At 39.5% G+C, this 128,115-nt stretch overlaps 2 protein-coding genes, 1 non-coding gene and 2 pseudogenes across 9 annotated transcripts in view; 1 reads left to right on the top strand and 4 right to left on the bottom strand.

Annotated features, from left to right (window-relative positions):
- Positions 1–11,837: 11,837 nt before the first annotated feature.
- On the bottom strand, positions 11,838–68,799 carry SLC26A4 (solute carrier family 26 member 4). Its single transcript, XM_032761379.2, has 21 exons — positions 68,745–68,799; positions 66,891–67,057; positions 65,266–65,405; positions 56,518–56,628; positions 54,404–54,588; positions 53,643–53,807; positions 44,483–44,635; positions 44,300–44,382; positions 38,563–38,710; positions 37,528–37,641; positions 33,296–33,373; positions 33,060–33,155; positions 31,738–31,844; positions 29,642–29,711; positions 27,593–27,685; positions 26,540–26,635; positions 25,688–25,918; positions 23,372–23,426; positions 17,574–17,719; positions 15,138–15,221; positions 11,838–12,027 (listed from the first exon to the last, which is right to left on the bottom strand). The coding sequence occupies exons 1-21, from the start codon at positions 68,760–68,762 to the stop codon at positions 12,004–12,006; spliced, it is 2,364 nt and encodes a 787-aa protein (XP_032617270.1). The 5' UTR covers positions 68,763–68,799; the 3' UTR covers positions 11,838–12,003.
- Positions 68,800–79,523: 10,724 nt separating this feature from the next.
- LOC116814232 (barrier-to-autointegration factor-like) lies at positions 79,524–79,785 on the top strand (annotated as a pseudogene).
- Positions 79,786–94,003: 14,218 nt separating this feature from the next.
- LOC116814231 (WW domain binding protein 1-like) lies at positions 94,004–95,088 on the bottom strand (annotated as a pseudogene).
- A 9,186-nt stretch (positions 95,089–104,274) lies between these two features.
- Positions 104,275–128,115, bottom strand: part of BCAP29 (B cell receptor associated protein 29) — a 41,359-nt gene continuing 17,518 nt past the window's right edge. For 3 of the 7 annotated variants that reach the window (XM_032761370.2, XM_058425848.1, XM_058425841.1), the window contains exons 6-8: positions 125,601–125,709; positions 112,794–112,894; positions 104,275–104,635 (exon numbers count right to left, since the gene is read on the bottom strand). In XM_032761370.2, coding sequence (XP_032617261.1) covers positions 104,312–104,635; positions 112,794–112,894; positions 125,601–125,709 — 534 coding nt within the window. In that variant the 3' untranslated portion in view covers positions 104,275–104,311. Of the gene's footprint in view, positions 104,656–107,777; positions 107,902–112,793; positions 112,895–125,576; positions 125,710–128,115 lie in introns of those variants that run through there. The other 4 variants (XM_058425846.1, XM_058425842.1, XM_032761372.2 and 1 more) reach the window with 4 other exon arrangements.
- On the bottom strand, positions 122,606–122,748 carry LOC116809991 (small nucleolar RNA U109). The gene has a single exon (XR_004370138.1). It is a non-coding gene; the product is annotated as a small nucleolar RNA U109 (small nucleolar RNA).

Below are 128,115 nucleotides of genomic sequence, written 5' to 3'. Positions count from 1 at the left end.
GGGGAGGGGAGTGGGAGGTATGACTGACTTCTTGGATTTTACAGGAGAGGTCCATAGAGCTATTCAGCTGTGCAAGTGAGCTACTCTTCAAGAAAAGGGAAAAAAGGACCCCAAAGGCAGTTGGGAGATCATCAGGACTGCCACTCCTACCACAGGCTAAGAGTGCATGGGCCCAGGGGGACCACGTAGGGCAAGATTGCCTCCACCTTGGTTTCAAAGGTCTCTGCCCGGCAAAGCTGAATGTTTGTGGCCGCACATTAGCAGTGGGGGGTGATGCTACTACCTCAGTGAGTCTGGAAGGCCAAGCATTGAGCCAAAGAGGAAGTTCCCTTGAGCCTTAAGATATAATGGAATTTGCCTTGCTAAGTTTTGGGCTTGCTTGGGACCCATCACTCTTCCTTCTTTCCTATTTCTTTATTTTTGAATGGGGATGTCTATTCTATGCCTGTCTCACCATTTTATTTTGGAAGCACGTAACTTGTCTGGTTTCACAGGTTCATAGCTGGAGAGGAATTTTGCCTCAGGACGAATCATACCTCGAATCTTATCTGTACCTGGTTTAGATATTTAAATGAGACTTTTGACTTTAGATTTCAGAATTGATCCTGGAATAAGAGTTTTGGTGATTGTTGGGATGAAATAAATGTATTTTGCGTGCAGTAAAGACATGAATTTGGGGGACCAGGGGGCAGAATATTATGGAGTGTATTCTCCCCCAAATTCATGTGGATACTGTAACCCTCAGTGATGATATTTGGGTATGGGGCCTTTGGGAGGTAATTAGCATTAGATGAGGTCATGAAGGTTGGGCCCTCATGACAGGATTAGCTTCCTTATAGGAAGAAACACCAGAGAGCTTGCATGTGCCTGCCCTGAGGAAAGGTCTTGTGAGCCACACTGCAAGAAGGCTGCTGTCTGCAAGCCAAGGAGGGAGCTCTCATCAAAACCCAGTCATGCCAGTACCCTGATCTGACTTCCAGCCTCCAGAACTATGAGAAAATAAATTTCTGTTGTTTACACCACCCAGTCTATGGCATTTTGTTATGGCAGCCCAAGCTGACTAATATACCTGGGAATGACCTAATTTCCCTGAGTTGCACAGAAAATCCTTTATAGTACCATGAAGATAAAATATACTAGAAAGAGAAAAGATTGGTACTTAATTGCAGTGAATCTCTCACTGAGAGGCTAGAGAATAATACACTCTTTCTTCGTTAGGAATAAACACTCCAGATTGTTGGAACAGAGTGTGAGCTCTCTATCTAAGTTGCTATAGGGGGAGGAGAGTGTCAGTCTTCACCTAACTTTAGCTATTCTATTTATTGTTACTGTTTGCTTATCTTCTGCAATAAGAGGCAATACAAATGACAGGCTAGTTCTCCTTAACCTTTACCTAGGGCACTAGAGGAATTCAGAATGAATCTTGTCTGCCCAGTGTCCAATTCAGGACATTTCTTTGGCCCTTTCTTAATGCCCCGGGGAACAATCTACCTGCTTCCTTGGACGCCATTAGCATTTAAATCTTTTTCAGCTGTCTCTGGGGTGTTAAACCACACCATCAACATTCACTTATCAAAAGAAATTGTACTGATTTCTTTAATTGTAGAATTGACTCAGTGTTTTAGAATAGTAGTTAAAGGATTTGGGCTCTGGAATTTTAGCTCAGCAGTTTACTTCCCGAGTGGCCTTCCTTAGGCAATTCACTTAACCTTTCTTTTTCTCAATTTCCTTTATCTTTAAAATGAGGATACTTGCTCCCACCTGTAGTGTTTTTGTGGCAATTACATTAGCCAGTGAGGCCAGGTGTGGTAGCTCACACCTGTAATCCAAATGCTTTGGGATGCTGTGGTGGGACAATTGCTGGAGCCCAGGAGTTTGAGGCTGCAGTGAACTGTGATTGTGCCACTGCACTCTTGCCTGGGAAACAGAGCAAGATCCTGACCCTAAAAATAATAATAAGTAAGTAAATAAAAAATAAATTAGCCAATGAATTTAAATAACTAGCATCACAACTTTCACAATGCCTAACAAATAATAAACACTTAATGACTGTGAGTCATCTTCATCTTTGTCTTCATCACTCTCAAATTTGACAGGTAGACAAAAATCCTAGACAGAAACCGTTTTAGGAGATGGTGTCCACTAGGTGGCACCAGCCACAGGTAAATAAAGTCTCCCACATACGTTTCACCAAAAGTTTGGAAGTCATGAAGAGATGTAAAATATATTGCATTACTGCAATGGCAATAATACTATATATAGAGAGATATATAAATATATTGTGGACCCAAAACTAGATATTTCCTCCAAAATAATTACCTAATGGATGTCTTACAAGCAAACATGTTCTGGTTTGTGATTCCCAGGCCCCAGGAGATTCTGATGCAGGGATCAGCAGACAAACTTTAAGAAACTCTCCTATTCTGTAGCTGGGTATGATGGTATGATACTAAACCTCACCATAGGGTCAGGTTTGGCTAACAACTGGAGCTTTTGTTTTGCAGAAATATGTTCCTCCTACTTATGTTGTAGCAGGTTGTGATTTGGAGAAGAACCCTGTTGAAGGTCAGAGATTTTGTACCTAACATTCCGTGGAAGGAAGCTCTTTGTGGGCAGTAGGGAGGGGAGTAGACAGCTGACACAGGGACAAGAACTTGGAAGAGCAAGAGTTCAAATAAGGTTTTTAGGAAGTTTTTCTACATGGCAAGTAAATATCCTCAATCCTTTTGTAATTGGATGTTTTTCTGATATCTGAGAAACTGTTAGTAAAGCAAGAACAAAATGGGCTGGACATTTGAGTTATAATACTTTTTAACTTTTCTGTCTTGACTCCTTTCTGTTATTCCTAAGCCTTCAAGCAAAATCTTATTAAACATATCCTAGTTATGTTTAAGGGAAGTAAGGCTGTGTCCATCTTGAGATGTATTATTATACCAGTTGAAACTGAGTTATAGAATTAAGGTGACAAACTTTTAAAAATGTGAATGCACTTATTAATAGAGAAATTGAGTAAAAGCCTGGAATTCCTACATAGGATGGACTGTTTTGTCATTTGGGTATCAGAGGGCAAGGTGATCCCAGAAGACTGACCATGGTAATACTCTAAATCAGCGGAAGACCTAGGGGCTGGAGATGGATCCCAGATGGGGAGAAGTTGACAGAAAAAAAACGTAAAAGGGTAAAAGTGAAGAGGAGATGTAAGCAAATTGGAACATAATTAAATTGGGTAGAAGAAGTTGAAAAGAGCATTTTGGGAAGTCGATCTGTCCTGGCCTTTCTGTCTTAGAAAGAAATAGAAGAGAGGCCTGTGGCAGAACCATTCCTTCACCTTCCTGACCCCCCACTCCCATCCCGTCCTAAATTCCTTTCATCCCAGAGAAAGGGGAGTATTCATCCTATACAAGTTAGATCCCCTCTTGTCTTTTGTCCACACACCATCAGTTATCTATTTCCTTTTGTACATTTTCAATTCTTCTTTCATTACTAGTTCTACTCTCTAAGTATGTATGTATGTGGGAGGATCCCTTGAGCACCAGGAGTTTGAGACCAGCCTGGGCAATATAGCAAGACCCTGTCTCTATAAAACAAAAAACACAAAAATTAGCCCGGCATAGTGTGGCAAGTCTGTGGTCCCAGCTACTCAGGAAACTGAGTGGTAGGTTCACTTGAGCCCAAGATGTCAAGGCTGCAGTGAGCTGTGATTGTGCTACTGCACTCCAGCCTGGGCAATAGAGGGAGATCCTTTCTCAAAAAAGAACATAGTATCAGTGGTCACCAATATTTTTAGCTTTCCTTCCCTTCTTAAACATTTGGAAGTATTATATTTGCCCACTTTTTTTACTTTGGCCACCGAAATGTGAGTGAAAGTTACATGTTGCTTCTGGGTGGAAATATTTGAAGCAGGTTCACAATTCTTGCTTTCTTTATTGTTTTGTTTTGTTCTTCCTTGCCTTCAAGAAAGGTGATCCTGTGTTGAGATAATAGATGTCTAAGATCAAAGCAGCCTAGAATGCTAAGTCATCACATGGAAAAAAAAATTGCCTTGACCCCCACAGCAAACATTCAGCAAGAAAAAACCACCCCAAACTTTTCTTGTATAAGTCACTAAAGTTTTTGCTCTTTTTAGTTCTGAGGTATGAATGTGTTAGGTTACTGTAGTATAATTAAACCTATCCTGACTAATATAAATGCTATGCGGACACATATTTTAAATACATCTATTTTAGCCCCCACTTCCAACTAGCTGGCCACCCATAAGCCTCCCTAAACAGAAATTATGGAGCTGCCAATGCTTGTGAACTGACCCTCTTCACGTCTCCCATATTTCAGTAATTATCATCACCATCCACTTAGTTACTCAATCCAGAATTCAAAAACAGGGATTATCTTAATTCTTCCCTCTTCCTCCCCTCACAGTCTGATCACTAAGTTTCCCTAAGTCTGTCTCAAATAGATCCTGAACATCTGCAATGGCCTTCTTCCTGTTCCTACTTCTGGTCTTGGAATATTTTATATATACATGTATTTTTTATATATATATATATATATATAAAATACAATGCCTTCTTGTGGTGCAAAATCAGAAGTTAATAAAGGGTCTACAGTAAAAATTCTGCCTCGAACCCCTGTCCCCAGGTACCCAGTTCCTTCCTGTAGGCAACCAAAATGACCAGTTCCTTTTGTATCCTTTGAGATATGCTCTGCACATAGAAACAAACAGTCTACACTTCTCTCAGAATAATCTTTTTTTTCTTTTTGAGATGGAGTCTCGCTCTGGAGTGCAGTGGCACAATCTTAGCTCACCACAACCTCCGCCTCCCAGGTTCAAGTGATTCTCCTGCCTCAGCCTCCCAAGTAGCTGGGTTTACAGGCGCGTGCCACCAGGCCCTGCTAATTTTTGCATTTTTAGTAGAAACAGGGGCTCACTATGTTGGCCAGGCTGGTCTCGAACTCCTGGCCCCAGGTGATCCGCCTGCCTCGGCCTTCCAAAGTGCTGGGATTACAGGTGTGAGCCACTGCGCCTGGCCAGAATAATCTTTTAAAAATACAAATCTGACCATATTTTCCCAGTCTGAAGCCTTTCGGTGCTTTCCCATTACAAACTTTTGATTGTTTAGCATCCTGCTTTGGTGACTTGCTTGCCTTTCCTCTCTCTTACCACCCTCCAGTCCTGCTGGTCTTTCGCTTCTGAGACAACCTCCCTCCCATTGAGTTCTGTCCTGACTTAGGGTGTTTACCTATACTGTTCCCTCTGCCTGAAAACTTTTTCCCCAGATCTGTACATGCCAATTCCTTCCTTCAATGTTACCTCTTTAGAGAGTGTGCTATTCTTGTCGTTCTCTATTATTGCCCTCCATTCGTCGCCTTCAGTCTCTACCTCCTTATAATGGCTATGGCTATGTAAGTAGTCATTATACATTTATTGGTATGTTTGCTTCTTCATTGACCATCTCCCATGTTAAACTATAAGTTCCATGAGAATAGAAACTGTTTTGTTTTAATCATTCCCTGGATAGCCAGCCCCTAGTTCTGTGTCTAATACAAAGTAGGTACACATTAAACATTTGATGAATGAATGAGTGAGGAACTAATGGAAAATCTAATACTTTGGGGTAGGAATGCAGATGGGCAGAGGAAGATGAAACTAAAAAGAGAACTAGCCTCAACTATTTAAGCAGGCAAATTTGGCCTCCATATTGTTTCTCCCCTGAGTGTAGGTTTTTATCCCATGTCTGCTTACACCATGTGGCTGGCTCTGCCTCTGGTTAGGCCAGCCACTTACTATGCAGAAGAAGGGCTGGGGAGAAAGAAGAGCAGAGTATCACTTCCACACTTTCAAGCCCTTTAATTCTTTGGGAGAAGGTGGCAGTAAGCACAGAATGCTCATTTGCCACAGCTTGTATTTTGTTGTAAACATTTAATAACTGGTTTAAACAGAAATATTGAGCAATCACTCCTTGCTTTGTTTAAGGGACCAAAAGTTTCTTTATTACAAGCAAGTAAAATCAGACGAAACAATGACTCCCACATAGAAACAGTAACATGTTTATAAGGAAATTTTAACTCCACAATCTCAAATCAATATCTACTTCTACCTATATGTTTTTAAATAGCACATATTTCTTTTTCTACTCATAAAAGTAGTGCTTCCTATAATTATAAATAATAGAATACTAAAATTATCTTTAAAGGACAGGCTATGAAAATAAAAATCACGTCCATGGAACAAGCCTTTTATTTCTAAATCACAAAAGCTAGTATGTCTGCTTTCATCTCTTACTCTCCTTGGAAACTAAAAAACAAAAGCCTCATTCATATCCACTTTAATTTCACCTTCTGAATTTATTTCTAGATACCTAGATCACCTGATTGGATTAGCAAGGTAATGTAACCCAGCCATTTGTCTTTATCTCTTACCACACTGGAGGATAAAACCCAGGCTCCTTTATGTAGTATATAAGGCTTCTCGTTAGCTGGCCCCAGGCCACCTTCCAGCCTCATTTCTTACCACCTTCTTCCCTTACCCACTTAACTGGGAACTTACTGGAGATAGGTCATGGGCTCATGTGTGTGTTCTAAAGGTCTAGCCCTCTCTTACTCAACCAAATACTTCTGGGTCAGGGAATAGAAAAATATCCAGACCTGCTTCTTTTGTATATGGCATAGGCTTGAAGGAATGGGTTAAATGATCCTGCTGTGCTGGTTTACTGCAAATCGATGAGCTAGGAAGTGAATGCAACTGGAGTGAGTAGGCTTGACTACTGTGGTCAACATGCGGAAATAAGAGCCATCCTCAAGTGTTGGGCAGTGCCACTAGTTTACAAATGCCTTGATGAGAGTCATACCTGGTCTTTCTTGTGAAGAGTCTCTCCCAACTTGCAGTACTGGCTGGCCAAGGACTTGTGAAATTCTTTAACATCTAAAAGGTGACCTTTACATGCTCCCCAGTATCACCTAGAGCTCCTCCATGGCTGAGGTGGCTGTGGGCAAAAGTGAAATTGCAAAGAAAGAGTATGTCCTCATTGGAGGCTCACCAGAAGTCATTGCAAATGAATTCTACAACAGAATATTCAGTGTTCAACTTACCCTGACTATAGAAAGTCTAATATCAGAGCTATTCCTCTAATTCAGAATGTCTTTGTTCAGCCATAAGTCTGGGAATGGTGTCAGAAGGAGAGGTACATCTGCACTTGGAGTGCATTTTTAAAAGGGTCCCCAGAAGGAGTCTTGTGCTGATGGCATAGTTAAGCTTCTTGATTGTGGTGGTGTTTACACAAAGCTATACATGGGATAAAACTGCATAGAGTGCCCCAACACACAAACACACACACACACACACACACACACACACACACACAGTCCATGTATAACTGGTGAAATGTGAATAAGGTCTATGGTTTATACCAATGCCAATTTCCTGTTGTTTTTTTAAATTGTACTGTAACTAGGCAAGATGTTAACATTGTGGGAGGCTGGGTGAGGGGTGCATGGGAATCTTGCCATATATTTCTTTGCAAATTCCTGTGAATCTATAATTATTTCAAAATAAAAAGTTTTAAAGGAGCTGGAAGGGGACTCAGAGTATTGGAGCACTTGATCTAAAACAATGCTTTGGGAATCACCTTGAAACTAGAAGACCTTATGCAAAAACAGTACCTCAATGTTCACGCCCAAAAATGTTCCTGAAGAAAAGGATGAAGTGGGCTGACTTGGTTGGCATATTCAAAATGGATATTGACATTAAAGGGCCTTTAATTCCCTGAAGCTCTGTTAACATACAAGTGAATTCCCAGCCCCTTTTCTGGAGACCAATAGGTAAGGCAGACAGACAAGCAGGTGAGCTGTCACAGTAAGTCTTTGGAATAGGCCTGCAAGCTCAGGAAACTCTGAATGTCTCATGTACTTAATGACTGCCATTCTCAAATTACGTTAACCTTACTCAGCATCATTGACTTTAGCTTAATGCATTCATCCGACAATATTTATTGCTCCTCTACTGTGTGTCTGACACTCTTTACTTTTCTGAATACTTGGGATATGTTGAGGAACAAAATAAAGAACCCTGCCTTGGTGGAGCTTATTTCTAGTATAAGCGAGGCGGCAGGAAGAGAAACAGTAATAAGTGAATTACAGAGCATACTAGAAGCTGATATTAATGAAAACAGCTGGGTAAGGGGGACCAAGAATTCAGGAGATGGTGTGGCATGTGGGGGAGGGAGTGTTGCTCACTTCTCTGAGTTCATGAAGGATATGATTATATTGAAATCAATCCTCTATTTGGATTTTATTTTCCCATTATGAAATTCTCTACCCCACCATTCCTTTCTTCTTCTTAGTCTTTCTCTTCCTTCATCTATTTTACCTTCCTCTTTATCTTTTTTCCATTAATTTTCTCTTTCTCATTTCTCTTCCTTCCCTAATTGTCATTCTTTTTCTCTGTGGTTCTCTTACCTTTTTCTCCCTTACTTTCCCCTCTGACCTTCCTTTCCTTCTCCCCTCATTGTTTCTATTTTTTCTCTCTTCCATTCTTTTTCTAGCTATTTGTCATTATGTGACTTTCCTACAGAACTGAACTTCATGTGATTTAAATAAGTTCGTGCGGCTTTTGTTACACTGTTAAATTGTTTGCATGATAAATGCTACTCTAACTGAAACCAAACTTTCTTCAGATACCTAACCTGATGCAAATGGAAAATAACCCTAATTTCATTGATTATCACCTCACAGATCTAAGCCACAGATAGAGGAACCCCACCCCGCCAAATATTTCTGGAATGTGCAAGGATGCCTCACAAGAATGTTCATAGTAGCACTATTCATGAGAGCCCAAAACTGGAAACCACACAAATATCCACAAACAGTAGGATGAATAGATAAGTGGTGATAAATTCTACAATGCAATGAATACTATACAGCAGGGAGAATGAATGAATAATTGCTATATTGAATAAGATGGATGAATCTCTTGATTATAATGTTGAGTGAAAGAGGACAGACACAAAAGAAAGAGGCAAAAAAGAAATAATCTTTGACTCTATTCCTATGCAATTCAAAAAAACAGATTTTAGAAGTCAGGACAGTAATTGCCCCCGGCAACCAACTAAGAGGGAGCATGAAAGAGTTTATGCGGTGCCGGTGGCATTCTGCTTGTTGATCTGGGCACAGGCCACCCTGGTGTGCTTGTTTTGTGAAAATTCTTCAAGCAGTACACTGTGATTTGTATCCTTTTTTACATATGTTGTGCCAGAATGAAAAGTTTGCTTAAAATAATAATAACCATTGCACAAAATAAACTGGAACTATTTGGATAAGAATCACAAGGTTTAACTGTGATATTTGTGAGTAATGTTTATTGCACTGATAAATCTACAAAAAGAAATTACAAACAGAAGTGGTGCTATAAAGAATGCCTCATAATGATGACTGATAAGAGCAATGACAAACTTAGAATGAAGTATTTTTATTATATTTTATTTATTTATTTATTTATTTATTTATTTATTTATTTATTTATTTTTAGAAACAGGGTCTTGCTGTGTTGCCCAGGCTGAGACTCTAACTCCTGGGCTCAAGGGATCCTTCCGCTCAGGCTTCCAAGTAGCTGAGACTACAAGGACATGCGCCACTGCTCCTGGCACATTCTTTATTATATTTAATAGTTTTGTTCAGAAAGGACACATCAGAGTAGTTTAAAAGACACTTTACATTTATTTTTAAATGTTGCAAATATTTTCAAATGTACATGATTTGATTTTTTAATTTATTAAAACTCATATGCAATACTGGAATCTTAATCTATAGGTTAAAAATATAACAAAAGGCAGCTTTAATTTCAAGTGAAATTTCCACTGATAATACAAAACTAAAATTATGCTTACTATTCATAAAATACGTAGAAGAGACAGTATTCCCACAGTTTACTGACTTATGTCATCACAAATGAACCCAGAATTTACAAACTCTAGCCTTGTTGTAAAATGTAACTTTGGCGTTTCCTTCAAAAAAGTGAGCAGTGCATATTTCCTTTATTGAACAAAGGTATTCATTCATTTTCTGCAAGACTATTACATTCACTTTTTTTTTTTTTTTTTGATGGAGTCTCGCTCTGTTGCCCAGGTTGGAGTGCAGTGGCATGACCTCGGCTCACTGCAAGCTCTGCCTCCCAGGTTCACGCCATTCTCATGCCTCAGCCTCCCAAGTAGCTGGGACTACAGGCACCCACCACCACGCCCGGCTAATTTCTTTTTTTGTATTTTTAGTAGAGATGGGGTTTTACCATGCTAGCCAGGATGGTCTCGATCTCCTGACCTTGTGATCCACCTGCCTCGGCCTCTCAAAGTGCTGGGATTACAGGCATGAGCCACCACGCCCAGCCTACATTCACTCTTTAGAGAGATGCTTTGTTGTCAATATAAGCAGGTAATGCTGTCAAAAGGAGACAGCATTATAATCCTAGTTATGCTGTAACCAGATTTACAACCAGAATTCAGGATTAACCAATTTGTATAATCATTAATCATATTCTTTCAGAAATAGACACATTGTTTCTGGTTGTATTTCAGAAGAAAAACAGAGAAGCCATTCTACCTTTGGGCAGGGGTGACTACAGGACTTGAGTGTGTACAAATTTTGGTAAATGCAGGGGTCCTGGAACCAGTCCCTGGAGTATACCAAGGGATGATGTAGTTTTCAATCAAGCAACACATTCTCAATTGGGGACCTGAGTATTACTTTTCTCTAGAAATGAGGTACAACTTCATTCACTCCAGTGTGAAACATATGGGAAAAGTCCCCAAGACCAAAGCCTGTGTTATACATAATACCTGGAAGACTGTTGGCACTTAGGGAAAAAATAAATAAAAAGAAAAGATATAAAAACTTTTGGTCAAAAAAACCTGTATTTTTCAGTATGTACATTCCAAATGAATGTTTTTATACTGAGTTCATTTAGAATGCTTTGTTTTTAAAAATTCACTTTAAACATAGACTACTATAGGCAGTTCAATTTTTAGATTTCTTTTTAAGTGGTCAGAGTTCAGATAAAGATTACTTACTTTATATACTGCTAAAACTTTTGAGAAAAAATATAAACTCATTTTAATCACCATGGTTACATAAGCACATCAAAAAAATTTTCACTCAAAATAGCACTGTTTTTATGTCAGATTTTACATAGATCATACCTATATATGCCTCCATGCAATGATCATTTCTATAGACTAAGATAATTAAAACTACATTTTTAAACAAAATAATCTGTCATATATTTTTCTTTGATCTCAGTTGTGATCATGATTATTATCATATCAAAAAAATGATTTTTATAAACCATGAAAATCTCCTTATTATTTCATTTGTCTGCGTCGATGTTTCAAAATATATTGGCCTGGTTCTTAGCTTTTAGGTAAACCATTTCCAAGATCAAAGAGATCCTCAATTCTGGCTATATGTAATAACACTTCATTATTAGATACTAAGCAAATTTGCATTTTTAAAACTCCAACTTATTATCCAAAGTTATTTTCAAAGGCTTTTATTGATAAACGCATTAATAATTTTATTTCAGCATTTACTAAATGTGACCTTACATGGTGATCAGTGCAGCTCATGGATATCCAGGTCAGTCAAAAACTGATTTTTCTTTATGATTAGTCATTCGTGACTCACCTGACCACAGAGGCTGTTGGGTCAGCACTCACTCTAACTGAACAGAGATATGCCAGTACCCACGTGAACATTATTAGCAAATCTGTGATGTGGATCAGCAGCGTATTATAACACCAGCTTATCCTGGACACTGCCAAATCGTCCGAATAATTCTTGCCATTTTGTACATGTTAGGGATAAGGTGTTTATAAATAAAGCCTAGAAACAGTCTTAGTACTTCTCTTTCAATGGCTTAATAGAAAAAATAATGAGTGTTTTGAGTATGAAGAAATAGTCAATGCAGTGAGGAAGTTTTGTCTTGTACTCCTTGCTCATAGAGACCTCCTGAGCCCACTTTCAGGATGCAAGTGTACGCATAGCCTGCGGAAGCAAGGAGAAAACAAAGTGTTGATACAACTGAATTTTCCTAAAGTCTGCATTATATTTTTTATAAATATGTTTTTATAGTATTGATTGCTTACTGCCACTCATCTTACGTGTATATCATCACAATAGAAATAGAGTAAAAACTTAATTTTGTATTCATTTTACTTTTTTTTTTTTTTTTTTTGGAGACTGAATCTCACTCACTGTTGCCCAGGCTGGAGTGCTGTGGTGTGATCTCAGCTCACTGCGACCTCTGCCTCCCAGGTTCAAGCAATTCTCCTGCCTCAGCCTCCTGAGTATCTGGGATCACAGGTGCCCGCCACCATGCCCAGCTAATTTTTTTTTTTTTTTTTTTCAGTAGAGATGGTCGGGGGGGTTACCATGTTGGTCAGGCTGGTCTCAAACTGCTGACCTCAAGTGATCCACCTGCCTCAGCCTCCCAAAGTGCTGGGATTACAGGCTTGAGTCACCGAGCCTGGCCTGTATTCATCATACTTTAATTAGATTTATTTAGGAGCAATGATTACTATTTATTGAGCACTTACTATGTACAAGGCACTGCTCTTGTTACTTTACATGTATCCTTTAATTTTCACAACTCTGTGGTATTATTACTACTTTACATGAAGATACTAATATGAAGACAGGATAAGTAATTTGTCCTGGGGTACACAGCCAGTAAGTAGCAGATTGAGGACTAGCACCCAGGTCTGTCTCGTTCTAAAGTCCATGCCCTTGAAACTATTGTGCTATATTGTTTTACCATCTATAGAAACCCTCCCTGAATTATTCTTTTACGTGGCAACCAGTAAATATCCTATAATATAGCAGTCTTAGGTTCTAATTTTGACATATGAGTTTTTACTCAAACTAAGGCACCCTATATCCATAGAGTCATAAACTACTAGAGCTAAAAGGACTTCTCAGGTCCATAATGACTTTCCTGGGCTCACTAAGCTGGTGGGCCAAGATGCAGGTACTGTGATTTTCACTCTAGCAATGTATTTCCTCCACAGAAATCTCTGCCTGTCATCCTTACTGCCTGATTTCACTATAGGGGGTTGAATGTTTTTCTTTGCAACATTTTTTCAAGACCTAGAAAAAGGCAGAGAAGGCAGGCTTATCAGATTTGATTATGACACCAGGTAACAGGTAGTGGGGTAGACAGTATCCTGGATGATACATTCAAAACACAAAACTGGCCAATGTGATGGCTCACGCCTGTAATCCCAGCAATCTGGGAGGGCAAGGCGGGTGGATTACTTGAGGTCAGGAGTTCAAGACCGGCCTGGACAACATGGCAAAACGCTGTCTCTACTAAGAATACAAAAAAAAAAAAAATTATCTGGGCGTGGTGGTGAGCGCCTGTAATCCCAGCTACTTGGGAAGCTGAGGCACATGTGAGAATCTCTTGAACCCGGGAGGGAGGGGTTGCAGTGAGCTGAGATTGTACCACTGCACTCCAGTCCAGGTGACAGAGTAAGACTCAGTCACAAATAATAAATAATAATAATAATAATAATAATACAAAACTATGTCAGTAAACAAGAACCAACAAGATGCAATCTAGCAGAAATAGGTGTAGTTCTGTATTAGGGTCAAAACTCAAATAAATATAAGTAGGGAACTCTACTAGACCATAGCTTCTATGAAAATGCCCCAGTCTTTAGTTGGCCCCTGCTCAATAGAAGCCAAAATTCTGATGTTGCTATTATGAAAGGAAACACATTTTTAAGCTGTAGTAATAGGAGTATCTTGATGAGATCAAGGTAGGTCATGGTTGAATAATCTCCATGCTGGCCTGGCCACATTTAGGGTTTTGTGTCCCCATCGTGACCAGAGAAGCACGGACTGCATGTTTGTAAGGAATAGAAGGAACTAGAAGAGTCTCAACTGGAAGAGAGTCTGCTGGAGACATGAGAACTATTCTCAAATATTTGAAGGGCTGTTCAGTTGGAAGGTTTGTGTTGCTAAGGAAGGCAGATCTCAGTTCACTAGGTGGTTACTACAGAAAGGCCAAATTCAGTTCTGTAAGCACAAGTAACATTTAGAGACTTCCAACCATGTAACAAACTCCCTTGAGAAGCCACTAGTGGCCAATGTCTGGAAATGTTCACATAAAAGCTGAATGAACATTCATCAGGGATGGTGTAGGAAGGATTTCTGCATGGGCTAGAATGTTAGACTACTTGATTCTAAGAAATCTTTCAACTTTTTACAATTCTGTGATCTTCCTTCAGTGTTCACCTCTTACCCAGTGGTGAAGCTGCAAAATTTACTCAGATGCTACAAGTTCAGGCAAGTTTCCTAGGAATAGTCTGATGTCACAAGAGCATCTGAAATACACAGAATCAGTCTAGGGTGGGGAGAGTGTGTTTTTAAAGACTTTATCAGTCATATGAAGGAAGGTCATAGGGTTTCTGTTCCTCACATACTATTCCTGAGGCTTATAAAGTTCCCGGCTTAGAAATTTCCTCTATTTGGCCAGGCACGGTGGCTCACGCTTGTAATCCCAGCACTTTGGGAGGCCGAGGCGGGCGGATCACGAGGTCAGGAGATCGAGACCACGGTGAAACCCCGTCTCTACTAAAAATACAAAAAAAATTAGCCGGGCGTGGTGGCGGGCGCCTGTAGTCCCAGCTACTCGGAGAGGCTGAGGCAGGAGAATGGCGTGAACCCGGGAGGCGGAGCTTGCAGTGAGCCAAGATTGCGCCACTGCACTCCAGCCTGGGCGACAGAGCGAGACTCCGTCTCAAAAAAAAAAAAAAGAAAGAAATTTCCTCTATTCATTTTTTTCCTATCCCACGGCCTTACATCTCTGGAAGAGCAATATGCAGAGGTGTAGGTATCAAATCAGGAGCAGTGTGTTGGCTCTTGCCAGTTGCTGATCATCCCCAAATGCCTGGGACAAAAGATCCCCAGGTACTTAACATCTTCAAGGGGGAATTTTTATTTTCTCTTTTTCCCTGCTATGAAGCCATCTTTTTTGCATTTGGGGGAATTATGTTCCCTGACAGTTCTTAATCACATATATTCACTATTTGTATTGCTCTAATTATTCAAAATGTAATCCAAATATTTTCTTCAGAAGAAAATGATCATACCTCATCCTGGACATCAAGTTCTTCTTCCGTCAGCCCTGTTTCTATTAATTCAAGGGTATCTTTACAGTCTTGAATGAGGGTGATCTTGAAAAAGAGAACACAGGGTAGACATAGAGTAGCATCAACCCACCTGATGCTCCACTGAAAATGATTTGAAGCTTTCCTGGTGCTTCTCATCTATCTTTATATACGTCAGAATCCTCTTCAGCTGTATTGTTCTTTTATATTTCCCAACTAAAATTTTTTGTATATCATTTTTTTTGCACATTCAAAGGGGAACTGGTATAGTTCTCCATTGTCTAAACTCCTTTTCAGCTCTCTTCCCCAATCTCTCGAGCGTATGCCTCTTAACAAGTCACCCCCTCTGCCTAAATGATTCAGCAGTCAATAGTGCATCTCTCAATGGCTAAGCTAAGAGCACTTAGCACAGCGTTGAGTGTGCAATGAATGCACAGTGAAGAGCTTGTGACTGATGACGAAAAACAGTCACAAATGGAATTGGATGGAAATTAATTCTATTGGAGATGGAAACCAATGTCTACGGACCAAGTTGGTTATTCAGAAAAGCTCTACTTTTTAGAGGTAGAATGTAATTTAATCTTCTACACAGAGGAAACCTACAACAATTTTGCTTTTGTGTTTTGCATGGAAAAGGACATTTTCAAAGCAACTCCAAATATATTTCCAGGCTAAAATGACATTTTGAAATGCTACTTAGCTACTTTTCAACTCACAAATAGCCCAATTCTCTTAGCTAGTATGAGAATGAATTAGAGGTTTAAGTCCCTTTGCAAATGGTATGACATAATAGGAAAGGTAGAGGATAAGTCTAACTACAAGTTGTGTCCTGAGATAGTCCTGTGATGGTAAAATAAAGGTATAGGAAGAGGGTTGTGTCATTGCAGTCACAGTATCTGTGATACAGAGGGACTCTTCTTGAAGGAAAGCACCACAGGTGAGGTTTATCATCATTCACCTACTTATCACATATAAAGCTTTGTGCTAGACTCTGAGAAGACACAGAAATATAAGCCTCTTGATTTCACAGGCCACCAGGAATGTCCAACCCACTTTTAGTGGACCAGTAAGTATATAATACAAGCATTCCGTTATGCTTAGTCTATTTGTTTAAGGTCCAAAAAAATCCATCCCAGCCACTCACAATGCCTCTCTGATTGCAAACAAAATTGAGTCTAACCTAGTAGATACACTCTTGGTTAGTGGTTTTTATGACATTCATAGCCTAAAATCTTAGTAAGAATGGGTATAAAGAAATAAAATAACTGTTTTCATGTTGAGAAAGAACTTGATACCTTGGGTCTGTTTTACTTTTAATGTGGGTCTCTTAAAGATACTTCATATGATCCTGCTTTCTTATCACCTATGGGTTAGAGAATTTTAAATTGGATAGAAAAAGGTTTATGAATTTTCAACAATAAGCAGTTTTTTTCTTTAGATTTGTAGCTTTACTCTTTTTTTTTTTCCTATTTTATATTTAAGATCCACAGCTTGGTAGTTAGGACTAGTATTTTACCAAGGAACATTAAATAGAACAATCTCTCCACTACTAGTGCCTAAAAAGAATAATATAATATCATTTCCTAAGTTAGTTTTCTTCAATCAACTGCCAATCTACAATTAAGATGTATTTATTCTATTTTTAGAAAAATGGGAAGCAATTTAAAATATCCACTATGTCACTGGAATCATTATTGTTATTACATCTTAATAGGTATTTGCTTTAGTTTCCTAAATTCACTATGAGAAATGAGATTCTTGTACCACTACCAGCACCATTAGGCCAAGCCCAATGAACCAGACCAGAATGCTCACTTTTTCTGGGTATTTGACAGAAGAATTAACAAAATAATCCCCATGGGAAATCAGGGCCTATTCTGGAGCCAGATGCGCTACTGTTGTGCCACGAAGCCTCCCATCAGGGCATATTCTATTTTGTAGGGAAAAATTAACCCTGGGCTTATTTGTGGCTTGATTTTTTAATTTCTTTTTCAAAGATCACTTATGGCCCGATGGATCCTGTTTAAAGACATTTATAATTCAAGGTTTTCCAGATTGCTGAGAATTTAAGTGGAATTTATGTACACAAATCACAGATCACAGAAGATCCAAGATTCGATATTCTAAAAAGGCATTATAGCTAATGCCCACTTTTATTAATAAACCTACACATTGTAGAACTATTCAGTACTGGGTACTACCAGGTAATTTCCTATAAACTATCTTATTTAGTCTTCATATCTACCTAGCAAGGTTAATGTTTTTACTTCCATTTCACTGATGAAAAAACTGAGGCTCCAAGAAGTTATATAGATAGCTTAAAATTCAACAGCTAGACTAGACTTGTGTAATGTTTGCCATTTATAGAAATCATGATAGTTTAGAAAAGATAGATCTGTAGAAAGGTTGAATATTTACCGTTTCTAAAATGGAATCTTGACTCTCTTGAGATTTCACCTGGTTCTGTAGATAGAGTATAGCATCATGGACCGTCAAAAAGAATGTGTCCTTTCTAATGTTGTCATCAAAGAACCCGCATTGCTCCAGCTTTTCTATCACATAATCTTCAAAAGAAAAACACAATGTTTTGTTAGTTCCTAGGAAAAGAAATTTTTGTTTGTTTGTTTTTGAGACAGAGTCTCATTCTATTGCCCAGGCTGGAGTGCAGTGGCATCATTGCTCACTGCAACCTCCACCTCCCAAACTCAAGTGATCCCCCCACCTCACCCTCCCAATTAGCTAGGACTACAGGCACACCCTACCATGCCCAGCTAAGAAAAGAAATTTTAAATCATCAACCTATACTAAGTTTTTGTAGCTCCTCCTTTTATTTATTTATTTTTCTCTTATCCAAAATGTGACCCAGATTTGAAATGACAGTTTCTTTTCCAGTAGCATATAGAATGGTTATCCCATAACTGGTTGTAGTCAACCTTGTGGACGATCACATCCCTTTGGCCAAGCCAGTGTATCCATCCTCCTGCTGCTGTGGGCTAGGCTGCTAATGTTTCACAGCTGTGCCCTTCTCTGGAGACTTTCCCTTGCCCGTTGGGAGCTGTGTCATCTAAAGAGGACTGGGCCTGTAATTCCAGCACTTTGAGAGGCCAAGGAGGGCGGATCACTTTGAACCCAGGAGTTCTGGGCAATATGGTGAAACCTCATCTCTACAAAAAAATACAAAAATTAGCCAGGTGTGATTGTGTGCACCTATAGTCTCAGCTACTCAGGAGGCTGAGATGGGAGGATCACCTGAGCCCAGGAGTTCGAGGCTGCAGTGAGCCACAATTGCACCACTGCACTCCAGCCTGGGTGACAGAGCAAGACCCTGTCTCAAATAAGTAAATAAAGAGAACTGGAAGGTTTCATCCCCACACATGGCTGGCCTGCGGCCACTGACTGACTGATATTGGGGGAGAAAGCAGGTCCCCTTGCCTCAAGGAGGCATAACCTTCTGGTACTCTTCCTGCGGTGGTGCTCCCTGTGAAATCAGGGATCTACGCTGGACTTCAGAAACCATGTCTTTGATCAGCTTCTTCCCCTTCCCTATCCTGCTCCCCTCACTGCTTCATAAATTTCCTCAGGTGTACTCTCAATAAATCACTTGTGCAAGAATACCCATCTTGGGCTCTGCTGCTAGAGAATTAAACCTAAGCGTTAGCACTTTCCTACACACATACATTCATAAAGAAACAGACACAGAGACTCACACCCTTGAGAGTCCTCGTGTTCTAAGGAATCTAAGTAATCTCCAGCTTTGCTCCCCTCCTAACAATATCCCCCCCATTGTCAATATCCACCCCACCCCCACCCACTGTCAAGACACACATTTCCATACATTACCAGCTCTGTGGCACAAATTGGAAGTAATATCTTTCTGGGTTCAAAAATGTTCTCAGAGTTTTTATGCTTTTTGTTCTTTTAAAAAATAATAATAATAGAGACGGGGTCTCACCATGTTGCTCAGGCTGGTCTCAAACTCCTGGCCGAAGTGATCCTCTGACCTTTGCCTCCCAAAGTGCTGGGATTACAGATGTGAGCCGCCATGACTGGCCTATTTATTTATTTAAATCTTAACGCTAGCTTGGCAGTCAGAGGTTATCTAAAGGTTGTTTCTAAATATGGACTTAGGAAGGAAATCAAAATAAGGCAGAAAGGAACCGGTAGGTAGGAAAGATGTGGGAAGAAATTTACAAGTATGAAGAGATAAAGAAAATTGAAAAGAGAGTAATTTTTTCTTTTGTATAGGAGAGAACCTCATATGGTCAAAACGATAAGGAGAAAAGTAAATCTTTGTCCTAAGGTACACTGCCAATTTTAAAAAAGGAAGTGTAGGACAAAATGAAGGTTTAAGCAAGTTGTAGAAGGTTTGTAGAAGATAAATATCGTGAAAAATTTTATGTGATTGAGTTGGCTAAAAGTAGAAGGGAATTATTTATAAGTTTTTCTAAAAATTGAGCATTAATATTAAAGTACACTGATGGAAGGCTAAAGTTTGGGCCTATGTGTTGGAACAATAGAGTTTTCTCAGAGGATTGGTTTGCTCTTAATGGAAAATTGTGAGAGGATTTTCTCTTCTAGGTAACTGGCCTAGAAAACAGGGATTTCATGTTTCATCAATATAACTCTTCTTGTGCTTTGTGCCTTTGAACTCTTTTTTCACTTTGGTTTTATTTCATAGTGACCTATGATCCTATTTTGATCAAATGTTTTAAGCCTTCGGTATTTGACAAACTTCTCAAAAATCAAAATTAATTCTTTTTGACCTTGAACTAACTTTGGGATGTTCCAGAGGACCCTAGAATTTCTTAAAGAATCTGTAAAAGAGAGATGTTGAACCAAATGGCCTTATCTGATAGGTTAAATTATGTGGGAAGCACTGTTAAAATAAGAAATGATGTTTAACCTTCTTTGTGCTATATTTTTATAGATATGTTATTAATATGTTCCAAAATTATATAACATTCCTAGAAATGTGATAGGTCTTGGTATAAATGCTACCAGTCATAATTTTGGTTATTTTAAATTGTCGTGTACCACAGAAATATCCAAATATCCTTGTCAATTGGGTAACTCACATCAGATCTTTAAATATAGCCACTTTAAGGCTTGTTGTCCGCAGTTAATTGTCTTGTTCTGATACTTTTTCTGAAAGTTCTTTGTAAGCCATTATAATTCTAAAGTGCTGTGACTTCAAAGAGTTATATGGGAAGAATGAAAAGAACTCTGACAAATACAGGTTTCTAATAACTTTGAATTCATACCATTCGATGGAATTAAACTGCCAGCCAAGATCAAACAGAGCAAGAATTAATTACATGAGACTGAATGAACTGATGGAGAAGAATTACGGGTTTTATGGCTTTTTTATTCGAAACATTGCTGGTTCTTTTAATATTTGTTTTCCAGATTTAAAGAAATTTTTTCTTTAAAGCTATCTGTAGTTTACAGCCACTTGGTTAAGCATACTTTTTTTTTTTGACACAGGGTCTCACTCTGGCACCCAAGTTGAAGTGCAGTGGCACCATCTGGGCTCACTGCTACCTCCACTTCCCCAGCTCAAGTGATTCTCAGCCTCAGCCTCCATGTCCAGCTAATTTCTTGTATTTTTTGTAGTAACGGCATTTTGCCATGTTGCCAGGCTGGTCTCGAACTCTGAGCTCAAAGAAGTTGTCCGCCTTGGCCTCCCAAAGTGCTGGGATTACAGATGTGAGCCACCGCACCCAGCCTGGTTAAGCATACTTTCATAAACAAAAATTGAAACATTTCCTTTTCCTCTCTACCTGATCCTTCCAGAATTTGGAAACTCTTCGTGAGTATTCTTATTTTTATGGCAATGTGATTATTTACATAAAGTTCAATAAGAATCTGTTCTTTTAAATAGAATTGGAAAACATTGGTTATATTATCAAGGCTTTGTCTAGAATATCATATTTGAAAATGTGCACAGAATTCCTGGCTTCAAGGGCTCCTAGCCTTACAGTGAGTGAACAAAAAGTTGTTCCTTCTTGGGAGGCCCAGTAACTTCAAGATATTAGATACATCAGGCAAAGTCTAATGTCTTGACTTCATAGCATCAAGACGTTTTAAAAAGTCCAATCTGAGATTCCTTGTCAAAATTTCTAGCAAAGCAATTATTTTTTGGAGACGTGGTCTCACTGTGTTGTCCGGGCTATAGCGCAGTGGCTATTCACAGGCACAGTCATAGTGCACTGCAGCCTTGAATTTCCGGGCTCAAGCAATCCTCTCACCTCAGACTCCCAAGTAGCTGGGATTACAGGCACGCAACACCTCGCCTGGCTTGGCAAAGCAAATTTAAAAGGAGTCACCTATGTAGTTATTCTTGCTGTACTGTGTAAATAATCAATCAGGCCAAGTTTGAGACTAAACTTATTTTGTAAACAAATTGGTCTACCATGATTGTCTTTGATAGAAAGGGAGGCGACTATAGAAAGAAAAACATATGGTTCAAAAGAAAAGCGTAGTAAAACTGTTCTCAGACTGTAGCCCTGTTCAATGTTTATGAGTTTTTATTATCTATCTGTAGACTGAACTGGATTCTTAATTCTTTTAGCTTTCACTAATATCTGGCTACAACACTCCAATGAAGACCAAGAACTACACAGTTCCTAAAGCTCTATAAGCTGAAGCTGAACAACTCAGTGTAAATTTCAAGAGATGAATCTCATGCTTAAACTGTGGGCCACATAGAGAGTTCACCAGAATGCTGGATGCCACAGCTAGAGACAACAAAACTACAAACCAAAACAAGAAGTTGCCAACTTCATGCTGTAGACAGCTCCAAGACTGTCAGGACAAGACGCCCTATCATAAGATTCTCATCCCTTTTAATTTTCCCTTACTTGTGCCTACCTCTTTCACTTGGCAGGATAGTGCTGTAGTTAAAATTTCACAATCAGTAGCTTCTTTGGGTAACTTACACTTTCTGCTTTAATTTAAACCAGTCATGGAATGCTAGATTACCTGCTAACTCAACAAGGAAGCATCTGTGCAGTGGAGTGACACTTCTTGTTGCACATATATAAATACATCAGGTACTACAGAGAAGACTTCTTGGTTAAAATAGGTAGTCTCCTTGTCAGGCTATTCAATTTTAGTTGGTTTGGTTCATGGGAATCCTGGCTGAGGAGCATACTATAAACTCTTGGTGTTATCTTCCTGATAGTCATAATAGCAGTCTTCCTGGTACATTATACCCTCTCAGAGTTTTAAACGTTTCCAAAAAGCCACCTGTCAGACATCAAATGGTCTGTCTCTGAAACAACAAAAACTCAGAGAAATACATGATAATGAGGAGGGCACCATAAGCTACACATGACCTCCTGAGACCAGAAACCCAAAATGATGGTAACAGAGTAGCGCTGATGTCCTACATTTTGTTCACTCTTACCTAGGTGAGAGCCTGATCAAAAGGGGGGAAATCATCAAATAAAAATGGTAAAGGCCATTGTTTTAGTCCTCTTGAGCTTTGCCCTCCCAAAGCTTTGCAGCTTCTAGTAGCCAGAACGAAGGAGTAGAGCAGCCTTCAGTGGCTCAAGGGCCAAGCAGCTGTGCTCATCCTGGGGTCATGCAAGGCACAGGCACATAGTAAAATAAAAAATAAAAATAAAAGGCCATTGTTTTAGACTAAGCTCCTGCACTAGACCCCAACAGACAAGACTAAAAATCAAAATGGAGTCACTCATGCTAAAGTTTCAAGTTATCAAACCTAAACTAAATTGTTATCTGATGCTTGAAGAAATCAGGAGAGAGAGGTAATAGCAAATTTCCCAAAACAGGCCAGTTTAAATTTCCAGTTGGCATAATAATAAAGCTTCCTCTGCAATAATCCTCATACAAAAAAGTATCCTGACATGACCTCATGTTAACTAATCCATTATTTTCTTATTGTTCTGTCTCACTGTCTCTGACTTACAAGAAAGTAACTTCGAATGGACTAATATACTCTTTGTTGTTTGGGTTTGCTGTCTTTGGCCTTTTCTGTCTATAATACCAACCTCCCGCTTAGTTCCTTGGAACACTTATTCTGTTTTATGGAATGAAGCAGTGCCAGATTCTAGAATTGCAAATAATGACAATTGAGGTCTTTAAAAGAAAAAAAAAAAAAGGCCTTCAGACATAATGTGCCCACAGTCCCAGGTAGGAGAAAGGGCTTATGGGAAAGTCTTACAGGTAGATATGTAGATATATGTATTTACCTTGAAGTGATGCAAAATACACATTCACATCAATTCTTTGGAATTCTTTGACAATCTAAAAATAAAAAAGGAGAGTTTGTAACAATTAATAACCTTATCTGCCCATAATTCAGTAGCATTCAGTTACTTGCTCAGGAGAAACATTATTACTTTCATGGTTAATCAGGACTTTAAGGAAAGGTTATTATTGCAAAACCATGGAGGTTTTCAACCTACAGTGATGGTATAATTAGGATTATATCTCAAGAGATGGCAACATCCAGCGCTCAATAGCACAGTACTTGATAGCGTGGAGGTGCTAAACAAACATTTGTGGAAAGAAGAGAGTACAGGAGGCTTCTTAACATAGGCCCTGCTGATTGGTGAAGAGATATGGGTGTGGCCATGCTCATCGGGTTCAAAATGTTACTATTGACCTAAAAGTCAAGGCCTCTATTTTGAATGTCAGTGTCCTGACTGTGATTTTATGCTACAGTTTTACAAGATGTTACTCACTGGGAGAAACTGGGTAACGGGTACATAGGATCTAAATATTATTCCTTACAACTACATGTGAATTTACAATTATGTCAAAATAAACATTTAATTTTAAAAAGTCAAGACACAAGACCCATGGTCAATAATAAAAGAGAATTTGAGAACTGTGGAGGAAAACAAATCAAGACTTCTGTTCAAGTATAAAGTTTGGAGTCTTCTTTAGCTATCATAATATTTGAAAGTAAGTATTTGTTGTGTGGGAAATATTCTGGCATTAAATATGTTAAGACTCTCCCCAAAAGTAATTCATTGAACTCTCTGGCCAATATAGTCTACAATGGATCTCAGCCAATGCTTAGAGTGAAATGTACAACAAAGAACAAGAGTGTTTTCAAATGAGCTAATAACAAAATCTGCTAAGAGAACTAGAACAGAACCTGTCAGCATATTCTCATACTCTTTTGCCAAGCACAACCACTTCTCTACCTTACCTACCTAGTACCCACATCCTGGAATCATTTCCTCCCCTTACAGAGGTAGCAAAGAAGACTTAGCTAAGCGGAACCTCAGTTAGGAGTCAGCTTTATATTATTACATCTGATTGTTGGTGTCTTGACCTGCTTGCTTTTATGCCTGACCCTCTTGATACCTACCTGAAGCTTCACTAAACTTGATGCTTCAGGTGATGTCCTATTCATCTTCTTTGGAGCACTTACTACAGTTGTTATTTATAAGATGACTTAATGTTTGCCTTCTCCTCCAGACTGCTAAGTCCCACATAGGTAAAAACTGTGTCTACTTCATCACTAGTCTCTTGTGCCTGGCAGAGTGCTTAGCACATATTAGGCATTTCATATCTATTTGTTTAAAGAGTTAATGAACTTCAGCTTGCATAACTGGTTTGTGATATCATTAATGTTTCTATCCTGCATACTCCTCAACTCTTGCTTTGACTTTCTAGATGCCTGACCTGCTTCCTACTCTAACCTCTTAATAATGCCTGGCTTTTCCAGTCCTACCATACAACTGGTATTCCTTATCCTGTTGCTGTTGACATAACAAATAGAAATGTAATACTTAATAAATTTTTGCCCATTTTTTCTTCTTTTCATATTCCATGTGCAATACATTCTCAGAAAGATAAAACGTAACAAATGTGAATTAATTTGCTGGGGAGTATCTTTGAACCAGATATTCTTTTTTTTTTTTTTTGAGATGAAGTCTCACTCTGTCACCCAGGCTGGATTACAGTGGCACAATCTCAACTGCAACCTCCACCTCCCGGGTTCAAGCGATTCTCCTGCCACAGCCTCCTAGGAGCTGGGACTACAGGTGTGCGCCACCATGCCCAGCTAATTTTTGTATTTTTGGTAGAGACGGGGTTTCACCATATTGGCCAGGCTGGTCTCGAACTCCTGACCTCATGATCCACCTGCCTCAGCCTCCCAAAGTGCTGGGATTACAGGTGTGAGCCACCACGCCCAGCCTGAACCAGATACTCTTCTAAACACCTTATATTTATTAGTTTATTCAATCCTTGTAACAACCTGTGAAGGTAGATACCATCATTACCTCCATATTACAGATGAAGAAACTGAGATATAGACAGATTAAGCAACTTGCCCAGGGTCGTACTGCTAGTAAGTGGTGAAGCCAGTATCTACCCCAGGTAGTCTGGCTCCAGAGCCTATGCTTTAAAATATTACACTTTTTTACAAAAGCATTCACCTAGAAAAACTACAAAGCCCATGCATTTGCCCTGTTGCAATACTGGACAACCCATATCATTTTACTATTGCCAAAGCTCCAAATGTATAATTCAGAAAACCAGAACCTTACCACCCGCAGTGACCTCACTCCAACAACGTCCAGGAAAGATATAGCTCCACAGTCAAGCACAAGGCTATGGATTGGCACTTTGGGAACGTTCACTTTGACTGGAAGCTCAGAGTTCCAATCCACTTGAATCTCTATTTCCTTAGTTGGGATATCAAGTTCCTCTGGATCTTCAATATCTTCATCAGGCTCAAAAGCATTATTTGTTGAACCAGCATCACTTATGATGCCATTCTAAACAAAGAAAACACTGTCAACTTAATTGTCAAAGATTTGAAATCTTTCAACCATTCATATCAAATTATCCAAAAGACCTACACACTGTTCCTTGGTAAGCAAGACATCAAGGAGATGAATTTTTAAGGATGGGTTACACCTCAGCCCAAACTTTGATGTTGTCTAGGAAGAAAACTGGGAGAACAGAGGAGTCAGGAAACTTTTGTTTCCTGGAAGATTGTGCAACTTTGCCAAGAAATACACTGGCCAAAGAGTCTGAGTAAAAGTTAATAGCTCCAAAAGTTTATGGACTTACTGCCTTCTATGGTGGGTAGTTTTCTGGCATTGAATTTGCACTTATTTTGTTCCTTTCAGTAAAAATAAAGTATAGAAAATAATGCAGACACTGTTCATGGTGGGGAAAAAATCACATCCTGTGTTTCCAGGCAGAGCTGCTGATTTTATTTCATTCCCTTCCACTCCCTCTTGCCTATAAGAATAGCTCAGTTGTTCTTTGATACGTACATGTCATTTGTTCATTCACATCTGGATACTAAAGGCAATAGATTTAATTTTAGACCATCTAACTGCTCTGGGAAAGGAAATAATTTAAGGGGGAAAAGAAAGATGTCTTCTCACCTTTGTTGCTCTTAATTGTCCATTTTTTATTAGTTTCTGTATTTTCCTCAGTGCTTTCAGCCTCTTATTATATACTCTAATGGCATCAAATCCAACCTTTGGAAATAAATGTCAAGTTACTTAAAATGCCTGGCACCTAAAGCTTATTAATGCCAACTGTTATCTGGAAAGACTATTTCTCAAAGGGTATAATTCCTTGAGCTATCCTGCCAAAAAAGAAATTGTAAGGTCTGATGGAGAAGATCTCTGTCTACTCCCAGGCTACCCTACTCCTACCCAGAAGCTCTGAGAAGACAGTAGCATATTAAAGGCTCCAAGACAGTAAAAGACAAAACAGCAAAAAAAAAAAACAAAAAAACAACAACAAAAAACTCACACACACACACACACCAAAATACCCTCTTCAGTTTAAGTCTGGGTTTTCCAAATTCCCTTGGTATCACAGAGCCCTTTTGTTATTATCTGTGAATATTCCTCTGAATCAGTTTGCCCTGGAACTCACTTAGAAAAACACTGGTTTAGAGGCAAACTCCAAGTTCAAAGCATAGCATGGCATTCAGTACCAGAATTTTCTACTTATTTATTCCACTAGTATATTTTACTTTTTGCTGCAACTGGGCAACCCTACCTCTAATACATGTTTCCACTGTCTCTCAGCTCACATAGCTCTCAAACACTTGATATGATTTCTTTCCTTCAGCCAACTGCCGCACAAAGCCTGTTAGTCCAACTAATCTGGATCTCTTCCTTCTATGAACTCTCAACTGTCTATACTACTTATTTGGAACTTACTCAAATTCCGCCTAGAAACATCTCTAATGTTTTTGTCTGGCATAGTTATTGCTACCTGGATTTTAACATATGTGTTTTTTTAATCCCCAAATAGACTATAAATGGTTTGAAGGCGAGGATGTTATATTTTAATTCTCATTGCCCTACACAAAGGGAAGAGGGTCTAGGGCCTATTCCTGGTTGGAGCCCAATAAATACTTGTAGAATGAATAAAGTCTCAAAAGAGGTTGGAAAACAAATTTCTAGGGATAAAATACTTACTGTGGACTTGATACATTTTTTAAAACCATCGACATTGCCATAGAAAATAGGACTGGAAAATCTAAGAATCTTCACTCCTTGAGGTTCTTCAATCTGGCATTAAAAGAAATTGTCTGGGGTTAAATAATTTCAAGCCTCAAGTATTTAATTACATTTCTGGCTACTTAGCAAGGAGCCAAGTCACAGTTGCTCGGAGGAGCTGGGTAGCAGCACTCAACTTTTCTTTCTTTTCTTTTCTTTTTTTTTTTTTGTGATGGAGTTTCACTCTGTTGCCCAGGCTGGAGTACCGTGGCACAATCTCAGCTCACTGCAACCTCCACCTCCTGGGTTCAAGTGATTCTCCTGCCTCAGCCTCCCGAGTAGTTGGGATTACATGTGCTGCCACCACACCCAGCTAATTTTTCCAATTTTAGTAGAGACAGAGTTTCGCCACATTGGCCAGGTTGGTCTCAAACTCCTGACCTCAAGTGATTCGCCCACCTGAGCCTCCCAAAGTGCTGGGATTACAGGCGTGAACCACTGTGCCCCGCCTCTTCAACTTTTCTTGAATAGGGAGGCAACGGGTTACAAAAACTCTTAGACCTCTACAGTCTCATAGAAGGTCAAAGTTAGAAAGGGCCTTAGAAAGCAATTTATTAAGCCCTCTGATTTCCAGATAAAGAAACTGAAGCTTAGAACAGCGCGATGATTTGCCTGAAGTTCATACCACTGACCCTCCTGATTTTGCTAACGTTCTTTAAAAGTAGCAAAGAAAAAAAGCAAAATCGAGGGGATTTGCAGAACTGAGGACTATAATATCATCTGCTGTTCTCACCCTGACATACAATGGCCACACCAAAAATAGAACCCAGGAATCATAGAATCATAGACTTTTCTAGTCTTCAGGAATCAGCAATTTTAGTCTAGCTGCTTCAGATGAGAAAACTGAGGTCCTGAGAGGCTGAATGGAGCCTCACCAAGATGGAGCCTAGAAGTCAGAATTCCCTAACTCAGCTTAGAGCTCCTGCCCCAAAGCCAAAAAAAATCTCTAAATCATTTTAGCTCTTAATGGCACTTGGCTCAACATAACAGAAAGATCACAGAAATAAATTAAATAGCAGCTACTGAAATCCCAGTTTCAATGTCCAACTTTTTTTTTAATGTTAAGGTAAAATTAGACTACAACTTCCTAGGGTTCACATTATTATTATTATTATTTGCTAAATTTGTATTTTCTTAATTTACTTTCTCTGCTTTTTTATCTTTGTTTCCCCTAGTCACCACTAAGCAATTTTATTTGCAGGTGACACAAGCCCATCAATGGGATGTTTAATTTCTTTGTTTTTCATTTCCTGTGTCATATTTTATTTCTTCTAATTCCAAGGATAAAGCAAAGTGTCAAATAATAAGGTCTTGGTCGTAGAGAACTTGATAATCTCTTGTTAGAACGGAATAAAAAAAATCTTACAGAAGATAAGAATTATATACCAGATAAATAAAATTTTGGATGAACATCTAGAAATTGCCTATTATTTTTAAATTCCTCTTACAACGGTTGTATATTAAAATGACATTCAGCTGGCCAGGTGCGGTGGCTCACGCCTGTAATCCCAACACTTTGGGAGGCCAAGATGGGCAAATCACTTGAGGTCAGGAGTTTGAGACCAGCCTGGGCAACATGGTGCAACCCCGTCTCTACTAAAAATACAAAAATTAGCCAGGCATGGTAGCACCTGCCTGTAGGGAGGCTGAGACAAGAGAATCACTTGAACCCAGGAGGCAGAGGTTGCAGTGAGCTAAGATCGTGCCACTGCACTCTAGCCTGGGTGAAGAGTGAGACTCCATCTAAAAAGAAAAAAAAAAAGACATTCAGCTAGCATGAACAAAATTCATATAAGCCATGGGTGTCAGAAGGTGCACTGGATCAAAAGTTTTTGTGACACTCCCTGTGGACTAACAGACTTTCCCAATAGGCATTTCTCCCTTTGGCTACCTTGTACGTAAAACGGAGCTGCTGAAATTTCAGGCTAGTAAACCCAAGTCTAGCAAATGTCTCACAAAGGCACTTACGTTTTTGTAATTCTTGGTACTTCTGTAGATATCTGTGCTAGGGATGCTTCCAAGGCCATTCCAAGAAGGACTAGAAGAAAAAATATCAAGGTCAAGATTTTTTGGAACAGCCATATTTTGGAATAAAAAGTTAAAAACAACAGCTACTAAAAAGCCCATCATTCTGGTGTTTTGGACTCTGTCTTTATTGCAGATGACATTTTCCTGTAGCTAACTCTGAAATGAACAGCTGGTGTTTGTGTGGAATCGGCAGGGGAGGGGAGAACTGTGCCTCTCTTCTGATGGCTGAGAGAAATAATGAGCATCATACTTGCACGTGCACAACACGTTATAGGATTAGCAAAGAGCTTTCACGCATGTGACATCTTATTTAAGCCCTGCCATAACCCTGAAAGGTCATCAGTATTATCCTGATTTTTATTGTTAAGTAAACTTCTTAAGAGAAGTGAGAAAAGGCCTGGAGGTAAAGGGCAGCAGAGCCTCTGTCTTTAACCCCTGGGTCTTCCAGTGCCTGGCACTTCTTTGTGGCTTAGTCATTTTTTATAGAAATAGGAGACCGGGAGGACCAGAAATAAGTCCTTCCTGTCAACCAGACTATTGATTTCCTGTTCCTGATGCAATCAGATAAATTCCGTGATTCTTCTTGTGTGACTAGAGACATGCTAAATACAATTCCTGAAGAAAGAGTATCTGTTTAGTGTACTTTCAGCATTGTACTCTCTGGATCAGCATGATAATTACTGGAAATTAAATACTGTGGAGGATACTGCTTTTTGTTGGCTAAAAGCCTAGATACCAAACTAGCAGCTAAAATGTGCCACCAGTTGTTCCTTGGCTTGCAGGGTTGTGCTGATTTTTAACTTAAAAGTTCATAAGCTAATCCCGCTCTGTAAAACCCTTCTTTTCCAACCACATCCAAGCAAGAAAAAATAGACACTGAGGCATATACAGCATGAGAGACAGCATCTTCTAAGGAGGGTTTCTGAGATGTGTCCTAGCAGCAAATTGAGCACTTTGGGAGCCTGCAAACCTTCTCAGGCCCTTGGGCAATCATTTAGGCTGCTGAGGTAGGCACCAATATGCCAAGATAGGGAAGGAGGGTAGCCTTTTGGGTAGGCACCAATATGCCAAGGTAGGGAAGGAGGGCAGGAAGGAGAACTGGCTGGTGGAACAGGAGAGGTGAGCTGATGCTAAGCTGAAGACATCTATCTTGATGTTTTTCCAGGTGTCTTCTTCTTTCATGGCCCAAGCACAGGCAGAGCAAGGGCCAGAAGTCTGGAAAGACGATGGACACATTGAGGAGGGAGAGAAAGACTCTGTTCCCCTCTAGGCCCAGGAGGGCACTTAACTAAGGCCTCTCTAGAATCAAAACAAAACCAACCAAAAAACCACCTTCAGTCTCCTCACCTTCCCTCACAGGCTGTTTTCCATTATTTAAATCATGTCTTTGCTGCCTTCACTCTGCGTATGAGCTAACTGTTTCCTTCACATAATTGTGTGGTTTATTGGTTATATGCCTTATTGGTTATATGACAGATTTGAATGAATTTTGGCTGTCATCAGCTATTTTAAAGTCCTCTTGTTCTGGGTTATGTAACTTTTGGTTACTAGCTTTAAAAAATAAAATTAACTATAATATATAACAGCTGTCTTTTCCTAAGCCTGGGGCCCAGAGCCTTGCATTCCTCATCTCATTTAAAGAAGAAACTACAAAGCAACTTCAGCCTTTGGCTAAACTATGTACCTTTTAGTCTTACCACAACTAAAAGGAGAGCACAGCAGTGGAGGACATGAGTAGGTACACAGGTTCAAATCTTAGCTCTGCCACATACTAGCTGTGTGATCTTAGGGATGCTTCTTAGCCTTTCTGAATTTCTCTTTTCTCACCTGTAGAATGAGACTAATCAAACCTATTCATTGGCTATTTTTGAAGATTAAGTATGTCTGTAAAACACTGTGTGCTTAATGCATAGAAGCACTCAATATACAGTAACTATAACAAAAGAAAGTGGCTTCACTATATTTATCAAAATGGTATAAGAAAGCTCAGAGTGTGTTGTTCTGTTTATAGGAAATCTGGGTTGTACGTTACTCACAACTGAACTCTCAGGACCACAGTCAATAGTCCAAATATAAGGCCAGCTAGTAAACCGAGATCCAGCCCCAGAATGATGGACACTATACACGTAAACACCCAGATAACCTAGGGAAAAAATAGAAATGAAAAGAATTATATTAATGTTTCAGGTACCATCATGTGATAACTACCTATAAAAATAAGATCAATTATCCACAAACAAATTACAGTTTTTTTTTTCTTTTGAGACAGGGTCACACTCTGTTGCCCAGGCTGGAGTGCAGTGCCACCATGATAGCTCACTGCAGCCTCCATCTTCTGGACTCAAGTGATCCTCCCGCCTCAGCCTCCCAAGTAGCTGGGACTACCCCCAGGTACATACCACCACACCCGGCTAATTTTTAATTTTTTATTTGTAGTAGAGACAAGGTCTCACTCTGTTACGCAGGCTGGTCTCAAATTCCTGAGCTCAAGTGATCCTCCTGCCTCCCAAAGTGCTGGGATTACAGGCCTGAGCCACTGTGCCTGGCCAAATCACAGCTTTTTAAAAATATTGTGACTTCATTCATTTTATATTTAAGTAGCTGTAGAAACTGGGCTTCTCAATTAAGACCAACTGTCCCATTTTATTTATTTCTAAATTTTTGAATAGCTAATATATTTGCATGGTTCATAAGGGAATTATCATTAAAAAGGAGAAAACTCTTGCTCACAACCCTCCCCCTTCTCCACCCATTCCCAACTTCCCTCCCTCTTTGTATCCACTTTTATTTCTGCCTGTGTCTGTGCTTTTCCCCAGCATTTCTATTCTGGTCTCTTTTTCACTTAACGATTTGTCTTGGAAAATTTTCCATATCAATATGTAGGAAGTCTTCTCAATCTTTTTATGGTTTAAATTAGAGAGGAACTCTGAAGGATTTAGCTTCTGATTTTTAGTTTCTCAGAATAGTTGTGAAGGTTATGTTAGTCAGAGTTAAAGTCAGCATGGGTTTTTACATTTTGTATTTTGTTTTTGCATTGTTTTGTATGTTATTTGTCCTTCTAAACAAGGGTGCTTAAACATTTTTTTGCTTTTTGCGTTTAGAAGGCCAAAGGTGTATGAATGAGCCTCATAGGGGATTCTTGCTGGAAATTGACCCTCCCAGAGATTCATAATCTTCACAAAATGCAGCTCACATGGAAGACTTCATGGCTTTGATTTATCCCCACAATTCTAATTTCTCCTCTGGAGTTCCCAAAGCGCAAGTGAGACTTAGGGGATGGGGGGAATATAGTGATATGGCAGGAAGCATATAAGAACCAAATATTATTTCAGATAAAAATGGGTGGTAGGTGACTTACAGCATCAATCTTATTCTGCCTCCACAGACGAGGAATGTCACACACCTGCATAAACATCCCTTTCAGGTTGGCAATTACGACAGCTGCCAAGACCGACTGCCAAGAGAGACAGAGAAGGCTGTGTTATTCAGGGAATGGTTTTCCATGTGACGATTGTTAAATCTCCAGGTATTTATCTGGTAGCAGAGTAGTGAAGGGAAATTACGCAATCAGTATGCAGAGAAGCAGGGTTATACCTTCTGCAAGGGTTCCAGAAGCTTCCCCAGGGCAAGAATGGCGATCATCACAATCGCAGCAGAGATGATGCCAGCAACCTGAAAGACACACACCTCCCATGAAAAGGATTCTTCCTTCTCCCTTGTGTCTTCCAGCTCACTGGATGTGTATATGAGACAGCTGTTCACAGACACACTTCATACTTCCCTGCCTCCCCCTTCTGCTCCATACTGTCGAGAAAAGTGAGAGTTATTTGCTCAAGCTACAAAACTGAACAAAAATGGCATCTGTATATGCTATGGCAGAGAAGTTAAAGAAAATACGGAAACTGATCCTATGAAATTAAAGCCAGTTTGACAGGGATTTTATTTGGAGATAGTACATACCTGCGGTTTCGGCGTCCATTCAGGCCAACCTTCTAGTTATTTGCCATGGCAGGAAACATGGACCAACCCCCCCCCCAACAACAGAGATCATTGTCATATTCTTGGGAAATAAATTCTCATGGCACATAGCTGATTCTTCTGCATTATTGAAGGTGCAGCTATAATAGCAACTCTGATAACACTTCGTACTTGTAGCACATGGTCTCATTAAAGTCTCAGAGAAAATAAATTTACTCATCCTACTGCAAATTCAAAATGCCACATTTGCACATTGAGAGGTGGGATTGTGTCTGCTGCTTCCTCTGACAGTTCCAAGGAGGCAGGCTCAGAGCTTTGCCCCAAGGCAGCCTGAAACAGTGGCTATGGAGTGATGGGGCAATAGCAGGGGTAAAAGGAAGCTTCAGAAACTTTACCTTTGCTGGCAAAAATAGCTCTCCTAAGATCCATAATAGTTATGAGAAAGGCTGAGGGGGTGGGGACTACTCTCTTGTTTGATTAGATGACCAGTGAATTCTCTGCTGAGACAGCTGGGGCAGAGCCAAGATGAAGATTAGAAGCTCTGAAACAAAGAAGAAAAGGAGACAGGGAGCTACAAGCAAAGCAATCAGAGAGGAAGCAACTGGGAAGATTGCATTGAGCACAAGTACTGCCTAGTGCCAGAGGTCTGAGTTAGGGGAGACAGACACAGCAAATATAAACAGAAAATTAGAAAGCACTCGCTCTACCTGGCAGATTGATCATTTATATTTAGATTATAGTTGGGTCAGCCTGAGGCGATATGATGTGTACGAGGTACTAAAAAGCGTGCTTTGTATGTCTGGCTGCCTTTTCTGTGCTCTTCCTATCCCCACCCTAGATTCCCAGTACCCTGGTGCTCTTTCCCTTCTCCTGACTAAGCAGAGAAGCTGATATCCTCCTTCCCTCCCTTCTCTTCGCTTTCCTTCATATTCCTTCCCTTCCTCTCCCTTGTCCTTCCTTCCATTTTCTTCTTTCCTTCCTTCCCTTGTCCCTCCCTTCCTTCCTTGGATGCAATTACTCAACCAGTATTTACCGAGCCACTTGCATCTCACTGTGAATGGGGAGCTCTGTGAACTGGAGAAAGATACGGAGATTCGGGGACAAGGACCACAGACAGCTGCCAAACTCATGCCAGGAGAGTGGCCACCTACTTGCCAAGTATATGTCATAATGAGTTTCCAATTATAGGTGGCCAAGGCTCATTTTGGCCACTATATTAAAATCGGTGAGTGATCAATTATTTGTACTTACTTGATAAGGCTTGTTTGTGAGAAACTCTGTAGCCTTTAAATCTACAAGCAGATTCAGTTACTAAAAAATTATTCTGTTAAGGGAGGGGGTAATCAGAGCTAAAGAGTTGTTTGTAATCAGAATTACTTTTCCGTGAGTCAGTGGAAGTCAAATGGGGGTGAGGGAAAGAAAAAGTTCCAATGTTTAATTCTTCTACAATCTGTAGATGTGCTAAAAACAGTTCGTGTCCACCAATACTCATTCTTCCATTCATTCATACAGCAAATATATGCCAGGTGCTTCTTATGTGCCAGGCACAATATATGTATCATAGATGCTAAGATGCTATTCTTGCCTAAAGGAGTGAAACAATGAGCATTTACAAGTATGTGCTAAGACTTTACATTTTCTTGTTTAATTCCCACAATATCCCTATTAGATGGATGCAACTATCATTTCCACTTTGTAGATGCTGAAATCGAAGTTCCAACATAAGAGAAAACACGAGAAGCCACACAAGAGAAGCCCTGCCAGTTTATTTGTCCATCAGTCTCTGGATTTCAGTTCAGGCACTTAGACTTTTAACCCCAGAATTTAGTATACATTTCAATAATTAAACATGAAGCCATTTCTTTACTCGTTTCATTCTTTAATGCTGAAATCCTGGCATCCTTCATTCCTAAATATAATACATGCCAGTATGTGGCGGGGGTATTAGCTTACCAGAACACCATTATCCCCCAAACCCTCTGCCAAGGAGGTCACTTTACATGGGCATTCTTACTGGGACAGCCAGCCCATGCCTCATTTGAGCCTAGAGGTAACATCAGGAGAATGGACATCAGCAGTTTGAGATTTGCCTGCACCCGCTAAAGACCATGTGCTCTGGAGAGCTTGTCAGTGCTCTGTCTCAAATGAAAGCAGCAGAAGTTCCTGCTGCTGACAGCTGCAGCCTGAAATGGGCACAGCTTTGGAAATTGGCTCTGACCTCTTCCCCTTGACCACAGATCTCTGGCTATGCCTCCGGATATGAGCTGTATTATTTTACCTGCTCCCTCAGAGCTGGAAATATTTGCAAAAAAAAAAAAAAAAAATTAAGAAAAATTCTGAAAATAAATTTTTCTGTTGAGAAGCAGCCAAAAAACTGGAAGAGGCCGATTCTTCCAAGATTGTCACAAGATCCATTATAAATAGGAAAGGAGCATCACATGCATATTGGGGACAATTAAAGCTCTCCCTGGGCAAGTCACTGTTGGAGTCATTAGTTTTTTCAGTTATTCATATATATATATATATATATATATGAGAATATATACATATGAGAATATATATATATATTTCTGTGTGTGTATATATATATTTACATATATATGACACAGAGTCTAGCTCTTGTCACCCAGGCTGGAGTGCAATGGCATGATCTCGGCTCACTGCAACCTCCACCTCCCAGGTTCAAGTGATTCTCCTGCCTCAGCCTCCCAAGTAGCTGGGATTACAAGCATCCACCACCACACCTAGCTAATTTTTGCATTTTTAGTAGAGAAGGGGTTTCACCATGTTGGTCAGGTTAGTCTCGAACTCCTGACCTCAACTGATCCGCCCACCTCAGCCTCCCAAAGTGCTGGGATTACAAGCATGAGCCACTATGCCCGACTTATATTTATTTTTTAAGTGTCCCCACCCATTTGAAGACTGTGAAGACTCTGTGTGTGTGCGTGCATGCGTGTGTGTGTGTGTGTGTATTGCACTACGTAGTTTGGGTTTGTTGTTCTTTGTAGTCTCAATGCACTTCTTACTCCTAAATAATAGTTCTTTCTGTGTTGGGAAGATAAAGACCTCAAGGCATAAGAGACAGAAGCACAATTCCTGAGTCTGTCCCTTGTGCCCATCTGCTTGGTGTGGTCTCTTCGACTGTGTCCTGCTGGGAAGAGTGGCCGTTGAGCATGGCTCCTGAGCTTTCTGAACGCTGAAGGAGGGATTATCCAGAGAATAACTAGGATGCTGGCTTTTTGGCCACCTTGTAAAGGCAACAACTGCAAACCACATTCAAAAGATAAGATTAAACCCACATGTAGAACTTCAAGAACATAAATCTTACTCAGGAAGAAATGCCAAAAATGTTACAACAAAAATATTCTTGGCTAGCAAACTGTTGTTCTTTGGGACCAAATACCCCCGGAGGAAGTTCCTGATCCTTGTAAAGGAAATGTGAATAGAGCTTTTCACTTTCCTGAAAATAGAATAACTCCTAAAGCCAGGAAGTGCTTTTACTAGGGCCGTCTGTCTCCCCAGGTAACAAATTAACAAAAATCAGCATCCTTCATTACTGATTCCTTGTCAGTTGTTATTGACCATGGAGAAGCAGGTAAGTGTAGCTACATGTCAGGTAAGCACTGACAAATAGATTTGAGAATCACTGTATCAGAAAACCATACATGTTGTTTTTTAAGAGATTTCAGGTGAGGGAGTGGAACAAGAGGAATAGGCCTGAGGTGAATCAGATTAGTAAGTACAAGTCTGAAAGGCAAATTGTCCTGCTAAGCTCTGTGCCAGCCTTCTTCGGTTGCCATTCCTCGACTTGTTCTCTGAGATGGATATCATGAGGCTGTTGTTCCTACCTGTGTCTTTCCTCCAGTGCTCTCCTGGACGGCCGTGCGGGACAGAGCAGTGGTGGCCACAAAACAAGAGAAGAATCCTGAGAAGATGTTGCTGATCCCAAAGGCAATGAATTCCTAAGGGAGAGACCGGATGACAACGATCCTACAAATTGAATCTTTGCAAGACCTTCGCTGAGTATTTCAGGAAGTACATTAAGAACGAAAACTCCCATGCCCACCCTGTGTGGTGGTCTAGTTTAATTTTTACCGTGATAGGTACTTGGGGTCCTTCTACGACATCAGGAGTTTGGACTCCATACTATCTGAGAGAGGTCTCATTGCTCTCGATAATTTTTAAAGTTGACAAGAAATAGCACCTGATCGTTTGCTAAGCTTTTTCACTGCCTAGTGAATGGAATGTCTGCAGCTCTCACCTAAAGTGTTTTTCTGTGGTTGAATATTCGCTATGAAGCATATTACGACTAGCAGTGCTGTTATTCTGCTTGATTACTAACCATTTAACCACTGTCATTGCTATACTGTATTTTCAGAAACAGACACAGAACTTGCAAATTTGCAAGCAGTGTAAAATCAGCTTACCTGGCAACGTATCACATGCCTACAAAAATTGCCTGTATATATTAACTGCACAGTGAACTACCTCAATTTAAAGTGGTCACAACTATTATTAATGTTTGTTGCACTGTTTTGTCACATTATAACTGCCATTAAAAATAATTGCCAAGAGGTAGTGGGTTACATGAAGAATTCTCTTTCTGACCTAATATGTTCACTTTGAATGTTATTTATGACCTGACTGAATTAGCTCTTTTAAAATTAGTGTTATTTCAACTTATTTCTTAAAAAAGCAAAGTGATGCAGTGTGCCTATTCCAAAATAATTTATAATTAGCAAACGCAAGAGGAAAACCAACCCAATAAGTTCTGGTGAAAGAATTCAACCCCTTCTTTAGCTGACACCAAAATCTTTTCCATTTATGTTTTTTTTTCCCGTTTCCAGCCCTACAAAACCAGTTCAGCAAAAGGGCACCCATACCTGGTTCCCATCGATGGTGTAATCATACTTGGTGGCATATACTTTTCCTACTGACACTGCAATAGCATAAGCCACCACAGCGATGGAAAATGATGCAGCCAGCATCTCCGAGAACAAGCTCACAGGTGGAAGTTCAGGAGGCAAAAACCTAGTGAGTTTTTAAGTGAAAAATGCTGTGAAGATTTGACCACCATTCTTTCTCCCCATCTCATCAAATGCTATATCTGCTCAGTCACATATTAGACATGAAAGTACTTGATCCAAAAGAACAAAAAGCACATGAAATACATACATGGTAGTAGCAGCTTTTATAATGTTTAATCAGAAGTTGGTGTTATCTCACTGGCTGATTTCTTTGTCCTCTATTTTCGAGCCCACCCATGCTGACTCTTCTCTATCCCTCACATGAATAAATCTGCTGTTACTGATTCTTTAATATCATACAGCCCCATCTGTGCCATTTCACATATTAGTGTTTCTTCTTCCACAATTCCATCTTAAAGGAGGTCTTTGAATTTAAAAGAGATTCTAGCCATAATATGAGATTTACTGTGTTTGAAGAGGTATCAGGTCTGTTAAAGAGACAAAGAATGTATGATGCTAAAAGAGCTCAGTGGAAAATCCCTTTTTTGAGAGCCAGGACATTTAAAATCTTCTTAAGGCAAAAAAGATTAAATTAATGTAATTATCACAATGCTCCATAGTGACTAAAATATCTCAATGATTGTGGGGTCCAATGATTACTGTTTGACAAAACCAGAGCTACCCTACTAACCATATAAAAAAATTAACCTACACGTTATACCATGAGGTTGTTTCAAATATGAAAATTTGGGAGATGGACCTATATCTTGATGACGATCCATATGGTGTAATTCCAGAGGCCCCCAGCCATGAAAGATCTCCCCGACCTACCTCACTTATGCCTAAAGTTTCTTTAATAAGGAAACTACATTTTCCCCTATAATTAGAGAAGAATGGTAAAAATAAAATAGAAATAAGGTTCTTAGAGAAAACCATAGAGAAAGTTAACCTAGCAAGCATCCTAGGTATTGTTGAATCTACCGCTCTTGTCTTGTCTTGTTGATAAAGGAACTTAGACCTGGAAACGTGAAGTGATTTGCTTGAGGTCAGTTAGTGGGTCCAGGTCTAAATGTTAGATATTAGACGATTTCCTACCTAACAAGATCTGTCTGGTTCTCTGCCCTTGTAGCCTTACTCTCCCTACCAGTGAGGTTAATTTTCAGACTCCTTTTCTCCTTATATCCCATCCTACACCACAACGAGACTCTGGAATGAACCCCATCTGTAGACAGACAGGATGTTGGAAACCCTGATCCAACAGTTGGGCGACTCAGCATCACATCACCTGCTAGTTGGGATGTGACTTGGGACCACACTTCTCAAAACAGGCTCCTGACTTGCTCCTGAGACCCAGTCAACCCTACTTCAGGTCACTAGGACTTGCCAGGGTAAATTTCCAGTTTCACATACAGTTTAGTTTTGATAGCAGCCTAATGCACTTTGCCTGCCTGGCTGCCTAGTTCTCCAAATATGACCTGATCCTTGATTATCCAGGGTAGCAAAGTGTAAAGTGCAAAGGACCAGAATCACTCTCAAATGACTTTAGGCATGTTATTTAAACCCACCACGTCCCGGTTTCCTCAGCTGTCAAATGGGGACTATATACTCTTCTCATAAGATTCAATGAGGAATCACTTGTGTAAGTAATTAGTGTCTACACATATAGTAGGTTCTTGGTATATATTGGGAGAACCCAAGTCTGTCATACTCCTGCCACTCATGTCTGCTGTCTTGCTGAACCCTAAGTATGCCAATTATTTGCCCCAAACCAATTGAAGTCCCATCTGGATATCTTCTCATGACCTGTAAGTAAGCCTTTTTTCCTTGCCCTTGCCCTTGCCCTTGCCCTCCTTCTGTGGATATAACTCTCCAAATTTTTTGCTCAGTGGGCCTGTTTGGATCCAGCCAAGCATGTCAGGCCTGATCATAAGACAACACTATGAAGAGCCCAAGGGAATGAGCATGTGAACACACATTTATCTGAAAAGATGAAGACCGGGAGAAGTGAACCTGAAGGGCCCAAAATTCCACAAACGACAGGCCAGCGTCATAAACAGAATACCAAACAGAATACCAGAGTACTTCAGACTGGGTCTGAACACTTGGCAAATGCACCACCACTCTGGCTAGAGGAGAAGAGTAGCCCTCAGAAAGCAGCCATGAAAAAAACCCTGTGGTTTTGTTGGCTTTGCCCCTGTGCCACACTTTCAAGTACAACTGCAAAGCACATACTTTAAAAACAACAGTAGGCCTGAGTTCCCCAAACCAATGAATGGAACCCAGATTGATGGGACAGAGCATGTTCTGTGGGCCACCTATAACTTGATACATCCTAGGAAACCTGACAAAAGGGATCTATAACAGTGCCTGTAATCCCAGCACTTTGGGTGGCTGAGGCAGGTGGATCACCTGAGGTCAGGAGTTTGAGGCCAGCCTGGCCAACACGGTGAAACCCCGTCTCTACTAAAAATTAACCAGGCGTGGTAGTGTGTGCCTGTAGTCCCAGCTACTCAGGAGGCTGAGGCAGGAGAATTGCTGGAACCTGGGAGGCAGAGGTTGCAGTGAGCTGAGATTATGCCACTGAATTCCATGCTGGGTGACAGAGTGAGGTTCTGTTTCAGAAAAGGAAAGAAAGGAAAAGAAAAAGAAAGAAAGAAAGAAAAGAAAGAAAGAAGAAAGAAAGAAAGAAAGAAAGAAAGAAAGAAAGAAAGAAAGAGAGAGAAAGAAAGAAAAAGAAAGAAAGAGAAAGGAAGAAAAAGAAAGAGAAAGAAAGAGAGAGAAAGGAAGGAAGGAACAAAGGAAGGAAGGAAGGAACAAAGGAAGGAAGGAAGGAAGGAAGGAAGGAAGGAAGGAAGGAAGGAAGGGGAAGAAAAGGAGGGAAGGGAGGGAAGGGAAGGAAGAAAGAGAATGAAAGAAAGAGTAACAAACATGACAACAAGAGGACCTCTGGAACTGACGAGGACAGGAGGCAAGAGAGTGAATAGGGATTAAAATTTAAAGGACAGAGCTGTCAATCTTGCTGTGGGTTTATACACACACACACACACACACACAACGCACCCACACACACACACACACCACAGAGATCATGCCACTGCATTCCAGGCTGGGTGACAGAGTGAGACTCTGTTAAAGAAAAGAAAAAAGAGAGTAACAAACGTGACAACAAGGGGACCTCTGGAACTGGCAAGGACAGGAGGCAAGAGAGTGAATAGGGATTAAAATGTAAAGGACAGAGCTGTCAATCTTCTTATGGGTTTACACATACACATGCGCGTCCACGCATGCGTACACACACACACACACACACACACACACACACACACACACACACATCACTGTAACAGAAGAGGTAAAAGAGAAGCCTGGGCAGGATGAGTGAGGAACTGGGCAGATTACGAGTTGCAGATAAGGACCAGTTGCATGAGAAGAGAGGCACGTGACTGGCCCTCATAGTGTCTGCTGGTTAAGAAAGCACCCAGGATGAGAGAATGAGTGAATCCTAGTGGGGCGCTGGACAAGGAAAAGTTGTATGTTTCTACCAGGAAAGGGAGTGGAGAGAAGGGCATAGAGCCACTGTTTTTGGCTGTCCAATGGAGGGTTGTTATTGGGAACTAACTTACGGTCCTAACCTATGGTCCTAGGTTAGGAGTGATCCTAATTTATGGTCCCCACCCTCAGTAGGATAAAGGGAACTACCAGCAGCAGCCTTAATGGAGGATTGAAGCAGGGAGGAGATCAAAAGGGGGCATATCACAATCTCTCTGTCCCTCTTCCTTTCACTGTGCTCACCTCAGGGCCACTTTAATACTCTGCTTGCTTTTTTCCAATCTCTCCACTCCACTCTTTCTTATTCAGGTTTGTTAATATCGTCAGAATTGCTTCTGTGCTACCAAGTGAGATCAGATAACCAAGGCCTTTGTTGTGGCTTGTTTATAATGACATAGGCTTGGGTATTTTATTCATTCAACAAGTGTTTTCTGAGAGCTTACTGTGAGATGAGCTCTGTGCTCTGGGACAGAGCTGAACAACACCAATGGGGTCACTGCCCTCGTGGAGGAGCTTAAAGTCCCTGGGGCCAGGCAGGTTAAACTAGCTGACCAAGCTGACCAGGTGGTCTGTCAAAGCATTCAGCTTCATTAAACTCAAGGGCCAGAGGCTAGAAATCTGTTCTCAGGAGGAGCGCACAGGAAAGCTCTGCAGAGGACCTGGAAGGATAATTTAGGGCAGAAGAAATGAGTTCCCCAAACCAACTAACGGAACACGGATGGATGGGACAGGGCCTGCTCTGTGGACCGCATATAACTTGATAGATCCTAGGAAGCCTGACAAAAGAGATCTGTAAAGTATCTTTCTCTGTAATTGTTTCTAACTAATGAAATTATCTAATTGTTAGATTAGATTTGTTGATCCTCTCTTAAAGAGTTTCCCCAGTTTCCTTGAGGGCAAGAATCACTTGAGGCACTTTTGAAAAATATTAATTCCAGAGCCCCTCCCCTGGAAAGCCTGATTCAACAGGTTTGGGGTAGGAACCAAGAATCTGTGTGAAAAAGGATCCCATGTGATTCTTACAAAAACGTAAGTTTGAGAAACACTATAACGGATAGCATGTCAATTAAGTCCCATGTACCCAGCTGTGCTTTTTCAAATAGTTTGGAACAGATTATTAGAAGAAATTATAAGATTCATCAAATGGGAATACAGCGGTTCCCTGTAGAATAAGCTCTGGGAATAAGCTTGCCTGAGGAAGTTTCTACTAAGAGCATGGAAAACAAACACTGGTACCAAACAGTGGCTCCATGCCCTTCCCTTCCCTCCACTCCTTTTCCTGGTAGAAACACTGGTACCAAACTCTTCTAGTCTTAGGGAAAACTAGTACTTCTTGATTAATAGCAAGTCTGGTCTTAAATGTTATGAGTGAAAGTTACAAATATGATAAACATCTAGGCTTCCTTTGTAACCCCATATGAGAAGATTGTGGTGTAGGGTATCTTGACTACGCTTCGTTTCGTGAGAGATCTCACTGGTGTTTCATAATAAGCTTGAGTTGAGGCTTCAGCTGTTTTCATTATCCTTGTCTTATATAAGAGAATCTCCTCAGGTCACAAAACTGGAAGGTGACAGAGATGAATGCAGGACCTTGGTCTTTTACTCTTCTAATTCACCAAACTACCAAATGTTTCTAAAACTTCCCTTGAAGATAATGCATTTTACTTATAGGTATGAGGGATATAATTATTATCCAAAATTGATTAAACTAAATGATAGAGAATTTAGGCCAGATGTCCCTGATTCCTTAAGCAGATTGTTCACAGTGCAATAGATGTTACTAAGAAATGATTCTATTTATATTATATTATAATGTTATGTATAAGTTTAAATCAGGAGTCTGGTGTTAACTGTACATGTCCTGCCATGTTTTAAGAAAATGAAGAAAAAAGAGCATACACGGGCTGCTTTCAAACAAATGGCTTGACGTTTATCAACACACATACTGTGTGTCTTATGGTTGTTTCTTCAAGATCACACACAAATAGGACTATTGAAGGAGCATCAGTGAAATGAAGCTTGAATAAAAGGTTTCATTTAAATAAAAAGGACTGACTAACTGACTTAATGTATTAGTACTGTCTAAGAGGAACAGCGCACTCACCCTCTTGGGATGGATTTAACAATGCCAGCATTGTAATTTTTTTCCAGGTTGGCTCCATATGAAATGGCAGTAGCAATTATCGTCTGAAATAAAACAAAAGATGTTAAAAACACCATTGGTCTTAATAATTCCTTGCTTGTCAACCAAATAATGCTGAACTTTCTAACTACATATTCTACTTACCACAATTACTTCTATAGGAATAGGGACTGGGATTTTGTGTCTAAACCGATCATTTAATTCCTTAACCACCATACAGACGACAATGGTGAGTAATCCAGCAGTGAAATCAGCAAGATTGGTATCACCAATATTTTGAAAAATCTCAACCAGTGTCTATAAAAAGAAAATAATTTTATATACTTCCTGCTGCTACACAGACATGAGCACACACACATGCACACACACACAATGAATTATCATATGAATCTTTCCACATGAAAAACCATGATATCAGCATCAAACAACATTCAAATTTTCAGTAAAATGATAAAAATGTGTTGGTTGATACAGAGACCATTACATACATACAATTACTGCAATATATATATACACCAAGTTTTTTATGATTGTTTACTTGGAAAGGAAAAACTGGGTGATTTCTACATTTATGTTTGCTTCTCTGTATTTTTTATGATAATAATAAAGATGTCTTAAAAGAAAAAATGTCATTATAAACATACTGAGTTTTACTTGCAGAAATGCTTTATAAGTTTATATCTTAAAATGGGTTTCTAGGTGCTATCAAGTAGCCTGATTTTTACTACAGTGATACAGCATTGAGACTAAAGGCTGATAAACCTGAAACTCCCAGTTGATCAGTTGGTTGTTTTTTTTGTGTGTGTATATGTGTGTGTGTATATGTGTGTGTGTGTTTTCTTTCTAACTTTCTTTTTTTTTTGGCACAATTAGCCGGTATTTTAGGTAAAGTTCTTTCCTAAACCTGAATGATATAGATAACAACAAAAAATAACAAAAAATCCTAAAATACTTCATATGTGGACACAGGTAGACTGACTTCATTCTTTCTGGCAAAGAAAAGCTATTGAAATGACATAAAGGCCAAGCATACTTTTTTTTTAAATTAAAACAATTTCATGTTTTATTTTGAAAATTTGATTTTATAATGATATAATTATAACAAATCTTTTTTTAAATTACTAAAGCTGACTTGAATCTGTAGTTTTTTGTTTTTCATTTTTTGTTTTTAAATTATACTTTAAGTTTTAGGGTACATGTGCACAACGTGCAGGTTTGTTACATATGTATATGTGTGCCATGTTGGTGTGCTGCACCCATTAACTCGTCATTTAACATTAGGTATATCTCCTAACAAGCGTACATTTTTTGAAATAAATTTGGTACTTAATTTTATTTCTCAAACTTGAACTAAGATAACACAAAAAAAAAACTTTTTTTTTTTTTTTTTTTTTTTTAGCTCTGTTGCCCAGGCCGGAGTACAGTGGCCTCGAACTCCTGAGCTCAAGCAATCTTCCACGTCACCCTCCAGAGTAGCTGGGGCTGCAGGCGGGCATCTATATTTATTTTATTTATTGTAGAGAGTACAATAAATAGGCTATTTTATTTTTTTGTAGTGATCGGAGCGGGAGGCGGTGGGGGCAGGGGACAGTGTCTCACTTTTTTGCCCAGACTGGTCTCGAACTCCTGACCTCAAGAAATCCTCCTGCCCAACCTCTCAAAGTGTTGGGGTTACAGGCATGAGCTACCACAGCTGGCCAAAAAAAATCTTTAAGTAGACAGATGAATCAATTCAAGAAAAACTCGTTTTGTTTTATAAATAGGAGACTTCTGGGAATCAAAGGTGTTTTCAAGGAAATTAGCAAGGAAGAATCCCAAGGAAGAACACTAATATCTTTGTTATATTAACTTCAGTCCTGTAGAAGGCATGATTTAAGAAGGTATCTTTGAGACATTTCTTTGAGACAATCTCAAAGAAGGTAACTTTTCTTTAAATGAGCTTTTTTATAAACATATTTTTACAGGAAGATAAAAGAATGGAGCATCTTATAGTTTATAACATGTATTTTACTTATTTTCACAGATAAACTACTTTTAAAATAATTATAATGATGATAATCTGGTGATAATTATGTATGAGCTTAATGAACTCTAAGTACTTAATGAACCTTAAGTAATCTAGGAGTCACTTTGCCAGCAACCTCAACTCACTGGAACACATTCAAGAAGAGTAAGGGAATGGGGAAGAAGTTATTATGCAAGCAAAATACCTCCCACCAAACACTTGGACTAGAGTTCAGGCTTTTAACTTGTAGGAAGACTCTTGAACTTTCACTCAGAGGGTACTTTTGCTCTTTCTTGAAACCCAGTACTAACAAATTCACTTTGTCTGGTTTTCAGAGTCACTGAAAATTGCTAAAGGCAGATACACTGACAGAAACAAGATGATGCCAGCAACAGCAGAGTGAAAAAGAAAATGGGATAACTACCACCAGCAGACACAATAACAAGAACTTAGGGCATTTAACACAGGAGTAAACAGCCCTACCTATCCCAGAGGCTTAAAGGTTATCATTGCTGTTTGGTCCTTTACATAATCAGTTTTCTGATGGATGACCCTGATTAATTCATGAGCTAGGTATAACATTTTGATGAATTGTCTATTCATTAAAGGTGTACTTTTCAACTCAAGATGCAAAAATTGAAACTTGAAAAACAAAACATTTAGAATCATTATCCCAATCACACAAACATTTTTACCTTACAAAAATAATCACTACAGGATTCCAGTTTAATCCATGAGAATCACTTAGACCTTTGAATAAAAAGTATGTCTGGTGGATTAAAAATGTAACATGAGGTTCAAAAACCAAAATCAGTTTATATTACACAATTGCATCATGCAAGGCATCTGAGTATGTAAATAAGTTGCCTACATATTGAGTAATCATTCAGAATCTTTTAAGAAGAGCTCTACGATAGAAAGTTTAATCTGTGCAGAAATAAAACTCACCATGTAACCTGAAATAGTTTAGATTATTATTGTATAATAATAATATTATATAATAATACAATATAAGATTATATGTATATTATATAATCTTATATAAGATTATATAATAATATGAGATTATATTATATAATAAGATAAGATTATATAATAATATGAGATTATATTATATAATAAGATAAGATTATATAATAATATGAGATTATGTTATATAATAAGATAAGATTATATTATGTAATTATATAAGATAAGATTATATTATGTAATTATATAAGATTATATAATATAAGATTATATTACGTAATATAAGATTATATAAGATTATATTACTTAATATAAGATTATATAAGATTATATTACATAATATAAGACTATATAATATAAGATTATATTACATAATATAAGATTATATAATATAAGATTATATTATGTAATATAAGATTATGTAATAATATAAGATTATATTACGTAATATAAGATTATGTAATAATATAAGCTTATATTACGTAATATAAGATTATGTAATAATATAAGCTTATATTACGTAATAAGATTACATTACGTAATAACATAAGATTACATTACGTAATAACATAAGATTACATTACGTAATAATATAAGATTATATTACGTAATAATATAAGATTGTATTATGTAATATAAGATTATATTATGTAATATAAGATTATGTTACGTAATATAAGATTATATTACGTAATATAATCTTATATTATGTAATATAAGATTATGTTATGTAATATAAGATTATATTATGTAATAAGAATATATAATAATATAAGATTATATTATGTAATAATATAAGATTATATTATGTAATAAGATTATATTATGTAATAATATAAGATTATATTATGTAATAAGATTATATTATGTAATAATATAAGATTATATAATAAAAGATTATATTATGTAATAATATAATCTTATATAAAATAAATATAAAAATCAGATTATATTATGTAAACATAATTATATAAAAATCAAATTATATGGATGTAAAAATAACTTATATAAAAAATATAAGATTATATAATAATAAGATCAAATTATATGATGTAATAATATAAGATTATATAATAATATCAGATTATATTATGTAATAACATAAGATCATATAAGATTATATTATGTAATAACATAAGATCATGTAATAATATAAGATTATATTATGCAATAACATAAGATCATGTAATAATATAAGATTATATTATGCAATAACATAAGATCATATAAGATTATATTATGTAATAACAAGATCATATAATAATATAAGATTATATTATGTGATAATATTAGATCATATAATAATATAAGATTATATTATGTAATAATATAAGATTATATAATAAAAGATAAGATATTATATAATAAGATTATATTATATAATAAATAGTTATATTATAAAATAAATAAAATATTTATATAATAAGGTCATATCATAAAAAATAAGCTATGATGTAATAAGATAAGGTTTATATTATATAAATTATTATAAAAATTAAAACTTATTGATATAAAAAAATTATATAATAAAGAAGTTATATAATAAATAAGTTTTTTATATAAGTTATATAAAAAATAATTATTTAAAAATTATATTATATAAATTATATAATAAGTAAATTATATTATATAAATTATATAAAAATAAATTATATTATATAAAATTATATTATATAAAATTATATAATAAGATAAGATTATATTATATAAAATTATATTATATAAGATTATATAATAGGATAAGATTATATTATATAAGATTATATAATAGGATAAGATTATATTATATAAGATTATATAATAGGATAAGATTATATTGTATAAGATTATGTAATAAGATAAGATTATATTGTATAAGATTATATAATAAGATAAGATTATATTATATAAGATTATATTATATAATAAGATAAGATTATATTATATAATAATGTAAGATTATACTTAACGACATAGCAATTAGACTCTACAAAAACACTGAACAGTACTTCTAATTTAGTTTACTGTTAAAATACCATAAAATATGTTAATAGTATGGATACACATATGATTCTGTATTTTAACTTATTATTCCAAGTAATTCAAATTATGATAATGAACTTTTTCATAATAGATAATATTTTACAATATTTCCTGCTGTGTTTGGAAAATTTTAGGACAATTTCATTTAGATAATTTCTTTGTTCTTGCCCAGGATTACCTGGGTTTATGAAGCCATGAGAAAAAAATTATGCCCAATAATGTGTATGAGAAAATTGATCGGTTTACTATTGGAGCTGAATTTATTTTTGTTTTTTATCTCCATGAATATCACCAACCCTTCACAACCACCTTTTGCTGTCACGCATTTCCTTCCATATCTTTTGTGTATACATGTATAGATCAATCCTTAAAGTGTTACTTTAATATAATGGTATAAATTTTACATACTGAAGTAGGTACAAAGTAACAAATCTAATCAAGCTTAGTGGTGGCTTTCCAAGCTCTCACCCTTGTCTACTGAGACAAACCATTCAAATTGAACGGTGGAAAATCAACCCCTAAGTGGACTGGGATTTGCTTAGATAACTGAGTAGCTACATGGTAGCATCAAGGGTATTAACTAACTCTAAATTGCTGCCAATACCCTGTCATTCTCCCTTCTGCCTCCTACATCCAGTATCTCTGACATTTGTAAATTAACTGATTTCTTTTTCTTCTAATATTTTCTCCCCTATTTCTTTGCATTCATTATTTCTAGCTGTCAGTGCCTCTTTGGGGGAGAGGCCAGGACAAACCAAAGTGCAACCTTAGAACAAAGATAAGTTAACATTCCAGGTAAAGTATTTTGCAGCCATCTTACCATCTTTCCTGGGAGAATCCTCTACTACTCTGCCTTTATTGAAGGATTCTTTCATGTATAATTGTAATGGTGATGTCATAAGCAAAATTCTCTGTTCAGGGACTAAGCAGCTCATTTAACCCTACGCAATCATTTTCAGACCTGCTGTTTTTTTGTTTTGTTTTGTTTTGTTTTGTTTTGTTTTGTTTTTTCAGAAGAGCAAACTTATATTCACCACCATATAGAGATGACTGAAATACCTTCTCCAACTTGGGTGGCCTGTGAGGAGTTTCTTGCAAAATTCTATGCTGTATGCTAAACTGAGACTTCAAGAAAAATATTCAACAGGAAATAAGTTACATAATGACTGCACTTGGTTTAAAAACTATTTTTGACCTTGGCCTAGTGTTTCCTGGTCACTTTTGTCCCTGTCAAAGTGAAATCATTTGCAGAAAGTTTCTTATTAAACATAATCCCACAAGACCAGAAGAACTATTTCTCCTGTTCTGCAGGGGTCCTGCAATGGCCATGGACCCAGGTCAACAATTAATTTGGACCTCTTGTGATCTGTGTAGATGAAGGCCTAGCAATGTTTGCCCAATGAGGTGAGTATACTCAGTAAGAGATGTCTTGGTAGGTTAATGAGTCACTGGGTTTGTATAGGGAGTGAACAGTGCCTGGCACGTGGTAAGTATTCAATATATGTTTATTGAATAGATAAACTGAATGAATGAGAATGAAGGAATAAATGAGTGAACATTTGATGGAGAAAATGTAAAAGTAAGTAAAAGAAAGATGTGCCAGGGGCTGCAAAAGTTACAGAGCCTGTCAAAATAAGCCAGTCAGAGGCTCAAAAAGAACTAAGGATTGGCCAAGTGCAGTGGCTCACACCTATAATCCCAACACATTAGGAGGCATGCAGTAAGAGGACTGCTTGAGGCCAGGGGTTCAAGACCAGCCTGGGCGACATCGCAAAACCCCTGTCTCTACCAAAATAAAATCTTAAAATTTTTAATTTTAATTTTAAAATATGGGCTGGACATAGTGGCTCACTCCTGTAATCCCAGAACTTTGGGAGGCCAAGGTGAGAGGATCACTTGAACTCAGGAGTTTGAGACTAACCTGGGCAACATAGCAAGACATTGCCTCCACTAAAATTCAACAAAGAAAAAGAAAATTAGCCAGGTGTGGTGGTGCACGCCTGTAGTTCCAGCTACTCATGAGGCTGAGGGGGAAGAATCACTTGACACAGGGAGATGGAGGTTGCAGTGAGCTATGACTGTGCTACTGTACTCCAGCCCAGGCAATAGGGCAAGACCCTGTCTCAAAAAAAAAACTTCCTTTTTAATAGAAAACTGAGGATTTGACAGGAAAAATATATCAAGAATGACCCATATAATGCTGAATCAAAAACTTTTGCTAATGTTTCATAATAGGCTGGGTCCAGAGGAAATGAACGGCGAGCTTCATGAGGTCTATTCATCTGTGATAATAATAATAATAATAAACTCAATTCTTACTATGTGCCAGATATTGTGCTAAGTGCCTTACACATATATTCTTTTTCAATCCTCACTGCTCTAAGAGGTAGCTACTATTAATACTCCCATTTTACAATTGAGGACACTGAGGCTTAGGGAAGTTGAGTATAAACATCATGGGTAGTGGGTGGAGAACCAAGATGCCAACTCAAGTCTATTGAAGTTCAAAGTCCATGATCTTTTTTGTTTGTTTTTGTTTGTTGTTGCTGTTATTGTTGTTTGAGACAGGGTCTCACTCCAATCACCCAGGCTGGAAGGCAGTGGCATGATCTTGGCTCACTGCAGCCTCAACTTCCTGAGCTCAGGTGATCCTCTCACCTCAGCCTCCCAAGTAGCTGGGACTACAGGTGCGTGCCACCATACATGTCTAATTTTTTTTGTATTATTAGTAGGGACAAGGTTTTGCCATGTTGCCCAAGCTGATCTTGAACTCATGGGCTCAAGTGATCCACCTGTGTCAGCCTCCCAAACTGCTGGGATTACAGGCATGAGCCACCACACCTAGCCTCATGATCTTAATCACTATGTTATTCTGCCTCCTCTGTCTATTCTCACTGCTTAGCATAGTACCCGGCCTGTAGTAAGCACTTGGTAATATTTGTTGAATGGATGGAGTGTAATAGTATGGGATTATGGCACTGTTATAAAATTGAGCAATTCTTGACATACTCACCAATTCTCAGATATGTGTACATGGCCTTACATTGTTTTAGAAGCTAATAGGTGGGTCTTTAAAGACTCAAACTCCATTCTTAATGTTGACACATTATTTTTGTATGGTATCATTCCCCCCAAGCTAGGATGACATCATGTTACTATTATCACCATTTTTCAAGCATCAATAACATGCTTTATATAGAACACATTTTTAGATCCAAAACCTTTTTCAAATCTAATTAGTGTGATCTACATCCTGCTTTTGCATTTCTTTTGCATGGTGAATCATCTCTGAATCTAATGTTCCTTTCCATCCATAATTGTTGAGACATTTACCTTATGCATTTTATGGACCCTCATGGTTAGAAAAAGCTTTTAGAGATACATCTCCAATCATTTCATTTCACCAATAAAAAAGAAAAGATGCCTTGAAATAATCATTTCAAAATAACTCCTTTAGAGTACTTGTTATGTACCAGCCCCTGGGCCAAGTGCTTATCTATTCTTATTTAACAATCCAGTGAGGCATATACTATTACTAACCCAATTTTGCAGAGAAGGAAACTGAGGCATGGTGATTGGCTCACATGGCTAGTAGACACTAGAGCCAGAATTTGAATCAAGGTCTATCCAGTTCTAAGACTGAGCTTTCAATTAGCACCCTACATGATGTATCCAGGGTCACTTACCTGTTAGAGACAAAGCTGAGGCTAGAAATCAAGTCTGTTACATTCCAGAGCAGCCTTTACTTCATTAGACCACTTTGTTTTCATTAATGTTTTTAAGTACAATGATATTTCTGACAGAAGCAACCAAATGTTTTCAATGGCTCCCAAAGTATGCATAGAGAAATGTGGGTGCTCCAGACTCAAGTTTTGTTTTGTTTTGGTTTTCTTTTTGTTTGAAACAGGTTCTTGCTCTGTCACCCAGGGTGGAGTGCAGTGGGGCGATCACAGCTCACTGCAGCCTCAACCTCCAGGGCTCAGGAGATCTTCCCACCTCAGCCTCCCAAGTAGCTGAGACTACAAGTGTGCACCACAACACCTGGCAAATTTTCAGATTTTTGGATTTTTTCTTTCTTTTCTTTTCTTTTCTTTTTCTTTCTTTTTTTTTGTTTTTTAGAGATGAGGTCTCACCATATTGCCCAGGCTGGTCTCAAACTCCTAGATTCAAGCGATCTGCCCACCTCGGCCTTCCAAACTGCTGGGATTACAGGTGTGAGCCACTACGCCTGGCCCAGGCTCAGAGAATGAATACAATTTTTTCTGGAATGAACAGTGACCCATCCCTGGAGCAAGAAGCAACACTTACATAGATAATAGAGAGAACTCCATTATAGTTTTTGGTTGAAACATTGAGGACAATCTTTAGCTGTGAGACCAGCACTTGGAAGGCAGCAGCTGTTGTGAAGCCACCAACCAAAGGATCTGCCAAGTACCTCACTATGAATCCAATCTGCAAGCCGCCAAATATCAACTACGATAAGGAAAAGGAAAGAAAAATTAAACGTTTGCCTGAGATAGAAACCTACTCTCTGGAAATACTAAATCAAGCTTAATACCAATGAAAACACTAGTAGCCTGCCTGTAGCACAAAAATACTGGTAGAAAAAAATATGAATTTCTTAATGCCCTATCACTCCCCTCCCTCCACCACTCTAAAATTTGAAAACTAAGTGTAATAAAAACCTTGAAGTATTTCCATACATGTACTCAGAAAAGCAAAAATCCATAGCTTATTTCTGTGGCTTTCGGTCCTGTGTCTCCGCTCACCAGAACACTTTTTCTCCTTTGTGGATTCCCGTATATTTCCCTTCTCTCATCCTCAATTGAATCACACGTGTTCTTCTGAGCTTTTTTTCTGTCTCTGACTTTGATGATAAGTGAGCCTTAATAAGTGGGGTCTTGCTGACTATTTTAGCATCTGACCTAAAACAACGTAACTTAGAAAATAATTTTGGGTTCCAGGAAATTACTTTGTTTTGTTTTTAGAAGAATCTTAAGTCCATATGCTTTAAAGTTAATTTCAAATAAAAATTACACCAATCTATATTTTACTTGTAAGTTCATTACCTGTATGATTCCAACCAGCAGAGTCAGGGCACTGGCAATCAGGACTCTAGCTGTATCTCTAGCTGCAGTGTCTATCATGGTAGTATTTAGTACAGTTCCATTGCTGCTGGATACGAGAAAGTGTTCGTCGGGGGCCATGCTCAGAACAACAGATCCCACCATTAAACTCACCACTGGAAAAGGTCCTGGGGAAAAAAAGTCTCTAACAATTAATCAGTTATTAATCACAAATGTTCAACGTGTCTGCATAGGATTTAAAAAATGTATGAAAGATTTAGCTGTGACTAGGAAAATATTGTTTGTTCACGAAAGAAGCTGAGCCGGACACAGTGGATCACACCTGTAATCGCAGCACTTTGGGAGACTCAGGTGGGAAGATCACTTAAGCCCAGGAGTTCCAGACCAGCCTAAGCAACATAGTAAAACCCCACCTCTACCAAAATAAGACAAAAATTAGCTGGGTGTGGTGCTGAGTGCCTATGGTCCCAGCTACTTGGGAGGCTGAGGTGGGGGGATTGCTTGAGCTGGGGAGGTGGAGGCTGCAGTGAGCTGAGATCACGCCACCGCACTCCAGCCTAGATGACAGAGCCAGATTCTGTCTCAACAACAACAACAACAACAAAAAGAAGCTAAAAAAGCAGATATCTCGAGGCGTTCATGACCTAGAAATAGGCACAAGAGACATGTAGGTAGATTATTATAATACAACATTCAGGATGCTTCGTGAGTATATCAAAAGGTCGTCTAACCTGTCTATGTGTGATCCTCATGTGTATGGGTGGTGGGGACGGGGATGAGAGTTGTCAGGAAAGGTTTTCTGGCAAAGGTAGCACATACATTGAGTGTTTACTTGTTCCACTCAACTTTTATTTCATATAATCTCATTAATTTCCTAGAGTGTCCAATGTCCTGATGATCTCTGTGGATCTGAGTACCTTGATCAATATCACAGGGTCCAAGTGAGGATTAAAAAAACAGCAAAGGGAGTATGAAGTTTCTTTCCCTTTTTGTAAGAGAAAACATTTTTTCATATCAAATGTCAATCTGTAAGATTTTATATTTTAAAAAATATTATGTTTTTCCAGCAACTGCTCCGTTCACTACTGTTATTTTTATCCATGATGATGATGATGATTCTACCCTTTCATCATGGAAGCCTTTATGGTTTTGAGGTCTCAAAACCCAACCCCAATCACCTGGAATATCTCAATGTATAGAATACCAAAGAGAAAAATCAGCTTCCATGTTCCTCATCTAGTCAAGCACTCAACACTAATTGATTCTCCAAGGTGCGGAAGTTCTTTCAATCAATAACCTCTTTCTGATCTCCTTCCGAGGAAATACAAGTAAGGACGAAAACATGGGTTGGGGATAAAGTAGATGGTTGCATTTATTTCAAGAGGATCATCGAGGTAGACATGTCTAGCCAGCAGATGGATGTAGGAGCAAAATTTTCTCTAGTATAAATGTCAAAGTCACAAAATAGCATTAAAACACTCATTTACTAGGACATTCTAACAAGCGAGAATTCAGATTTTAGGAATAGCAGGAAAACTTATTATAAGCCATACCAAAAAAGAAAGCCAAGCTTAGCTTCTAAATTGTTTTGGTAAGATTTTGCCAGTCTTTTAATATTAGTGATTTAAAATAAGTATGCTCTTTAATTAAATCATGAACATGTATTTGATGAGCATACTTAGTAATTTCTAAGTTAATCTAGTAAAATGGTTGGTTCAAAGACCTTGTGTCATTTTTTTCCCAGTCATTATGACTCCAAAAATGGACTCAAATTTACTACGTTTTTGAAAACCAAACATGCTAAAATGTTAAGGTAGGCTGTCATTTTCAGTTTTTCGATTTTTCCCCCTTCATTAAAAAAGTTACCTAACATCATTGAATACAAAAAGCAGGCAAAACACTGAAATCCCATTTCCCTGAGAACATTAACACAGATATATTAGGTTGGTGCAAAAGTAATTGTTTTCACAATTAAAAGTATAATTGCGAAAACCGCAATTACTTTTGCACCAATATAATAGAGGTATAATGCACTTAATATAGCCAAAACACTTTAAATATGAGAAAATGTAATTGTAAAATATGCTTATAATTACCAACTGAGATATGTCTTGATGTTCCAAAGATAAAGTATGTCAGGATAGGGAAAAAAGCAGAGTAGAGACCATATCCAACAGGAACTGCAGCTAGTAGGGCATATGCCATCCCTGAAAGCACATCCAAAGTGATTACATTCACAAACCAAAGTTATAGTATGCAGAAAGTCCTCAACTTACAATGGTTCCACTTATGACTTTGACTTTATGATGATGCAAAAGCAATATGCATTCAGTAGAAACCATACTTTAAGTAACCATGCAACCATTCCGTTTTTCACTTTCAGTACATTATTCAGTAAATTACATGGGATATTCAATACTTTATTATAAAATCGGCTTGTGTTAGATTATTTTGCCCAACTGTAGGTTATTATAAGTATTCTGAGCACCTTTCAGGTAGGATAGCCTAAGTGATGACGTTCCATAGGTTAGGTGTATTAAGTGCATTTTTGACTTAAAATGTGTTCAACTTGCAATGGGTTATTAGGATGTAACTCATGATAAGTAGAGGAGCATCTGTCTTTCTACTGCGTAAAGAAGGGCCTTTACACAGATACTCTCAATTTACAGTTTCAACAGATCAGCCTGTCCTGAGTTGGTCTCCTTATCTTGCATGCACACTGGCTATGCTAGGATGCAGAACAGGATCCAAATCACCTGGAACAATGATTGCATCTACAAACATCACCTGCTCAAATGAATTGACTCAATTGATCAGTAATTCAGTCTTCCACTAATCAGATCAGCGGGAAAAAAAAATCAAGTCAAATGTTGACTAAAAACTTGGTCAGACCCGGTGTCCTACGCCTATAATCCCAGTGCTTTGGGAAGCCATAGGAAGGAGTAGCAGTTGAGCCCAGGAGTTTGAGACCAGCCTGGAAAACATAGCAAAACTCCATCTCTACCATAAAATGAATGAGCCCAGCATATTGGTTCACGCCTGTAGTCCTAGTTATTAAGGAGGCTGAGGCAGGAGGATTGTTTGAACCCAGGAGTTTGAGGTTACAGCAAGCTATGATCGTGCCACTGCACTCCAGCCTGGGCAACAGAGCAAGACTTTGTGTCTAAAAAAGAAAAAAAAATTTTTGGTCAATTCACTCCAAAGGCTCAGATCAGTTTTGCACAGAAGTAGTTGTGTCTGAGCTCAGTGTTTCTCTGAGTTCTGAGGGACAGAGTCATTGTTACACTGCCCTTTCTCCTTTCTTGGTGAGGAAGAAAAGTTAGACCCAAAGCAAAAATATGATAATTATACTCAGCAGCAGACAAGACAACTCTACCCTGGTGAAGTTGACCAATTCCTCCACTAGGCAATGGCAGCAGCCCCCAGACCCACTAATGCCTGGCTATAGAGAAATCAACATTCTAGTTTACATGAGGGTTAGAAGAGGATAATGACATTCTTTTCCTTGGTTAAATACTTAGGTAGTCAGCATATCTTACTCTGTTTTACCTCCTCACCCTTCACTCACTCACAATGAGAGAAAATCAAGCCTTTTGACCCTTGAGTCATTAATAAGGAAGTACATTTATAGTAGTTTATTAAAAATGGCAACAGCCTGAATATGCTGACCCCCAGGCACTCAATATTACTTGTCAGATAAATGTCCCCAAGCAGGGAAGTGGTTAACTAAGTTATGCTTCATACTCGTAATTCTATGAAATGAAATTGATGTGATGCTCAGAAGTACATTCACTAACGTGGAGAGATGGGATAAAGGGAAAAAAGTGAGTAAAATCAAGATTCAAAACTGATAGGTATGTATGCTCCTACTTTTATAAAAAATACACTCCCACTCCAGCCTGTGGGAGTGTATGCATTAAAGAATCTGGAGGGGCCGGGCGCGGTGAGTCACACCTGTAATCCCAGCACTTTGGGAGGCTGAGGTGGGTGGATCATGAGGTCAGGAGCTCAAGACCACCCTGGCCAAGATGGTGAAACCCCATCTCTACTAAAAATACAAAAATTAGCCAGGCGTGGGGGTGGGCACCTGTAATCCCAGCTACTCAGGAGGCTGAGGCAGAGAACTGCTTGAACCCAGGAGGCGGAGGTTTCAGTGGGTTGAGATTGTGCCACTGCATTCCAGCCTGGGCAACAGAGCAAGAGTCCATCTCAAAAAAAGTTAAAAAAAAATCTGGAGGTATTTTGAATAAAATATGAAGTAATTCACATATATAAGAAACACAATACACAGTGAATAATATAATAAACTTTCATGTATCCATCATCTAGCTTAAGAAATAAATTACTGCCATTGCAGTGGAAACTCTCAGTATACTCTTCCTGAATCAAATCCTCTTTCCTCCCTCCACCCTCAGAAGGCAACAATTATCCTGAATTTGGGGCTTATTATTTCCAGACATTTCGTTAGATTTTTATATAGATAAGTATTTATGTGTCTAATAAGATATTTACTAAAATATCAATGGGTTATCTGTATGGTAGGATCAGAGGAGACTTCTAGTTTGTGGTGAAGGTATTTTTTCATGTTCCTTATATGTATTTTCTAGTTTTCTACAATGAGCATTCATTCATTCAACAACAGTTGATTATGCACCTACGATGCGTCAGGCACTGTTAAAATAAAGTCTCTGCCCTTGTGGAGTTTGTCTTCTAGAAAATATATCTATTAGTGCAATTGTTTTAATATATAAATTACAAACAGGAATTGCAATAGTCAGTAGTCCCAAGAGCATGGAATAAAATAGGAAGGTGACTCCACAGAAGGAAGACAAGAAAAGAAGGAGCAGGGGATGAAAGCACAACTTGTCTATTTCATATGGACATTTTTCAAGTCCTTCTAAAACTTCCATTTCCCCAAACTAGGCTCTGCAGTTCTTAATATGCCTGGAAAAGGGGAACCTTTCAGTTTTGATATAGAGTGTCCCATTTAGGGACCACTACTACTCAAATATACTGGAATCATCTTTATTATAAAGAAACTTGGTACAACAGTTTTAAAATTACACAATTTGTAAAGAAATCTGGGGCCAGGTGTGATGGCTCATGACTGTAATCCTAGCATTTTGGGAGGCTGAGATGGGAAGATCACTGAGGCCAGGAGTTCAAGACCAGCCCGGCCAACATGGCGAAACCCCGTCTCTACTAAAAATACACAAATTAGCTGGGGGTGTTGGTACATGCCTGTAATTTCAGCTACTCAGGAGGCTGAGGCACAAGGATAGTTTGAACCCTGGAGGCGGTGGTTGCAATGAGCCAAGATCACACCACTACACTCCAACCTGTGTGAGAGAGAGTCTCAAAAAAAAAAAATTAAAAGAAATCTGAGCCATTGATTTAAATGATAGAATTTCTCTGTTGGTAGTCATGATTTATAGGATGGTGACATATACTGAAAAAGCAGGTGCTAATAAACAGTTGAAATTTATATTAAATTTAAATTTCTTCTAAAGGTAAAGCCTTCCACCATGTGAGGACGCAGCAAGGAGATGGGTCCTCACCAGAAACTGAATCTGCAGGCACCTTCATGCTGCAGAAATAAATTTCTGTTGTTTGAACAAACCAATAAATAAAAGTCAAAAGGAGAAAGCAGACAGCAGACTCCTTAAAGTTGTGAATAAAAATAGCACCACAAGGGTTGCATCTATCTTTTGCTGTCTGATGGGAATTTGTTTTAATAACAAAAATCAGAAAGATCCCATCATCCTTAGCAACTTCCTGGCTTCCCAGTAACCTGAGCTGGTCTTCTCGGAGTCGTTCTACTACTCCTCAGCTGCTCAGCCAGTGGTTACGTCATGGACATTGTCATCACTGGAAACCACACCACCACCTCCAAAATCTGAATTTTGAGCCTCTCTCCAGCTACAGCCTCCAAGCCTTCCAACTTACCTACTGCAGAATCCTTGTTGCAACATTTATTTGTGCTCACGAGGCTTCTAATCAATTAACCGATCCACTTTCTCCCTATCCTCCACACCTTCCTGTCTTCACTTCCACCCTTGCCCACACAGATTCCACGGAATTTTGCAAATATTCTTAACTCCCTTTTTTCACTTTCCCCTTCCTTCCTTTTCTTGTCTGGCAAAACTCCAGTTTGCTGACCTCAAACATCCACCTTTTCCATGACAGCCTTCGAGCAGCTAGATAAACTGGACCGAAGGCATCTACATCTGGGCTAACCAATTTCATGTAAAATGTGTGACCACAAGTGCTAGATGGACACTCAACACTGCCTGGGGACCCAATTACATTTCCTCAGGCGGTGTGCCTTTCCTCTCCTTGAGGCAACTATTCAAACCTCCCCTACTTACCTCAATCTGCCCAAACCCTTCTCCACCAGACTCGAAGTTAAGAGATATATTTTGCATTTAATCGAAAACACAGAATCCATGAGATGCTCCCAAGTTGCTTTTCATCAAAATTTCAAACCTGTCTGCATCTGCACCATTTGGGCTATCTTCCTTTGAAAATGGAAGAAATATCCCTCCTGCCTTTAAGGAGTAATTCTAGTTCTGTTCTCAAACCCCTCCACGTTTGCCCCTTTTTACTACTTTGCTTCTAGTTATTTATCTTGTACTTCTTGCACCACAGATCTCTTTCTTTCTACTAGGTCATTCCTACCGGTTCACAAATATGTTCTAGTATCTCCCATATTGAGAAAAACAAATTCTCCCTTCACTCTATTTTCATCTCTTATCTGCCTCTGATTCATGGCAAAACTTCTTAAAAGCAGTCTGTAATCCTTCATCATACCCCACCCCTCAGGCAAATTCAACACTCTCGGCCCCTCTATGCTTTTTTTTTTTTTTTTTTTAACCTTCTCTCTTGGCTTCTGATCCCACATTCTTTTGGTTGTTCTTTGTCTTCAACTTCCTGCGCCCAACTTTCTCAGGTTCTTGGCTGCCCCTCTCCTTGCCTTCCTAACTTCTAAGTACTCTGGCTCCCTTTTCTTTTACACCTGCCCTTTCTTCCTAGGTAATCACAGGCATTCCCACTCTTGTAAGTACCACCTCTTCAGCGATGCTTTCCTGATTTTTATGTCTAGCCTAGACCTCCCCTCTGACCTTCACACTTGCAGTAGCTCCCACTTCTCTATGTGCCATCTCCATTTAGATGTCTCACCCTTGCATCTTAAAGTTAGCATATCCAAAAGGAAACTTGATTTCCTGTCCCAAACCTGCTCCTCAGCCTGTCTTTGCCATTTAGATAAATGATGTAATGATCTATCCGGTTGCTCAAGCCAACAACCTTGGAGGCATCTGTGATTTTCATCCACACTCATCACTACGTGTCAGTGATTCTTGCTGTACAATATATTCTAGATCTTGCAGCTCTCTTCATAGCCTGCCTCATCTAGTTCAAGCTGACACACCTATTCTCCCTTTAATTCATAGCAATATTCCCACAGGGCCAGGAATAGGATGAGGCAAATGAGGTGCCTAGGATACAATATTTAAAGAGGCATTCTGAGAGTGAGTGCCTCCCTTACCTCATCCTAATCCCAGTCCTGCCTCAATTTATTTCATGGTTTACTCACCCTCCCCCACTGCACTCACCCACACTACAATTCTTCCTCTTCCTCCCTGGAAAATACTAAGTTTTCTGGCCTCAGGGCCTTTGCACCTTTACCTGGTACACTCTTTTTTTCTGCTTCTCACATGGCTGTCTCCTTCTCATTCTCTTGTCTTTGACTAAATTTCACCCTCTCAGTAAGGTCTTCCTTGACCATTGTATCTAAAATAGACCTCCATTCCTGGCTGGGCACAGTGGCTCGCACCTGTAATCCCAGCACTTTGGGAGGCCAAGGCAGGCAGATAACTTGAGCCTAGGAGTTCCAGATCAGCCTGGGCAACACAGTGAAACCCTGTCTCTACAAAAAATACAAAAATTAGCCAAGCATGGTGGCACATGCCTGTAGTTCCAGCTACTGGGGAGGCTGAGATGGGAGGATCACCTGGGCCCAGGAGGCCAAGGCTGTGGTGAGCTGTGATCTCACCACTGCATTCCAGCCTGAGCAACAGAGCAAGACTCTGTCTCAAAAAAATATAAAAATAAAGACCCACCTTTCAAATTAATCCCTATTACAGTATATTTAATCCACCACAATAAATATTGCAATCTATAATTATTTTTCTATTTATCTACTTATTTAATTCCCATCCCTACCCCTCAAAATAATTTTACAAAGCTCCATGAAGTCAGCACCTGTGCCTGTTAATGAACCACTGTGTCCACATGGCTGGATACCTGGCCTACAGAATTAGTTTATAAATATTTATTAAGTGAATGAATGATAAATGAATGTATAAGTGAGCCAGATTAACCTCCCAGAAATTCACCTTACACAGAAAACTTTATAGAGATAATGTTTCTAGAAAAGCATATTACCCATAAAGTAAGGAACTACACAATAGACACCGGATTAAAATCCCAGCTGTACCACTTACCAGCCACATGACCCTGGGCAAGATTTAATAGATTTTTCCCCTACTGAAAATGAAATAATAATAGACCTACCTAGCAGGATTGTTATGAGGATTAAATGAGATAACTGGCAACATTCTTAGTTAGCATAGTGTCTCATGCTTATAAACAAAATGAATTCTTATAAGATACTTGTCTATGAAAAGTGGGGAGACATGGGGCATGAACCACCATTTTTCATATATAAAGAAGATTCATTGTCAGGAATGCAATTCAATATTTTTCACTAAATATACCATCTATTATGTGCCTGTCTCTGTGCTAGGCACTTGCTGAACAAACATGAATTAGGCATGGTTCCTGCCCCCCTGGAGTCACAGGGTGTCACCATGTCACAGCCCTTAGAGCACAGTGTAGAATACTTGGCATTGTTTAACTTAGGAACCGCACAGCCCATTCTAGTCTCTCTTCCGTCCACCTTTGTGATTAAGAACATGCTTGATCAGGCTGAGGCTCCATCCTGAGTTCATAGGCCATCCTCCTTCTCTGCGGGCATCTACCTGGCCTGATCTGAGCAATCTTGAAAGCTCCATAGCCAAATTTTAACTCACAATATTGCTCAACATTCATTACTAGCTTCTGAAATAGTCTATTTTCAAGCCATCCCCCACCCCCCACCCACCCTACTTCCTATCACTTGGCAAACTCAGACTTAGCCATCAGGGAAACTCAGCTTTGACATTCAACTTCCGGGAAGCTATTCAAGATCCCCTAAGCCCGCTTTGAGTGAACCTCATTTGCACTCCCTTAGCAAGTAATTTGCACTCCCCTGCCACAGCCCTTATCACATTGAATTGTTATCTCTTTCTCCATTGGACTATGAGTTCCTTGGAAGCAGAGGATGCATCTTATTCATGTCAGCACACCTAGTGCCTGGAACATATTAGGTGTTTCACAAATTATAATAAATAACGAAATTTCTGTTTTCATGATTCAGGGTCTTTGGGAAATTGGTCAGGGTGTTGAGGGTGGGGCAGAAACGAGATGGTGGGAATATGGGACAGAGAAGAATGCCATACTGCTAGGCACCAACTATACAACAGATTTCTAAGATGCTTATGGGAATATTATGGAATGAACTCAGTTAATAAAAGAACAAATAACCACCTATGTTGGCACATTTTCCCACAAAATAAAAAGAGGATGAATTTTTTTAAAAGGGGGTGAGGGGCAGGCAAAACATTCATGTGGAGTCCAGGCTAGGAAGCTCCCTTCACTTTTCCTTAAGCCAGTTTCAAACTGCTTAAGATCCATGTGTGGGAGGCTGGGTGTGGTGGCTCAAGCCTGTAATCACAGTACTTTGGGATACCAAGGTGGGCGGATCACTTGAGGTTAGGAGTTCCAGGCACATGCCTGTAGTCCCAGCTACTCAGAAGGCTGAGGCACGAGAATCACTTGAACCCGAGAGGCAGAGAGATTGCAATGAGCCAAGATCATGCCACTGCTCACCAGCCTGGGTGACAGAGCAAGACTCTCTCTAAAAAGCAAAACAAAACAAAACAAACAAACAAACAAACAAAACAGATCCACGTGTGGATATAAAATAATTTAATGTGCTGCAATCATCATTTAAAAAACCTGAGCATAATAGAACAAAGTGAAAGATTAGCATATTGTAATAATAAATATTTTACAGGAACTTTAGATATATATGTATATATCAGGATGTAACACATATTTCTTTTTTTTTTTAATCTTGACTTGAAACTCTTTACACATTTCTTATTGAATTGTGGTCAATGAAAATTGAGAAGCCAGCCGGGCGCAGTGGCTCACGCCTGTAATCCCAGCACTTTGAGAGGCCGAGGCAGGCGGATCACGAGGTCAGGAGATCGATACCATCCTGGCTAACGCGATGAAACCCCGTCTCTACTAAAAATACAAAAAATTAGCCGGGCGTAGTGGCAGGCGCCTGTAGTCCCAGCTACAGGGGAGGCTGAGGCAGGAGAATGGCGTGAACCTGGGAGACGGAGCTTCCAGTGAGCCGAGATTGTGCCACTGCACTCCAGCCTAGGCGACAGAGGGAGCCCCTGTCTCATATAAAATAAAATTTAAAAAAATTGAGAAGCCACTGGCTAGTATATGCCTCTAAATTGGACCTCTGCACCTAGTGGGGCAGCAGTTTCCCAGGAAGAGAACTCTAAGGAAGGGGAGAAAAGAGGTGACTCTCTCCACTAAGGGGCTCTACAGGAAAGACAAAGGACTTGAAGGGTAAGCAAACATCTGTCACAGACCTATGGTCGCTGGGGAGAAGTGTTAAACTCCTGCTGGAGACCAGAACTCTCAATCCGCCAACATCTTACCTTGCAGTGTGGCCACTAGCCCAGTACTAACTCCCGAAATGATGTCACTAAGCAGCCATTCCTTGACTCGGTATTTGGGGAGCCACTCCAAGATGGGCAGGAGAGTCTTTAGCACACCAAAGGCTCTCTTTCTTGAACAACTGTCAAAAAGCAAGAAAACTGGGTTTTCAATCCAATCTCAGTCACAACCAATCTGCAAATCACAAAGTTATGAACTGGATTCTGCTGATGTTTATAACTATTTAGAAAAAGAATAAGAATTTCCTGGAAAATAATAACCCTGAAGTGCTTGCCATGCTTTTGCTAAGAACTGTATCTATCCTTTTAAATGCACTCTTCGAGAGAACACAGGATTAAGTGTCCCACCCCTCGCTCACCTTTTTAATCCTCTGAGAAAATATTCTTACACAAAAACCTATTTTCTGGTCCAGCCAGAGACTGATGGATGTGGAGTCTCTAAATGGAGATTAATTTTCAGACTCGTAATCCAGGCCCCTTATTATTATTATTTTCTTTAAAGAAACACACTGAGTATATTTTGGCAATACAAGCCTGGAGCTAGTTTTTACAAAAATCTTAGCATGAGGAATGTATACCTTATACCTTGCTACTTAGTAGTTTTTAAATTCAATGACCTATAGATAAAAGAAAAATATCAAAAGTAGGTGGTATAACTCCTGATTTGAATAAATTGTTTTTTAATTAAGGCATTTATGGGACGATTGGACATTTTAATAATGACTCAATTTTTGATATTAAGGAGTTATTTTTAGATATTAAGGTGTGATCATGAAATGTGGTTATATTTTTTAAGAGTCTTTAAAGATACGCAGTAAAATATATAAAGACAGTACGCTGTATGAGATTTGCTTAAAAATAATACTGGAGGGAGCAAGTAGGTGTCGATACAAGAAACAAGAGTAACTTGGAGTTGATCACAGTTGAGGCCGAGTGATGGGTTAAAAACGGTGGGGGTGGGGAGTTCATTATACTACTACGTCTACTTATGCATATATTTGAAATGTTCTATAATGAAAGGTTTTAGAAACTCTAATTTCTTCATGTTTGTGACATCTAGTTACGGCACGTTTGGGTTTAGAGACTGAGGGTGGCTCTCCCTAGGGGTCCCACCGCCTGCTGGTGAAGTACTTGGCACACCCCACGCTCCCCTGGGTTCTAGCTTGCATTCTGGTCTCTAACTGAATGGTAGCCCGCCTACTTAGCTTGAGGGTTTCAAGGACTCCTCCTAGTCAAGAGCTGGGTTTCCCTATTCATTTCATTTAAACGAGCTCCCAAGAAGGCAACAGGGACCCACTGTACCCCAAGAGGCACTCCAAGTTTCCTTCAGAGAGGAAAAAGAGAGATGGGGCTCCCAGAACCCACTCTCCCCAAAGGCGAGTTTCCCAGGTAAGTTCATTTCGGGCCCGAGACTGATGGAACCACCCTCCGACCAGAAGGGCGGCGTGGAGGACCGGAGACCGAAAGTCGGGCCTCTGGGAGAAGCAGCTGGCGCCCAGAGGCTCCGCCGCCCGCACCCCACGCTCGCCCGCTGGGGACGCCCTCCCCACCCCAAGCCGTGGACGCCCTGCTCCGCTTCTCCCTACGCGGGCCCGCGGGGCCGCTACCTGCAGCACTTGGCCAGGCTCTCCCGCAGCGTCTTGCGCTCCTGCAGGCGCCGCTCGTGCTGTTGCTGGAAAGCGAGCTCGCTGTAGACCGGCCGCGACACCACATAGCTGCAGCTGTACTCGGGGAGCTGCGGCGGCTCCGACCTGCCGCCCGGCGCTGCCATGACCTGCGAGCCAGAGGACAGCGAGGAGGGAGGAGATGCGGTGAGGGAGGACGATCGGAGGTGAAGAGCGAGGAACAGAAAGAAGGGGATCACCTGTTGGCTGCCGCCCGGCCCTCCTGCACCGCGAGTCTGGCGCGCGTCCTGCAGCCCTCGGCGCTCGCAACAAGCGCCCCACGGCGCGCACGGCCAGCCTGCAGGGGGGCACCTGAGAACCTTCGGGTCTCGTGGCCTGCACCCGCTGCCCGGGGTTCCCCAAACTTGAAGAGAGTAAGCCCTGCTTTGGGGCCTTCCCGAGCTCCACCCAGTCCCCTATGGCCCGCAGCCAGGGCGCTGTCCGCGTTCTGAAATCTCCCCCAAACCAAGGGGCTGGGGCAGGGGCCAAGGGCGCGTGCAAGGCTGGAAGGGGACACTGAGAGTCCCTCCCTCCCCGCACCTGACCCGGGACGCAGCTCCAGGCGCGCACTGGAGGAGAGGTGCAGGCCCCCGGGCCAGGCATGGAACCCTCAGGGCGCGCTCCGCGGGTCCCCAGGAGGCGGACGCTGCAGGCACATTCCAGCAGCTGTCGCAGCCCTCCCGGGGGCAGAACTTTCAGCTTATTGAGCAAGTCTCTCACCCCGTCCTGTTTTCCGAGCAGCCTGTTCGCTCTCGGAGTCTCAGAAAGAAAGCTGTACTGCCCCCTGCCCGCCTGATCCGTGCCCACTCAAGAGTCCCATCCGCAACCCTCGAGGCCTCCCCGGGAGTGGAGCCCGGGCCGGGCGGTGTGGGCATCTTCAGGGCGAACTCACCTGTCTCTGCTCGCGCCCCGCCCCGAATGCCTCGCGGACTACCCTTCCGCTGCCTTTATAGCGCTCTCAGAAGGCAGTGGGACGTTTTATTTATGGAGCAACAGACACCTTGATCGAAGGGAAAGACACACACAAGCTGCGGTCTTTCCCAACCGATCTATCAGGAAAGAAATCCTACCCCTCCTGCATTCTTTCCCTTTCCCGAACCGGGAAGGCTGAGACTCTTACTGGCTGCCACGCAGGGGCCACCCGGATCCTCACTCATCCCGTTACTAATCTCAAGGGCTGAGAGGTCAGGGGCGGGCCAGGCCCTGTGGGACTCCTTAAAGGAGAGCAGAGCCCGCCTAGAGGAAGTGGTCCGTGGTCTCTGGGAGTGTGCCACAGGTGCTCTCATACCACATGGGGAGGAGAAGAGGAACAGTGGCCAGGTTTCTATATTAATAAGTCCTTGAATTTCTAGAAAGTCTTTTAGGAGTATTCAGTGGGTGGAGGATACAGAGAGATCACGATTTACTCAGATTTTAGCCACTTATTCTACGTGTGCACGTGTGTGTGTTTTATTTCACAATCCAAATCAAGCCGTCCAGGTGGCCCTTTCTTACCCGCCAGACCCTGTTTTTTCTTTTTTCTCATTCTCCTGGACAATCAGGGAAGGAATAAACTGGACTACATGGAAATCAAGACTAGAAGAGAGGGAGGAGGAGCCAGAGCTATCCTACCTCGTCAGTGTTTTGTCTTCTGTAGGGATGAACTTTGCTAAAACTAATGCATGGTTAAGACGAAAGGCAGAAGGAAGGGTTTGATAAACCAGAACATTCTCGCCTGATTACTAGCGTTCTGAAGTAAATACAGAAGAGTCTCCAAAATACAGACCTCTGTACATCAACCTTCCGTTATCCACCTACCTTGAATATACAGACCATGACAATTCTGCGAGCTCCTGGAAACAGAACTCAGAACTCCTCCCCAGAGAACACTGATGCGAATTCTCTGAAATGGTAGTCAGCATGTGCGTTTTCCTGAGAAGTGAATGAGTCAACAGCTTTCAACAGATCTTCAAAGGCTTACTTCACCCAATGAAGTTAAGAACCACTAAAGAAGAAACCTAAAAAGAAAATCCAGGTCATGAACTTTGCAATTTTTATTCACATACAGAGAAGAGGGGAGGAATCTCTTGTGTATGTTTTACTTATGTATACCAGTGGTTCTTAACAAAGGGCTTTTTTTGCCCCCAGAGGTCAATGCCTGGAGACATTTTTGGTTGTCACACCTAGAGGGATGCTATTGGGATCTAGTAAGTAGAGGCCAGGGATGCTGCTAAACATCCTACAATGAAGTCTGCTGTCACTCCAAGGTTTTGCATGTGACTTAAACTGTACATTTATTAATAAATTGCTACATGTACTAAAATATGTATCTCTCTCCATATATGTATATATGTGTGTATTTTTTCATTATTGTTGGATGTACAGCTCAACTCCACTACAATAGAGGAAAATATTTGTTTTAAAGTAGATTCTGAATATACTCACTCTATATACCCTCATCCATACCTTCAAGATCTGGTGAAAACACTATCTCTTGCATGAACATTCTTTGATGCTGTAGTTCAGAATTAATAGAGTCCCTTTTCTGTATTCTCTTAATACCTTATCTGATCCTCTCTTAAGTTACCTCTCACTATCTACCTTAGTAACACAATTTTATTTACATACAAGTCCTATCTCCCTCACTAGACAAAAACTTCTTGAGGGCAAGCACTGTGTCTCCTTTCAAACATTATTATCTTCTCTCATGTTTTTTGAACAGATTTATCTATAGCCCAAACATCCTTTTTAAAAAACTAAAAATTACTTTACATATTTGATCTAAGGCTTTGTTTTTCTCAATTAAGACCATGCTGTGGATATCTTTGCAAGTGAGCACATAAGGATTTTTCTTAACCTTGGAGATGGCTGTCTAGGATTTCAGAATATCAACTCATATTTGTAGCTCCATGGCAACTCACCTACACAACTCACAACTCTTTATTGAAGGCATTCTGTACCAACATAAATATAGTCCATATCCCATTCTAATATGGATTTCTGCTCCTTGTTGCTTGCTATTTTGAACACTTTAGTCTGGTCCAGTCAGGCCTATAAACCACTTTGCATCAGAACTTGGCAATGGTTTGCTGGTTCAGAGGATTAAGGAGTGGGGTAAGGCTGGCAGGACAGAAGAGAAAAGACTTGAATAACAACAGGAGGCAAAAGAGTAACTTCGCTTGGCTAATAGAATTCTTATTTGAAATGCATCTCTCTATATAAGAGTTTGGTTCAATGATCACACTATAATAAGTCCTGCATGTATCTGGATGAATATAATTGCTTTTTTCTGTTCAATGCTTTTCTATAGCAGAAATAGCTAGGGTAGAACAGAATGGTATTTCTGTTACAGGATTCTATAAGGGCATAGAACTGCTTTTCTCATAGGTAAAAGGCAGATCGTTTGAATTTGGCCATTTTAAAAACAGAAGAGTAGGAGGAAAAAACAGCTTGCTCTCCCCACCCTATTGAATTGTGATATTAAACACCTTAGATTACTCACTTGGGCTTTACAAGGCAACCTTCACCTGTTTCACACAGAGGTGGGTGGTTCTTATTTATTAGATTTTTAAAATATTCAGGACTTCTTTCCAAAGAAATAGATGCATCACTTAAAAATAAATGTCAGACAATATTATTGTTACTTTACAGTACTTATTTAGCAGTTAATACTTTTTAAAAAGGCATTTTCTTATTTATCATTTAGGCATTTGCAGTGTAAGACAAACTCCCTTGTTTGATTATACATTCACTTGTTCATTCATTCATTCATTCAAGGATTTATTAGGAAATTATTTGTGCTGGCTGTGGGTACAATGATGAACAAAAGCTTGTATCCTGGCCTCATATTTATGGGTGCAGTAGACATTCATCAAATGGTCACAAAATGTGTATCTTATTTTTTTATAAGATTATAAAATATGGATTTTTCACATTTTATCAGGGTTCATGTTATAATTGATTATCTACTATATATTATAGTTTAATTGATAGAGTATTTTGTGATTCATAAAATAATTATGAGTTTTCTAATAGAATTCTATAATTAATAAAATATAGATATTTACATAGATTTATAGTATATCTATGCCTTTTTTTTCTTTTTTAGAGATGGGATCTTGCTGTTTTGCCCAGGCTGGACTTGAACTCCCAATCTCCAGAATATCTGGGACTACAGGCGCACACCACCACACCTGGCAGAGTATCTACGCTTTTGAGTGACCACATGTGCTACAAGAATGATTTAATTGAATCCTTCGTTTATTTAACTTAAGAGCAGTCAATCTTGCTACATTATTTTTGTCTGAGAGCAAATATTTTGGTATAAATTTTTTCTTTCTTTCTTTTTTTTTTTACAATTTAAAATGTTCTCTAATCAGAAGAATTGCAAAAGAATGCAAACATGTTGGCTGGGCGCTGCGGCGCGCAGTGTCATCCTAACACTTCGGGAAGATGAGGCGGGAGGATCACTTGAGCCAGGCCTAATCCTGAGATTTTATTTCATTATGCGTGTTAATTTTCTCAAGATAGCAGATGCTAAATTTTCACCATACTTATACAAAAAGAGAACTGAACTGAACTTTCTTTCTATATTTCTGATCTCTTCTTCTCTGAACAACTTATTGGGCTTATTCTCAGTAATCATACAGTTTTGCACTCAATTGTTTTCTTGTTTTTTTGTTGTGATTTTTATCTTGCACTCAATTGTTTTCTATTTGTTTACTGTATGCTACTTTATTTTCTTCTCCAGTTATAAGATATGCTCCCTAGGGATATAAATAATATATGTCTTTTATGGTATTACAAAAATAAGGTGTGCCCATAGTAAATAATTTGGAAACTACATTAATGTATAATATAGTAATCACATTTTATCTCATTATCCAGATAATCATTGTTTTCCTTATTTGTTTTTTTATTTATTCTTTCTATGCAGACATAGGTGTACATTTTTATTAAAGTAAAATTATAATGCTAGTCTCCTTATTTCCCTACACAATACCTTGACAAATTATGACAATATAATAGGTACCAGACTTGTTAAATTATTGATCAATTGATTGTTTAACAATAGAATTTTGAGAAATCACTGGGTAGAAATAAAACTAGTTTTAAAAGAAGAGAATCCAACCCTCAAAACATCAAAAAATGAATTATTTGTAAATATTATGTGGCAATCCATTCAATTTTAAACAACTTACAGTGTCAATGAAACTATAACTCAATAAATTTCTCAGGCAGAGCCCATCTGCCTCTTCTTTAATGTGAATGCAAACTTCATATGTGGTTTAGTAAATTGCTAGAATGAAATGATGGCATAGTTTTGGGTTTTGAAGGGTTTTCTGTGTGTGTGTGTGTGTGTTTGTTTGTTTGTTTGTTTGTTTGTTTTAAACAGGGTCTAGCTCTGTCACCCAGGTTGAAGTGCAGTGACACTATCCCAGCTCACTGCAACCTTCACCTCCAAAGCTCAAGCCATTCTCCTCCTCAGCCTTCCAAGTAGTTGAGACTACAGGCATGTGCCACCACACCCGGCTAATTTTTGTATTTTTTGTACAGACAGGGTTTTGCCATCTTGCTCAGGCTGGTCTCAAACTCCTGTGCTCAAGCGATCCACCTGCTTCGTCCTCCCAGGGTGCTGGGATTACATGTGTGAGCCACCACACCCAACTGGGTTTCTTTGAATGTTTATTTTAATGATGATTTTTTTTTTTTCAAGAGATGGGGTCTCGCTTTGTTACCCAGGCTGGTCTCAAACTCCTGGGCTCAAATAATCCTACCACCTCAGTCTTCCAAAATGCTGATTATAAAATGAGATTACAGGCATAAGCCAACCGCACTTGGCCTGGATGTTTTCTTTGTTTTTCCTTTTTAGAGATGGGGGTCTCACCTCAGTCCCTGAAGTAGCTGGCATTACAGGCCTGTGCCACTATGTCGAGCCAATAATGGCATAGTTTTCTAGGGAAAGAATAATTTGAGGACACTTCCAAATTTCTTATTATTTAAGTGTATTGCACTTTTAAAGTTATTCTTGCATATCTTATCTCATGAAATCTGTGGTTCGTTAATGGAGGGAGAAAAGGGAAGCTTGAGGATTGTTTCAAGTAAACACTGATGTGCTGTGTTACCACGAGTTGGATGTTTAAGTATTCCATTCGTTCGTTTAATTATTCATTCATTGATTCATACATTTATTGACTTACACCCTGAGTATTTAGTGAGCCCTTAACTTGTATCAAACACTATCTAAGTGTTGGGGATACAGCAGTGAACAAGTTTGTCAAAGTTCCTGCCTTCAAAGTACTTATATTCTAATGGGAGACAGCGACTATCAGCAAAATTAAATCAGATAACATTCTGTTGTGATGAAAAGCTATGGGAGAAAGAAACAGAAAGATGTCTTGTGGAATTATTGGTGGAGCAACACACAGCAAAGGGAGGGGGAGGACCACTTTAGAGGGGGTGTTCAGGGAAGGCCTTTCTCTTTCAGAGGAAATGACATTTGAAGAGAGACTAAAGGATGAGAAAGAGACAGCCTTCCTGGAAGAGGAAACAGCAAATGCAAAAACTCTGAGTTAGGAAAGAACTTGATGCACTTGAGAAACAAAAAGAAGGCCGGCAAGACTGAAATCCACATAAGTCAGACACGGGCACAGCAAACTGGATGTCCTCAGTATATATGTGGCAACTGAAACCAGGCATTTAGGATGAGGAGAGAGGCAGATAAAAGACAAGCACCAAGCCCTCAGACAGTCCAACATTTAGAGGTCATTTACAGGAGAAGAGGGGGGCCTCTTCTGTAAAATGCTGAGAATCCTTGAACCCAGGTGGTGAGGAAAAAACACCTCTAAAATGTTTTGAACTTCTTGGAGATATTTCTCTCAATAAAATTTCTTTTGTACCTGTATCTTTTAATGACACTTGTAAAGGGGAAAAAAATCTGAACATTTGAAACTTGTCCCTCCTTTTTTTTTTTTTTTTTTTTTTTTTGAGACAAAGTTGCACAGGCTGGAGTACAGTGGTGCAATCTCAGCTCACTGCAATGTCCGCCTCCTGGATTCAAGTGATTCTCCTGCCTCAGTGGTACAATCTTCGCTCACTGCAACATCTGCCTCCAGGTTCAAGTGATTCTTCTGCCTCAGCTTCCCGAGTAGCTGGGATTACAGGCATGAGCCACTTTGTTCCAAGATCTCATCCAGGTTACCACATTACACTGGGTTGTCCTGTTTCCTTAGGCTCCACTTGGCTGTGATAGTTTCTCAGGCTTCTCTTGCTTTTCATAAACTTGACAGTTTGAGAAGTACTGGCCAAGTATTTTATAGGATGTTCCTCTTTTGGAATTTGCCTGGTCTTTCTAATTACTAGACTAGTGTTTTATGGGAGAAAAACCATACAAAGTGCCACTTTCCTCATATATTATCAAGGGTACATAGTCAACATGACTTATTGTTGATATTAACCTTGATCACCTGAGAGGTAGTGTTTATTAGCTTTCACCACTATAAAGCAACTCCCCTTACCTCTCCCCTTTGCCATTCTTCTATAATCTCTCTTACTCCTTTTTTTTTTTTTTTTTAAACATGATCTCATTCTGTTGCCCAGGGTGAGTGCAGTGGCACCTTCATGGCTCATTGCAGTCTCGATCTCCCAGGCTCAAGCGATCCTCCCACCTCAGCCTCCCAAAGTGCTGGGATTACAGGAATGAGCCACCTTGCCCAGCCCATTCTGCAATCTTCGGAAGGAAGTCACTATATGCAGCCTATGCTTGAGGAGTGGGGAGTTGAATTCCACATCCTTGAGGGCGGAATACCTAAATAAATGATTTGGAATTCTTCTGCAAGAGAGATTTGTCTCTTCTCCTCCATTTATTCCTTTATTCAATTATTTCTTTATGTAATAAAATCATGAATATTTATTTTATATGTTGCATTATAAACCAACAGTACTTTTTAAGAAATCAAGTTGTTCCAGGCTTGGCCATTAGGACCTCTGTGCCCTTTGACATAGCCCCACCAATGTAGGGTGGTTTTGTCTTTTGGTTTTGGAGCATTTTCTTACTTTTTGGCACTGTAAGATGCTCCAGGCTGATCTTGTGTATTTCCTGTCGTAAAATCAGCCATTTCTCAAAGGAACACTTGTTCCTTTTATCGGTGAATGGTATCAGCAACCAAGATCTGGGTGATAAAGTGTGTCTTGCTGCAGGGGAATTGTTGCTCTAGGCCCTTTCAGCTGACAGAGCAAAGAAATATGTGTGTATATTAACCAAGGCATATACGCACATCAATAATATTTCTATATCTTATCATCTATATCTCTATTAAATTAAACATAAGTTCATACTAATTAAGAGATATTTTTATTTTATAGTATTTTGTACTATTTGAGGTGATTTTTTAATAGATCAATTTGTTAGTCAGTCATTTTAAAAGAAATTATGTTTGAAATGCCCTAGTAATAAGATAAATTATATATGTGTATGTCTTGATAGTTGTGGATTACTAGATGCAAAACAAATGGTCTATTGGTATTGTTTGTTTGTTTGTTTGTTTGTTTTAGAGACAGGATCACACTCTGTCACCCAGGCTGGAGTGCAGTGGTGTGATGATAGCTCACTGCAGACTCGATCTCCTGGGCTCAAGTGATCCTTCCACCTCAGCCTTCCAAATAGCTGGGATTACAGGCATACACCACCATACCTGGCTAGTTTTTAATTTTTTGTAGAGATGGGGTCTCACTATGTTGCCTAGGCTGGTCTTGAATTCCTGGTCTCAAGTGACCCTTCCAACTTGGCCTTCCAAAGTGCTGGGGTTTATAGGCGTGAGCTACCGCGCTTGGCCCCTGTATAAAAATTTTGTGAATCAAACTTCTTTAAATATGCTAGGAGAATTAGATGATTAAGATAACTCACATGAGTTATTCTTTTATTAAATAAAGAATGAGGCCAGGCCCAGTGACTCATGCCTATAATCCTAGCATTTTGGGAGGCTCAGAAGGAGGACTACTTGAGCCCAAGGGTTTAAGACCAGCCTGGGCAACATAGTGAGACCTCAACCCTAAATAAATAAATAAGCCAGACATGGTGGGGTACATCTGTAGTCCCAGCTACTTGAAGAGGCTAAGGTGGGAGGACCACTTGAGCCTGGGAGTTCGAGGCTGCAGTGAGTTGTGATTGCACCACTGCACTCCAGCCTGGGTGACAGAGTGAGACCCTGTCTCAAAAAAAAAAAAAGAAAAAAAAGAATGATCACCACATGCTTTCGTATGTTGCATGACACCTCAACGTGGTAAAAAATGAATTAGTTCCTTCTTCCAACCCCATTTTTTAACCTACTTCTCTTCTTGGCTTTCCCGTCTTGGTGAATGGCATCCCATCCATCCCATTGCCCAAGCCAGAAATGTAGCAGCCACTTCGATTCCTTCTTCTCCGTTATCTTTCATGTCATCTATGGTCAAGTCCACATTTTGAATAGCTCTCCAGTTCTGTCTGCTTCTGTCCCTTTCCACTGCTACTGCCTAGGGTCAGCTTAGGGTTACCCCAAAGCAATAGCCTCCTCTTTGCCTCTTCTCTTGTTCTGCTCACAAATTATTCTCCAAAGCAGCCTCCAAAAGTCTAAGAAATGCAAATCAGGTCAGGTTCCTCCTTAGTTTAAAATCTTTCAAAGGCTCTCCATTGCCATTAGCCCCATCTTACTATGCACCCTTGGCACTGAGCTCTCTTTTATCTCTGGACCTGGTGACTTGCTTCTTCCTCTGCCTGGAACTCTTTCCCCCTTTCTCCGTCCCTCGCTTCTTAGTTTAGCTGTCCCTTTGATAGTTAATTCCCTAATAACCAAAGGCAAGTTTAGATTACCTTCCTACATATAACCTTAGCACTCTTAACTATGTGTGTACTTATCACACTGAAGGGTACTTGTCTGAATCCAGTATTAGACTATAAACTTCCTGAAGGTAAGGAGTTTGTTTGTTTTTACAGAGACAGGGTCTTGCTTTGTTGCCCAGGCTAGAGTACAGTGGTGTGATCCTAGCTCACTGGAGCCTCGCCCTCCTATGCTCAAGCCATCCTCCTGCCTTGGCCTCCTGAGTAGCTGGGACTACAGGCACATGCCACTGTGCCCGGCTAACTTTTAAATTTTTGTTAGAGATGAGGTCTCGCTATGTTGCCCAAGCTGGTCTTGAACTCTTGGAATCAAGCAATCTTCCCACCTCAGCCTCCCAAAGTGCTGGCATTACAGGCGTAAGCCACCACCCTCAGCTAGTAAGGACTTTTTAAAGAATATAGTGGAGACATGTTTTCTCAGTTTCAGTCCTAGCTCTACCATTTTCTACCTGAGTGACCTTGAGCAAGTTATTTAGCTTCCCTTGACTCAATTTTATCATCTTTTAAATAAGACTATGTGAGAATAGTACCTATCTCATAATGTTGGTGTAAAAAATAGTTGCAATGCCTGACACATAGTAAGTACTTGATAAATGCTAACTATTATAATTGAGGTCTGGAGCCCTGGGAGCAGTTTAAGTTACATCTTGGTATATTTTGAGCTTCATTCCAAAAAAAAGGTACATGAGTATATGTATATGCTATTTGATGTTGCCAGGAATAGCTAATTTTATCTGTCAAAAATTTCTTCCTAGCACACTCTTTTGAGTCACGGATTTTGGCTTTTAAGTAAGCTAAAGGTTGTTAATTGGGAGAATGGCCAGAAAAACTTATCCACAGCTTTCGAATCACATGTTGAACAAATCTGGCATCACAAGCGTCAAGCTGCCTTCTGTTTCTAATCATTTTTCTTTCTAATTTAGTTTCTCCCACCCAAAGAAATTATAATTTATTTTCATTGCAGAGTCCATGAAAGATGTCACAAGATGTAAAAGCAATTATTTTCAAGAGGATGAAACTCATATTTGCTGAACATCGCAGTTGGCTTCATGCCAAATGCTAAGCAGTAGCAATACTTCCCTGGATTGAGACAACGTGTTACTGATCTGAGAAGGCTGGCAAAAGTTTTGGCTGAGAAAACCTTTCTTCTCTTTTATATCTCTAAAATTCTTTAAAAATGAGCGTGCGTGCATGCGCATGTGCACGCGCGCGCGCGCGCACACACACACACACACACACACACACACACACACAGAGTGCAGCATCTTAATTATGCAAGGTTCATAAGACCATGCAGGTCAGTGGCCTGGGCCATGAAAGTTTTGAACCCAAGCCATGTTACAAAATAGACTTCCTTGTGGGAGTTTCACTTTTCTTCCTTACGTTTCACTTTTCTTTTCTAAGCTTTTCTTTCTTTTCATTTCCAACGTCTACTTCTTGCCCCCTTACTGTAACCTTAAGAGAATAACCTCTTTGCTCTTGATTTCCCCTATTTGGTCTTTCTCTTACATATCTTACGGTTTTCTAAGTTTAGGCATCTCTCCCTGCTTAGAAGTTCCTATAAAATGATGTAAATCAGGAAATAACCTTTTGTCAACCCTAAAGCCTATATCTTGTAAAACAATAAAATGTTTACAAAAAAAATTACAAGTATAGAAAAGAACAAAAGTCAGGAACAATGCTGTTTATTCCTCCTCTCTATTTATCCAAATCTATTCATCAAGCCTTACATCACAACCTCCTTTTTCTCCAGGATGTATCACCAGCATCTCCCCTGGACTGAACACTCTTTCCTCAGAGATTTTACTATATTTTTATTTCTACTACAGATTCGATATTATCTTCTAGTTATGCCAGTTCCTTCTGGGTTTATGTTAATTCCCAGCAGAAATAAGTTTCTTGAGGGCTAATCCTTATCTGTGACCTTGGGCAAGTTTTCTAACCTTTCTTACAAGTATTAGTAAGTAATAGTCATTCATTACATTGTCATAATAATGAAATACCATGATGGAACTTTCTGGGCCATAGTAATGAGCTCAATAAAGTTAAATCCTTTCCCTTTTCTCCTTCGTTTTGTGGTCTCCTCCATGGTGCCCATTGCCATCCAGTGGGAGGTGATATAGAGCACTGATTCAAAATATGGGCTGGAGTTTGATTCCCAGCTTAGTCACTCCCTAAGGAATTTAGGAAGCATACTCAGTCTCTTGTCAACTTCAAGTAATCAAAAGGGTTAGAATCTAGTTTAAAGAGAGTTTATTCAAGCACAAAGTTGAGGATGGCCGCTTGGGAAGCACAGCTTCCAAAAAAATGAAAGTCAGTGTTCGCAAGTGTAGAAGTTTGGGCTTATTTACATAAATAAGTTTGGGGAGCTTCACAAAATTTCAACCCTTTCTATATAAGGCTTTATCTTATTAGTTACAGCAGTCTTTTTCTTTTCAGGAAAGGTAATTTTACATTCCACACTGAAGATGTAACAGTCATGGAGTCTTTTGCACCATCTGGTCTGAATTAGGTACAGGACAATAAAAGAGGAGGATAATCTATAACAAAGATTAGTGATCGGAAGGAGAGAGGATCTGGACTCTGGTCTCTCCTAGTCATTTACAGAACACAAACAATGAGGAACAAAGTTAATCCATAGTGTAAAAAGCATATTGGCCGGAGAGGCCTCTTGTAGAAGGTACCGTTATGGGAACTGGAGCTGCTGATTAAGCTTGATTAAGATGACAACCTTCCGAAAGCACTGAGGCTTCACAGCAGAGCCTATGGGGGAAAAGCAGTGGGGAGCCTGGCCGGTATTGGCGAAGTGCTGGGCAAGAAGCTGGAGAAAAGGGGCTTTGACAAGGACTGTGTTGTCCTTGGCTGGTGCTAAAGAAAGAGGAAGACCTTGCCCAGGTATGGCTGAAGGACACATGTAGCACCAAAGCCAAGTATCCCCAGGACTGCTTTGGATGCCTTCAAGAGTGGTGTGACGCCTTCTTGTGATGCTTTCTGGGACGCCCTCAATGCCCAGCCCCAGCATTGCGTCTCCAGAGTTTGCAGCCAAGTGGCAGACTCCTCCTCTGTCCTCTACAAAGGAAATGATTGCTGTTGTTGTGCTTGTGTCCAATGGATTCCAGGGGTGTTTTGAGAGTTTTCTCCCCTAACCATTTCAACTTTTTTGCATTTCTAACTTTTTCATGCACCTCCCTTCCTTTTCCTCTGCCAGTTCCCTGGTGACACTTGCCAACTTTCCTGATGGATTTCTGGCCCCGTCCCTCACCCCTACCCTCACTTCTAGTGTTTCACGCCATTTGGTTCCTTTTTTTCACAGAACAGTCATGGTCTCTGTGAAGATTTTTAGATCAATAAAGTCAGCGGCTATAAAAAAATAAAAAACAGAAGGTACAGCCACAAGCTACATGGCACAGACCACAGTCACATCTCACTCAAAGCTTAAAGTGTTTTATGGGGTTTGAACAGCGTTTTAACTTTTATTTATCTTCACATTTCCCCCTTTTCATCAAGATCTTTCGAAGAAAGCACTGCAGATGATCTCAATAGTTTTGACTGCTTTTATGTTCAGGAGTTTCATCCCCCATCACTAGGAAAGCTCATTCCTAGGATGTTACGTTCCATACTGAGGCGGGATTGGATTTCTTAAGGAAGCCAATATCTGGGAGATCTCAGATATCACAAATATATATGAAAAGTAAGTTGAGCCCTCAGTGTATCCCTGAGGCATGACTGTCCATTGTACTGTCTGTTCTCCCAAGTGAAGGCAAAGAGAAATTGACTGTCTTCATCCACAGGAATACTAAAACATGCACTGCATAAATCTATCACAGTAAAAAACTCACCTTCAGCGGGGATGGTAGTCAACAACATATGACTGTTTGACACTAGCAGATGGCAAGGAATAACTATGTTGTTAATTGCTCTCAGATCCTGTACAAACCTCCATCCTCTGTCATCTGTTTTTTTTACAGGATGGGTTGGAGTGTTACACAGGCTTCTACAGGGAATAATCAGACCTGTTTTTATATAGTCTAGAACTATAGGTTGTATTCCTTCTAAAGCCTTTGGCTTTAAAGAATACTGTTTAAGGTTTGGAAGAGGTTTTGATGAGTTTATTTAAATTTTGACTGGGGAAGTCAGGATAATTTTTCCAGTATCAGTGAAAGACTTTGACCACAGCTAATCAGGTATTGCCCTTAACAATTTTTGTATTTGTTTATCAATCAATAATTTGGTCTCCTCTATGGCAATATAAATTGTGGCTTGTGAATTTAAAAGGATCAGATTCTGAAAAATTCACGGTGTCTAGTAATTCAACTTTGTCTTCTAATTCTAAAAACATTTTATCCTTTTGGGAAAAAGAAATACGGGTATTATATAGTTCTAAGAAATTTCTTCCTATCAAATGGATAGTGGCTTAGAGAACGAAGAGAAAAATACGAGTCTCTTGTAAAGGACCTACTTGAAAAGCTGTAAGCTAAGATTTATGTGCCAATACAGGAGTATTAGTGACACCCACCATTTAAATGGTTTACTTTAAGGAATGGGACCTTGTAATAAGGTGGGATTTACTACAGATAATGAAGCTCAGTGTCAATAAGAGCTTATGTTTGTTCTCCATTTCAGATACTTTCTATTTCTCCCAGAATATTAATATGGAGGAAAGGCAAGGTCTCTTTAAGTTCCTTGGAGCACCCTCCTTTTCTTTTTTTCCTCTGCCTGTTGTTGTTGCCTCCATTTTAGTTTTCAGCAATCTTTCTGAAGGTGACCAGGGTGTGTTTGACAAAACAGACGGTTAAATTCATTCTGAGGTTTTTGGGGTATGTTTTGGAGGTTCAGACTGGGTAGATAATTGTTTTAGTTATAAATTTATAATCTTATTAGCCTTATTCTTTTGTTTGGCTTCTTTTTCTTCTCTTTAGTTAAGGCATGAGATAATTGATCAGCAAAATTACCCAAATCATGAATGTGAGCAATTGTCCAACTACGGTGTTGTCCTTCTATTGTTAGTCCTAATTCTTCATCTAAGTAACCCACTTATGAAATCAAAATTGAGGAGAGTATCATTTTGATGATTAGCCTAACTCTCTTTGGATAATCCTGAATATGGTTTAAATATTTTTTCGAATCTCTCAAAATATGTCATTTCTGACTCATCTGAATTTTGTTGACATTGTGGTATTTTATTCCAGTCGACCATTCTTTGGAAGGGCAGCTGAAGGGGTGGCTTGAGCAAAGCCTTTGAAACCTCATGGTCACATTTGTGGTCTTCTGAAAATGTTTGAAAGTCCTCCAAGTGGTTCCTCCAATTTACCTTAGCTCTTCCAGTCTTTAGCTTTATTTTCTGATACTAACATGTGAACTACTTAATACAAATTGGAAAAATCAGGGTTGTAAACTTGAATATTTAGTTCAAATTTCCTGACAAAACCAATAGGGTCCTGGTGGGGATGAGGAAATTCCTTAATTATGCCTTTAATGTCTACCTTTGATCATAGTTGATAAGTTAAGGCAGGTTCTCCTCTACCAGATACCAGCCATTCACAAAATGTAGCTAAAACAACAGGAGTGGGAAGAAGGGGAAGGGGAGGAAAAGAAGGAAAGGCTGGGCAGTGTCGTTCAGATGAGGAAGAGATGGGGAATAAAGAGATGGGGAAGCAGAAGCAGGAGTAAAAGAAGATTTGGCAGGTTTTTTTAAAATTTATTTAGAAATGGTTTTAGAGGGCTTTTAATTTTCTTCCTGTAGAAGAAGAACTTTGTCAGAGAGCTTTTCAGATGCTTCTAAGTACTGTTAGAAGTAACTCTCCCAATTATTTTGTTTAATTTTAGAAATAGCTTTTTCTAATTGTGCACATAAATAAGCTAATTTAGGTATTTCAAAGATAGCCCACTTTGTTGTTTGGGGTCTTCATGGGTTAAGAAAGACAATTTTTCTAGATATTGACTAGAGGTTGCACCACAATATTATACAGGAATCCAGCTTGAATTTCTAAAGGTGGATCTCTCCTTAAAAAGGAAGACTCAGTTTTAGATGGATGATTGCCCATAATTTTGATTCTCTTTTTAAGTGATCAAAGATGAAATGGGAAAGGTGTTTTTGATCTGGTATGTTGCTTAATGGGGATTATTCCTTGAGATGACACCAATGAATCACTTCTCTCTTCTTACCTGGCTTGGTGAAAGCCAGGAATCCTGGGCACTTAAGGCACTAGAAGATCAGCCCTTCATATGTGACCACCAGGTTAAGCAAGATTTCCTGTATGTTCTTCTTTGAGAATTCCCTACAGGACTATTGCATGTTATGAGTAATGAGTTCAGACACTCCCACAAGACCTTATTAGCCTAAGATGCCTTTTGGCCAGGAAAAACAGTGTCCCTTATCTTTGGTACTTACATTCATCCTCATAGAAAGCTTTTCTCTCTCTCTTTCTTTCTTTCTTTCTTTCTTTCTTTCTTTCTTTCTTTCTTTCCTTCTTTCTTTCCTTTTCTTTTCTTTCTTTTTTCCTTCCTTCCTTCTTTCTTTACAGGCACATGTCACCACCCTAGGCTAATATTTTGTATTTTTTGGTAAAGACAGAGTTTCATCATGTTGACCAGGCTGTTCTTGAATGCCTGGCCTTGAGTGATCTGCCTGCCTAGGGCTCCCAAACAGCTGGGTTTACAGGCATAAGCCACCGCATCTGGCCATCCTCATAGAAAGCTTTTCTTTTTGGTCACTCAAAAACAAACAAAACACCTTTAGATATGTCAAATGAACCAAGCTTCAGAGTTTAGCCAGGTTTTTTTTTTTAATGCAAATTTTGCTTAAGCCACATTCACTTCCTCTTTTCAGAGAGAGAAACTTTCTTTCCCTGACCAAAATTCAAATGAGAGAAAAAGCTGTACAAATGTTAATGAGCAGTTACAAATAACACTTAACGTTAGAGTGAAATGAAAACCACAAATCTGTGAACAGAAGACTATCTAGAGAACAAACAAAAACCCTTACCTTAAAGCAGAGCTTCAATTCCAGCTCCGTCAAGTGTGGAATTGGGTCACTTGAGTAAAGTCTGATTCTCAACCCAAATCAGGGAGATTCAAAACCTGAGAGGGTCTTCACTGGAGACCCTCTGCTGGCTCCAGTGAAGTCAGGTGAATGAAAACTGTTCATGCTGGTACCAAGATCCTAACTGTGGGCAATGCAGTGGGGAATCAACAGAGGCTTGCTTTAGGTCCTTTCATAGTTGCCAAAATGTCAACTTGAAATAAGCATCAGAATCTAGTTTGATTTGAAGAGAGTTTATTTTGAATTTTGAAGAGAGTTTATTCAAGTACAAAGTTTGAAGATGGCCTCCTGGGAGACAAAGATTCCAAAGAATGGAAGTCAGCACTTTGAAGTGTAGAAGTTTGAGGTCACTTACATAGATAAGGTTTAGAAAGCTTAACAGAATTTCAATATTTTTCTGTATATGGCTGAATGTATAGTTATAGTAATACAATTAGACAAGGTAATATTTTTCTTTTCAGGAAAGGTCTATTTAACATTCCACACTGAAGATATAAAATTCAGGAGGTAATTAGTGCTACCTTAACTGAGTTAGGTACTGATAGGGTTTGGTTCTGTGTCCCCACCCAAATCTCATAGTGAATTATAATCCCCATAATCCCCACATATCAAGGGAGGAACCTAGTGGGAAGTGATTGGATCATGGGTGCAGTTTCCCCCATGATGTTCTTGTGATAGTGAGTGAGTTCTCATGAGATCTGATGGTTTTATAAGGGGCTCTTTCCCTTTCATACACTCTCTCTCTCTCTCTCGCCTGCCACCATGTAAGATGTGCCCGCTTCTCTTCTACCATGATTATAAGTTTCCTGAGGCCTCCCCAGCCATGTGGAACTGTGAGTCAATTAAACCTTTTTTCTTTATAAATTACCCAGTCTCGGGCAATTCTTTATAATGGGTGAAAACAGACTAATACGGGTACAAAAAAGGAGGCAGTTAATCTATCACAAAGATCAGTGATTAGAAGGAGGTCTGGTCTCTTGTCTTTCCTCGTCATTTACAGAAGAAGAACACTGAAGAAGAGAGTTAATCTATAATCTAAGGAGCAGAAGTTACAACTCCATGCTCCATGGCTGAGATCACAGTCACATCTCTCAAGACTTAATGTGTTCTCTGGGGTTCCAAGAGCTTTTAAATTTTATTTTCACATTCTCTATGACTCATTTTTCTTATCTGAAAATTTGGGGTAATATTACTACTTGCTTCATGGGCTTGCTGCAATATTTAAATGACAAACAGTACATAATGCAATTAGACCCTAGCACATGGTGAGTGCTCAAGGAACATTGGCTGCTCTTATCACAGGATCAGCATATAGTAGGCATCTAAAAATACGTAAAATAAATTTGAAAAAAGTTTATGGCATAGAAGTAGATAAAGCAATCAGAACCTAGCACATGGTGAGTGCTTATTAAAAAGTATAAGTCCTTTTATTTATTTTTACATATTTATATTTTTGAGATGGGGTCTTGCTATGTTGCCCAGGCTAATCTCTTGGATTCAAGTGATCCCTCTACCTCAGTCTCTTGTGTAGCTGGGATTACAGGCATATGCAACCATGCCCAGCAGTATGAGTTCTTTTTTTTTTTTTTTTTTTTTTTTGAGACGGAGTGTCGCTCAGTCGCCCAGGCTGGAGTGCACTGGCCGGATCTTAGCTCACTGCAAACTCTGCCTCCCGGGTTTATGCCATTCTCCTGCCTCAGCCTCCCAAGTAGCTGGGACTACAGGCGCCCACCACCACACCCGGCTACTTTTTTTGTATTTTTAGTAGAGATGGGGTTTCACCGTGTCAGCCAGGATGGTCTCGATCTCCTGACCTTGTGATCTGCCCGCCTCGGCCTCCCAAAGTGCTGGGATTAGAGGCGTGAGCCACCGTGCCCGGCCTATGAGTTCTTTTAATAAACGGATTGACTGAGGTAAACTTGGTCACTGTTTTCTACCCAATGACTGTCTTCTTTTCTATTTAGTTTGCCAATCTATCTTACACCTGGATTGTAAATGATTTGCTGCACCAGTTCAAACTGTGTTTAAGTCATAAAAAGGAGAAGTTTGGAAAACCAGAGTCAGAAATAATTAGCAAGTGAAATTATAATCAAACAGGAAAGGTGTTTAACAAGCGTGAATGAGAGATTCCCAGTGGCATACATCTTATTTAAAATCTTAATTAGAGTTCTGGAAAAGGCAAAGTCATATGCTAAAGTAATGTTAATGTAATTACATTAGAAATGGATGGAAATGTGAATACAGACTGATGACCTATATAAAGAAGACTGAGGGCCAGGGCAGTGGCTCCTGCCTGTAATCTCAGCACTTTGGGAGGCGGAGGCAGGAGGACCACTTGAGGTCAGGAGTTCAAGACCAGCCTGGTCAACATGGTAAAACCCCATCTCTACTAAAATTACAACAATTAGCCAGGCATGGTGGTGTGTGCCTGTAATCCCAGCTACTCAGGAGGCTGAGACAAGAGAAGCGCTTGAACCGTGGAGCCAGAGGTTGCAATGAGCCAAGACTGCACCACTGCACTCCAGCCTGGGTGACGGAGCAAGACTCCATCTCAAAAAAAATAAATAAATAAAGAAGCCTGTGCACACTGTTTGCAATAGGGCAAAAATAAATAAATAAATAAATAAAAAGAAAGAGGTCAAAATAAGGCTTTTTTTTTCTTTCCAAAGAGCTCAGAATGTATTATAAACATCTCATTAATCTGTTCAGTGTTTCTAGAAAAGATAAGGTACTTAATTGAGTCATATTGCTTAAAATTTTTTTTAAAAATTCGTCATTCTTATATTTTAAGAAATCAACTAGTTCTATAAAGGATGAATAAGAGAAACCACAGTCCTCAGCCCCTTCTCCCAAAGATCTTTTTTTCCCAAAGGTAACCACTCTCAAATGCTTTAGCTGATTCTTTGACAGGTCGCTCTATAACTGTAATTAATACTCCTGCATTTCTGTTTATTTTTTCTCACTTTTCGCGATGAGGATTTGGCTCTCTTTCTTGTGTGCCCACCACTACCAAACCTCTGCACACTCCCTATTCCTCCGTCCTCCTTAATACAGGGTCATAATTTTGGTCAGATCAAATTATGGTATTAATGGTATTTGGATTATTATAATATGTTTTCTATTCAAAATGGAGGGGCTGGGTGTGGTGCCTCATGCCTGTAATCCCAGCACAATGGGAGGTTGAGGAGGTAAGATCACTTGAGCTCAGAAATTCAAGACCAGCCCTGGCAACACAGTGAGACATTGTCTCTATTGCTTAAAAAAAAAAAAAAAAAATGAAGGTGTGTAGTAAACCACTACTACTTTTTATTTGTTAGACATTTTTGGGGGTGAGGGGGTGTTCTTTTGAGTTTTGTCTTGTTTTTTGTTTGGTTTTTCATCTTGCGTTACTTGCTTTCTTTTCTGAGACCAGTAATATCTATCACTATTCAACCCCAATTTTCCAGCTTATCCCTACGTCTTTCAGTATGTTGATTCACATCAGGTATCTAATCAACTTCATGTTCTAGAAAAAAAACCCCACCCAAAGTTGTCTGAGCTGTTTCACAGCTAACAATCTCCCTTTACCAACATCCTGTAGACCTCTGCCTCTCCCTGTGTAGATCTCCTTTCTCAAATATTTTCCCATCCTTTTGGTGGAGTACATCCTCTATCCACTAGCTTCCCAAGAAAGGGTACGAGGGAGGTAAAGTTTTTGAGAACTTGCAAGCCTGAATGAAGTATGAATCTTCACTCATACTTGATTTGCAACTTGACTGGCCCATAGAATACTAGGTTGGAGATAATTTTGAAAGCATTGTGTATTAGTCTGTTCTCACATTGCTCATAAAGACATACCTGAGACTGGGTAATTTACAAAGAAAAAAAGGTTTAATGGATTCACAGTTCCACATGGCTGGGGAGGCCTCACAATCATGGCGGAAGGTAAAAAGCATGTATTACGTGACGGCAGGCAAGAGGGAATGAGAGCCACATGAAAGGGGAAACGCCTTATAAAACCATCAGATCTTGTGAGACTTAATCACTACCATGAGAACAGTATGGGGGGGACAGCCCCCATGATTCAATTATCTCCCATCAAGTCCCTCCCACAACACATGGGAATTATGGGAGCTACAATTCAAGATTAGATTTGGGTGGGGACACAGCCAAATCATATCACATTGTTTTACTCTCTTCTATCTTCCAGAGTTCCTTTTGGGAAATCTGAACTTGTTCAGATGCCTCAACCTTTGCGTGTTGTGTTTTCTGGAAATGTGTAGAATTTTCTCTTTGTGCATTATTCATCAGTATGGGTTTTATGCTATGGTTTGAATATGTCCCCTCCCCTCCAACATTCAGGTGTTGAAACTTAATGGCCAAGGTGATGGTGTTAAGAGATGGGGCCCTTAAGAGATGCTTAGGTGATAAGGGCTCCTTCCCTTGTGAATGGGATTTGATACACTGAAAAAGGGGCTTGATGGAGGAAGTCTGTCCTTTTTTGCAGCCCTCACCAGATACCAAACCTGCCAGTGCCTTGATCTTGGATGCCTCAGCCTCCAGTACTAAGAGAAAATAAATTTGTTCTTTATAAATTACCCAGTCTCAGGAATGTTGTTATAGCAGCACAAGCAAAATAAGACAGTTTATTTTCGGGCATTGGGCTGAGGATTTAGTGAGACCTATTTTTTCCTGAGGGCTCTTTTTAACTTTCTGATTTTTTTTTTTTTTTCATTTTTATTATGAGACAAGGACTTGCTCTGTTGCCTGGGATGTAGTATAGTGGTGTGATCTTGGCTCACTGTGGTCTCGACCTTCTGGGCTCAAGTGCCTCAGCCTCCTGGGTAGCTGGGACCACAGGCATGTGCCACTACATCTGGCTAATTTATTATTTTTCTTTTTTTTTTTGTAGAGATGGGGGCTCACTCTGTTGCCCAGGCTGGTCTTGAACTCATGGACTCAGACGATCCTCCTGCCTCAGTCTCTCAAAATTCTGGGATTATAGGTGTGAGCAACCATGCCTGGCCTGAAATTTTTTTTTATACTTTTCAATTCTGATTTGATGAGTGCATTGTAATAAAAATTCATGATGTTTCTGAAGATATTGAGAGTTTTGTTGTTCTTCCCACACACTTCCTGTTTTCACTATATATATATTTTTCCTGTTCAGGTGTTTCTCGAATCTCTCATGCTTGATTACCTGCTCATATTTAAAAGTGGAGGCTTCAAGAGCTGCCTGGAAATTGAGTAAGTGTGTGAGGCTTGATCATGGTGAGATTTCCTGTAGGGTGAGCTGCCTGGACCTTTGGTTGGGGAAGCCCTGATGTCAACATCCATGTGAGTGTATTTGGATCTTTCTTCTTGGGTCTGATAGATTCCCACCTACAAAAGACTTATTTGGTGTTCTGCCTGGAAGTAAATAACTGCTGCCATCATTCTGAGATGAGGAGGAAGTTTTGCATTTAGTAGGCATACATCATTTACTTAACCCTCCTGTTTTTTGTTTGTTAAAACACGCCCTCTGCTTTACCCTCTTCAAAGAGGAAGACTGTCTTCTGCTGGGGTGACGGAAGGAAATCACCCAGCATTTGGAGGAAGAGAGGGGGCATCTAGGGATATAACTGCTTCTCAAACAGCTTTCAGCCAACCTTCTTTCTTCCATCACAGCCTTGCCCTTCTTTTCTAGGAGTAGTTGTGCCTTCAGTGCCTGAGCCTTGATTATTTGGTGGTTTAAATTGACTTGGTTCTTGGATTTCCCCAGGAGGAAAAAGAGTTCAATTTTTCATCAGTTTTACCAAGTCCATACCACCTGTTATCTGTTTTGTAGCTTTCAAAAAGTTGGTGCTATTTCTTCTCATGTTCACTGTATCCTTATAGGTTTATGCTTAAAAAACAAAACAAAACAAAAAACCCTTTACCATACCATAGTTTCAGTGCAGTTTAGGAGAGAGTGAAAGTGTGTGTTCAATTAGCCATCTTTTTGCAATTCTGCTTTTTTTATGGTATATTTTACAGTGTTTAGAGATTTTTTTGCAGCTGCCTTCTTTTGGAAAAGCCAAAGGCAGCAGACTCTGGGCATGCTGAACTGGGGCTACTTGCTCTATTTCAATTCTTAAATTTAGAACTATGCCTCTGCTTCCCTCACAGACAGTCCAGTTAAAAATAAAAACTCTCCAAATCAAGAATCAAGAAACAGTTATGGGACTGTGATTGCAGAAAGCATTTTTGAAAGCATTTAGCATTCAAATAACTTACCCACTGAGATAGACAGAAAGAACAATGGTCTCCCAAGGATATTCACATTCTAATCCCCAGAATCTGTATGTCAAATTACATGTCAAAGGGGAATCAAAGTAGCAGATGGAATTAAGGTAGCTAATCAGTTGACTTTAAAATAGGGAGATTAACCTGGGTCATCTGCTTGGCCTAATGTAGTCACAAGGATCCTTAATTGTGGACGGGGGAGACAGAAGAGTTATTGTCAAAGTTATACGATGTCAGAAAGACTTGACCATTTCTTCCTGGCTTTGAAGATGGAAGGGGAACATGAGCCAAAGAATGCAGGTAGCCTCTAGACACTGGAGCAGGAAAAGACACAGATTCTCCCCTAGAAGCTCCTGAAGGGAACCAGCTCTGCTAACAGCTTTTTTTTGGCGGGGAGAGGGGGATCAATTTTTATTTGGGCTCCTCACAGTGGTTATAGTCACTCTTCAGAACAATCTCAGCACAGGAAATGCATCACCGAGACTGCCTAGAAAAGTCTGGCAGGGCGTGGTGGCTCACGCTTGTAATCCCAGCACTTTGGGAGGCCGAGGCGGGCGGATCACGAGGTCAGGAGATTGAGACCACGGTGAAACCCCGTCTCTACTAAAAATACAAAAAATTAGCCGGGCGTGGTGGTGGGCGCCTGTAGTCCCAGCTACTCGGAGAGGCTGAGGCAGGAGAATGGCGTGAACCCGGGAGGCGGAGCTTGCAGTGAGCCGGAGCTTGCAGTGAGCCGAGATCGCACCACTGCACTCCAGCCTGGGTGACAGAGCGAGACTCCGTCTCAAAAAAAAAAAAAAAAAGAAAAGAAAAGTCTGACCAGTAGCACCTTAGTGCTTAAAATACACATATTCACAACAATTGACAAATGATAAAGTGCCTCACGCAGGAACGTGTTCGCATTTGCAAATCTCTCAACTGGCTCTAGCATCAAACCCTCCACCAACCCCTTCCATCTCATTCACCTAGAAAACCAGTCTGAATCACATCTCCTGGCCCCGGGGAACCAATTCCTTATTAAATCTCTCCCTGAGCTGGGTAGCCTCCTATAGCGGGGGCCAGACTGCGACTTGAGAATCAAGCCCAGCTCCACAGGTTGCATTTCCATCTTCTTGTGCATTTAGGGTAGGACACTGCAATGAATCCCACAGTTAGCACTCCACCACTTCCCCACTCTAACTGGGGAAAGGAACTTGAGAGAGTCAGAATTCATCCATTTGATCTGTTCACTGAAAAAGGATTCATTTTGGTAGAACTTGTTTGCCTTTCAGACACTTCAGTGAGTTATCTGGGATTCTTTAAAAAGGTGGAAGGAAAGGCGTCTGAGAGTTATGACACAATCCAGCCTCCTTTGGCCACACGCCAGCTTGCTTGTGCCCACTGGACTCAGCAGAGGGAGGCAAGCCCTGCAGTACCCCCAGTGCCCTCAAAGCCTCCTCCTGGCAATTCTGGGCAGGGCTGAGGTCTGGGCCACAGCTAGTCCAAGACAGTCTTTGAAGACTCTATCACGCTTCTGTCTGAAATTCCATCTTCTTCTGTCCCAGGTGGTTGTGGACACCCCTAGGGGCTGGTACAGAGGACCAGGCACAGCCAAGGGAGGCAGACAGGCTCAGAGCACATTTCCATTTACAAGGAACAGAACACAGGCTCCCACGTGTCCCCGGAACAATGTGCAAGTTGCAGTGGTGAATAGAGTAAAACCTCTACGTTGAGCACAGTTATCTCTGGCAAACACAGGGGCCTGTAGTCAGTTACACCTGAGTACATAGTCAGACATTTGCCCCGTAAACAGTAAATGCGTAACATCAGTTACTTAGAGAGGGCTGCTTGTGCTCCAGACATGCGGTTTGCATGAGGAGAATGGCTGTCACTCCAAGTATCTTCCCAGGGAAACAGGACTCGGGCTCACACACAATGGACAGGCAGGCAGGGTTCACCCAAAAAGTTACGGTGTACGGACTTCACTCTGTTCAACATGGATTTTGGTTTTGTGGAATCCAAATGCACTAATTTACCTCACAGCCTTGGATTTGTCTGTTTGGGGACATGTATTTTATATATTCTTACCATAACGTCAATGTGTTGTCTGACTATCATCATTGTTCAAGGGTGGGGGGAAATCAGACTCTTCATATGAACAGGGCTGCCCAAGGAATGTTCATTTCAGCTGTTTGCCACCTCCATTCAGATTATTCCTATCACAGCTTAGCTGGTGACCCGAAGCTAAGCAACAGGCACAAGGATCCTGCGGGTCTTCCAGATGGCTGTGTTCACCTCCTATCTGAGAGACTCTTTACACAAAAAATGAGTTGCCCCACTCAAAAGGAGTGGGGACAGGGGCAGGGACAGGACATGAAAACCACAGATAACCAAGGTGTTTCTTCCAAGTGGTCAGTTTAAAACAGACAACGACCAGCCATCCAGCCCCGCAAAAAAACCAAAAGACAAACCACAAAAAAAAAATTTATTCAGAATCAAAGACAAAATACTGTGTGAGAGCCAGGCTGGAGGGGCCCTTTCTCAGGGTCCATCCCTTCCTCAGTCTCCTATCTCTTTCCTCCTATGTGTGAGGAACAGTGAGACATAAAGACCCGCGGAGCATGTGCTCAGGATGGAGGCTGACGCCGGCCACCTGTGGGCACAGACCAAGGGGCAGAGATGCAGAAAGCTGCACATCTATCCACCACCATGGCTTAGGGCCACCTGCTTACGGAGGTTTCAGAGACAGCCTCCACTTTAGCCTTCATACAAGACATCTCCTTCTGGCTGAACTGCAGCCAGGCTCTTTGAAGGCCAACTTGGGAAAGAGCTACAAACGTCATTTTTCTTTTTTTTTTTTGAGATGGAGTCTCGCTCTGTCGCCCAGGCTGGAGTGCAGTGGCGCAATCTCGGCTCACTGCAAGCTCCGCCACCCGGGTTCACGCCATTCTCCTGCCTCAGCCTCTCCGAGTAGCTGGGACTATAGGCGCCCGCCACCACACCCGGCTAATTTTTTGTATTTTTAGTAGAGACGGGGTTTCGCTGTGGTCTCGATCTCCTGACCTCGTGATCCGCCTGCCTTGGCCTCCCAAAGTGCTGGGATTACAAGCGTGAGCCACCGCGCCCGGCACAAACGTCATTTTTCAGAAGAGAATTCTTGCCTGCTCACTGGTGACGTTATTTTCAGTTGTCTTTTGTTGTCTGTTTTCAAAGGGAAAATAAAAAAAAGAAAAGGCAGTATAATCTTTCACACTGGAACCAGCCTGCAGCCAGCCAGAGGCCACTGGGAAAGGGCCTCTTAGTGATGCACACTGGGTGCACCCATCACCTGGAATTTGACAGATCAACAAGCCCCCTACCAACCTATCATACAACTGCCCATCAGCTCTCATCCTCCCACAGGATTAGCTCAGTGCTGGCTCTGCAGACACTGGGAGCCACAGGTGACAAAGCCTGGGCCTCTGCAGGCTTCCTTCTTCACCCAGGGCTAAGATGGGTTGCCTCTCTGGGACTGAGTCACAGTGACATTCTCTTAAACTAAATTCAGAGCACAAATCCACTTTGTCACCAAGAATCATCTCAGGGAACAGTCCCAGCCTCCTTCCTTGGGGGCCTTTAAAACCCATCCCTCTGACCCAAACAGGTGGGTGAGATAGGACTTTAAAGAGAGAATAAAGGGGATAGGGATGGGGTATGAGGAATGAGAAACAGAACCAACTTCTCAGTCCTCCACAACATTGTGCCTTTGTAGGGCGAGAGGCATCCACACCCCAAACTGTACCTGGAGATGGAGGAAAATGCAGGAGAGGAGAAAGAAAAAAAAAAAAGAAGGAATCAAGTGGCTGTACCACTTTCTCTGAAAGTCATTTAATGCTTCTCTCATGGTTCTCCCCTACCCTGGTTGCTTTGCCAAGTTCTTGGGTGCTGGCAGAGCCTGATCTAGCTGCGGGAGCTGCTGCTCTGGGAGTTGGGAGAGTCCTGCTCATTGATGGTGTTTAGCAGCAGGCATGCAGGTAGCTGTGGCAGGTGCAGGTGCCCAGGCTGTCAAGCCTGCTGTTCGGAGGGCTGGAAGAGGCCTTCCTCCTCATCACCAGGAGGCTGCACATGGGAGCTGTCACAGAAGTCCAGGGGCCCATCCAGTGCATCAGCGATGAGCATGTTGAACTCTTTAAGGCGATGACCATGGTGGCCCTGGCATATGCACTTCAATGCCCGAGTCACCAGTGAAGTGGTGATGTCTCCTGATCATCTTCTCTTTGCTGTCGGGCGGTGCACTGCCATGTTCAGAACTGTCATCTTTCAGCAGCTCCTCCTTACATTCTGCATCCTTGTCCAGGAAGGCCCCTGGGTCCAGCTTTCCCAGGCTGGCTACAGAGCCACTGGGCTGCATCCCCAGGGCTTTGGTGGCGACTCGGTCACCTGGTAGGTCAGAGGGCTCAGGATCAGCGACGCTTGGGGGTCTTGTGATGCTTCTGCTGGGCTCAGACAAGGGATTCCCTTGGATCCCCTGGTGGGATTGGCGCCGGGGGACTGCCACCTGCCAGGCCGCACTGTGGAGGCAGGAGCTGCTGCTGCTGCGTAGCTGGAAGGCACGGTATGCTGGAGGAGGAGATGGAGGCTGGCTCACCATTTCCTCATAAGGAGGTAGTTAAGTAGTTTAGCAAAAACCTGAAATAAAAAGGCAGCACTGAGTGATTGAAGGCTTCTCGGCAGGGGATCAGGTTGATTTCATGTTGCCGATGCTGGGCCTGAAGGCGGTGCTTGGCTTGGTGGTGGTGGCCAATGTAGCAGCAGCTAAGGATGATGATGATGGTCCACACCAGCCAGAGCTACCAGAGTTCCTAGCAGTAGTTGCAGCACTGAGACTGTCCACAGCAGTGTCCTGTGTCACAGATGTAGCTTTGATTATTAGTATCCAATCAGGCTTCCTTATCCTGTGGGGGTTCAGCTCTCGCTGACAGGGGGCTGGGCAGCACCGGGAGGAGCAGGAGCGCCATGCCACCTAGGAGCTTTCTCCTCTCCATCCCCCTCCTGCTCCTGTCCCTCTGACACAGCACTGCCACCTCCCTCCTCCCTCTCCTCCTCTACCTTCTTCTTCCTCGTTCCTGCTTTTTTCTGTTCGACAATTTGACTTTAGCCCAGTAAGACTAATTTTGGACTTCTGACTGCTAGAATTGTAAGATAGTAAATTTGTGTTGTTTCGAGTCACTAAGTTTGTGGTTATATGTGAAAGCACCAATAGGAAATGAATACACTCACTATAAATTAAAAAATAAAGTATGATTCATATTACCTTAAAATCTGAGAACCCAGAAACAAATCCATGCACCTACAGTGAACTCATTTTCTACAAACGTGCCAAGAACATACATTGGAGAATGGACAGTCTCTTCAATAAATGGTGCTGGCAGAACTGGGTACCATATGCAGAAGAATGAAACTAGGTCCCTATCTCTTGCCATATACAAAAATGAAATAAGGTTTGGTGGAGCCAAGATGGCCGAATAGGAACAGCTCCGGTCTGCAGCTCCCAGCCTGAGTGACACAGAAGACGGGTGATTTCTGCATCTCCGTTTAAGGTACCGGGTTCATCTCACTAGGGAGTGCCAAACAGTGGGTGCAGGACAGCTGGTGCAGCGCACTGTGCGCGAGCCAAAGCAGGGCGAGGCATTGCCTCACTCGGGAAGCACAAGGGCTCAGGGAGTTCCCTTTCCTAGTCAAAGAAAGGGGTAACAGACGGCACCTGGAAAATCGGGTCACTCCCACCCTAATACTGCGCTTTTCCAATGGGCCTGGAAAACGGCACACCAGGAGATTGTGTCCCGCACCTGGCTCGGAGGGTCCTATGCCCACGGAGTCTCGCTGATTGCTAGCACAGCAGTCTGAGATCAAACTGCAAAGCGGCAGCGAGGCTGGGGGAGGGGCGCCCGCCATTGCCCAGGCTTGCTTAGGTAAACAAAGCAGCCAGGAAGCTCGAACTGAGTGGAGCCCACCACAGCTCAAGGAGGCCTGCCTGCCTCTGTAGGCTCCACCTCTGGGGGCAGGGCACAGACAAACAAAAATTCAGCAGGAAACTCTGCAGACTTAAATGTCCCTGTCTGACTGACAGCTTTGAAGAGAGTAGTGGTTCTCCCAGCACGCAGCTGGAGATCTGAGAACGGACAGACTGCCTCCTAAAGTGGGTCCCTCACCCCTGAGCAGCCTAACTGGGAGGCACCCCCCCAGTAGGGACAGACTGACACCTCATTCAACCGGGTACTCCTCTGAGACAAAACTTCCAGAGGAACTATCAGACAGCTGAATTTGTGGTCTCACGAAAATCCGCTGTTCTGCAGCCACTGCTGCTGACACCCAGCCAAACAGGGTCTGGAATGGACCTCTAGCAAACTCCAACAGACCTGCAGCTGAGGGTCCTGTCTGGTAGAAGGAAAACTAACAAACAGAAAGGACATCCACACCAAAAACCCATCTGTACATCATCATCATCAAAGACCAAAAGTAGATAAAACCACAAAGATGGGGAAAAAACAGAGCAGAAAAACTGGAAACTCTAAAAAGCAGAGCACCTCTCCTCCTCCAAAGGAACGCAGTTCCTCACCAGCAATGGAACAAAGCTAGATGGAGAAAGACTTTGACGAGTTGAGAGAAGAAGGCTTCAGATGATCAAACTACTCTGAGCTACGGGAGGAAATTCAAAACAATAGCAAAGAAGTTAAAAACTTTGAAAAAAAATTAGACGAATGGATAACTAGAATAACCAATGGAGAGAAGGGCTTAAAGGAGCTGATGGAGCTGAAACCCAAGTATCAAGAACTACACGAAGATTGCAGAAGCCTCGGTAGCCGATGCGATCAACTGGAAGAAAGGGTGTCAGTGATGGAAGATCAAATGAATGAAATGAAGAGAGAAGGGAAGTTTAGAGAAAAAAGAATAAAAAGGAATCAACAAAGCCCCCAAGAAATTTGGGACTATGTGAAAAGACCAAACCGACACCTGATTGGTGTACCTGAAAATGACAGGGAGAATGGAACCAAGTTGGAAAACACTCTGCAAGATATTATCTAGGAGAACTTCCCCAATCTAGCAAGGCAGGCCAACATTCAGATTCAGGAAATACAGAGAACGCCACAAAGATACTCCTCGAGAAGAGCAACTCCAAGACACATAATTGTCAGATTCACCAAAGTTGAAATGAAGGAAAAAATGTTAAGGGCAGCCAGAGAGAAAGGTGGGGTTACCTACAAAGGGAAGCCCATCAGACTAACAGCTGATCTCTCGGCAGAAACTCTACAAGCCAGAAGAGAGTGGGGGCCGATATTCAACATTCTTACAGAAAATAATTTTCAACCCAGAATTTCATATCCAGCCAAACTAAGCTTCATAAGTGAAGGAGAAATAAAATACTTTACAGACAAGCAAATGCTGAGTGATTTTGTCACCACCAGGCCTGCCCTAAAAGAGCTCCTGAAGGAAGCACTAAACATGGAAAGGAACAACCGGTACCAGCCACTGCAAAAACATGCCAAATTGTAAAGACCATCGAGGCTAGGAAGAAACTGCATCAACTAACGAGCAAAATAACCAACTAACATCATAATGACAGGATCAGATTCACACATAACAATATTAACTTTAAATGTAAATGGGCTAAATGCTCCAATTAAAAGACACAGACTGGCAAACTGGATAAGGAGTCAAGACCCATCAGTGTGCTGTATTCAGGAAACCCATCTCACGTGCAGAGACACACATAGACTCAAAATAAAGGGATGGAGGAAGATCTATCAAGCAAATGGAAAACAAAAAAAGGCAGGGGTTGCAATCCTAGTCTCTGATAAAATAGACTTTAAACCAACAAAGATCAAAAGAGACAAAGAAGGCCATTACATAATGGTAAAGGGATCAATTCAACAAGAAGAGCCAACTATCCTAAATATATATGCACCCAATACAGGAGCACCCAGATTCATAAAGCAAGTCCTGAGTGACCTACAAAGGGATTTAAACTCCCACACAATAATAGTGGGAGATTTTAACACCCCACTGTCAACATTAGACTGTTATACTTGTATATATTAAAATAACATTAAAGTAAGCATACTTTAGATCAACAACAACAATAAAAAAAGAAATAAAAATGGATTAAAGACTTAAATCTAAGGCTTCAAACTATGTAACTACTACAAGAAAAAATTGGAGAAACTCTCCAGGACATTGGACTGGGCAAAGATTTCTTGAGTAATACCCCAAAAGCATAGGCTACCAAAGCAAAAATGGACAAATGAGACTACGTCAAGTTAAAAAGCTTCTGCACAGCAAAAGAAACAATCAGTAAGTGAAGAGACAACCCACAGAATGGGAGAAAATATTTGCAAACTATCCACCTGACAAGTGATTAATAGTATATATAAGGTGTTCAAACAACTCTATAGGAAAAAATCTAATAATCCAATTATAGAATAGGAAAAAGATTTGAATTGACATTTCTCAAAAGAAGACATTCAAATGGCAAACAGGCATATGAAAAGGTGTTCAACATCACTGATCATAAGAGAAATGCAAATCAAACTACAATGAGATATCATCTCACCCCAGTTAAAATGGCTTATATCCAAAAGACAGGCAACAACTCTGGAGAGGGTGTAGAGAAAAGCAAACCCTTTGGACACTGTTGGTGGGAATGCAAATTAGTAAAACCACTATGGAGAATAGTTTAGAGGTTCCTCAAAAAACTAAAAATAGGGCTACCATATGATCCAGCAATCATACTGCTGGGTATATAACCCCCCAAAAGGGAAATCAGTGTATCAAAGAGATATCTACACTCCCATGTTTGTTGCAGTACTGTTCACAATAGCCAAGATTTGGAAGCAACCTAAGTGTCCATTGGCAGATGAATGGATAAAGAAAATGTGGTACATATACACAATGGAGTACTATGCAGCCATAAAAAAGAATTAGATCCTGCTATTTGCAACAACATGGATGAAACTGGAGGTCATTATGTTAAGTGAAAATAAGCCAGGCACAGAAAAACAACTGTTACATGTTCTCACTTATTTGTGAGATGTAAAAACCAAAACAAGCACATAGGGATAGAGAGTAGAAGGATGGTTACTAGAGGCTGGGAAGGGTAGTAGGGGTTGGTAGAGGGGAGGTGGAGATGATTAATGAGTACAAAAAAATAGAAGTAATGAATAGAACCTAGTATTTGATAGCACAACAAGGTGACTATAGTAAAAATAATTTAATTGTATATTCTAAAATAACTAAGAGTATAATTGAATTATTTGTACAAAGGATAAATGCTTGAGGGAATGGATATCCTGTTTTACATGGTATGGTTATTACACATTGCATGCCTGTTTCAAAACATCACATGTATCCCCATAAATATCTATACCTACTATGTACCCACAAAAAATTAAAAACTAAAAAAATAAAAATAAAAAAAAGAGCTCCAAAAATTTTTTGAGGTTTTCAACAGATTGATTACATTAACTCTGCCCTTCCATTCCTTACCTAGGGGAAGATTTATATGGAAGTAATGATAGTGAAGCTTCAGGGCTTTTGATTACATTAACTCTACCCTCCCATTCCTTATCTAGAGGAAGATTTATATGGAAGTAATGATAGTGAAGCTTCAGGGCTTTTGGTACACAGGTATCAAGAATACCGGAGTTGTAGAGTGTCCTAGGTAGAAAGGAGAAGCTAGGTTGCAGCCGGGAAGCATCCCTGGTGAATTGTCCCAAGAGATCTTAGGAGAAAGGTATCTGAATCTCCAAAGCTCCAGTTATTTGTTGCAATTTCTGTTCCTATTCTGAATAAATTCATACCTAATTTTGTTTTGGTAATTTTGTATTGTTTTTCTTATAGAGAACTCCCCAAGTTGTATCTGCTCTAGGCCCCAAATATTGAGATCCACTCTGCCCTTGCCTTTTTCTTTTTTAATTATTTATTTAATTTTTTTATTGAGATGGGGGTCTCACCCCTTTACCCAGGCTGGAGTGCAGTGGTGCAATCACGGCTCACTGCAGCCTCTGCCTCCCAAGCTCAAGCAATCCTCCCACCTCAGCCTCCTGAGTAGCTGGGAATACAGGCATCCACCACCACATCTGCCTAATTTTTGGTGGAAAAGGGGCTTCACCATGTTGCCCAGGCTGGTTTCGAACTCCTGAGCTTAAGTGATCCACCTGCCTTGGCCTCCCAAAGTGCTGGGATTACATGCATGAGCCACTGTGCCTAGCTGCATTTTTCTTTTTTAAATAGATGTAGGCCAGGCCTGGTGGCTCACATTGTAACTCCAGCACTTTGGGAGGCTGAGGTGGGAGGATCACTTGAGCCCATGAGTTCGAGGCTAGCCTGGGCAACAAAGTGAGAACCTCCCCCGCATCTCTACAAGAAATGAGAAAATTTAAAAAGGCTTGGTGGCGCATGCCTGTAGTCTCAGCTACTCAGGAGGCTGATGTGGGAGGATCACTTGAGCCTGGGAGGCCAAGGCTGCAATGAGCCGTGATCGTGCCACTGCATTCCAGCCTAGGCAACAGAACGAGACCCCATTTCAAAAAAAAAATGTAAAAACATCATATGTGCATATATACATATATATGTAATTATTTTATTCATTGAGAAAGGAAAAAAAAGTTGCAGTTAAGATTCAAGTGACTAACAAAACACCCCAGACCCAGGCCCTTTCATAATATCAAATCTGCCAATGGGATCTGAAGTGAAATACATCCATGTCTGGATGTATTTTAAGAACGTTGGTCAAAATTGCATCTGATCCTATCATAATCTTAAGACAACGGGACACACTCTGAAGATGGGGAATGGGAAGAGTCATCTGAAAAGAATCTGACACACTAGAATTGAACTGAATTCAAACCAGATAAGCAAACATTAGTTGCATACCTGAGCAAATGGGGCTCTGTGCTTTCTCTGAGGTGGAAGAAGAGGGGTGGCAGGGGAATGACTGATCACAGTTAAGAATAGGCATCCTCAGGCCAGGCATGGTGGCTCACGCCTGTAATCCCAGCACTTTGGGAGGCCGAGGTGGGTGGGTCGCCTGAGGTCAGGAGTTCAAGACCAGCCTGGCCAACGTAGCAAAACCTGGTGTCTACTAAAAATGCAAAAATTAGCCAGGTGTGGTGGCAGGTGCCTGTAATCCCAGCTACTTGGGAGGCTGAGGCAGGAGAATCACTTGAACTTGGGAGATGGAGGTTGCAGTGAGCCGAGATCGTGCCATTGTACTCCAGCCTGGGCAACAAGAGCAAAACTCTGTCTCAAAAAAAAAAAAAAAAAAAAATAGGCATCCTTAACTATCTACCAGTTTCAACACTGTGCATTTTCATTCCAGAAAACTAGGGGATCCACCTTTTGTTTCCCAATGTTTTCAATGATGTAAAATGCACTTACAAGTGGTTAATATGGTTAATACTACAATATGAATGTAGTTAATACCACCTAACTATACACTTAAAAGTGGTTAATACTAGTAGTTAATACCAAAGAGGTTGTACTAACCAACCACTTTTAAATGTATAGTTCGGTAGTATTAACTACATTCATATTGTTGTGTAACCATCACCACAATCCGTCTCCAGTACACTTTTTACTTTTAAGACATTTTAAAATTCCATTAGATTATTGTTTTTAGATGGGGAAATTTATGACTGGGCATCAGTCTTTGTATAATATTCAGAATAGTTTACGATGAGAAACTGTTAAACGTTCTTAACATGTGTCAACTCGTTTAGTCCCATCAGCAAGACTTTGAGGTAGAGTCTAAATCACCTTAAAGATGAAGAAACTGAGATGCAGAATGGGTAATAAATAAAGCAGATGAGATTTGAACACAGGTAATCTACACATGTAACCACTATGTTCTATTGATTCCAGAGCATTTTCTGCCAATAAAGATTCTCATGAAATGTCATCAACAGGGGATAAGGTAAATACCTTGTCATAGGACGATGGGTCTCATCCACCTTTTCTGCTCTCACATACTGGATAGTTATGGCAGTCTCATTACTAACACTGTTGCCTGGGGCAGGAATTCTCACGGGTGGTAGTGGTAAACAGGGCATATGAGTCCCTGTGCTTTAAACAAACCGAACCCCCCAGGTGATGTGTATATGACCTATGAGAAGTTGGTTGTAGAATTCTGTTGGAGAAGCATATTTATTGATGTAGGGGGAACGAAAGCAGGTCATAAAACAGTATGCATAAAAATAGGTGTGATCTTATTTTTGTAAATATTTGTGTGTATATATACATATATGAAAATTAGACAGCTATTTTTTCTTTCATTTCTACATTTACTATGTATCAATTTTGTTTCAAGAGAAAAAAAAAATCAACAAACTTAAAAAAAGAAAGTTTCAGCAAGTAAACCTCTATGGAGGGTTATTCCGGGAAGCCCTTGGCTGAGAAGTGGTGCTCTAAGAGTCTTTTGTGCTCCGGGAAATTGACAGCCCTTGGGGGAGACCCAAATTCTTTACCATGGGTGGTGCTTCAGGGAGAACAACGATTTCTGAAGGAAACAGACTTCAGAGAAGCCTGGCTAACCAGGAAGACACCTAGTTTAGGGGGCAAAGCCAACACTTCAAACACATACTTTGCTCAAATTTAAGAAAAGAGGTGATCGCCAAGAAAAAGTTGGAAACGTTTTCCTAACTTGTTTACACACCTTGTTTACACATCAAGCTCTTATGTGCTATCTTTGTATATATAATGTGCCTGAATGTTCTTGAGGTGTTTGTTCTTGTTGTGGTGTACACCATACTAAAGACAAAGAGGGAGAAGAGATTTGTAAACTTTTATAATGTGAAATGCACAGCTATTGTGGGGGTGCGATGCATGATGCTGATTAACTAATAATGGTTAAGTCAAATATAAAAAGTTGAGCATGCAGAGACAGTAGAGGAAGTAATTTTAAATTAAGATCCCAACATAAAAGGCAAAGATACAAAGGTTTTGTGCTGCATAGAACAAACATATTTATGGCTTTTTATTATGTCTAGGACGTTGAGACAATGCATTGCAGTTATCTGGTGTCATTCACGGCAATTCAGTACAGGGGTGGTGCTTATGGCGTCAGGGACACAGCTCCTTCCTGTTGCTCCACTTTGCATGGCCTCAACCTCATGATCTAAGATAGCAGCATGTATGTTTCAAGCAGCAGGACAGAGGAAGAAAAAAAAGAAACTGGCCCCACATGACAGTCCTACCTATTTCCACTTACATACAAGGAGATGGAAAATGTTATCTTTATGATTGACAGCTGTTTATAAAAAAATACAAAACTGGAGCATGTTATTAACACACGTGAATGAAAGAATGGGTACTGGGGGACAACCAGTGCCCTCTGCCACAAGCATCTACTGCAGGACGTCTCCACCTTGGCAACACTGACATTCTGAGTGAGATCATTCTTTGTTCCAGTCCTGTGCATTGTGGCATGGGTTTAACAGCCTCCCTGGCTTCTATCCACTAGGAGCATTCCCCTGGTTATGACAACCAGAAATGTCTCTAGGTATTGCTAAATGTTCCCCTCAGGATGACCTCTCCACTTCCTGTTGAGAACCACTGATTTACTGTGTGCAGGAACTGTGTTAATCACTGAGGAGACAAACCATAAATGAGATCATTTCAGATGGTAATAAGTGCTATGATGAAAATAAAATAGGGTAAGAAGGCAGACAGGCCTGGGATGCAACATTTACTACACATGCAAATGTACTGACAGGGGAAAGAATTTGGCTTGTTCCAAGAAGAATCAGAATGCAGGTATGTCAGGATCTATATCCTAGGGAAAGAACAACAAAAAGAAACAGGTGTGATTGGCAGAGCAGGTGGACTGAGTTGAGGCTGGAGCGTAGATGGGAGCCTAGTGAGGTCTTGGTGGTTTGATCTTAACTGCAGTTGGAAAGAATTGGAAGACAAGCAGGGAATGACATGATTAGTGTTTTTTTGTTTTGTTTTTGTTTTAAACCAGGTGGCTGCTGAGAGCATGTGTATGAGAGAAGCATTAGAGAAGATACAGGGAGATGAGGAGGTTGCCATAATCCATATGAGAGATGATGATGGCTTGCAGTTAGGCAGAGGCAATGGCAATGGCAAAATACAATTGAAGGAGAAAAGTAACTAAGATAGGAGATGGCTAAGGCTATCTTTGACTTACCCAAATGGCTAATGGGGAAGACGGAGTGGTGTTAAAGAGTAATTGTTTTCCACACCCCTTGAAATTCAGTTCAGGCCATTACAGATCTGTCCTGTATGTTCCTGTATGAATTTACTATGGCAGCAGTAACAAATAATCACAAACTTGATGGCTTGAAACAATAAATTTATTCCTATAGTTCTGGAGGCCAGGAAGTCCAATATCAGTTTTATTGGTATCTGCAGGGCCATGCTCCTGCTGGAAGAGGCTCTGGGGAAGAATCTGTTCTGTGCCTCCTCCAGCTTCTGGTGGCTGTCAGCACTCCTTTGCTGCGGCTCCATCACTCCAGTCTCTGCCTCTGTGGTCACTGTGCTTTCTCCTCTGCTGTGTGGTAATATCTCCCTTTGCTTCTATATAAGCAGAGACGTAGCTGCATTTAGGGCACACCCAGATTACCCAGGATAATCTCTCCATCTCAAAACTTTAACTTAATCACATCTTTTGCTATAGAAGAGAACATTTCCAGGTTCCAGGGATTGGTATAGGTATATCTTTTGGGAAGTCATAATTAAGCCTACCACAGTTCCTAAAGTGTGTGAAATCATTTCTGGTGCAAGTAATAAAGTCGTGTTTGTGTAGAGATCAAAGTGGAAAGAAACACTGTGAAAGTAATTTTAAAAATGCTGTTCAGTAAAGAAATGTCAGAAAAAGAAAAAATTTCATAAGTGGATTTCCAAGATTACTAAGAAAGGGATGAAAAAACACAGGAGGGTTCCATGGACTCTAGACAGATCATCCCAGACATTAAAGTCAATGCTTAAAAGCATGGTTATATTCACACATTGTATAGTAGGCACTCAAATGCACAATAGTCTGTCATATTAGTAGGGCTGTGCATAAGCTGGTTGTGGCGCACAGATGGGAGGGATAGCGAGAAGGCAGTGGACACTGGAATCGGAATGCAGAACTGAACCAGCCCACAGAGGTAGGGCAAGGCAACAGGTTCAGGTACATCCAAGTAGCTGCGGCTAGCAGGTCCAATGAGGAAGCAGGAATGACACTGCAGGAAAGCAGAGACCACTAACAACTCCCAGAATGGGTAATATTTAGAGATCCAGGCAGGCTGCTGGCATCAGGCTAATATCTCAGAAAGTAAACTTAAGGCTCTGGATTGGGGTTCCAGGGCAGGACCCTGTCACTGAAAGGGAATCCTAGTTCTCAGCATACTAGGATAAATAGCCAAGAGAGGAACTTATGCCCTAAAGAACAAGGCATGAATCTAATCAGCAGCACTGGGTCCAAGATAGAGCTGGACAAACAACAAGGATAACTCATCCCAAATTCTGGAGTGCTTATCCAGAACTTGCTAAGTGCTGCTTCCTAAAGACCAGAACCTCCAGGCAGATTTGCAAGTAGGGGAAAAGTCTAATAAAACTTTATGTAATTCTGATGGAAAAAGGCAAGAATAACATTCCTGTGTTTGAATTTATAATACAGCCTAAGACATAAAGAAGTCATTATTGACAATGGGAAGGAAAGTAATTTAATATGCAACATAACTCAATCCATGAAATAAATATTTACTTATATAATACAATTTGCTAAACATCACCATTATTAAGGAGAGTACTAGGAAAAACTAACAAACATAGCATGTGAAACAGCTGGGCACGGTGGTAAAGCGCACAGACTGGAGCCACAGCTGATTAATACACTGCAATATTTTATGTTTAGCAAATTACAGCTGGTCTGTGTATAAACAGAAGAGCAATATCTGGGGGATCAGGATACCTACATTCTAGACTTACATCCTGGCCCTGAAACTAACCATCAATGTTGCCTTGGAAAAACTACTCAAACTTTTGAGGTCTAAAGTTTCAGACCTGTAAACTTAAGAGGGTTGAGGTCCAACGTGCCTTAAATGTAAACTTTAAAATGCTTTTTTGGGAATCTTTCAAATCTTCAGGCTCTTCAAAGTGCACCCAGACTTTTTCCTTGCTATACAGTCTGAACAACTTTGAGAATCACTGTATTATCTTAGTTTATATAGTAATCCTGATCTAAATTTTATTATTCCCATTTTGGAGACAAGGAAATAGAGGCCTAGGCTAGCCTGGCTAAATAAGCGATAAGGCTGGGATTAGATTTTAACTCTGCCCATTTTAAAGCCATGCATTTTCTATTTTTCTGTAAGTTATTCTGACATTAGACTTAATTTTCACATAGTAGGCTAGGATTCCAAGCACTCAATATCTATATATTTACCCAGATAGCTCTTACTTTGATATTTCTAAGTCTATACTTTGAGCTAACATTTGCTCTGTTCTCTCCTATTTCAGCACTCTCTTTTCTTGTTATTTATGGTGTTGTCAGCCCATATGGTCTAACTCCCATTTCTTACTCCTGTTGAATGTCTCCTACATGTCTGTTTTTTAGCAGTAACTCCTGACTTTTATCTGAAATAAAATTTTTATGTACTTGCTCATTTCATCCACTTTATGATGAAAAAATTAGCTAGGTGTGAAGTTGGTGCTAAAATTATAATAAACAGATGACGAAACAAAGACAAGAGAAAAACTCCAGTATTTTCCTTTCTTTAATATTTAGGTTTTCATGAGACAAGGAAGATGATTTCATGTCTAAACACTGGAACAACTGAAATCATATTAATATTATAATCACTGCCATCTTCTAAAGGAAATTCTAAATGAATATTTGAATGGAAAAATAGTACTTAATATTTAGCTTTCAGAATATAGAAACATTGTAGAAAGACTGTGTGATACCAGTGTATGCATTTTTGAGGTAATATTTATATAATTACTCTCACAACCAAGGGAAAGAAATACTGTTTTTTGGATACGTTCTAAGTTAACTTTTCAAGAATTCTACACTGTTGTAAAATAAATTCAGTTCAGTGGTACAGCAGTTATACAAATATATGTAAGCTCTATTACTAGATTAACTTGAAACAGTAGAGTGGTTACTAATTATGTGTTATTAATAAAAATATCAACAAAAAACAGACCAAAATGTGCAGGGGCACAGTAACAAAAATATAATTATCAATATGGGTATCTTATTAGAGTAAACCATAGTATCATCAGGCTTAAAAAAAACTAAGGTCATTGTTTTTTCCGACTCTTCCTTATAAATACAGTGGATAACTCTTATCAGTTATCCTTATTTGCATTCCTGTGTACAAATTTGCTGATATTGAACACTGTTTTCAAACACATCATCATCTGATTAAATAGGTTATTATTACTGATAACTTATCAAAGCTTTCAAGGCTATTAATGGTTTCATGCAACTTAAAACTTCTAATTTTGGAAGTAACTGGTTAATGAATTTTTTCCTTTTGTTGGTAAACAGCCACCATATACCAGTGACATTATCGATATGTAAATATGGTATTTAACATGCTTATATTTTTCTTAAGAGCTGGAATACAGACTTTGCAATATATCTCAAACATCATCAAATATTTTGATAATGCCATTACAATACAACCTATGTGTGGCATTAAAAAAAATTACGAACTGATCATAGTGCATTTTTCTGAACTTAAATTTTCTAGAGGCTAACATAACAAAATTATCATTTTGACACAGTATATTGCAAGCGTCTTTTATAAAGTTCACAGTCTTTTCTTGTTGCCTCTTTCTAAATGATCCTGTAAGGAAAAAAATATGATTTATGTAGTACAGCAAAGAGAAACAGATTCATAGACATGACAAGGACTTTTAAAAAACATTCTCTCTTCTATGTATACTTATGAGAATAACTAAATGTGAAAAAAAGGACTGAGAAAGTCTAAAATTTTAAAAACTATAAAATTTGTGGTTTTTACTTAGGAAAAAGAACACTCTTGGAAAGTTCATTTTTCCCCTTGCCTTAATCTATTTTGCTTTTGTTTCACAGGTTATATTAGGAAAACATGATTTCTAAAATTCCCCTACTGTTAACCCAATTAAGGTTTTTGGCAAACAAAAGAAGGAAGGGACAAAAACCTCAGCTAGGGTGGCTTTGGTTTTGTCCTTCAGATATTTGCCAACAGAACACTTCTCAAATTATACTTGGCTGATCATGTTATAAAGATGACTATATTACATCATTTAAAACTGAAGGAAAATGGAATAGAAATTAATCTTAAGAGATCACTTGTGCTAAGAAACTAAATGTCTACATCAAGAAAAACATCTCATAAAATGGGGTTGCAGAGTGTTATCGCTTGTATAAAGAAGTTCATCAAGCTCTTGTTCAGGCTGAACATTAATGCTTCCATGGCAACTTTAATAACGTTAACTTTTGCAATCAAATAAGAAGACAAGAGTAGAGGAGGTAAATTACTTTCACATGTTTACATATGTGGCCCCCTTTTGATAAAAAACAAAGCTTTAATGAAGCTATTATGGACAAGTCCCTTAAGTGATGGCTGATTTTCCAAAATGAAATTTAAAAACTGGCAGGTGCTGATGGGTTTGTGCAGCCAATAATCTCTAGTTAGTTCTGTTTTTCTTTTTTTTAGAAGAGAGGCAGGGCAAATAAGGAAAGGACTACATGTTTTGAAGGGACTGTTTCCTAATATTTATTTAGTGTCTATAACAGGGAGGAGACCAGATGGGGAAATCCAAAAGGATTTAAAAGATGCAAATTGGGATCTATTTACAGTAAAGAAATCAGCGTTTCCCTCTTTAACCTTTGTTTCCTTAATATTTTAATGATCTTTTGTTTTATGATTGTTCCAGTGAAAGTATGTCAACTATGTAAAATTCAGAAAACTAGTTCCAAAGAACCTTAGAATATAATTCAATATCTAAGATTAGTTTGACAACGGAAGTAAATTCATGAGGACAATTTGATAGAGCTTTTTACCACAGAGGGTCTATAACTATCTTTTGCTTCTCAAGCAGGGCTCAGACAAACATTAAAGCACAAGAGTTAAAGAAAAGGGTTCTCGGCTGGGCATCGTGGCTCGAGCCTATAATCCCAGCACTTTGGAAGGCCCAGGTGGGCGGATCGCTTGAGGTCAGGAGTTCGAGACCAGCCTGGCCAACATGGTGAAACCCTGTCTCTACTAAAAATACCCAACTTAGCTGCGCATGGTGGCATGCGCTTGTAGTCCCAGTGACTCAGAAGGCTGCGGCCCAAGAATCGATTGAATTGGGGAGGTGGAGGTTGCAGTGAGCTGAGATTGTGCCACTGAACTCGTCTTGGTGACAGTGAGACACTGTCTCAAAAAACAAACAAACAAACAAAATGGGGCTCTTAATGATATCTAAATCTGAGAATCTTATACACGGTCTCATATTGGACAATGGTGGGGGGGTGGGTAGCTGAAGGAAAAAAAATGTAACCAATCAGGACATAATAAATAGCATTCTTGATCATAAATATATAAAGTGCTTTCTTATACAGGATCTGGTTTAATTTTCATAAGGTATTACAACCTTTATTTAAGTAGTAAAGTACCTGAGGAGCATAGATGTCAAATGGGTCACCTGTGGGTTATAGAAGTGGTAAACTATGGAGCTGAGATTTTGTTTTCCTTCAAACAGAGATATTATGGGAAATTGGTTTTATAGGTGATGAAAAAGTACACACACAGCAAACAGGGTGGTAAGGCACCTCTGGGATTATCAATAGCAGAAAAGCCACCACCACTTCTTGGGCTGGAGGGATGAGGGTTATGGAGCCCAGGTGCGAAGGCCAGTATGTAGAAGCTGCCCAGTGGGACCTGGAGGGAAGGAACTGGAGCCATAAAGGAGAAGGCCTCTATAGCAGAAAGAGTAGAAGAAATCCCTGGCTTTCCCCTTCCTCCTGCCTTCAGTCTTCTAGTGCCTGCCACTGGCTAAACCTGCCCAGACTGAGTCAGACAGCAAGAGAGCCTTGGAAATGGACCTCCCAGAGATACAGAGTAAAGCAGTGGTGAGAGGAGAATGGATCCAAGAACACAATCCAATGACCAGCAAAGGCCAAAGAACATAGTGGTTAATGACGGAGGTTCTGGAGAAAGATTCTCTGACTTTGAATGCTATCACTTTCTAGTTACTTTGGATAAATTATATAACATCTCTGCGTCTCAGTTTCCTCATTCACAAAATAGGGATATTAAAATAGTTTCATTTATTGAGCTGTCATGGAGAGTAAACAAAACAACATATATGAAGCCCTTGGCCAAGTGCTTAGTCCAGAGCATACTCTCAACAAATGTCATCTATTAAATATTTCAAAAACTGGATACAAGCAGAAATTAGATCAAGTCCTAAAGTGCTATCAAACAAGGCCCTACTCTCGGCATGGTGTCTGACATAATCTGGGATGGGGTCTTTTCCACAGAAACAGGTATAACAACTATTTTCTTCAGAAGGAATCACTTTTTTTTTTTTTGAGATGGGAGTCTCGCTCTGTCACCCAGGCTGGAGTGCAAAAGCGCGATCTTGGCTCACTGCAACCTCTGCCTCCCAGGTTCAAGTGATTCTCCTGCCTCAGCCTCCCGAGTAGATGGGATTACAGGCACTTGCCACCGTGCCTGGCTAATTTTTTGTATTTTTAGTAGAGACAGGGTTTCACCGTGTTAGCCAGGATGGTCTTGATCTCCTGACCTCGTGATCCGCCCACCTCAGCCTTCCAAAGTGCTGGGATTAAAGAAAGGTGTGAGCCACCACACTCAGCCAGGAATCACTCTTAAAAGCTTGCTACTTCCTTTACCAAGAACACAGCAGCTCCAGGCTGACTGTGGCTTTTTTGTGGGGAAGAAATGGGTTGAGGAAATCTCACTGTTATATATATTCTTCAGAATTAAGAGAACCAATGGCTGTTACCACAATGGAGACATTCAACAATGGAAACATTCAACAATGGACACATTCAACAATGGACACTGGCCATAAGAAATTGAAGGCATACTTCTGGTTTTCCTTTCTCCATTCAAAGATCTAAGCATGTTTGACATCATGGCAGAGTCCACTAATGTCGATACTCAACCTGGTTGAGTAAACCCTAATCTCACAAATAGGGAGAAAATGTTGTATTTCTAGGCAAGAGGTCTCTGAAGTGACTTCTTCACTTTCCAAGGTGGACCTTGAAAGATACCACAGAATAATCATCATGCCCCGATGAGGTCAGCATTTTAGGGTCTCTATTTTCGAGATGGGGAAGGGGTGGTCTTGCTGACAATCTGCCTATCTGCTCCAGGCCATGTGAATTGAGCCCTCAGTGTCCTGGGATTGGAGCATACAGGGTACTCACCCTTCTCTGGCTACCCTGTCTTTTGCTATTGTCAAAGTAGGCTAGTTAAACCAAACATGCAAACCAACTGGGACTATCAGATTATAAACATGTGCTTTGGATTACTTAATCACTGGCTCTAAACCGAGGCCAAAGTGGTTGGTTGAGAATAAGTCATTCTTTCAGCAAAATTCCTACAGAGGAAGTAATACAGATGATGATGATAATAGCTATCATTTCTTGAGTGTTTACTGTCAGCTAGGCATAGGGCTAAAAAACCTACACATTTTATTTAGTTCTCTTAACAATCCAGTGAGCCAGGCATCATTATTGTTTCAATTTTATAGATGAAAGAAGTGAGCCCCAAAGGGATGCTATAACCTGCCTAAGATAAAAAACCTAGCATGCAGCCAGGTATAGGTAGGTATCCCAGGTAGGTCTGACTACAAAGTCTATGAGTATAGTGTCTGCTTGCCTTGTGCCAGGAACAGTGCTGAGCCTTGGAGATACCATGACCATTAAGATGCAGGGAAATGTGTACAGTGAAATAAAAAGCTATCATTTGTAAAAAGCCCTGACTGAAAGCCACCAAGGCTGCCAAATTTTGAAGACAAGCCCAACCAGTCTGTCTTGGGAGAAACTGGGAGGGAAGGCCAGGGCTATCTCTGGAATGGTCTCTTCCCCAATTGATCAAAGCGTGTCTGGGAAATCAATTCAGGTTACTGGCTGGCAGCAGAAGGGAGGGAGGAAAGACAGGCCTAACAGGGATGAACGCCTCTTTTATTGAATTAGAGAGAAAGAGAAAGAAAACCTAGATAGCCCAGATCTGACTTTGTGGCTTTAACAATGAAACATTTTTTTCCAATTTCCATCTTTCAAATCAACATCTGGAGGTAAATAATAAATTTGAATGCTAAAGTCTTGTCCTAATATGTCTAAAACATTGAGACAAGAGTAGTGTGATGTGGAACTTGAAATTCTGGCCTGATTTTGGCATGAATATGGCAAATATCCCAAAGAGCAAAACTCATCTTTTCTAGAACCAGTCTGTTTTCCAATGCTGCCATTTTTGTGGCTTAATTCTTTTGCTTAAAAATTCACCAAAACTGGAATGCTGTAAGTATGCATGTCAGCAATTCCTTAAAATTATCTTGTATTTTCCTGCAATGTCCTAATCTTCACCCTCTAGGTAAAAATCTGGCTTCTTTAAATCGTTTAACAAAGCCAGGATTAAGTACATCATCTTGACTAGTTAAGGACAAATAACTCAAATAATTTACTTAGGTAATTACTATTTCAAAACATTTAGGCGCATAAAGTGCATGTCACACCCACCTGAAGTTCAGAGTGTTCTTTCAGGAGTTGATCATATTCTTTCGAAAGTCTCTCTGACTGCATCTTCATTTCCATCACATCATTTTGTGCCTTAGAAAGGGCTAGAAAAAATCAAATAGTTTTATTTTTATTTCAAAATAATTTCAAATTTATAGAAAAGTTACAAGACTTAAATAGAGAACTCCTGTACAGTCTTTACTCAAATCCACTGTTAACATTGTGCCACATTTGTTATCATATTCTCTCTCTTCACACACACTATTATTTTCTTGACTCATTTGAGAATAAGGTGCAGGCATCATGCCCCTCTACTCTTCAATACATTTCTATGAATGTACTTCCCAGAAACAAGATATTAGCTAACATAACCATAATATAGTCACCAAATTTAGGAAACAATATGAATACAATACTTTAAATCTAATTTATCATCCATATGCCAATTTTTGGAACTGTCTTAATCATGTCCTTTTAGCATTTTCTCCACTGCTAGTCCAGGATACAGTGCTAGATCACACATTGCATTTAGTTATCATATCTCTTTAATTTCTTTTAATCTGGAATGATTCCCCACCATTACCACAGCCCTCTTCTCCCCATCTTTCATGACACTGACATTTTAAAGAATACAGTCCACTTTTTAGATAGAATGTTCTTCACTTTGTTTTTGTCTGATGTTTCCTCATGAATAAATTCAGGTCATGCATCCACTTGCATATGAATATAAGTGATATTAAATGCTTCTCAGGGTATCCAGAGGCCCATTACATCCACAGTTTCTCTGTCCCTCACTGGTTTTTCCATTTTATACTTACAATTGTAACCTTTGTAACTAAAGCAGCAATATATAGGAAGACAATTTAGTCTATGCAAACATCCTGCTCCTCAAGATAATGGCACACAAGAATTACTATATATTGACCTTTGCCTACCAAGGAGCTACAAGTCATATGTCAGCAGATTCATGGCCTTAGATAGAAGTAAAATAAACATATATATAACAATACATTGTGAAGAAGGTGCTAATGAGCAAAATATGTAGAAGAGCAGTACAAAATGGGTTAGAAAAATTAAAGTTGTCATACTTGAAACTTTTATCTCATATAGTGCTTTCAGAAGTCATTTTTCCAAACTCTGGGAATCCTGAAGTAGCTCTATATCACATGTAGCCTTCAGAAGTTCTACATTTGGAAGTCTTTTAGGGTAGGAGTTTAAGGGAAACAAGTAGAATTTATAAATTTAAAAGCTACTTTTCTGGCACAATGAAATAAAATTATAGGTTCCAGTTACAAACAATCTTTTCTCTTGAGAAGTCATCATATAGGCATTTTTATATAAATATATAAGCCATTATCAACTAAAGTGCTTTTTGTATCAGTACTTTCCAGACAGTATTGTCAAATGTTCTACATAGTTCTACATCTGTGTTGTCGATACAGTAGCCACTACTTAAATGTGGCTATTGTGAACTTTAAGTGTGGCTAGATTAAGTAAGGACTTATATTTTCAATTTAAGTTTAATTAAATTTAAACAGCCACATGTAGCTAGTGGCTAGCCATATTGGGCAGCACAGTTCTATAATTTCCTCCATGTTCCTTCTATAGCTGCATAATTCTAAATAAGGTATTAAAGACTGATTTTGACAAATTTAATGTGATGTCACTTGCTAAAGGTACGAGTCAGGTATGGAAGACACTTTTGGGGATGGTTAGATTTCATTAGGACCACCTTCACAACATAAAGAGTTATATGTTAGTTTTCAATTTGGATTCTACAAGGCATTTCCTAGAGGCTACTTGAAAATATGATGCATGGTGGTGATATCTTCAGAACTCAGCAAAAAAGTTTAAGATCCTGGATTTCTGGTATATAAAATACACAGTAGATTCCACAACCTAATAGTGGCTGACTAGCCTGCAATGGTGTTTATTTTTTTTTGAGACAACATCTTGCTCTACCACTCCAGCCAATTTTTAAATTTTTTGTAGAGATGAGGTCTCACTATGTTGCCCAGGCAGGTCTTGAACTCCTGGCCTCAAGCAATTCTGTCACTTCAGGCTCCCAAAGTGCTGGGATCACAGTTGTGAGCCACTGCCCCTGGCCTACAATGGTAGTTTTAAGAATGTTGTTGTTATGGTCCGAATGCTTGTCTCTCCAGAAAATTCATATGTTGAAACCTAATTACCAATGTGATCGTATTGGGAGGCGTGGCTGGGGAGTGATTAGGTCATAAGGGTGGGGCCCTCATTAATGGGATTCGTGCACTAATAAAAAGAGGCCCCAGAGAGCTGCCTTTCCCTTTCCATTATGTGAGAATATAGCAAGATGGTACCATCTATGAATCACGAAACAGGCCCTCATCAGAGGCCTACTTTATTGGGGCCTTGATCTCAGACTTCTTAGCCACCAGAACTATGAGAAATAAATTTCTGTTGTTTATAAGCTACTGAGTCTAGAGTACTTTCTATTAAGACAGTTGGTTAGGCGCTTGTAATGAACAGGAGTTGGTCTTAATGTTAAAAATGATTTATACTTGAATTTCTGACATTAATAAGTTATTTAATAAATTTAATATACCTTAGATATCAACCCAGTAGTTCCTTTTTAAAAGATGCTAGAAAACCACTTGTACAACCTACCTAGGAGTTTCTTCTGGTTACTACTGGTATAAAGCTATTAATGGAACAAATGCAGACAAATACTGTTTTTCTGCCACTTATTAAGCCAAGGTTTAAACTGTGTTTCTTATTTCATTTTGTATTTCAGTGGATATTAATAAATCTAATGAATACTATCACTCTAATTAGGGGAGGCTATTATTGTCTACACACATCTTGGACTGTGTCCTAGTCCTTTATCTCATTTTATAAAAATTATTGTGTTTTGGATGCCTTCCACCTCCTTTTGCAACTGCATGTGTAACCAAGGGATTATATAAACTTGTTATCTGACATGTGAATATGCTTATTTTATTTTGAGCCATATTATTTTGGAAACAGCATATATAAGAAAAATATTATTGGACAAGGAAGCTTTAGATGATAGATCTAAGTTGCTATTGCAATTTTCTTAACTGCAAAAATGGGATGCTATCACTTGCCAGTGGCTTTATGGAAATACTGAGATATTTCCTAAGAATACTGGCTAGATTCAATAAGAGACTGTTATGTCCTAGGTTATGGTCCATTAGATATTTTTAAAGGCACATGCATCATTTATTAATATAGAAAATAACTTCAACTAATGTTACAGTGACACATAGCAAAAATATTTGTTGTCTTTCCAAGTGTCAAACATTCACTTATGGAACTATTTGCAAAAGTGGGAGGAGCTGGTGAGACTAATGTACCGTGTAAATGTATTGTATCACTGTGATTTCGACCAGAGATAACAAATACTGCCAGTAAAGCTCTGCCAGGAAACGGAAGTTTTTAGAGGCATTGGCATGACAGCTAAAGTTGGGCTGTTGTACAATAGCTGTAAGGATTGAGCCAGAGGAAAACATATTTTATTTGAAAAATTTCCATATGTCTAGTGTTGGTTTCTTTCCAATTTATTTGGTTCTCTTTTTGAGAATTCAAGAGTGTGATACCCTGGAGCTATTCAGTATTTAATCCTCACATGTACTACTCCTTTGCCAATGATCACTTATTGGATTGTTAATCTACAGTAATGCTTCCAAGATACTTGGAAAGTAGACACACAAACTTCTGTTCAGTAAGGACATAAATTGTGGTTTAATTATCATTCTTTTGTACACGCCTATATTGTCAAGTCTGTGTAAGTAAAGGTTTACGTTTTATTCATCACTTCAATCAACACCTAATCTCTTTTAACCTCAAACCCATCTGTTGATAAAGTTTGTTGATAGCTATAAAGTTCCTTTATAGCTCTCCAATCCATACCTTCCACTCCAGCTCTGTGACCACTGTCCTCATTTCCAGATTAGATTATTAAGTGGATTTCTCACGTAGTTGCCCGGCTACTTTAATCCATTGTCTATAATGCTGTCAAAGTGATTGCTCTCGTGCCTAAAAACCCTCTAAGAGTGCCCTGAAAATGTTAACATACAAACATGGCATATGAGGCCCTTCAGGATGGCTTCTAAGCCTACTGCTCAACTCTCTTCACTGGTTCCAACTCCAGTTGCCTTGAGCTCCTTGTAGTACCTCAAAAGTGCCATACTCCTTTGGTTACATGCTGCTCATTTTTGTTATAACATCTTGTCCATCTTCTCCTACTTCATCTGGCTAATCAATGTCATCCTTTAAAATGTCAAGAAAGTGTTGATCTCCAGTGTTGGCTTCTACTACAACTCAAGTTTCACCACAGCATGTACTGAATTGAAGGGCAACTATGCCCTTACTAGACTATGGACTACTCAAGAAACAGAGCTGTGTCTTATCTGTCTGTCTGAGTACCTAGCATATTGCCTAGTATTGGTAAGTGCTTAAAATATGCTCCTTGAAGGAATGAAAGAATGAATAAATGAAAAGTGTAAGCTTTAAGCATTTGAAAAATTCACTTGTGTGTAAACAGTTCACTTGGAAATGATAAATGTCAGGTGAACAATACAAAGTGTTACTTTAGTCACCTGATAGGAATCTTGGTTGAAACAAGATAAAAACATCTTCAATCAAAAACCAAAATACTCAGGATAGCCAAAACAAAGCAAACAGACCATTCTTGAAATATTTTGATGAAAATATACTCATGTTACGAATTATCTCATACTACTCCAGAATCAAAAATAAAATATAAATAAATAGTACCACAGAATCCAGCCCAATTAAAAAAAACCCTAAACATTGATTCTAAGAATGGGGCAGGAAATGTGCAAGATAAGCCTGGAGTATCTTGTAATACCAGAAAGTAAGGAAGTGCTCCAAAAATGAAACAAACAAACAAACAAATATCTAAAATGGAAATGTGTCAAAGGGACACAGGAGCCAAATGAAAGAGCTCCCAATGGTGAAAGCTGGACAACCTGAACAATAAACTAAAGTAGTATTAAATTATAACCCAAATTATAAAATAAATACCTATGAGTCCATACTGACAAACAAATGGTAGAGAACAGACAAATCTATGTAGAAGAATTCCAATTTTCACAGATACTCCACTTTCAAGGAGGTTGAGTGTAAATTCCCTTTCTTCTTTTTTTTCTTTTTTTAAATCCACTCATTTGCACACTGATCCCCATTTCTGAAGTGTGGACTGTGAACAGTGATTCACAAAGATTACAGTATGGAAAAAGGAGGGAAAAGAGGAACTTTACAGTTCAGAAACTAGAGAAGCACTATTTTAGCCAGGTGATCAAGGTCAACATCAAAACTGGTAAGTTATGTTAATAATATGTACTCTTGATACAATGTGATGAAAGCTGCCACATTACCTCTGTGACTTTCAAAACCTATACAAAAGTAGAAAACATGGAATCCGGGCCGGGCACAGTGGCTCACACCTGTAATTCCAGCACTTTGGGAGGCCGAGGCAGGCGGATCACGAGGTCAGGATTTCAAGACCAGCCTGGCCAACATGGTGAAACCCCGTCTCTACTAAAAATACAAAAATTAACTGGGCATGGTGGTGTGTGCCTGTAATCCCAGCTGCTCGGGAGACTAAAGCAGGAGAATTGCTGGAACCGGGAGCCGGGGAGCGGAGGCTGCAGTGAGCCAAGATCACGCCACTGCACTCCAGCCTGCACTACAAAGGGATAATCTGTCTTAGAAAAAAAAAAAAAAGAAAACATGGAATCAAGGAAAGAGGGTATCAATACACGAAAGAGGCGAAGGAAATCCTCATAATGATGATGAATATATAGTTGTAATATGATATAGTAAAAGTTATGATATATTTAAATTGAAAGGATGGAGGGGGATGGGAGGTATGAGGAGCCAGGAGGGAAACTGAGTGAGATAAGAGATCTAAGTCCTCATCTTCCCTATAACAAAGTCAAAGATAATATCCCATACTGAAAGATCAAGAAAAAACTACCTAAACATTGCATTTAGAAACCTGGAGGCACATATCAGAGAACATTTTTTTTTTGAGACAGGGTCTTACTCTGCTGCCCAGACTGGAGTACAGTGGCACTATCTTGGATCACTGCAACCTGTGCCTCCCAGGCTCAAGCGATTCTTCTGCCTCAGCCTCCCGGGTAGTGGGGATTACAGGCACGTGCCACTACCATCTAGTTAATTTTTATATTTTTAGTAGAGACAGCGTTTCACCATATTTGGCCAGGCTGGTCTCAAACTCCTGAGCTCAAATGATCCACCTGCCTTGGCCTCCCAAAGTGCTGGGATTACAGGCGTGAGCCACTGCGCCCGGCCTCAGAGGACATTTCTAAAGGAGTTGAATGTAGTTGCTTCTGGGGACAGGGCCTCAGGAGACTGCTCTTTTTCATTATAAGCCTTGTGTTACTATTTTGCTTTAAAAATATGTATATGTAAAACTTTGATAAAATAAAAAAAAGTAAAAGGTGCTCCAGATAAATACTCCCTTTATAACAAAGGCTCTCAGAGCTGGGAAGACTTCTAGAGATCTAGTCCCATTTTTTATTTCCCTAACATAATTATAATGAAAAGAACATGCTAATTTCTTTCCTCAAATCATTTCTGCGAAGTTTTATTATTCCATATCAATGGTTCTAATAAATGTTCTAAACAAACAGCCACGCTCTAACACTAATGAGAATTGGTTCTGTTTACTGGCATATCCTCTCTTCTCCCAATGCCCTACATTTAAGACTTGTAGCCTCATTTCACAGAGCACACTTGTGTTGTGAGCTAACAGATGCATAAAACCTGCCAGATCCTGTCCTAAAGATCCTAAGATTGCATGAAACATTCTTCAAAAGTGAAGAATATGGCTTAATTAATCACCTGCTGAACTTACTAAGTTTGGAGAAAGGGAAGTTACTGTGAAAAGATTTTTCTGATGAAAAATAAATATAATTTGAAGAGTCAAAAAGCCAACAATGAAAATAGTTCTTGATAGTCAGTTTTGCTTAATTACATCATTTGGAGCTATATAATAGACATTAAAGTTTAACTAGTTCAGTCCCTCATTTTACAAAAGAGAAAACTATGCCTAAAAAGAGTCAATGACTTCACCAAGATTACCCAGTGTATCCTCAGATTTTGCAATGTAATTCATATAACTTAGCAAAAGCTATATGAACAGCTTCTAATATTTAGGGTCTACCAACAAAGTAAAGTTGGAATACGGCCAATTAATTAGATAATTCAAGCCAAAAAACTACCGCCCTAGATTACCTGGATATTTGGAAGAGGTTTTTTATTTTTATTTTTAAATTATTTTTACAATAAAAAGCTATCTTTTTCATTAAGCAAAAGAAATTCATTGTAGAACATAATTTAAACTCTAAGAAAAAGTCATTGTACATGCTAAGGAAGACGACTATTAATAGTTTAGTGTTTTTTCCTAATTGAAAGTGTTTTAAAACTAGAGTTGTCCAGTTAATTTTGTACCTCACTTGGCCATAAACATGAACCTGCCATAAGCTGAATACTTAGAAAAGTATTTACCATGAAGGATTGTAGTAAACATGCATATCTAGGTATGGAATAGGACAGTAGAAAAGAACACCAAGGCATTCAAAGTAATTATCTCCTTCGATCTTTTAGGGGCTACATCAACGGACCCCTCAACCATACAGCATTATCATTCACTGCACCTAGTGTGACACATTGACTTCTAACAGACCACTCTGCTTTTTGCTTTGCTCTTCTCACTCACAACCGTAGTATCATTTCACTCATTTTTCTGCCAGTCTATGTCCATCAACACATTTAGAGAATTGTGCTTGATTACATCTTTATCACCTGGAACATTCCTTGATTCAGTATGCATTTAGCACTCTCCACTCATGTTTTTGGTAGACTAGCCCATGTTTCACACTGGGGAGGAAATGAATCCCTTTATGTACATATGTTTGGTTCACCATCTGGACTACAAGCTCTTCTGAGAAGAAACTGTTTTCTCTTACTTTAGTGTCCCTCTGTAGAGATTATAAAAGCTTTTCTAAGGGTAGACATTGTTATGTTTGCTAGTACTATGAATAATATATAAGGTATCTTTGAATTTCTGTCTTAATATCTTCCCTATAGCTTATTCCTCCTGGTTACTGAAAGACACATAGTTTATGAGTATAGGCCTTGATAATAGATAAGAAGCTCACAGGAAAGGGAAACATCACAACTAAATGGGAATGTAACAGGGAACCAAACAGGATGCAATATCACCATTATATATTAGTCCAAGAAAAGAACTCCGATAGCAAGCAAACCCTTTTTTCTGTTTTGACAATAACATCAATATGTGAAGATCACAGAGAGATGAACTAATAAATACTAATAAATCCTTTATTTACCTAACTAAAACGATTGGTCATGAGTTTTATTTGCTTTAAATAATTAAAATACTATTAATTATATATTGCCTATTGGCACAACCATCAAATAAACTATACTTTCTTAATACAGTTTTTTTTTCAGTTGATACAAGAAGGGACAAAAGTGTCAAAGAAGCAGAAACTTCCAGACATGAAAACAAATGATATGTTTTTTACTTATTTAAATAACGAAAGTGCATTAAAAGGCAACAAAGCAAAAAAAAAAAACAAAAACCAAAAAAAAAATGACCAAAAACAGCAAACTGTTTTTAAGCATTAATAATTTTTAAATAAGCTAGTGGCTTTGATATAACTGTGGGTAAAAGATAACTGAGTTCATGTCCACAAAAATTTACAACTGTAAAACATGCTGAGGGTAAACTTTCAGAATTTATTTTTAGATGAATATATGGTTCATTTGTAAGAAACTGGAAATCCTATGGCTTTAAACTTGTATACAAAGCTTATGTCTTATTCTTAACACTGAAGAGGCAGGAATTTAGGGTTTTGGGTATACAGAACAGCAATTCCCCTGTAATTTTCTACCTTGTCTTGATCTCCAATTTCTCCGGAAAAGCACTTCAGCTATTTTTCACTATCTGGTCCCTATGTTAACTGGCAATAAAAAGTAAAAAAAACTTAACATCTTCAAGGGTATTAAAGTTGGTCTGTAAAAGGTAATTTTAGTCTTGTTCAAGGTAAGTCAAGGTGATATGAAAGCATTTATCCAGGAAGAGAGTTGAATTATCATTATTTTAAGTAAGGGACTAAGGGTTCTGTTTCCTGGTCCAAATCTAGTATCTCTATTGCATGCTGCTAATACTTAGATACCCATAATAGGTCTTTACACTCAGTTTCTGATTGTTAGTATATGCTTTAAGAAATTTATTTAAAGTTTGCTTTATCCTCAAGAGGCACACTTTTTAAGGAAAGTGTTAATTATGCTCCACATTAAATGACTTTACAATGACTGAATTACCTGAAAAGTTCTTTTAAAAATTGCTGAGGCTCAGGCACAGAAGTTCATGCCTGTAATCCCAGCGTTTTTGGAGGCTGAGGAGGAAGGGCTTGAAGCCAGAAGTTCAAGACCAGACTAAGTAGCAAAGCGAGACCCTGTCTCTACAAAAAGTTTAAAAAATTAGGCAGGCATGGTGGTGCACGTGTGTAGTCCCAGCTACTCAGGAGGCTGAGGCGGGAGGATCTCATGAGTCAAGGAGTTTGACGTTGCAGTAAGCCATGACTGTGCCACTGCACTCCCACCTGGGCGACAGTGAGACTCTGTCTCCAAAAAAAAAAAAATTGCTGATGAAACAAGGAACAACAGAAAGCAGGAACAAAGAGAAGAAAGGCACGGTCAAGAAATTTCCCCCAATTACTGTTTTCTCTTTTCCTTTACGTAGGAGACATATACTGCTAATTCAACCTTTACTACAAGATTGGCAGCCCTAAGAATTCATTTTAAAATATGGGATTTCTTTATATCTATATGCATTCCTGCTCCTAAAAGAATGAAGAACAGACATTTCCACATGCAGCTCAATCACTTTTTAAGCGATATTTACTTCTATCATTGCTTGGATGCATACAATGACTGAATGCTACATATTTCTAGTTATAAGAATAAAGGAGAACGGGCGCGGTGGCTCACGCCTGTAATCCCAGCACTTTGGGAGGCCGACATGGGCAGATCATGAGGTCAGGAGATTGAGACCATCCTGGCTAACATGGTGAAATCCCATCTCTACTAAAAATAACAAAAAAAATTAGCCAGGTGTGGTGGCAGGCGCCTGTAGTCCTAGCTACTTGGGAGGCTGAGGCAGGAGAATGGTGTGAACCCGGGAGGCCGAGCTTGCAGTGAGCCAGATCCCACCACTGCACTCCAGCCTGGGTGACAGGGTGAGACTCCATCTCAAAAAAAAAAAAAAAAAAAAAAAAAGAGTAAAGGAAGGTATTCATTTATGAAAATAAGTAGTTTTCCTAGAAAAAAGCCAATCTCCTTGGACATCAGAAGGTTTCTCCACTAAATACAATGTCTGTGCTAGGGTGATATTACTGCACAGAAGCAATGGTAATAGTTTACAAACTCTGGTCAAAACAGAAGTTGGAGGTTAAAAACTGAAGGTGTTTGCCACTACTGATAGAGGGTTCTTAGTAGCTGCCTTCAGAATGCCACTTTTTAAATTTGGGGCTAACTAGCTTAAATAAACATTTGTATTTACGTTTTGTTTCCACTAATATGCTTGGGAGAAAATGTTTCACTTGGATTTAAGTAACACAAAGGATAAGAAAATTCATATGGAAAACCCCCTATTTTCCTCTAAAAAAAAAAAAAATTGCTTTTTTTAACTCAATTTTCAAATGTAAGATCTCTTTCTAAATCTTTCTTAAGCCTTGTCACCTTAACACCTTCAATATTTAGAAATCAATGAATATTTTTGAGTGGTACTGTGCACAAAAGCATTGTACCACTGAATTCATCCAAATCATGCATTATTAATTGATATATTTTCTTAGTGCTTACCTTACTGAATTTAACTGGTTTAGGTCAACAGAACATGACCAAGGAAACACCTTCTTTAGAAATGGAACTTTGGTCTTCTCAAGGTCATTACAAATGTTATTTTTTAAAAAAACTTAGGGTAAATAAAATGTGTTCATAAAATATTATACATCTTGCCGGAACCAAACAGGACACACTCAAACAGGTAAAATCTGCCTTTACCTGAACACTAGTTCACTTTGAAAGTAGCTCTGCAGTCTACACTTCAAACACAGAAGCTGGTATCAGTTGTTATCAGATTGTAAACACAATGCTTACATTGTCAGAGTTCATTTTCTATAAAATCTGATTTTGTCTTTTAAAGAAATGCTCATGTAATACTAAGTTAAGTTTTATGCCACATTTAAAGAGTTAAAGCTCAAAATATCTCAGAGCTGGAATTTTTGAAAGGTGAAAGGAGAAACTAAATTGAGCAGAGTTAAGAGAAGTGTAGCACACATACACTCTTGTCTATCTTTTATTTTTGCGCCACCCTGCTTACAACATAAGAAAAGAGATCCTTGGTGGATACAGAAAAAAGAAAGCAGGATTTTGAAAGAATATTTTTGTGTTTTGGAAATAGACAGTTTCATTCTTCAGAAGAATTAGTAGCAATATTTTATGCAGGGTTAAAAAAGAACACTAGTTTGTCTTCTGAAATGTCTGTTGTAAACGGTAGATAACTATTAAATTCATTTTCATATAAACAATAACATTTCTTGATCATGTTCGAAATCTTTTGGAATTACAGAAAAGGCAACAATACCAACTAGAAGATTCTTGAATTTTGGGCTATACTATGCCAACTACATAATATACCACTTTGTCTATAAGGGTAATTTATTTTTTAACTTATTGCTTCTGAACTGTCTTCTTTTTTCACCTGAAATAATAAGTAGGAAAGTGACTAAAGAATTTTGTATTACATAAATATTCTCCGGTGGATTTTTGTTCTTTTCACAGAATTAGCTTTTATTTTTATGTTTTCCATCTCAAATTCAAATACATCCTGATTGAAGTAAACCCTATCCAAACAACGTACCTTAACAGCAACTGACAGTGAGGTTTCTCAGTGTCTGGCCAACATAAAAAACTATGTGTTGTATGCAGAAATGTTGCAAATCATCAAGCCACAAACTTACACTCAGAGTTTTCTTGGATGACACTGAATTTGGGGTATCTACTTTTCTGTGCTGTGCAGATGCAACAAAAATAATTTGTTCTTTGACTAAGAAAAAAACACTAGCAAAACTTTTTTTTAATGTAGAAGACATTGCTGCCTTCAGGAAAATGGAGTTGGGATGCTCCACTTCAAGCCTACAATGCAATGTTATGTTGGAAGGAGGCACTCAAATTCTTAGCTGACATCCCAGATATTGTTGCCTACTCTGTGCCTAACCATCTCTTTCAAGGAACGCTTTCCTTATGTGTAACAGGTAGAATATATTAGTGCTTGAAATAAACAATATATTTTCTTGTAAGAAAACTGTTCCCCTGCAATTGCTTCTCTGAGAGGTGGAATATACGATGATGGAAAAATGTGATTCATTTTATAAAAACACATTTATAAACAACTTTTTAGGAACATAGCTCTTTTGCTAAGGCAAGAACATCTGTATTTACAACACAGATCTGAAACACCTACATGTTTTTCTGTATAACAGAGCATGTTTCTCTTGGCTGACACAATGTTTTATCTTCATATTTGAACAAGAATTTATAAATAGGTCATTCTCGGTATCTTAGAAGAACACTTAGGCATTAGTTTTGTTTTAGGAAAAACAGTGAAGTGTACAGCATATAATGTCATGCTAGTCTTTTTACTTTTTCACATGTACACAAAGTTACCATCTGAAGTCTTCCTTAATTCAGTTTTCAGTTTCTCCTGGTCTTCTACTAGTTTTTTATTCTCTGCTTCCAAAACACATTCTTCATCTTTACCATGGCTTTTCAAAATCTATTGCAAAAAGGAGATACAGGAAGAAATAAGCTTAGATTGCAATAGCCAGACATTCTTACAGAAAATAAGCTGCGTAACCTATTTAAAATTACCGGTTTATAATTTATTCTTTGTCCTTCTCGGAATTTTATAGTTTTCTACAATGTGCTTTTGCTTAGGAACTTAATATTTGGGAAACACACAAAAAAGATTTCTTATTATGGCTGAAATCTCTAAAATGAACATAAGAATTTCTAGTTGCTATGATTAAAATAATGTTCTCAAAAGTATTTAGGTAAATAACGTCAGTCTTTCTCCCTCAATTAATAAGAAATGTAAATCTAAGGGAAAAAACCAGTTCTGAGGATGATATTAATTAGAAAACCATTATGTTCTGATTGTAGAGCTATCTACTCAGCCTATTTTTATACAGACAAATTTGTAAGAGAAGAATATGTCAGAGTGGAGATGGGTAAGTGGGAAATGACAGGGCCATTTCTAGAGCTGAAAAGTTCTAATTTTCATTGAATAGTTTCCAAATTACTGTTATTCCATTAATCCTTTATAATGTTCTTTATATTTTAAAATTGATTCTGGCTTTAAAAATGTTAGTGTTTGTAGCTTATCTTTTCTAGGCAAGAAAAATTAAGACCCATAGAGTAAAACAACTGATCAAAATAAAATTATCATGGAATAAAAATTTCATAATCCGTATTGTGAACAGAAACTATAATTATCATCAGAACTAAGAAGCTGACTTAAAGAAACGATAAAGAATTTAAATTACCAAGAAAGACAAAGTAAATGTTTGAAAAACATAATATGAATACTGTCGTGGGTCAACAGACTAAATAAAGAGGCAGCAACTTTTTTTTTTTTTAAAGAAACAGGGTCTCACTCTGTCACCCAGGCTGGAGTACAGTGGTGCAACCCATAGCCACTTCAGCCTTGACCTCCTGAGCTGAAGTGATCCTCCCATCTCAGCCTCCTGAGTAGCTGAGACTATAGGCGTGTGCCACCATGGCAGGCTAATTTTACAAAAAAGTATATATATAAATATATATATATATGTGTGTGTGTATATATATATACGTGCATATATATGTGTATGTTTGTGTGTGTGTGTGTATATATATGTGTGTGTATATACGTGTATATATATACACATATATATACGTATATATATATGTGTATATATATACACGTATGTACACACACACACACACACACACACACACACACACACACATACTGTATTGCCCAGGCTGGTCTTCAATTCCTGGCCTCACGCAATCCTCTCACCTCAGCCTCCCAAAGTGCTGAGATGACAGGCATCAGCCACTGCACCTGGCCAGTGGCAACAACTTGATACTGACGGGTTCTATAGTCAGGTAAAAAAGGAACACAGGAGAATTTTAAACAGACTGACATAAGAGAGGAATTTCTACTGCAGGGTGATTCATCTTCTAATGTAAGCCAATATATTCATCAAAACACAAAGTTCTACTGAGCAATGACTACACGCAAATATTTTACAATGCAAGGTGCTGTAAGAGATAAAAATATAAGAGAAATATGGTCTCTACTTTCGAGTAACTTCACTCTAGTAGAAAGGATGAAACGAGCATAAAAACTGTAGCACAAGACCAAATACAGTACTACTGTGCTATATAGAGATTAGGCAGCTCGGAGGAGGAATTAAAGCTCTAATGCATATATTATATAATCCCAAGGACTGTTTTTTGGGGACAGGAGGATTGAAATACATTCTGAAACTAAAGAAGCCTCATATCTTCTCAAATTAAAAAAAAAAGTTTTTCTTTTTTGTAAAGAGCAGCACAAGAAAAAAATTTCTCCAAATCTCTTTTAATGTGGTGCCTACTTCAAGCTGAAAACAACTCCAGCTATTACTTCACTGAATTCAGTTCATAAAATCTCCAGTGAGATTTAGAAAATTAGAAGAGAATCATTGAGTTGCAGGAATGTTTTTGCTGACTGCTTGAATTTTCATGCCATTGACTTGGAAAAGTTGGATTTGTGGCAGTCTTGCAAATAAGCTTTCACTACTGTACCTGTAAACTTGCCTAAATTTATGATGTGTAACTTGACACTGGAGAAAGACCAAGAACACTGAAATCTGAAATTTAATGATTACCAGCTACAACAACGCAACTGTTCACTGTCTCATCTGAATTATCCCACCTTGGTAAGTTACGTGGCTGGAAAAAAAAATCAGGGCAAAGTAAAATTAAAAGTTAATTGGTCTTTCATAATTATTTCATTTCTTTAACTGAATATTAGAACAGCAAGGGGTCATGGGTACCAAGTGGAAATTGTTCTATCGGATAACATAGGAGGGCACAAAATAATGTGGTTATGAATGTGGATTCTAGAGTCAGGCTGCTTAGGTTCAAATTTTAGTTC

The sequence above is a fragment of the Hylobates moloch genome, unplaced genomic scaffold (genome assembly GCF_009828535.3).
Source record: "Hylobates moloch isolate HMO894 unplaced genomic scaffold, HMol_V3 SCAFFOLD_1, whole genome shotgun sequence".
Lineage (NCBI taxonomy): Eukaryota > Metazoa > Chordata > Mammalia > Primates > Hylobatidae > Hylobates > Hylobates moloch.
Note: the sequence above shows the minus strand (reverse complement) of the source record. Positions and strands in the feature narration are given on the sequence as shown.

What these genes read in the sequence shown, in the direction of transcription:
- SLC26A4 (XM_032761379.2), bottom strand. An exon ending in AGCCTGGCCAAGTGCTGCAG is followed by an intron (nt 65,406 to 66,890) that starts GTAGCGGCCCCG and finishes GCTTTTTGACAG; the next exon opens with TTGTTCAAGAAAGAGAGCCT. An exon ending in ATCAAGACATATCTCAGTTG is followed by an intron (nt 54,589 to 56,517) that starts GTAATTATAAGC and finishes TTTTTTCCCCAG; the next exon opens with GACCTTTTCCAGTGGTGAGT.